Source organism: Trematomus bernacchii, unplaced genomic scaffold (assembly GCF_902827165.1).
Source record: "Trematomus bernacchii unplaced genomic scaffold, fTreBer1.1, whole genome shotgun sequence".
Classification (NCBI taxonomy): domain Eukaryota; kingdom Metazoa; phylum Chordata; class Actinopteri; order Perciformes; family Nototheniidae; genus Trematomus; species Trematomus bernacchii.
The window spans coordinates 1-123230 of record NW_022987828.1 but is presented as its reverse complement, the minus strand read 5'-3'; the positions used below and the strand labels follow the sequence as shown (position 1 = coordinate 123230).

The window sequence follows — 123230 nt, the reverse complement described above, 5'->3', positions numbered from 1 at the left end:
CCACCCCACCAACCGCTTTTTTCTATTAAATTATTTATTTTGTTGTCACCGTGAGAAACAAAGTGCCAGCGTAGAGCAGGGACATCACAGGCTGCCTGCGCGGCACTTGCAGCGGCGCGTCGCCGGAGATGGAGCGCTTCTACTCTCTGTGGCCATTAAAGTTGAGCGAGACACGCCGATGACCTGCGAGCATCCTCCGTGGAAACTGTGCTTTTGACTGGCTTAACAAGCGTCAGTTTCCATCTCTTCACACACAGATCATTTGTTGCTGTCATGGCTCCGCTGTCCAACAGTCCGAAGGCTTCGTTTTAAACCCAGCGCGCACTGAAGGATACCCACAGACTCCGAGCATTACAGGTGAATTATCAATGTGGCTGTGTGTGAGGTGATGCGGCTTTTTATTTGTGCATGGTAGTCTAATTGGCTTGAATACTCAGGCTTGACATCAACTTACTTTATTGTGTTTTCTCTGGTGTGTCTTTAATGAATATTTCACTCATTCTGTAAGAGTAAAGCCACCATGCCTGCGTGGAAATTAAACTGCATCTATCACAGAGGCTGTTTTATGTAAATTAGCTTGATGTAGATCATTCAACCCTGCAGGAAAAGGCTGTTGCACCTGTGGAGGCTACATGTATCAGTGTAAGTGAACTGTATATTTTCATTTGAATTTATGACTAAGGCTTCTCAAAGAAGCATCACAGGGATTTCAGTGGCTGGCTGCACAAATACTCCTGCCTGCTTACACATCCAGTCTACACAGCCTCTAGAGCCCAAACACATAATACAACGTTGTTATCCTTTTATTAATTCATGGTGTGTCCAGTTAGAATAGGGGGTTGAATAATGATGTTTCCTTGATAATGTTTCTGCTAGTTTTCCAATGTTCTTTGCAGATATGGACACTGAGTTAATCACCTTTTTTTATAATATCCCACATTTATGATACAATAGAAAGTCAAAAGAATGCTTTAAATCTCCATCATTATCAGTGTTAACGTCATAATCCTATATCTTTTAATAGAAAGCTGATTTCTTCTCCTCCCTTTGTACATTTCCTGCATCAGACATTTCCTGGCAGGGCTTTGTGTGAGAGCAAATTATCACCTTGTTCCACCTCACATAATCTTAAAATCATATGACAGTTTTGCAAGGGCTGTTGGTTTATCGCATTGCACGATCCAAGGGAAACTTTCTTCTGATTTGGGTCACTGGTAAGATTTTACAGTCAGAGGATAAAATTCAATTAGGCAGCCCTGAAGCAATCTTTACTCACTGCCAGATGGCTTAATACTCTTGGATCCTGCCTCGGTGTCCCTTATTGCTCTAATTGGATTTCATCGTTTCACACTGTTTATTTGTTTAAAAAATGAGTTTTCAAACGTGGCATCATTAATTCAATACTTTCCCAGGCCCTGTCAGATTTTAGCCCACTAGCCACCGCTGTCGAATCATTTCACATCTCGTCCCCCGTGATCGGCGATGTCATAAAATTGAAGAAGACCTCAAAGTAAATTGTTGCATTCCCCATGTGCCGTCGATGGCATGTCGGGATGCTGAAACAGTCTTAGTAGGAGTCTCAGTAATGTGCAATAAATGAAGTGCACACAGCAGCGAGGGCATATTGTCTGTCTGAGTTAATTCCAGCCCTGAGGAGATGGTTTTCCTCTCAATGACATCTAGTTTGATTTTGCAGAGAGACATCGCAGGAGTTTTATTCTCCAAGACAATATGGATGGGAGGCTTGCTTGTTTTAGAGGCTTGTTGTCAGACTAAAAGTGTGTACACTTAGAGAGAACAATTTAAACGCTGAGGAGTGAGTGAGTCTCAAAGCAGATGTATCATTTTCTCTGTTATAATTTTCTGTCACCGCCAGGCTTTTCAAGCAAATCAAACATGCACAATTGCTAACATTCCTGTAAAGATGGCTCACTTATATTAACACCAAACAGTAATTACAAATAACAAACATTTTAGCTCGTGAGTGGAATATTCCTGGAGATGTCTTTTTGCCCTATTTATAGCATTAATGTGTGGAGCTATCAACCCCCCTGAAAGAAACCTTTCTGAATGACATAAAAGAAGAAAGCAAGATAGAGGTCACATTCATACATCTTAACCACCACACTTTGTGTTATTGAATTGTTGCCATTACAATCTGAATAACAGTATCCTATTAGTCAAGATTAGGTAGAGCTCAAATGTTACTCGTGGCTCAGGTTGTGTCAAGACTTATAGGCCTTATCCACTCTGCTGGGTAATGAATAGGACAATCATTTATGAGTCATAAATCAATGGGATGGTGAGCATCATTGAACCATGAACTAACAGCCAGGTTGACTCTGCTTGATTAATCATTGGTGCTGCACCTCAGTGGTCAGATAGGGTATGTTCAATAACCCGAGATGTAAACAGGACACAACTGGTCCTTGACGGAGGGAATTATGTCTATAGTGACCATAATGACTGAACCTGCTCCCGCTGGCAAACACCGAGGCTAATACTGAGTTCATTCTCATTAGTGCAGCAAGCCAGGGCAACAATTAAATGTCAGTTAGAAGTGGAAATATCGTCAAAGCTGAAGAGTAATAGCACAAAACCTGTCAGCAATTTTAAATGCACGGCATCCCTTATTAGCCCTTTAAGGTAGATCATTATATTTGTTCCTCTTGCGGGGTTGAATCCCAAGGTAACATATGGAGAAATTGCTGTTTACTGTGTGCAGAACATCCAGCTGTACAGCGCTGTAAAGCCAGCATAGGGATATTTGAGGAAAAAGGAGAAATACATTTCAATGTTTGGCAGTGTCAGGTCATATTCTGATGATTATCTTGTCACTTTGACAGCTGATGTGATTACCTCTGCCTATAAACTGGAACTGGATTTTGTGCCAGCGCTCATGCAGGTTTAACATCCCGCGTATAGCTACAGACAGGGATGGTGCCCTATATTATATCTGAAATGACAACATTGCCTGGAGAGAAGGATCTGATATTAACACGTGTGTTTTGGTGGAATTGGCTTTCTCTTCCTTGTTCTTTCGGGTGGAAAGATATTAATAATTCCTTTTTTTATTATCTAAATGTATTTTTCAAACACAATATAGAACTCTCCCCCATTTTAGAAATTGGTTTGCACACTTGATGAAAGTGCAGCGTAAGAAAATGAGCAGAAAGCATTATTATGACACAGAGAAATGTAGTATTTTATTTATTTATGTTAATTGGGCTATGTATGAATAAATATAGAGGTGGAAGAAGTATTCAGATTATTTACTTTAGTAACAGTAGCAGTAATAAAGTGTAAAATACTCTGCTACAAGTCTGGCATGAAAACTATTTACTTAAAGGTGGGTTAGGTAAGTTTGAGAAACCGGCTCGAGATACACTTTTTGTTATATTCCATGGAATGCTCTTAACATCCCGATAGCAATGAATATCTTAAGTGCTTTGACAAAAAATCCATAACAAAATGTCATCTGTGGAAGCCGTAATACTGTAAAAAGTACGACCAATCATTTTAGCCGGCCCGGCTAAAATAACTGGATGGCCTACCTGCCTGTCAGCCTTCCATCTGTGCACAAACTTATCTCGTGCCCTCATTGGTCATGTGCACGTTCGTGTGTGTTGGAGGAGGGGCTCTGTAAGGAAGTGGCAGATTTTTTCCGGTTGTGTATTTTCAAATTCTAGCACACTCGAGCTGGTTTCTCCAAAATGACCTACCCCACCTTTAAGTATTATTATCAAAATGTACATTATATATATATTTTCCAAAATTAAAATGATTCATCATGCAATATGGCCCATTTAAACACCATGTATCACATTTTGTATTATACTTATTGATGCATTAATGTGTTCATCACTTCATTACTTACTACTTGGTGGCTTAACCTTTAATAATAAATGATAGTGTATTAGTTGATTTATATTTTTTATCAATAACATAAATCTGCCAAAAATGTTTGCCAACAAAGTGTATTGGAGTATAAGCATAGTAGCATGAAATTAAAATGCTCAAGTAAAGTACAAGTACCTAAATGTACTTAGTTACATTCCCCCACTGAACAGATATTCCCTTGTTTCAATAAATCATTCATAGACAAAGAAACAAACAGTATGATATCCTGTCTGTTAGTCCTTTTCTCAGCACACTTATAAAAACATAAACACCAACACACATTCAGTGCATTAGAAAGGACTGTCAACTCCCGGCACAAATATAGAGCAAATCTATTGTCTTTAAGGGTGTTTTACAGCAGGAACCTCTAATGGCGCATTTCCACCATGGCGCGGAGTGCGGTTTAAGCGTGCCGTGTCGGGCCCGTTTTTGGTTGTGTTTCCACTATGCCTAGTTCCGGCCCGGGGCTACTTTTTCACCTTTTTTCTGGCCCGACAAAATCGTGGTTCTATCGGGGCCAACAAACAGGGCTGAGTCGGGCTGAGTTTGCTAAACTAGAGAGAGAATCGCTGGCAAGGAGGCTACAACTACAACAAGATGAACATATTTGACCGTGATTTAATTGTAATACACGTTTCAAAATGATGCCGAAGTAACAACATACTGATACCGGTTAGTAAAAACCATGAATTAATGCTTTGTCAAGTCTGCAGACAGACGGCAGGCGAAAAACCTTTTAAAATGCGCGTTGTCTAAATGGAGATCGGCTAAGCTAACGCAATATATGCTCCGACCGTCCACACTCACAACAACGGCCCATACAGACATAAATAAACCAGCGACTGTATTCGCCATGACACAGACAGTCTGTGGTTTGTACTTGTTTAACTAATGAGGAGCTGTGAGCTTGAGTGCTAACAGCTAACGGCTGACGTTGTTTTTCTGGGGTGCTCATTGAAGATGACGTCACGGCTCCGCCTACACTACGTTACTATAGATACTACCCCAGTTCCTAAACTGTAATGGAAGCGCAGCATTAAAGTGAGCTGGGCCTAACAAGGCCTAACAAAACCGTACTAAGTCGAGCGAGGCCTGCGGTGGAAATGCGCCATAAGACCCCAAACAGTTACATAGTGTCTTTAAAAAAAAATCATGCTAAAAGCAAAAGTTGCATAATCAGGAAAAGTCACCAGTGATTGGGCGATAAGAGTAGCGACTTGGCTTGGAAACCGGAAAGTCGCCGGTTCAAGTCCCAGAACAACCTAGTGCCTATGAGCAAGGCACCATCCCATACACTGCTCCCTGCTGTACATAATAGCTGCCAATTGTCCCCAATACTAGGATGGTTCAAATGCAGAATACCATAAATTCCTCTGTGGGATGAATAAAGGCTTTCTGATAAAACATTCCGAATGATGTTGTTGGCTGTTATCGACCTGAAACCCCAGACAGAATTGTAAATCTAACATTGAGTTTTGGTGATGCAATTTTGTATTTCATGGAAACAATAGGAGCTTTCTCAGAGTTTCCAGCGCTGAACTTCCTGCTGTTTCACCTGTCAGGATTGAGGTTTGAACAAAAAATGTTCACATCTCTGGTCCAAGTGCTGACTGACCGCAGCTGGCAAGCTCAACGAAGGATTATAAACTCATTGCGTATAACTGTTCTATCACTTGATCATTAGAATTTGAGGATACGAGCACAGATGTTTCAGTACAAATATTTAAGGACTGTGTTTTACTCCAGGGGCATGTAGTTTATTTGCCAGTTCTCTTACACACACATACAGAACATCCTTCCTCTCAGCTCTTCTGCTTGTATCATTAATTATTCATCAATGAAAGAAACAACATTAGATTACAATGTAGCACAACAGCAGCACTAAGTGGAGGTCTTGCTTTTTACTGAATATATCATAACGTTTGTTTAACCCCGGGAGGCTTTCTGTTAAAAACTAAAACTGTTTTTGTACAAGTCATTAAAGTGCTGCATGTTGTTGCAATTTAAATCAACAACAACTAGACTGAATTTATTAATCGTTCTAATGTATATTTCTTTTTTAATTGGCCCCTTTTCGGCTGGACTCACATGCTACTTTAGCACTTCATGTCACTAATGCCGTGGACCATGCTGAGTCCTTTCAGTTGCAGAACAGATGTAGGAGAACCACATGACCACAGTTCTGTGGGGTAATGGAAAATGTGACTGTTCTTCAAGACAAAAATATACAGCTAATTTTCCGGCGTTAATAAGTGTTTGTTTTCCAGAGATAATTGTTTGGAGCTGACAAGTGTTAATTGAAGTGTTTTTTTTCCACTTGCTGAGCTGATTTTTTTTGCTCTGAAGTGGGTGTTCAAAATGTGTCAGAAGTGTGAATAAACTCAGTGATGTTGGCTTACATAAACTTTGGTATGTTCATAATGATGGACATTTGGGTCACACTAGCTCAAGCTTCTGCCATATGCTGCAGAAATGTGTAGATACTGCGTTGTATCTTAGTGTCAGTTCGTAGTTGTGTATTTCTTACAGCCAGTTTGGCAAGTATTCAAGATAGAGCAGTGAAGCAAACAAAGTGAATTCTCTGCAGGGCTGTAGGGCAAAGATAGATCCATGACCTTTAACGTAATGGCTTATATGCAAAGCTATTAATGTAAGAAAGTTTGCAATCACTTGAACCTGAGGAGTGGTCAGAAAAAGTATACACATGACGCCTTGGAAATGTTTGTCAGTAGGTAGCCTACTTTACTTAAAAGGACATATTTGTGTTTCATTCTGGGCACAAGTCCACTGAATTAAAAAGACATTCAGAAATGATGAGATATATATACAAAAATAGCATAATGATGTTAAATGTAGTTGTAGCACAATTTCATCTGCAAGAAAAAATGAATATTAAAGTACTCAGCTGCACTTTATATATATTTGTCTCACTGTCAACAAATGCCATGAAAAGACCCAAACCATCAAGGTCTGCGTCTCACTGCTATTCAATTTCTCTACGCTGTGTGTGGCACTCAGCCCAGAGCCCATTAATAACTGCTCAAGAAGTGAATCCTTAAAAATGGTAAAAAATATAGTAGTTTCCATTCTCAAGAAGGCTCTTTATTTTCCTCAAACAGCAGACACAGTCGTTTTTAGCATAAGTAACTGAGGCAGAATTAAAGAGTGCATTTGTAGAGGACTATTTTCAACCATGGATTAATACACATTTACCGCTGAAGTTATTATTTACAGTAGAAGAAAAATATATTATATTGTATGTGTGTCACTGAGTGCAGCCTAAGTTACAGCTTATTACTGTCACTAAGGAAAAATATGGCACGGTCAGTACTACTGTTAGCTCTCCCTTTGACTTAGTAAGATCAAGCACAAGGAGATAGTTAAGCTAATAGGTAGCTAGCTTGTTTGCTTAGCATGTTTTATGTCCAAATTAGCCCCTTAATAAGAATTCCATCCCTTGTACAAAGGCAAAAGTTGCAAAGAAGATGTTCCCACAGGAGACCTTTAATATGAATTTGACACGTATGTGCTAAGAGCTAAGCGAAAAACTTAGAGTCATAAGATGGAGCACCATTGTTTTGACCACCATTCGTTGACAGATGGGAGTGTTAATCTAACATAGCAGAGGCTCAAAATCATCATATGTAAATAGGTTACAGGGTTATTGGATAATTCAAAGTTACTTCTTGTGCAAACTCTTGAAATGTGCGGCAAACGGTGGTAGAGAGAACAGAAGCCGTGTTTGTGTTGATCTACTGCATAGCCAAGCAGGATTGGTTGGAAAGAAGTTACGTGAGAAGGCAGATGGGTAAACTTGATCTATAATTAATCCAGATATTACAGCAGAGACTAAAACCAACTACTTAGGGTAGCTTAAGTGTGGAAAATATTCAAATGATTGTACATTGTATTGTATTGTATGGCACTTTACAGTAGGCCTATGTGCATTGCTAATTGACAGAGGGCATAATTATGGTTCACCTCCAATAATGATCCTACATCTGGCAATACTGATTAAATTCACTATTGAGGATACATGAAGAAACTGTATGGCTCAACAATGTGTTTTTTAACATCAGTGGACACTGTATGGATCACAGGAATGTTGCTTAACCAGTCTTTTGATACACTTGTTAGTGTGATCCATTTGTGGCTGGTTTTGATGTTTTCATGGGATTTGTCAGCAGTGGGAGAAATATAGTTCTGTCGGTAGCCTGGGTCTTAGATTCTGTGGTGCTGTGGCTAGTTTGCGCCCAGTTGACAACCAGCCCGAGGGCCTTGCAGCAGCAGCAGCAGCAGCAACAGCAGCAGCAGCAACAGCAGCAGCAGCAACAGCAGCAGCAGCGTCAGTGCGACAGCCAGTAACAGCTGTTAAGGTGGAGAGGTGAGGCTGAGAAAAGCTAAATGAGGTCCTTTTACTAATGAGGCATGGGCTCATCTCTCCCTCTCTCTCTCTCTCTCTCTCTGTCTCTCACTTTCTCCCTCTCTCAGCTGCAGCAGCGTTATCGGTATGCACCTCGTTCTGCTTCCCCTGCTTTCCACAGCAGCTCCAAGGATTCTGCCTCAAACATAGCAATTCAGCTAAAACACAACACAAACAGCATGCCAATGTGCCAGCAGTCAATTTGAGCTCACTCTCCCCTCAGAATAGATCAGAATTCATCAATAACAAATTGCATGACTTTAAACATATAGCAAGTGTTTGGCTGCGTAGTTGGAGCTGGATAGAATTAATGCGGGTGGTTGCCCCAGCATTATCTCCACTCTGTAATAACACACCGTATTTGCTTACAGCTAATTTAATGCTAACTTGCTTTTCCCCTCCTGTTTAGGGCTCCCAATTGCTCAGTCTGAAATTGAGTTTGACAAATGAATCAATATGGTGAACTATTCTTAATCAAGCTCGGGCAGGACTTTACAGTTAATTGTTGAGTCAGTCAATACGGGGTAATCTCGCCTTCTCTCAAAATAAGCTATATGTCAACACGACTGCAGCCCTTTAAACGTGGCTCAGAGATGACACTGAGCAGTTGGTGAGAAGGAAATGAATGCAAGTAGGCCACCGAACGCAGCAAAGCATCATAGCAGGCACTGGATTTTCAAGACGTCGCAGCAAATCAAGTTAAGCAAGAGACACACAACAAACACAGTGACTGCAGCTTTTTAAAATGTGCCGTCTCTGCAACGTCTGCAGTTGATCCAGGGTTTCACTCGACTTGAGCTGATGTTTATTGACTCCATGCAGTTCTGAAAACTTTAAAGAAAGTGATGCGCTTTTATTTCTGATTAAACCAAACCAATGACACGTTTTTTTTTACAACACTTAGTCAAATATCCTGCTTTATTTTGACAATGCAATGGGTACTTCTGTCAGAAAGATTCTTCTTTCCGATCAATAGATTTCTGCTTTGTACAGTTGACTGTGATTCATTTTTTTTAAAAAGCAGACATTGATCCCGATGCTTTGTTCCATGAGAGGAGCACAGGCTTAAGAGTGTTGGATTCAGGTCTTTCTTTGGCCATTTGCCTCTTACTCTGTCACTGCTACCGCTACGATTGATTGATGCAGGGAAGTGTTACTGTTACAGTATGAAGCAGTATTGATTTCCGAACACAGCCCTATGAATGCTCCCTGTCCTGATGATCCAATCCACTGATCCTACAGACTTGCATCACACTCAGCGGGAGTCGGGCTCTGATGTAGTCTGAATGTATGTCACTGTTGTAGAATCTAAATGAAACAGAGCCCACACCTGGGATGAGAAGTGACAGAACGCTGAGCGCATAACCCCAGTTTAATTTTCTCTTTCCAGATGGACTGGCTCACACCTGAGATGTGAAGTGTGTTATGTGAGCCAAGGTGTTTTCCCACCTCGCTGGTGGTGGGGAGAGATGTTGCACTCCGTTGTCATGACAGCAGAAGTTCTCTTTGTTCTGGGGTTCCTGATGTGTGGCATCCAGTGTAATCCTATAGCGGCGAGCCGAGAACGTCTGGAAAAGGTGTTGACCCAAGCTAGGCAGGACAAACCTCAGGACGAGCAGACCCCCGAGGAGCCGCTTGGATACGACGCCCAGAAACAGATCAATGCTTTGGGCCCCAACAGGACTGCCCTCAGGACGAACCCCGACTCCCAGTCACAAGGATCTAAGGGCGGGAAGCCCCTGGAGCTGTGGACAGAGCAGGACAGCCTGAACCAAATAGACGAGGGCCCCACAAGCGACGTCACCCTCTCTTTGGACTCCATCGACGAGTACGCCTACCCAGACTACCGGGGGAAAGGCTGCATGGACGAGAGCGGCTTCGTGTTTGCCATTGGTGAGCAGTTCACCCCAGGCCCTTCCACGTGCCCCTGCCTCTGCACGGACGAGGGCCCTATGTGCACCAAGCCAGAATGTCCCAAGGTTCACCCTCGCTGCATTAAAGTGGACACTAGCCAATGCTGCCCGCTGTGCAAGGAGAAAAAAAACTACTGTGAGTTTCGGGGCAAGATCTACGCCTCGCTGCAGGAATTTAAGGTGAGCCAATTAACTGCATTCACTCTTTTTTGACGTGCGGAAAATTGAAACAAGTGCTGACGGAACACTCTGTTCAATGTAGTTTATCACAGGCAATACACAGAGAGGAGTTACCTTGCCTCACAGCATGCGAGCGAGCAGGCAGGCAGCTTTATAATGGCAAAGGTCAGCACTTGTTGTTTTTTTTCCTCACACAGCGCCTGAATATATCCGCAGGCTGAATTTAGCATCGCATGTTTTGGCAGAGTGTTTCTATATTCGCTTTGTTGCAAACACCTGATACAGTTACAGTAATGTTACAACTCTGTGTGTGGGTGCTTGTGAAGAGACACAGAGATACACCAGCAAGATCTTTTTAGTGTTTTATCTTCTGACAACTCTTTGAAAGGCTCGACTCAGGATTGCACCACAGTGCTGGGGTTACGTCTGCGATTAGCGGCGCCTAATGCCTCTCTTTCTGTTCTGTGAAGTGTCTCAGCGGGGGGGGTTAAGGCTAATGTGGGATTTTCCTCCAACTAACGGGCGGCGTTACCACCAGCTCAATGTCAAGTTTCTGCTGGGGGAAAGTCACAGAAAGCTCTACTTTCACAAGAGTCATACGTCAGCCTTTGTGCTGTGGGGTGGGGAGGTGGAGGGGGGGTAGCTTTGAAACTAAGCAACAGGCAGGTTTTTTTATAGTTGATTGCTAAGTTCTTGCGTATTGTACTAAGTGCTGCCTCACTCCATTTTTCACAGTGGAGTGCCATGCGGAGGCGCGGGCCTCTGTAATCTATGGCAACGCTGGCTGAATTAACCTTTGCTCTCTGGTTAAGATGAAAGGTGTATGCTTTATACGAGCGGCTGCTAAAGGAAGCCTTCCATAGGGAGTGTGTTCTTAAAACAAAAAGGTATACTAGCAGCTTTTGACCCGCATTTGTTCTATTTCCAGACATACAGGACAGTTGAAGAACCCTTACCGGAATTACTGTTTCTGTTCACGCACCAAGAAAATTGGAAGCATCTTTCTTTTGTTTCCCCATTACTATTGATTTCTCTATATACCCTGATTGGATAGTGAAGTTCAATTCTCGACTTGGCTCTATTCAGAACGAGGCATTCATTGGCCATGAAGTTTAGAAGGATGAGACTTTCCTATAGCTTTGTGACATGCTGTATTAAACAAGCCAGACAGGCAGGAATGTGTGTATGTGTACGTGTGTGTCAGAGAGACAGAGCTAGTAGAAGCAGTGAGACACAGAGACAAACAAAAGAGCCGGAGACAAAGATAAGGAGAACTTAATTAAGGCTCACACACACTGTCTGTCTGCCTGTGTATTTGTGTATTTATGAGGGTTTTAATTACTATTTCTCTATGCAGGTGTCTCCATGTGAGAAGTGCCGATGTGAGCCAAGCGGGGAGGTGCTGTGCTCGGTGGCAGCCTGCCCTCAGACGGAGTGTGTGGACCCGGAGTACGAGCCGGAACAGTGCTGTCCCATCTGCAAGACTGGTGAGCATGGAGAGCGTTTCTTCCAACAACACTGCAGTGAATGCTTTATTCCAGTAAAGTAACCAGTGTGCTAGCGGGGGCTGCTGAGTAGCTCGACTCAGAGAAAACTAATGTCAAATGTGTTTTGCTCAGGGGCACCTCAACAGGAGTGATAAGGGGGAAGTAGTCGTGATTTTTGCTGACGCGAAGCATGCACTATGCTGCACTGCAGTGTTTGCAGGGTCTTGCCATAACAGATTGCGTAATATTAATGATTTTTTGTCACACCCACAAAATAATACATGTTTTTGTGTAAAACATTGTGACATAATTTCTTATAATTACTCAGTTTATCTGATGGAGTCAGTATGTTCCAAATCCCTCCCACTGTCTGGTGCACAGATTTGTGGTCCGTTTGCTTTTTTCGCTGCTCGGGATTGTAAGTTTATGATCCTGTTGGTTTGAAAGCTTTGGCCTGTCTGTGGCTCAGAGTCGATTATCTGAAGTTGTTTCGGATGATTCCAGACAGCATGTCCTAGATTATGTCCCCTTGTTTTCTTGGTGTGACTCTAATGCAACATGGCAATGTGAGCAACATTGCTTCCTTCAGCAAAAAGAATGATGACTTGCGATATGTATCTCTGAGGTGGAATCTTAAAGTGGCACGGGCTGTACCGTAAACAAGAGCAAGCACTCTGCATAAAGACTTAATCCCTGGGATAAAGACAAGCTGCGTACAGTACGTTCCACATTTAAAAAATGCAATAAAGAAGACTGAGCGTTTACACATTAAGTATTGAACACAAGAGAATAAGAAAAAATAAAACAAGTTTTCCTCAAAAGAGACAAAATATATAAAGACGACAATTAAGCTAGAAGAAAACAAATAGTCCACAAAACGCCTTGATCAGCATGTGCCACCAACTAAGAATATCACGTTAGGATAATTCCTTTATCACTGTAGATATAAGCATTTGCTTGCTTTTGTTATTAATCCAAGGTTTTCACACTCAATTAAAAGTCTATATTACAGCCTCTGGAGACCATGAGTAAAAAGCATTTGTAGTCCTGAAGCGTTACTCACTCTATTAATATTTGCCTGTTGTAATCTTTGGGAATACATGATGGTTCTTTGTTCCCATTTTTATTTGTGTTGTTCACCCACTTTTTAGATATGCACATATTGATCATGCTGACAGTGCTTTGTGTAATGTTTGGGCAGCGCTCCATATTTCCCTCCTAGCCGGTGGATTCCCTGGTTTCCGTTCAAAGGCTACATCAGTTGGTGGGATGGGGCTGATGTAGACGCAATACAGTATGTGCATACAGTAGATGTGGCAGAATAGGAGAGCATGCATCTGAATTTAAGAGTCCCACAAAATCCATGGGTTCATTCAGTCGATACGGATTTTCAGTTTTAGAATGGCATCAGCCCCCTATTAGCATAAGATTACCACACATTACCATTGAATACACAGAGCTCACTGTGTGTAAGACACCAGGTTACCTGAGCACAACTAATACTGTCACAGTCTGAATAAGAAATGCTTTCTCAGTCAAAGTGGCGCTGCACTCATTTTACACATTGAGACCAGTTTACTCATCACTAGGAGTATTACTCAGCCTGTGAACCTGTTGTATAATTTGTTTTGTGGCTCTGGAGGAGCTTACTGAACCTGCACTATAAACTGTAGGAGTGAAATATGTGGGCTTTAAAACCATGCAGATAGTGTTTCATTCAGTTGTGAGGTGGATCTGAAAGTATTGTAACACCTACTGTAGATTTCAGTGTTTCTTTTCAAATATATCCTCAATGTTCCTCAACACAGGAGTCTCAGGAGTGATTTAACCAGAAGGCAATGTGAGGGGGGGATTTCATCTGCCTTATTAGCGAAATGTATGCCCCTTGTTAACCTGCCGGTCCTCTCTTCATCTCCCCCAGCAGAGAGAGTGCATGGGCAGAGCGGATATTTCGTTAAAATGTTAGTATAGTATGTCCATGATCCTTTATCTGACTGCTGTAAGAATGTCCTCGACCATGGCTTTGAAACAGCCTGAACGTGCTGTGCATGAATAAATCCATGTAGAGACCCGTCTTTTTTTAATTCTCTCCTTGGAGCTAGAAATATTGTCTACTGGATTGAACTGTATCTTTATTTTATAGCCCTCAGTCGGAATTATTACATCTTTGATTCTAATACTCAGTTTGTTGAGGCGGATTGCTCTAAATACTACAATACCCATGAGCCTTGTTCCCTTTTGCTGCGTAGAAATAACCAGTTAGAGGCTTTGTTGTTAAATGTACTAACAAAACATGGCACTGTAGTTGCTGAAATAATTCAAATTATATGGCCACTGAACTCAAAAGTAAATGCATTTAAGCTCCAGATGGAACGTTTCTTGCACACATGCACTTTGGGAGTTGCAGTTAACTTCTCCCTCAAGTTGTTTTGGTAGACAGGTTTTACCTTTGATTTTTGCATAAATAAAAGAGATATCTGTATCACAGTTGTTCCTCTTCTGTATTGTTTTTCAACCAGGACATTGTCATATCAGAACAGGCAAACTGTCAGTCACTTAAAATAGTCTTATTTCCACAGTAAACATCTTCTCAACTCGCATTTTTATTGGTTTTCCATTTGCAAAAATTCTGAACCAATCAAACCAATCGAACCAAGCATAGCTGTTACTAGGCGGTTGAATTATAAAACACTACAAACCCCTGATTGGTAGAAGTGAATAGAAAATGCTGCGCAACGGTTCATCTTGCAGACACCCGCCATTTTTAAATAGCTAAACTATTGTCCACAGCAACTGAAGGCTTAGCAATACCACATTTGTATATTCTTGACCCAGATTAAAAGAAATATCAGTCTGCAAAACAACTGACTACATTACCTAGACTAGGCAATACACAAGACAAATCCAGAAGTCGATGTGATTGGCGGAAGAACAGTTCCAGCAGGTGTTCAAGATAATGTTGATTCAGTTTCATGAGGCGTTGCTCTGTTGATCAGCTGAGAGTCAGTCCTACACTGCACTACAGTACAAAACGAAATAGAATAAAGGACCTGGTACCAAGAGTGAAATGTTTTTTTGTATTTTCTTTATTTACAAAGTTCAAAATGATTTGATTTGATTTATGAATGTCACTTCAAATAAATGAATCTGTATTTTCATTCCCAATTTACAAATCGTGTATCTGTCCAAAACCTTTGAATGCTCACAGTGAACACATTTTTTAAAGATATCCAAGTCGATCCATGCAGTGAAAATAATTATCTGAAAATGTTCTTTCTTCTTCTTTTTTTTGCCAAAAATAATATCGAGCACAGAATAGCCTATCCAACTTTGCTACTCAATGAAAACACCTTTAATAGTATTATTATACATCGCCCATGCACCTGTATGACACTTTGCTAAAATTAGAATCCTGTACCTACATCACCATGTCAGCTCGCTCACACACTCTTTAAGAGTAATCTGCAGGAACACAGTGGTATTTATGAAGATGCGGAAATAGCCTTTGGCATGTACGCCTCATCTACTCAGCATTCAGGCTACAGCGTTTTTAAAGCAGCAGTAGGTGAGATTTGCAGGTTAAAAATAAACATATTTTTATGGTTGGTGCCAATCATTAAGACTTCCTTTCTCGTATCCAGGCCTCCTGCTGGTGTTTTCATATTTTCGGGTTAGCTTTGATTATCAGAGCTGTTAATTACACAGACTCGTTAAGCAGTGTGTGTTTAACAGCCTCTTATTGGACACGGAGTATTTCTGGCTCTGATTTGATAAACAAGGGTTGGTTTGATTTTTAGCTTGTAAACAGGAAGTGTATACACTCTCCGCAATCGCCAAACATCTTAGTAAGTGTCAAACTCAGCTCACTGCTGGTCACCTTCCACAGGATTTAATGGAGGTCTCTGTGCGGGTATAATCCATCGAAAACATGTCGCTTGGAGCACTTAATTGTCACATGCTATGGCAGTTAATTTCACGCTAGACTTGACACCTTAAAGTAAACATAATAAACAACGTGTTAAAAAAATGAACCGCACATTAAATAATTGGATGATACATTATACAGAAGTAAATGAGACATCACTCTAACCTAGTGATCTTCCTTCAGCTCGTATCAATATCAAAACGATCACACATCGGATTTCACTTTGTCTTTTATTCATGACACTTCCTTGCTAGGTATTACAGACGCCCTGATTTAAATGATGAGGCTCGATGATTGTCATCCCCCTTCTCGTCCCCGTTGATCATACAGCGCTCGATACGAGACAGCGCCTCAGTAGTACCTGCGTGATGAAATACTGACGGTGTTAAATAAGGTTACTGGAGGTCGTCTGAGAGTTCTTCGCTCAGGTGGTGTTGTTTGTCTTGTGTGCAGATGTTGTTTGAAACATGGACAGATGTTAAGACCTCCCAGGAACCCTGATGCACCTGAAGTGTCACATCAAAGCTGAGCTCATTAATGGGAAATAATGAATTCATTCAAATGAGTAAGGACACTGGAAAAAGGAAGAACACGATGTTGAGGAGCATAAAACATGTAGAAAGCACAGAAAATGAGAGGAAATTGAAGTAAGGTGGAAGATGGAGTTTAATAAAGAGGAAATTAGTCAAATTCTATTTCTCATTCAAGGTCCTTTTTTACCCTCAATTCCCAGCCACTCTCCTGTTTACCATTTCCCTCCATATTGATATACATCACAATGAAATGTTTCAATGTTTGATCAAATCATCAAATATGGACGAGTATTATCTCGGCCTTTTCAGGCATGCAAAATCAATGCCGATGGCAGAGCACCCTGTCTCAGATGTGTCATTCAGCCTGTATATGAGGAGACACTCGGGGAAGAGCCAGGGGAGGAAGATGAAAGTGAGAGGTATCGCTAACATCCACCCCAGACAGTTGTTCATGAATATCAAAGAACAGCTGTGATGGAGGCAGGATCTCTTCATTTTTTACTCATTATCTAAAAGCAATGGGACACATTGCAATTAAACAGTTCCATAAGTTTGTGTCTATCACTCACAGCGAAGTTTAATTAACAAACATTGATTAATCTGAGAGCACCTCTTCAATAAAAGTCAGAGGAAGGAAACATGCTGCTTGTTGTGCTATTTCTTATTATATATATCTAAGTGTTTGTAGTCAATTCTAAGCCAAGTGTTGATTAACTTGTAGCATCAGTTTTTGAAGAATGCTTCTGGAGCAAAAAGAAGAAAAAAAATCAATGCAGGAGAAGCCTCTCTCCTCCGAACCTTGCTCGTGCGCTCCCTTCCTCTTGTCCTTTGCTCTTGCGAGGGATCGCCTTGGCAACGCATGAGGAAACAAGCGGTGCTCTTCAAGACTCAGACATTAGGGTCAACACTAATCTGGGGGGATGTGATAAACAGCCTGAACCCGAGCCAAAATCACTTCAAATAGAGCAACACGAGACATGCTAGCCTGGTTGCCAAGAGGGATAGAGACTAATTTATATTAAGAGAGGCATGATTCATAGAGCACCTTTAAAGATGTGGCAGGGTTTTTTTATTTTAATGAATCCATTTAAAAAAACAACAACACACAAGTGAAAGGGGAGTTGTTTATAGGCCTATGGATTGGAAATTGTGTCCGTCTCTTCCTCACATCACAAAAAAGGAATATTGTAGCAAACAGCGCTAGTCGATAAATGCTAAATGTAATTCTCCTTCCTAAATGACTGTTCGCTAAGCCCTGCTTCCCTTAGTTACTGTTGCTACTGTTGTCAAGCTTTCTGCTCACACATCTCACATTTGTAGTTTACACTCAGGGTTTCCTGGTCTGTCCAATGAAATTAGCCCAGTGACTTTAAAGGGGCCCTATTGCGCTCATTTTCAGGTTTTTATTTCTATTTTGTTCCGACTGTGACATGTCTCCTTGCTTTAATGTTCAAAAAGCTCTTTATTGATCTCATACTGCCTGTGCTGCAACACCTCTTTTCACCCTCTGTCTGAAACCAGAGCCCAGTCTGCTCTGATTGGTTAGCTGGCCTGCTCTGTTTGATTTGTTAACCGTTTAGAGATGTCCAGCCCCTTAGCTATCACGTACAATAAGTCAGAGCTAGCCAATAGAAGTGTGAGTGTTACGTAGTGATGTCATAAGGTTACATAAGTGAACAAAGGAGTCCAATGGAGGCGTTTCAGGCAGGGGGGAATGTGTGTGGGAGAGAAACTGCAGGGAACACAGGGATTTTAGCCTTTGCAGACAATACAAATAAGCCCCGTACCAAAACAGCTAGACCATACACTGCTTTTAAAGTCTAACAGTATTGTTTTATTGCAAATGTATTGTAACATCTACAAATAACACCATAACTGTTAAGGGTGCCTGAATTAAAAATAAGTTTACCCTTAACAGTTCTTTCATCTATCTATAGGTCCTAAAATGGCCTTTTGTAATTGGATACAGTATATTATCATATATTAAATATAGCTATGCCACATGCCAAAAACACTTTATATTCAGTTTGAGACATACGAGAACATGTAATAATAAAAATGTAATTTTTTCTAGGACAATGCTTGTCCTTGCTAATGTTTGCCTATATGAACAGCATTATTTTAATTTATGAGGGGAAATAATTTGAAGGATGAGGTATACATAATGAGTTTGGCAAACGTTAACTCCTAACAAACATTCCTGCAGTTGCTGGAGTGTAAACCTCCCTGAACCAAATCAATTGCATTATCAAATAGTAAATTAACCATTATTGCTTCTTCAATTATGAACATAAAGCAAACATTATGATGAAAATAAATGAATTCAGTATAGATGATGTAATCAGGTATATAGCTAAATGGTACTTTTAGCAAGACACTTCACCCCAAATTGCTCCTGTGGGGATTGTCCACAGTATTGAGTATGTAAGTCGCTTTGGATAAAAGCGTCTAACAAGTAACATGTAATAATGTAATAATAATACTTTTCCAGATAAACTCAAATGTAAGAGTAGAACATTTAGCATTTCTCTTTCACTTTCACCTTTGGATTAATATTGTTCATCAGACAGTTATATTTTAATGTTAACGACTGCACTTCAGAGTTATGATTATAACAGAGAAAGGTTGCTATAATAAAGGTAATAGTTAGTCATTATGTGTTATCAGTTACAGAACTGCTAGGATTTTCAGCCAGGGTCTGCCAGCCGGGGGATTTTCTACAGAATAAAAGATACATTTTCCATAATACAGAAATGGAAAAATAACAACACATGAAGAAAAGATCAATCTTTTACATTGACGCCTTAGATTTAACATTGAAATACTGTTTATCGGGTTTAAGTATAATCCGGACACTGCTGTGATGGCTGTGGAGGGTTTTTGTCTCCGTCCCTGTAAAGGACATTGGTCGTGACGGTCTTTCTGCTTGTGTGCAGCTGTGTTGTTCAGCCACAAAGAAGATCAGTGTGCGCCTTAGCTGGAGACAACATATGCAAACAAACATTCACATAAGGTGGCACTTCATTAAAAACTCTCTTTCCACAAGCTCTGATGCAAGTCGCTTCAAATGTAAAAGTCCGATCCCCATTTCACGCAGCCCCTCTGAAAGAACTTATTCATGCTGTTGTTAAATCATTGTCTCTCGGCGCAAAGTTCTCCCACTTCCTGTCTTTACAGAGCAAGGTAATTTTTATCCTGCATTTATAATGCAAATGCACTCAAGAAATGCATTAAGATGAGTGATTTCTGCTATTCTTCTCTTTCCATTACGTTATAATGGAGCTCTGCAGTGTTTTCTTTAAAAACATTTCAGAATGAAGGGGTTTGTGAGGATCGGGATGTGTCCTCGTTTCCCCGTCCATTATCTGGCCCTGCTACGGAGCCAAAAGCCACAGGTGCTAATGGCCATGTTTCACACGCTACCGATGCCAACTTCTAACACGCCGTTGTGACAGTTTGGGTCCAACTGTTCATGCACATGCACAGTCCATTTGTCTCTGCCTCTTGGTGCTGAAAAGCTCTTGTGAAGCCTGACGTGCCTATAAAAACCTCTTTCTGCCACGGAGAGTGAGAGGCAGTGAGTGATGGAGAGACGAGGATATATTATATTAATGAAGCATGACAAAAAGGTGGGTGTTATATGAACGGCAGAATAATAGGCTGACTGCAATGAGTAAGCTCAGTGGCGCAGGATCTATGCATTAATTAACACAAATGAGTGTCATGCTGCTGTGAATGAGTGGCTGTCAGGCTGTGGTTTAATCCCAGCTCCAGGAGGAAGCACTTTTGATTTATTTTGTAAAGTGCATGGTTGTTTTCTCGCATTTTTCTCTGCTAGCATATCCTTGACATATGCGTCCTTTATTTGAGACACTGTGTTCTAAATGGCGCTAATGATGATGAATCCGTAGCGACAGCAGCCTGGGCCACAGGATGAGTTGTTATTCAGATAGGGTGTGTGCGTGTTCATCTGAAGACTTATAAATGTGTTAGGGTTGACATTTTGACAGGCCTCTGCAAACTGTTCCCATTGATTGATGTGCCAGCACGCTCCTTCTGGGTGCTGCGGTCCAATGAAATGCCGCGGCTGCAGCTGAAAGACTCCCCATTTATCAGCATCTTAATTATACAACAGAGTTGCTCAAGACCTTGTTAGTCTAAGGGAAATAGCCATTGTTATGCTATACCTGATGTTGTGGAAGCAATTCCCGCAGTGTTTATATTTTGCAGTGTGGCTTGAGAGATAATGGATGATTTATGAGCTATTTTTTCCGCCCACTGGTTGAGGACAGAGGCACTTTCACGGGACTAAAGTCTTCCCATCACACCTAGAATCAAAGAAGGTAATGCTATAGGTGATAGTACAATAGGGACATTTATGTTTAATATCGTCGGCTTGGAAAGTGGATTTCTTTGTACACCCAATGTTGTCTGAACAGAGAAGTAAAAATAAACCAGGCTCCGGTTGTAGTTCATTTTTCCGGGATGCTTACAGGCTTCCTTTCTTACCTTCAACATCAACATTTCCATTAGTGGGATCCAAGATTCCCTTGGGGTGCACTTCAGAACTATATTAAAGCACTGCGTAAGAGTGCTTAATTTGTTTTTTATGCGCAATTCCCACTCTGTGTATTCCAACCTTGAAGTTACATATGAAGAAAGCTGCCTTCAGCAAGATTTCAGCTTTATTTGTGGGGTGGCAGATCTAAGGACTGTCGAATGAAATACAACACATAATAACTCTCATGGCCACATAAAAAATGGAATCAACTCTGTGAATTAGTTTTGGGCGATATGGAAAAAAAATAAATACCTCTATATATTTATATTGCTGCCATATTGCTTTGATTGGTAGACTTTCTATAATGACTATCTGTGCTTTCACATTGAGAATATGTGATAAACAAAACCTCCTATGCCTTTACCCAAATACAATCTAAAAATATATCTAGTAGCCTATCATATCATGATATTGATAACATATATATATGTTCCCCTCCCCTAGTTTGTTACTCATCTTAAAGAATTTTTTTTTTTAAATCGTGAAATCAGGCAACATAATGGTGATTGATCTAATGGCCCACCTATAATGCAATATCTTTATATTTTAAGTATTATGGACATGGGTATCTGTAGTGGAATTCCCCCCAAAAATGCTCTTTTAATTACTTCTAATGCAAACATATCCTAATTCTGCAGATTTACATTACAATCATTTAAATATCAAATGCAGGGTGACTTTTATAAAAAAGTATTCGTAGGAAACGTGTTCATCAGTGAGCTTGACACTAACTGCTTTAAAAGAATCTCTGTGATAAATGTTTTTTTTTAAGCAGCTGCTGGTCAGTTTGAAATATTACAGGGACTAATGGAAAGTCAGGAACAGCCATAGGAAGTTGTTAGATGAAGAACTGCAGTCTGCACACCTTCTTAACAAACTACTCTCACTCTTTGCAGACTCATGCAGTGTGCAGCATAAGATGTGATGGTGGCTTGTAGAAAGATGGAAAAAGCCAATTATAGCCTGACTTCTTAATTAACAAGGTTTTTTTTCTGCCACCTATTATTCTGGGACCTGTAGTTTTAAACCACATTTTCCGTTGCCAAGAGCGAAATGTCACCACATTAAAAAGGAACTAAAACCTTAAAGATAGCCACTTTAAATGTCTCAATCCCAGAACAAGACAGTTGAATGTCAGGTCCTTAGGAATTCAGCATAATCACCGTATTCCCATGATGCATCAGTTTCTTAATGGAATCTCAGTCTTGAAAGAAAATGCTCCTTTACATAAAGCATGAGCGTTCACTTAGTGGTCTGAAGAGGATTTAAGTAATAGCCAATAACAGGACAAACAAAGCCAATTGATGATTTGTTTGGAGTAAATTTGACAGAAACGGCAAATTCCACCTTTAAAAGAACCCCAGTGAAATAGTCAAATCAAAATCAAATCATATCAAGTTTTATTTATATAACACATTTTTAAAACGATTTTTGGTCGAGCCAAAGTGCTGTACATGCAATAAAAACACTTTACTACAATAGCAAACAGAAGACAACAAATTACAACAGCAAAAATAAAAATCACACACAGGGAAGAGTCGTGCTCCGCTCTGACTAGAAGGCCAGAGAGAAGAAGTGAGTCTTTAGTGTCGATTTAAAAACCCCTAGGGTCTGGGCCGACCTCACATGGAGGGGCAGAGTGTTCCAAAGCCTAGGGCCAGCTGCTGCGAAGGCTCTGTGCCCTCGGGTTTTGAGCCTGGTCTTGGGCACTATCAGCAACAGCTGGTCAGCCAACCTTAAAGCTCTGGCTGGGGTGTAGCGCTGGAGGAGTTCTGCTATATAGGCCGGAGCCAGCCCATTTAGTGCTTTAAAAACAAATAAAAGGAGTTTAAAATCTATTCTGAACCGAACTGGAAGCCAGTGCAGTGAGGCCAGAATTGGGGTGATGTGGTCACGCTTTTTATGGCCAGTGAGAAGACGTGCAGCTGCGTTCTGGACTAGCTGCAGGCGTCTAATTGAGGCCTGGTCCATACCCACGTACAGAGCGTTGCAGTAATCCAGTCTCGAGCTAACAAAGGCGTTAATAACCCTTTCTACGTCATTAAAAGATAAAAACGACTTGGTTTTGGCCAATAGTCTTATTTAAAAAAAGCAGGTTTTGACTACGCTGCTGACCTGCAAATTTAAAAGCGCTATTGAAGGTCACTCCAAGGTTCATGACAGAGGGGAGGATGTTTTTATTGAGGGAGCCCAGAATTTCAACCTGGGAGGCTAGAGGTTGGGGTCCAAAAAAGATGACCTCGGTCTTACTCTCGTTGAGGTTGAGGACATTTTGGCTCAGCCAGGATTTTATCTCTGTTAAGCAGTCCATCAGCTGCTGTAGTGAGTTGACATTTGAATTGAGAGGCAGATAGATCTGTACATCATCAGCGTAACAATGGAAGGGGATGTTGTGCTTTGTGAGAATTGAACCTAGGGGCAGTATGTACAGTAGAAAAAGGATGGGGCCCAGAATCGAGCCTTGGGGAACCCCACAGGTAAGAGGGGCTTTAGCAGAGGAGAAGGTACCCAACTGCACTAAGAAGCTACGGTCAGTCAGGTAAGACCTGAACCATGCAAGGGCAGAGCCTGTGATGCCTGCGGACTGTTCGAGCCGCGACAACAGGATGCTATGGTCCACAGTGTCGAAGGCAGCTGTCAGGTCTAACAGCACCATGGCAGCTGGGCTACCTGAGTCGGCGGCGAGGAGCAGATCATTAAAAACTCTTAAAAGGGCTGTTTCAGTACTGTGCATGGGTTTGAAGCCAGACTGAAACTTTTCATGAATGCCATGCGTGGTTAAGAAAGACTGCAGCTGGGCGTAGACTAGCCGCTCCAGGGCTTTAGATAAAAAAGGTAGCTGGGAGATGGGCCTAAAATTTGCGAGAATGGAAGGGTCGAGATTTTTCTTTTTAAGTAGTGGCTTGACCACGGCATGTTTGAAGGCAGCTGGGACACATCCTGAGCTAAGAGAGGTGTTTAAAAGTAATAAAACACTTGCTCCAACTGAATCGAAAACATCTCTGAGAAGGCGAGAGGGAATGCTGTCTGAGGTGCAGTTTGTCGGCCGCAGGTGCATGACTACATCCGAGAGAGAAGAGAGGGATACAGGCTCAAAGTGGTCGAGGACAGCAGGGCACTGAAAAGGAGCAGAATCTGGGGTAGCACTAGTGTGGGCTAGCCTCAGAGCAGATACTTTTTCGATACAATTAAAAAAAGAATGTATCACAGAGTAGTCAATGGCACAATTGGAGAAACATCACAGGGATTAATGATCGAGTTGAGGACATTAAAAAGAACCTGAGGTTTATGGCTGTTTTTGGAGATTAACAGAGAAATGTGCTCTATTTTGGCTGCTTTGACTGCCGTCTGGTAGTCGGAAAGGCAAGCACGAAGGATTTCTAGGGAGACATGGAGTTTATCCTTTTTCCATTTTCGCTCTGCACGCCTGCAAGCGTTTCTGAGAGCACGAGTACAGTCATTGAGCCACGGCTCTGAGAGAACTTTGGTGCGTCTAAGCGTAAAAGGAGCAACAGAATCCAGTATTAGGGTACATGTCGAGTCAAACATGGAGATAAGCTCATCAGCACTAAAAGCACAGTTCATCTCTAATTTACAGATCGGAGAAGCATTAAAACATCAGAAAACTGTGAGGCAGTCAAGGGGTTAATTGAACGCAGACGGGCACGTGATTCGACTCCTGTGGAAGTCATACGTTAAATGTGATCAGCATTAGTTTCATTCTGAATGAGATCCTGTCAGTAACGGCCACTGTCACCAACAGAAGTCTTTCAACAAATGTTGATGGTTGCGTATTTTTCTTTGCCTTTTATAAAACTATTTTAGGAAACAATCAACTCAGACGTGAGAGCCAATTTTCCACTGAGAGAAATAAAAATGAAGGGCAGCACATTTGGTCTCTTGTGTTCATTCTTTTCTTTGAATGCCTGCACTCAAGTTTGCTGGGATGTCATTAAACTTAAAATAAAAACACAGGATGACTTTGGCGCTGAACTCCATATGGGAATGTGGTCACTGCAACAGACATGGTGTCTAAAAGTTGCAGAAAAACAATTACTGAATTCCTGTCCAACTTTCAAACTAGCTTGTGTCTTATTGGCCTCATGGCCTGTATATGTATTTTCACATAGAGGGTTTTCTTTTATCAGTCTTTGTGAACATCTGAAATAGCCTTTATGGCTGGGTTGATCTGCTCACATCCTCTTACAGTACATACGCTCATATTACTAAGTGTAGGGTGCTACCAATTAATGTCATTCTTTTCTCAGAGCGTTTTCATACTTCAGATTAAGTACTATGGTGGCAAACAGATGCCAACACACTACAATGTCCCAAAACATTTCCATTAGGAGAAACGCTGCAGATCAGAAATTATGCAAATGTCACAAAACACATGCAAATGACTAGGTTAGCTAGCTAGCTAACAGAAGGTCTGAAAGAATATTGGAAGGAATCATGTGATGACTTAAAATATACAGCCAAATGCTTAACAAAACACTTTTAGGGGATCAAAATGTTGCAAACAACCTTCATTAAGTCAAAACACACATAAAAGGTTAAGGTTCTTTGACGAAAATATGGACAACATCCTAACTAGAATTCACCATGAGGTAGAGATCTGTCAATCAAAAAGTAGCTATGCACCAGAGCATATGCTTCTTCATTGTCTATTTGACTCTAAATGGGACCATCATTTACTAAGTGAACATCATGCTGTATTGAAGAAGAGAAGTGCAAGAGACCATAAACCCAGGGAAATGTTTACTGAGTAATAAATCAAAGAAGAAGTAGGGTAATTTTTTCGTCGACTTCTATACAATTATAGTGCAGGTTTAAGGCACTTCCGCCTTGGCTTCACTTTTCAGACCCGGAGATGGCTGCTTGGCTGTTAAAAGCTAAAAGGCTAATAAAGATAAGGTAATTCTAGCCTGCACAAGTCAACAGCTAGGGCTCTAATCCTTTTAACGTTAGCTTGTGTCCCCTGCTACCTTTAATTAGCCTGAAACACTCTTTATCAGTAATGCCACTTTTACACAGCAATCCCCAGTGCTGACATCAGCCAATATTACTTCCCATAAGGGGGTCATTTCTATTTTCCCAGCGTACTCATTCCTGTAGATTGGTAATAGCTGTCTTTACAGTTCAAATTGCAAAAGTATGTTCGGAGATGGAAACTTCAAATTCAGTTCGAATGGATAAAAAACCATTCAGTTACTGTGGAGATGTTCTCATAGAAATTTGAGGGCGTAGGAGTAAAAATATCTGTAGGTCATAAGCTGTAGGTGGGTGATTTCAACATATTGACCCAGGGTAAAAAAACATTGCTGAAAACATAAAACAGTTAGGAAGGTCTCCTTAATGTGTCATGTTAAGAGGATGTTTTATTGAGCCGGGGAGAAAAGGACACTCAGGACTTGGATACGTTCCCAGCATTGCTCAATAGGACATGTGCAAAACAAAGAACCTGAGAGAATAATTGGGCTATAGGGTGTCTTTTATTGTTTATGAAGTACATTTTTCATTTGTAACAGCAATCATTTGCTCTCTCTTCTTTCAGATGTTATATATTGTCCTTTATCTCAACTAACTAGCTGCCTCCAATCATTGAACTGACATTTTATCATACACTTTGTTGTATTTTATATTTCACCTGCACCTGAACGGACAAGGGTGACTGTGAATTCATTGAATTTCCAACTGATTGGGATCCTTGGAGCAGCACAAAGGAGTGTGACTTTGTATTGTGTGATCAGTCGTTAAACCCTTTTTTTCCCACATTGCACATGGTGTCCTTGGTAGGTCTACTAGCAGAAAAATATCACAGGCGAGTGTGACCTCAACCTTTTTCTTTAAAAAGACTCGAACACCAATAGACGGATTATTTATCTGGTCAGAAATTGAACAATAAAAAATGAACAGACTTATCATCAAGTGTCTGTTAACTTAGTTTGACCAGAGCACAGTTCTTAAATCACAGAAGCAAAGACAATCATGCAATTTAAAGATGCCCTATTACGCTTTAAAGGGGACTTATCATGCAAAATGCACTTTGTGATTTTATACATAAATATGTGTGTGAACTCACGCAGCGGCAGAAAATAAAACCCTTTCTCTTTCCTCCGTACCCACATCTTTTAAAAACGGGGGCACAACGAGCGGATACAGATTTGCTGCTGATATTACGTAATTTCGGATGGTGGACCCACAGAGAGTTGCTATCAGAAACAATGCCTGACGTGTTTTGGACGTAATATGGTATTTCTATACATTAGCAAGCATCGCTAACACTCAGAGCTAACCTGTACTGGAGAGCACATGTGTTTAAAAAGCAGGAAATAAAAAAAGAACTCACCTTGTGATAAACCCGCAAGAGAAAAATAATTTGAGTTCCATACTGTTTCAGAAATAATCCTTGACGTGGTTTAAACAGGATGGTGTTTTATCACAGCAGAATGTAACTTTATCTCCCAAAATCCGTGTTTCTCTAACAGGGCTGGAATAGAGGGATATGATGGATGTCTAAAATGCATGATCTGTTTGTATTTTGAGAAAAACACATCATAGACATGTTTTTATATATTTTTATATATCTGAGACCCATAATATATGCCTAAAAATAGCATGATAGGTGCACTTTAAGGGGTATTCCCTCTTGTATTGCGTTATAGGTGCATGTAAATGGTCTGCAAAGGCTAAAATCTCAAAGTTTCCTGCCTGAAACTTCTCCATTGGACTGATTTGTTAACTTCCGTAACAGTTGCGTTACTATTGGCTAGTGTTCCAACACATTGTACGTGATAGGCTAAGGGGCGGAACATCCGTAAGTGGTTGACCAATCACAACAGAGCCGGCCAGCTAACCAATCAGAGCAGACTGGGCTCTGGTTTCAGACAGAGGGTGAAAAGAGGTGCTGCAGCACAGGCAGTATGAGAAAATATATATTTATATATATATATATATATATATAATTTTGAACAAAATAATTATGTTCATTTCAATTTTGCTGAATTTTGCTTTTTTTTGTGCCTTTCCACAGGCCCAAATTGCTACGCAGACACTTCTGTGATACCGGCTGGGCGCGAGGTGAAGATTGATGAGTGTACAATCTGCTACTGCACATACGAGGAGGGCACATGGCAGATTGAGCGTCAGGCCACCTGCAGTAAGAACGAATGCCAGCGGAGCTAAAGACTGGCACAGTCAGAGGGTACTTTGGCACGCAACACCAGCGCCAATCCGCATGTAAACTCTCGGCCTTTCACCTCCTCTACCGGACACCAGTGTCGGACAGCAGCCCTCCAGCATTTCAGCATTTATAGTCACTCCTGTATTACTGAAGAAAAAAAAAATGCTTTTATGAAAGTTTATAATCCACACACAGAATATCTATTTATCTATGTATTAAATTATGTATGAATATATTCAAATACATTAATGCTGAACTAGTGAACAAATATTTTTTATAGGCTCTGTATTTTATTAAGCAATGTATTGGACCAGAGGTCAATAAAAACAGAATGTATAGAATACACACAGCTGTCTTTTGAGGGAATAACCTCAACTTCTCGACATGTGGGGACAAATCCTGACACCCGTCCCCCTACCACCAAAGTGCAGACTAGACTGTTAGATCCATTTCAGAAGAATGGGTAAAGATGTGCTGTGTAGAGAAAGATGAAGTGGAGACTCAACAACAACAACAACAACAACAACAACAGAGAAAAAAACAAGGGAATTCAATAGGACTTGGACTGTTTCCTGATTTATTTAATCTCTTTTGGATGTTCAAATGTGTGTTTTGATTTTAAAGTGCTTTTTTGTATTTCTTGGTACTGTGTGTTCATGTTTCAAATAAATGCCATTCTGCACTCTGTAATCACTCAAATGGTATACTCTGTACTTTCCACAGAGTCAACATGGTAACTGTGAGGACAGTGTTTTACATATACAGACTTCAAATGATACTGAGATGGAACTAGCAACTTAATTTCCTCCACAAATGATGTGTTTCAAATATCACAGGAAGCCTTCGAATGTGACAAACCTGAACAAAATAATGCACTCTTTAGATGTTAGCATGTTTTGGCTTTCAAGCTCCAGGGTTTGAGAACTGTGTGTGATCACTTCAGGTAAATATTTAATGAGTTGTCATGAGGATATTAAGTTATTCAGCATTGCTGCGGTTTCATTTTTAATAGCAAAAAGCATCCCCACAGAGGTTGGAATACAGATTCTCAATAGTTGCCTTAGGTTTTCAACTCCATTAATAAAAGCCAGACTGGACCTTCGAATGTCAGTGATCCCAATTTGTTTCGGAAATTTGGAAAATGAAAGGTCACAAGACTCGTCTTCATCTTCAGTTTGATGAATGTGGTAGAGCCGTTGGGTCCATCGACCAGCAGCACATCAAAATGAGGATTAATAATTTAAGTCCAGGTTATGAACACTGAAGGGCAGGCTGTGATGAATGGATGCAGATGTTATGTTTCGTTTTTTTCTGTCATCTTCTAACATTCGCAGCTCTCTGTGTCCCCTTTTGCAATGTGCTACACTCGGAAAACTCTTTGATCAAGGGGTAGCCAGACAACGGTGTTGCATCTCCTGCAGAGAGACGTGCCTGTCAGCCAGTCAGCAGGATCGAGGTAAATAAGCCTAAATGCATGTACATGCTACGTGACAGGCTTCTCTCAGAGCAGTAGGGGAGCGGTGGCACAGATCTATTAAGGTTTCCTGGCCAGCATTAAGTCCTCGGTTTGTGACTGTAAAGGTACTCTCAACTCAAACTCATCCATTCCAGGAAAACAGAACCTGTGCTGGTGCATACAAATGGTAAATGATTGTGGGATTTCACCCATCCAGCAGTCCTTTATAGTAATACAGAGTGCTCATTTTCTTTTCCTCCCTCTTGCCGTGTGGTGTCTTTTCTCTCATCTGGCAAGATAATAATCCCTTATGTCGGCTAACCTGCTGTGTATTAAGCCAGTGAAGTAATGAATCTGACCGAGGATGTTATCTGTCACCCCTTTCTGCTCTGTCCAGGTCATTAACATTCACAATTGGCTTTGGATCAGTTCATATTCCAGCAGTATTTCAACAGCAGCTCTGTGTATGATGGGATGGGAAAAGCAGTGATTAGGCCTATAGAAACGAGGCTGGATCCTTTGCTTTGAAATTAAATTCCCAGAGTGGTGCGCATCTAAACCCAGTCATTAATTAGACACATCTGTTGGAGAAGCCCATAAGAGATTAGCCTGGTCTCCCCAATGCTTTAACTTTGTAATTAGGCTTCTGCCCTGTTCTGGACAATGTGCAGCGCCGCAGATGAGATGTGTGTTCACATTACAGTTAGTGATGAAATTCATTATACATCTTTAGCAATCGGCCAGCTCTGTCATTTAATATAAAGCGTTATACGTTTTTGAGTAACACTCAACTTCGCCACCAATCAAAAGTTGAAAGCTTCATCAGTATGCAGCTGTACAACAAGACCTTCAGGCACTCACAAATATAAAGGCATTAACTCAAATGTCCTCCAGAATTATTGGCTTCTGATAAAGGATTGTGAAATGTTGTAAACTAAAATGACAAGTAACACAACTCAGCTGAAGTGAGTTCTGCACCTACCGGTTTATCATTTGAATGAAGACAAATGCCTCGAGTGTAATCTACAATGTTAAAAATGGTTTGCTCATTTAAACGTTCCTCTTAAGAATTCCATGTACGCAAACCTCGTCTGATTCCTTCATTTTGTTTTGTCAGTTAAACCTTGACGTCCCCTCTATTCCACAAACAATTTGTTTTAGGCATGCTAGTGGCAATGTCAGCCTGTCGGTCAGTCTCTATCAGCGCTGCAGACTGAAATACCTGAACAGCTAATGGAGGGATTTCCATTACATTTTGTTCCATTCTCAGAGCCTGAGCGGTATTTACTTTGTGTTTAGTGCAAATTAGAGACTGTTAGCATCATATTGTGGTTCATCCTTCTAGTAATCAGCACGGTGCAGACAGCGATATCGTGCCTTTCTGGCTTTGGGGGACGATTCATGGAGGTTCTGAGCGCTGAGCCGTGCAAACATGGAGGGTTACTGAAAGGGCTTACTGGGGACAGGCCCAGGGGCCACACAGGGTTTGAAGATACTGCATATATTTCATGTTTGGAGACACTAAATAACTACAAAGATATGCAAAAGTTAACAAATAGTGACCTTGACTGAGTTCAAAGAAGCATGATAGGCCACAAACAGGTGCAAAATGTCTACTTAGAACCGCAAGAATTACAAAAAGACATTAAATGACCAGAAATAAAACTGATAATGTTAATTATGTTTGATTAACTTGAGAAATATATTGTCAGTGTTGATTCACTACCAATATGTACACTCCTCTTGTAACATATGTGAAAAAAGGGTTAGAAACAAAACACCCCAAAAGACTCAAAACATGTACGAATGGACTCAAACTTACAAAAAAGATATCTCTTTGAATCTTTTACTGTTGTTAGTACTGTATGCATCCGCGGTGAGGCCATTCACATGTATTGTCTCATATTTAAGCCAATGCCTACCCCAAGATTGTTGCAATGTGGAGAAGTCAAACAGTCGTTGCAGTGCTTTACATTTTGGCTTAGTAGACCTGAAAATTGAATAACTTTTCCAGCCACTCTGAGAGCTTAGACCACCAGTACAAATGTATGAACCTTTTCACACCAAAGTCAAAAGCAGCTCTTCATGCAGAGAAAGCTCAATCCGCTTAGAAATACAAGGTTGTTGCCTCAGACAGGAATGAAATGACAGCAGTACCAGCGAGTTGCCATAAAACAGTTGGTGATGGTCTCAGTAATTATTGTGAGTTGAAAAATGACCCAGGCTTGGTCTGAACAGCGCAGGCCATATCAAAATCACCCCACCATCCCTGGATGAGAATCAATCCAGTCCAAATTGGGTTTTAGATTTCTTCGACAAATCTCTGGTGTCAAAGTGACACATTAAAAAAAACATTATAAAAAGCAATTTTGGAATGTTTTCCAGAAGCTTGAGAGAACAACATTTCATGGTATAATAATAACTTGTTTTCCTGTTTGACCTTATTTGGTGTTGCTGATGTTGCATATAAACAGACAAAAATAAGTGTGTTGTGATTTCATAGGCTACTGTCTCATTAGCATTGTCCTTGATTTTCTATCTAAATAAAAACGTGTGTGTTGGGATGAGGAGGATTATATTTGTTATCAAGTGATCGGTCAAATAATATAGAAGAATTGGATTATTATCATAACAAAGGCCAGCAAAAAGAAGCAGTCCGCCATTGCTATACGGTTAATAATAATAATAATAATTCATGGCATTTATTATAGCCCTTTCCAAGTGCTCAAATCGCTTTGCATTACATATTACATTTTGACATTCCTTTCTTATCATTGAAATATAAATATGTAATTGATATTGTCTCAATGTGACAGGATACTAACTTTTCAGCAAAAACATTATGAATCATAAGAAGCCCGAGGAGCAATCTTTAAAATGGTATTGAGAAACAAAAGGCCCGTGGAAGGAGGTAAGTATTCTCCGATAAAATATATATTCCATTTCCCATATAAAAGTTGTAAATCTACAATAAAAATACTCCAATTATTAATTTATATACGTCTGCTATTATGCTTTTATGCTTATTTTTTAAGAGATTCAAATGTTTGAAACAGCATGAAATATGTTTCAGGGTCGTTGGACTTCAAGCTGAATTCTTCAAAACATTTTAAAGTCATCTTTTAAATTAAAGGGAAAACTTTGATGGGTTTCTTTTCAGGATTGATTTACAATTCAAGCTGTGTAAAGGTAACTCCTTTGAGACTTGTAAGCTTAACAATGGTTTAAGTGAAACTAATTTAAATTCAGACCAGTTTGACATCTTGTCTAGGGAATGAAGACCCCATTCAGTCTTCTTATTCACTTACTGGCTGCTTTCAGGAGAGACCATCAGTACTACTGTTTTAAAGAGGCCATATTATGCTTTTTTGAGTTCTCCCTATCCTGTAGTGTGGTATGTTTTTGTGCATGTAAATTGTCTGCAAAGGCTGAAATCCCAAAGTTTCCTCCAGAGGGAGTTTCTCTCCCACCCGTTTTAGATCAAAATTCAAATGCAATACCTGTGAATTACATAACCACTTAAATACTGACTAAACTCTTCTGGCCTTGAAGGTTTCTTTTTTAAACAAAACCAGCTTGAAATGAATTAAGCATATGAAATATAACCTTTTTCATGTGGGCTTCTCCCTCTTACATCCAAACCAACCAGGTCAACTAGCACTACTGAAACCTTAATTGATAACATTTTCACTAACGTCCTTGAAACGGAACATCATAGTGGGGCCCTCATCACTGATGTCAGTGATCACCTGCCAATATTCACAATTTGCGGAAAATAACCTGTAAATAACAAAGAACAAAAGACATACATAACTAAGCGGAAATTAAATGACAGTTCTCTAAATAAATTAAATATGAACTTAAAAAATGAAAAATGGCAAGAAGTATTTGAGATTCAAGATAAAAGTCAACCGAATTAGTGTCGATACTGCAAGGAGACGTATTGTGTGAAAAGAAATGTAAGATGTTGTTTAATTGCTTATATATTTAAGATCCACGTCAAGTTTTCAGTTTTGGCGGCAGTTCCTGTTTGTCTAGAAGTGTTCTCATCAGGGCTCTATAAATAGAGTTAACTACGGCAGATATGTAATATTTAATGCAGCCGAAACGTGTATTACAATGCCGTTATGTGATGACTTTCAAAGAGAAAAGCAAGCACACTCGGAATAATGTATTATTTAATTTCTTTTAAATGTTTTCGGATTTCACATCGCATAAACACCAAATCCCAGCGTGCATAGCGGAATATCAGTATGAGAAAAACGGCATCATCTGTCCTTTGACCCTCACATCGTACAAGGAAAAACTTCCAGAGAAAAACCCACAGTTAATATACACACATTCCTTCACATTTAAATTTAAATTTACATTAAAGTATTTCGTGAGGCCTTCTAACATGTTTTTAAATATAACTACGGTTGTAGTTGAAGAGTTTGTAAATTAACATGAACCGAAGCTGTTGCCTGTTGCAATATACAGTCTATGGTTGCTACAGAGGATTGTGGGTAATGTAATATCTTCGGCCATCCAAAACTCATAGAAAACGACTTGTTTCTCAGAATTGAAGGGGAAAACGTGACAAAAGCACACACTAAAACCTATCAATGTCGATAATTTGGTGTTTTTGAGTTGATGAGTAGTGGAGATATCACTGTCAAATCAATCGACAGTAAGGGGAATACTTACTTCCGGGTGTACAATTCTCCGTTATCCAATGGGAATGGACGCTCACATTGCCTTTAACAGCCTCCGACACAAGCGAATGCCGTGCTTCCATGAGCGTCAAATCCCGCCGCAGATGGGAATACATTGCAATCAGTTGAAAGCTATTTGCGTCTGTTTATGAAGCTGAAGGAGCCTAGGAGCGTCCCAACTGCACGCCTCGGGACCCTGACCAAGCGTCGCTCCTGGACGTTTATGGAGTGAGAGTGTGTTGAAATAATGGGTTAAGAGTTATCTGAGATATAGGCTACAATATGTGGATATAGACGAGGCGTAATCAAACAAGCTTCCTATAACATGTGGAGTCCCTCAAGGATCAATTTTAGGTCCAAAACTGTTTCTGATTTAACACCTCAGACCTGTTAAAATTAATTTTGTTTGCCGATGATACCACCATTCTCTGCTCCCATCATAATGTTGGCGATCTTGTTAAAATTGTGAATGCAGAATTAGAAATACTATGTAACTGGTTTGCAGTTAATAAATGATCCCTTAATGTGGCCAAAACAAATTACATGTTATTCAATACAAAGTCTGACAGCAGATATGACTGCATTATACGGATTTGCAATACTGAGATAGAAAAAGTTGGTGCATGTACATTTTTAGGACTGCTTGTTGACGAAAAGCTCTCTTTATAACTCTTTATAACAGTCTATTTCTCCCTTACCTTTACTACTGCTCCGAAATATGGGGAAACACGTACTCGACAAATCTACAAAAAATAATAACATCCCAAAAAAAAGTATTACGAATAGTCTGTGGCGTTGGTAAATATGAACACACAACTCCCATATTTAAAAAACTCAATCTATTAAAATGTGTTGACATAGTAAAGCTTAAAACAGTACTGATTATGCACAAAATGTTCCATAACAAAATGCCTAATAACATTCAAAAGCAGTTCCAAACCACAGTCAGGAAATACCCAACTAGGCATCCTAACTGGTTGTGTAGCAAACCCTGTAGAACAACCATCAAATCACACAGCTTATCCATAATCGGAGTTAGAACGTGGAATGGACTTCACCCAGATCTTTCAAGTATCACTTCCCAGCTAGCGGGGAACGTTCTCACAACTTTGGCTAACATTACCTGCAGGTTCTAATAATGTTTTAAAGAAATGTTTTAATCTGATGTTCAAATAACCTTTTTAGGATGTTTATTATTTAAAATAATGTTCCTATAAGGTTTAAGGTTAACTAAGACATAACGTTTTAACTGCAACATTCAGAGGATGTTTTGAGGATGTTATTAAGGCCTGAGATGACAGAAAGTGTTTTATAAAACGTTCCTTTAATGTGATATGTTAACAAAGGTGAAACGTTTTGCCTCCAACATTCTAAGGATGTGTTTTGGACGTTGTTGGGTAACACATTGAAGATGTTCTTTATAAAACGTTCCCTCAATGTTACATGATAACAAATGAAGAACATTCTCCAAGCAACATTCAGAAAATGTTTTCAGGATGTTATTCTTTTTTTATAAAACGTTCCTGTGATGGCAAATATTAACACGGTCATGGTCAACGTCAGATTTATTTCTAGAACGCTTTAAAAAAACAAACTTGTTGCATTTGTTTGAAAAGGATGTTTTAAAAAATCTGATGTCACCATATTTTCCTTTTGAAAAAAACAAACAAGCACGTAATTCATGATAAGCTATAAGCAGATATTGCATGTTTGCGGTGGCATGTGTGAGTTCCCAGCTAGACATTTTTGGTTCTCAAAGAATTCTGAGAATGTTGCCATTCATTGTTCTAGGAATGTTTTCAGCGGGACGTTTTATTTTGGTTCCCAGAATGTTCTTCTGAAAGGTAGGATAACGTTCTTTAAAAACATTCTTGAAATGTTTGGTGATAACCTTCTTAAGATGTTTTTGATAACCTTCTTAAGATGTTTTTTGATAACATTGTTAGAACATTATGCCCTACTGTTGGTTCCCAGAATGTTCTTCTGAAAGGTAGGATAATGTTCTCTAAAAACATTCTTAACATTTTTGGTGGTGTTTTGTGAAATGCTGTAGCGTTTTGTGAAATGCTGTGGCGCTTTGTGAAATGCTGTGGCGCTTTGTGAAATGCTGTGGCGCTTTGTGAAATGATGTGGTGTTTTCTGAAATGGTGTGGTGTTTTGTGAAATGCTGTAGCATTTTGTGAAATGCTGTGGTGTTTTCTGAAATGCTGTAGTGTTTTGTGAAATGTTGAAGTGTTTTCTGAAATTCTGTAGTGTTTTCTGAAATGTTGAAGTGTTTTCTGAAATGTTGAAGTGTTTTCTGAAATGCTGTAGCATTTTCTGAAATGTTGTTTTGACTTGCACTTCAGGGCCACCGTATAATCTGCATACTTTTCTATAAAGAGAGCTATGCATCTAAGGGTTGAACTAAAGTATAACTTCAGTGACTCTACATATTTTATATAAAGCTTCAGGCAGATTGTCTTACATTAAAATTACACCGTATAAAGAAAATGAATGTGGATCTGAAACATAATGATTTTATCCTTGGTTGATGTTTTTCTATAAATGTATAGCACTTTTCCAGCCCATTCCCTCCTTTTTGACATCTTTGATTTGTTTCTCAGCCAGTCATTCATTAAATAAGTTACCGCACTTATAGATAGATACTGAGATGAATCTTTCAATTTTCTCCCAAAAAACTGTGAGGATTATAAGTTATTCTTCTATTTAAATATTTTGTCGTATGGAAGAACAAAAATATAAATCTAGGGCTGATGTTATGCATATTTTAAACACATATTAAACGGAATGATTTTGCAACTTGTCCTTCAGGATAAAGACTCATGTAGATCCACTTCCTGTCCAGTCCGAGGGAGCAGGACTTATCCTCCTCCAGACCACATCTAACGTAAAAAGAGACCTGAAGGGACCTTCAAGTGGCTCCTAGCACATTTTGGGATTCTGGGAAAAACAAGAAAGCAGACAAGCTTGCAAAAGAAGCAGTCAAAAAATGAATTGCTGATATCACATTACATTTCTTAAAGGGGACCTATCATGCAAAATGCACTTTTGTACGTCTTTTATACATGAATATGTGTCCCCGGTGTTCCAGGGAACTCACCAAGTGTCAGAAAACACAACCCTCTCTATTTTCCTCCATACCCAAATCTCTAAAAAAGGGGCTGCAACGGATCTGATACAGACTGATCCAGATTTGAACACTTCTATGACGTCACAGAAGTGGCGCTACGGCTATTGGGCCAACTCTCCACCTATCAGGGGAATGTGGGGTTGGGCCACGGCCGGCCATTGCCGCTCGAAAGCGCTGGAGACGCTGTAGTACATATGCCAGGCCTGTAAGTGGCACTGTAGTCTGCCACAAAAGCAGCGAAGAAGACTTCCCGCCCATAGTTACCATGGTTACCCTTCTGTTTATTCTCCGCTGTGGCTTTTTTTCTCCCTCCCCGAGGCAAGCGTTTGCTCCCGCTGCTTTAATTCAATGCAATCCCTCCCCGTCGAGGCAAGCACTGTAATTATCTCCGGTTAGTCCACCAGCAGATGACAAACACCCACCTCTCCGCCTCTTCCAAGGAACGAGGGGACCGTGCGGCAGAGTTTCAGTTTCAGTTTCTTTCGCCGGTCAAGATGTCCGTTAAAGTTTAAATCTTCCGGACAAAATTAGAAAAGTGCCGGTCAAAGGTCTTCTTTGTTATTTATTGAGCTTTAAAACAAATGAATAACGACTCTATATAATAAAACACGGAGAACGGAGATCTCTTTTTCTCCCCCTCTTCTGACAGCCCAGCAGCTGATCAGAGCACGGCTACCCTCTCCTGCAGGGGGGCGTGGTCAGCAGAATCAGACCCGTAGACAGCAAACAGCACATAGAGCGAAATGAGGCATGGCTAAAATGCATGATCTGTTTGGTATTTTGAAAACAGAAACGTATAAATATACCTTATATAGGTATGGCCCTACAATATATAATTTAAATATAGCATGATAGGTCCACTTTAAATTAGAGGGAAAGGGTTGTAGTGCAAAGTGAATCAGCAGTGGCAACAGCAATGGGATAACACCATTAAAGGGAGATAGTTACACCAAAAACAGAGCAGAGGCACATATCGTAAAGACATGAGAAGAAAGACATGATGATACATTACTGTAAAGGAAAATAGGGTAGTTAGAGGACAACTTTAAACGTTTGTTTGAGTCTGGAGACAGTGCTCAAGGGAGGACATTTTTTTATCTAAGGGTGACTGAACTGGAAGGACGTCTTTTAAATGCATGCATGGACTCTGGGGGAGAATGTCATATCATCATGGGAAAATGAACTGCTCAGTTTATTAAGAAATTAGAGTCCTTTTTTTGTACTGAATATTGTTTCCATTAGCATTTTAGCCATCATCTGTTTCAGTCAACACATGGTAGAAAGTAACTATGTACATTTACTCGAGGGTTTATTTGGCCACAGATGAAGTTGTTAAAATGACCAGACTACTTTCTGCGGATGAATATGATTGGACATGGTCACATGCTCAAAGCATCCTCAGCAGCAGTCCCACAAAGTTTCCAAATAAACCAATCAGAATCAAGTATTCAACTAAGTCATGTGGTGTGTTCAGAATATTCAGCCTTAATTTAAGTAAAATGTACTTTTAAAGGTAGGGTAGGTAAGTTTGAGAAACCGGCTCGAGATCGCTAGAATTTGAAAATACACAACCGGAGAAAATCTGCCACTTCCTTATAGAGCCCCTCCTTCAACACACACAAACGCGCACATGACCAATGAGGGCACGAGATAAGTTTGTGCACAGATGGAAGGCTGACAGGCAGGTAGGCCATCCAGTTATTTTAGCCGGGCCGGCTAAAATGATTGGTCGTGCTTTTTACAGTATTACGGCTTCCACAGATGACATTTTTTTATGGATTTTTTGTCAAAGCACTTAAGATATTCATTGCTATCGGGATGTTAAGAGCATTCTATGGAATATAACAAAAAGTGTATCTCGAGCCGGTTTCTCAAACTTACCTACCCTACAGTACCTTTAAGAAACCTATTAGATCAATTAGAAAATGCACATCACAAAGCTAGGTTCCTTAAGGCCTGTTTTTCTTGGACACTTATTAAAGTTGACTTTTTAGAGGTATGTGGTTCTCACACTACTGCAACAAAACTACAAACATATGATGATCAAACCATCATGCATTGCTGTACTTTGAATTACCCAACAGTATTTAAAAGAGTTAGAGGAAGCACAACCTTAAAAGTCTGCAGTAAAATGTCAGTAAGATCAGTTGAGCCATAATATTAGTCCATATTAACATCACATATAATAGTACAATAAACACCTTTTTACTGCAAAATCAATACTTTTACTTTCTTCATGGATCTAATACTTCTAGTGCAGTTTACTTCTCAAGTGTAACCCTTTTGAACAGCCTGTCCTCCTACAAAACACGATAATAGAGTGGCGAAGTCCCTCCCCTTCCGGTGGACCTCCATGGGACCTTATTTCGGAAAAATTATGTATTGAAGTCAATGGAGAGAGAAAGATTATCTTTCGATCCCGTTTGAATTGTGCCACGAATTACACATATGATGTTTGTCAATTTAAAAGATAATTTTGCAAGTCAAAAAAAAAAGATGTGTCGTAAAACTGTGAAGTAACACATTTGTTTTGTGTGAAACGCTCAATGAACTACATCTCTGGTCTCACAGAACAACACACGTCACCAAGATGGCCGTCACTACTGTCTTGTCAACAAAACGATTGACTACCCTCACTATCACCACAATGAAACACGTCCTGAAGAATGTCATGCAAAGCTGCTTGCCTGCCTTCCTTTGATTCTCTCTGAACTGCCTGGTCGTTTTAATGTTTAATGTCAACCATTTGTGCAGATAGCATGAAGTAGAGAAGATCGCCGATGCTAGCGTCAGCGTTAGCATTTTTCCCCCGGGCTTAAATTGTGTATTATAGAATGATCACACCGGTGACAGTACTATTCAAAGGGTTCACGAAATATGACTACTACTCTTACTGTTTAACATTTTGGGTTACTTAATGTTACTTCATGTTAAGGCTAATAAAAATGACAAGGCTGTAATGCTAACTAACGTGCTAGCTACTAGCTAGCTTGATCCAGACACTCCTGGTCCTTTCATCAGACGGGAAGCGAAAGAACGAGCAAGACCCATTGCTGGTATGATAACAACCTGGTACTAAGCACACAGGCATCTTGTTAAAGTTATCTTATCTTAGCCAGCGCCATATAGATAGATTATATCTATATGGCGCTGATCTTAGCTATCTCTTAGTGGAGGAAAACAATTGTGACATCACTTACGCGACTCTGGGATTTGTAGTCTTTCTAGTTGCGTATTTTTCATAGTCTTATATTTCAACAGTTTTACGACAAACTGTGACTTTTTTGACATGGAAATGATTCTTTAAGATTGACAAACATCATATGTGTAATTCATGGCACAATTCAAACGGGATCGAAAGATACGTTTTCTCTCTCCATTGACTTCAATACATTATTTTTCCGAAATAAGGTCCCATGGGTCGGAAGTAGATGGGCGTGACTTCGCCACTCTATATGTATGTTCAGCAGCTTAATACGACCCAGAGTCACGTTTTAAAGTGTAGCACCTCTAGTGGTCGTGTAAGAAACAACATGCTCCCGTTGATTGCAAACGCTCCGGAGATTCTTTTATTCACAAATAACCCTCTCTGGAAAATCCTAAATTGTGCAATAGTTTGACCATTAAAAGTTTTTTTGATTAGATTTCTAGCGAGAAGTGTATATTGTACTTTCATGATCTACGTCCAGTGGATGTGTAGGATCTATAGTTTGATAGATATTACGAAGATGATTTGAGGTCTCGCCAGGAGAACGTGTATAGCGGCAGCTTCCATGTAAAGTTAGCGTCAACCCTCATGGGGGGAAAACAGTATTTCCGGTCTCGAAGTTTTCATAATAAAACCAGAAGTATTCCCCTCACTGTCAAATGATTACACAGTGATATCTGCATTACTCATCCACTAAAAAACATCAGTTTATCCTTGTTAATTACACAATATTGATTGGTTTAAATTGTGTACAATGCTTTTGTGTTTTTAACCTTCGATTCGGAGAAACAAATAGTTTCTTCGGAGTTTAGACACTACAGTTTCCGAAGACACTACACTTCCCAGAATCCCCAGCTATCGTTTGGGACTACAACATCCGCCTTGCTTTACAAACCCCGTGATTAGTCCTCAAGCTCTGTGATTGGATGTTGGAGTGGCAGTGCGACAAGGTTACGCCGAGCGTCAAACAGCTCTTTGAAATGGAATGGAACCACGGCAGACTATCCAAAACTGGACTTGGACGGGTCCAAATTAAAGCTGAGATTCCACAGATTCTATAGGTATAAGTATCATCACTTAGCGATCAGAACTCGTGACAGGGGAAGCAAACACAGACGTCACAACACGTGAATTACGGAACATTCACGAGAAATCGTCTCAAATTAGCTGTTATTCTGATTAATAGTCGTGTTCAATGGCATTAAAATGATAAAAACGCCGCTGAAGGTTAATCCATAGATTAATCCAATGTGTCTGTGTCACTTTGAAAGGATTACTGATAATCCATCATTGCATTTTTATGTAAAAAACGGAGATTTCATATTATTTTTATTTTGCTAAATCTCTCTAAAGAGATCAAATGTCACTTGTTTTGCATCAATCTTGATACAGGGTACTTATTATATGTTGTAGTTTGGATTCCTAAAGCTTTTAGTCTACTAACCCATCATCCAAGGGTGGTTTTCACTATAAGTAATGGGTTTTTTGTAGGCGGAGGTAAGAATTTACCTTTTTTTACAATGTTCTATCTGAATTTACTCTGACACAGAAACTTCTATATTGATTCTGACACTTCTACATTCAACTCACAGATGTAACCTTGCTTTGAGAAAAAAGATTATTAATGTAACCCTTTTAGAAGTGAAGTTATAGTCATTTGTTCTGGGCATGTCATTTTCGAGCCTGAAACCTGAAAAACAGGCTCAGGGCTTAACCACTAGGCGGTGCGGGTTAAAAAACCAGTGGTCTAGTTAATAAAACATAATGATATCAGATATTGAAATTCTGATTCCATAGATGTGTCTCCCATCACCCAAAACCCCTGACTATTCTCTCAACTCAGTATATTACATTCTTTAATTCAAAGAAAATCAGTAATATCTTTAAAAACTACAGTACAAGTCCCTTTCTATCAGCTGTGCACCGTTATGGTGTAAATACAGGGGCGGATTGGCCATCGGGACGTTCGGGACGAATCCCGATGGGCCGGTACTGAAGTGGGACGGTTGGACGATGTGGGCCGGTCGGATAAGTCACTAGCACCCCCCCGTCGACAATTTACTAGCGGTATTTACTTGCGGTACCGAGGTGGGCCGGTCGAGAGTCCCGGGCTGATTTTTAGTCCCAGTCCGCCCCTGTGTAAATATACAGTAGCCTATCTACCAATTGGATCAAATATAAAAGTCAGCCGAATTAGTGTTGATACTGCAAGGAGACGTATTGTGGGAAAAGAAATGGAAGATGTTGTTTAATTGCTGATATATTTATGATCCACGTCACGTATTCAGTTTCGGCGGCATTTCTTCCAGTTTGTCCAAAGGTCTTCTAATCAAGGCTCTATAAATAAAGAACTACGGCAGATGTGTAATATTTAATGCAGCCGAACCGTGTATTACAATGCCGTTATGTGATGACTTTCAAATAGAAAAGCAAGCACAGTCGGAATAAAGTATTATTATTATTTTTTTAAATGTTTTCCCATTTCATATAGCATAAACACCATATCCCGACGTGCATTGCGGCTAAAACATCCAGGATTATGGGTAGTTCGATGTTTTAGCCTATCAAAACCTCTGAAAAAAGAAATGTGTCTCTCAGAATCTAAAGGAAAAAACCTATGGAAAAAACACAAAAGCATTGTACACAATTTAAACCAATTAATGTCGAGTAATTAACAAGGATAAACTGATGTTTTTTAGTGGATGAGTACTGCAGATATCACTGTTAAATCATTTGATCATTGGTTTTATTATGAAAACTTCGAGACCGGAAATACTGTTTTCACCCCGTGAGGGTTGACGCTAACTTTACATTGAAGCTGCCGCATATACACGTTCTCCTGGCGAGACCTCAAATAATCTTCGTAATATCTATCAAACTATATATCCTACACATCCACTGGACGTGGATTCTAAAAGTACAATATACACTTCTCGCTAGAAATCTAATCAAAAAGCATTTTAATGGCCAAACTATCCTACAATTTAGGATTTTACAGAGAGGGTTATTTGTGAATAAACGACCCTCTGTAACGTTTGCAATCAACGGGAGCACTAGAGGTCGAAAACTTTAAAACGTGATTATAGGTCGTATTTAGCGCTTGAACAAACGACCTATTTGGTCGTAATAAGGGCTTGAACAATCGACCTATTTGGTCGTATGAGTTGGAGGACTTGTTGTTTTGAAAGAGCACTATGCTGAACGGCTCTCATGTCTGGTCTTAAGGCCCGGACACACCAGCCCGATTTTGGGAGTCAGAGGCCGTCAGAGGCAGTCGGGCATTCGCAGCGCCCTACTCAGGTTTGTGTGTCCCACACCGTCGTCTCTTTACGGCACCTTTTCACACCTCCCGACGCCTCCCGCGGCCGATTCAACATGTTGAATCGGCCGAGAGAAAGTCGGCCCAAGCAATCATTCTGATTGGCTGTTCACACTACCGCTGCCTGCTGGTAAGGACAGTGGCCGTTTCTCAATCGCGAGGATATTGGCTTCCAAGCCAATATTTCAAGGATGCTACGTCATCGAGTGCCGCCGAAGGACTGTTCCAATCTCCAGCATACTTGGAATTCCACCGAGGCCGCGTCCTTGGTTTGGGGGAAATTTCGAGGCTGCACATGGGTAGACTTCGCGTCCTTAAAATCCCCACAATGCTTTGCGCATGGACCAATTTCCCCAAATCTGTGGCGGAAGATGTAAGGCGGGGCCTCTCATATGACGCACACCTGCACACTTGCTAGCCTGTTCCACTCTTTGTTTTCCGAATGCCAGGAATTATTCTTGCCTTGCTTCTCAAGCAAGATGCTCGGCTCGGCTGTGCTACCAAGCCAGCATCCTCGCGATTGAGAAACGGCCAGTTATTGCCACTCGTCGACTGAAGTATTTGCGGTGTGTTCGTAGGCGGGCGGCGTAGCGGGCGACGTAGCCGACGCAGGCGACGAAGCGTGCCTTCGGTACTCGTTCTTTGGTCTCAGGTGGGTGTGTAGCGGCCTTTATGCTTTAACTGCTGAGCCAATCCCGAGGCTAAAAAACCTCACAAAGTCAAGATCTTAAAATGCCATGTGATTGAAGTTTGCATCAAAACACTTCAGTGATAAACTCACATTTTGAAAGCTTGACTTTCTGGATTTCAATAAAGCCTACATCAATCTGTCTGCATTTTCAAGAAACTCATTTAAAGTTGAAGAATCAACTATACATTTATAGTGAGACTGAGACCCAATTTGAACTTATTGTGAAAACAATAAATAAGATAAGTGATTGTATTCTGTGTGTCAATGCAATATTATTATTATTTATTCACAGTTTTTATTAGATATGACAACCATCTTTAAATGTATGTTACTTAAAATTGCATCCTATTTTTAGAAGAAGAAAACAACATCCTAAAAATATCAAAATAATACAAAAAGGGAATTATATCTTATACATTTAAATATGTAACAAAGCTGCATGAAGCCAAAACATTACAGTCAATATCAGTACATTGATGGTAGTGTTTAAAAAATATATATATATCAGTGTTTGATCAAAGCCCTTTTGGAGATATTCATATAAAAGCTGGTTGCATTGGTTTGGTTCGGAAAAAACAGTTTTAAGAAGACTGAACAGTGTTTTAAATGCAAGGTGGGTTTTTTGCAAAAGATTTGTGGAGTTTTTTGAAAATGGTTAACAGTTTTGTGTTTAAATGTTGAGAAATCAAGCAATAGTTTTGGGAACTGTGTTATATCTGTTCTAAGAAGAATTGCTCCATGCAGCTGTTAAGATCTATCTTTATGAGCTTCTTACTTAAAATAAAACAGAATAATTATGTAGGATTTAGTTTTATGTTGCACATGTGTCTTCACACAGAAGGCGCTAGATGACAGGCTGAAGGTCATGAATATTTAATGTCACGTTTGCAGCGTTTATTTCAATTTCTAAGGGAGCACTGAGCTTTTAACCGGCATCACTTTAAATAAAAGAAGCCTTGTTATCTGTAAGTGCATTTGGGTTTCCTGCTTATTATGGGTATGTTATCAACAGCACACTTCATTAGTAGATTTACGATTCTTTTATTAAAGCATAAATTCAAAGGACCCAGCTCTCTGAATTTCTGCTGTGAAACTCTGATGGCGACTTAATTCCTCAGAATTCCTCCCTTCTGAACATTAATTTTAGTGGACAGCTGCTACATTTTAGTAAACTACTTTTAGGATTCTCTTTTTCTTTGAAAGCACATCACCTCAAATCCATGAAATCCAGCTTTGAATGTCCTGACAGTTCCTTGGAGCCACATGTAACATTCCCATGTGATTACGACACTCCTTGATCAATCTGAGTGAATCACTTCATGATTGAGCGCCTGAGCTCTAGAGTCTTGGGCCTGAAATTGTCCTTTATAGATTTGGTATTATATCTCGAGCACTCCTCCTCTGCCATTATCCAGACATTCTCATTTTCAATTTCACCTCCCTGCCTTGTCTTGCCTCCAGATGAGGGTGTTGCAGCTGAACTGTCTCCTCATTCATAAATCTGGGAGCACATGATCTCACACGGTGATGGATATGCGTCGTTTACTTGGTCATTTAAGAATACGGGAAGCAAACATGTAACTTTGTTTAAGCATTAAGGAGTAATCTTCGGGTAGAAGCTTGTTTGTGACTGAAGGTTCAATCCCTATCCATCACAGGCTGTTACGGGCCAGATAGGTGAGTTATACGACTTAGAGCATCTTGGAGGACAGCGTTTCAGCGTTTCATCCACAACAGACAGCCAACGCCAATGTGACCTGCTTGCTGAACACTTTTCAAGGGGGGTTCAATTCAGCCGAGCGCTGCGAAGCCATGCACATCTGCATAAGTTGCTGTCAGACTGGAGATAGCATTGTGGATTGTTAGGTTATCATAAAGGGAGCAGCTTTTGTGCAGGCCCTTCTGGAATACAAAGTGTTTGTATTTGCAACAACACATTAATCTAGAGTATTATTCTTTTCATTTTATACAGCCCTTGTATGGTAATTTATCATCCAGGTCTTGATACGTAATGTCAGAAAGACCAGTGAATATATTAGCCGGAGGCTTACATGCTGTTGTAGACTCCCTTGGGATATTTTACATGAAAACCATAAGATGTTAGACTTCAATGGACACAGGCTGGAAGAATTTGTTTTTTTACTTTTTTGCCCACCAAAAGAACATCAAAATCCTTACCTGGTCAGAGAGAAAGTGGTGGTTCAGACTGTCGGCGACCACATTTAGGTTTCTTCCCTTTGTTTAAGCCTCAAAGGGTAATTTCACTTTAGTCAGGGGGAATGGAAACAGCCTAGGTGGGCAACATGGTGAATGTTTAATAATGGAAACCAAGGTCTCTAGGGACAAGTCTGTCTTTCCTGTGCAACAGAGAAAGTCCATTACCCTCTGTGTTCCTTTGCCTAATGCAACGTCTTATTGTAATTGAAAATCAAAGGTGTGGTGTCGGCTGTGGTGTTGGCACAGATCAAAAGCACAAAATATGGAAGTGGTTCTTTGGTACTCACCTCACGATGGAGCCTAAAATACACCTAAAAGTAGAAATTATATAAAAACTGTGGTTCACAACTTTTTGTGTGACAAACCCCAACACGATACCACCCTTCATTTGAGATTACAAGTAAGTAAGGCATTAACGTGGATAAAACTAGAACATTGGAGTGGCAGAAGCTAGACCCTTACACCATTTATCCATTACTTTTACTGTATATTTTCTACTGTACTACTTTAGCTATTTACTTCGACATTTTATCAATTACTTTTAGCCTAGCCATTATATATGACTAATTGATTTCTTTTAATCCATTTGGCTTATTGCAGCATATTATTTTAACCATTTATCCATTACCTTTGGCTAACTATTTCGACTGTTTATCTTTTAGCTAACTATTTCTATTGTTTGTCTATTACGTTTTGCTATCATGTTCAACTGTTTATCTATTACATTGAGTTAACTGTTTTAATTATCTATCTTTTACCTTTAGCAAACCATTCAAACCTTTAACAATTACCTTTAGCTATCTATTCCAACTGTTTATCCATTACCTTAAGCTAGCTATTTTAGCTAGTTATCAAGTATCCTTAGCTAACTATTTCAACTGTTTATCAATTACATTTAGCTGATTATTTTGAACATTTATTTTAGCTTTCAGCATCATTTTTAATAAACATGATCTTCAAGCTAACAATTTCAAAACTTGAATCTTGTGAATCTTTTCACATAGTCCCAGATGTGTTGCAGTTATCATGGGCTTCCAGCATGAATGTTAATGGCTGAAAATAGTCATTCTTTTTTAAAGTATTGACAAATGTACCAACCCTTTGTCCTTTGCTTAATTATTCTCTTGCTGAAGGTTTTTGAACACTACTTGTGTTCATTTGCATGTATCTCTTGCTCAGTATCTCCCCCTTTCATATTTATTACTCCCATTCTGAAAGCTCAAGGGTGTGCTTCCTTCCTGGTAATCTAATCAATTACTCATTTACTTTAATGATGTAAGACCTGAATAGGTGACTCACAGAAGGCTACAGTAAGGTTTTTTTCCCACCACTTATTTCCTGTGCAGCCCCTGCCTGGTTTGCAAGAAAGACATGCGTTGTTATCCTAACTTACTCGTGATTTACAGCTGCTTATATATCTTTCGTAGTCAACATATTCATCAGTGAAAGTGACATTGCATTATGCTGACTCTCCCTGGGGAATGTTAGCATTAAACGTCATGCTCATGCAGCATCATGATGGCCCAGAGGGTGCTCTGCGGGGGATGAGTGTGTGTGAAAACTTCAATATTAAAGCATTATAAAGAGCAGATTTTTCCATCCGTCCACCCTCATGAAAAATGTACAGCAGCATATTCATTACTTCATTGAGCTAACTGAGTGTGACAAGCGGAGAGCTGCAGCGACCGAGGGCAGGGAGGCACCGCTGCAATAAAGCCCTCGGCCCCTCTCTGAGGACATGGCTACCCCCTCTGCTCAGGGAGCTCCATCTCTGCGTTCTGTTTGGATTTTTCTAAATGGTCGAGGGTGCCCACACACCATGAGAGAGATTTCACTTAAGCCAATTTTCCCTAATATAATACATATTTGTCATTTGGCTCCGATCAATTCACTGCCTTTACGGTGTGATGCATGTGACCCGTGAGCTATGATTTAAGGCCCTCAGGCTATAGATGTGATCATGCATTTTCATCAGTTTACAAGACATATGGCCATATTCCCAGGAGTGGATGCATTAGGGCAATGCACTACAGGCAAAACCATTGGTTTTTTCATGCACTGTCAATTTTCAGAGAATGGGCTTCTTTGCTTCCATTACACTTGTTTTTTCAGACAAGTGGAAAGTAAACATCGTAAAATACACATTAACCAAAATATGTGTATTTTATGAACTCTTACTGCAGTCGTAGATTCCTACTAAATTACACAAAAAATAGCATTAAATAATGCCCAATTTGCATTATTAAACATGCAATTTCAGAAAACTGGTGATACAAATGACTATTTCCTTGAAGTCATTAATCAACCGGGGAGATTTTATGGGGATATCTAATGATTTGTTTACCCTATTGCCTGTAGAAACTCATTTTACAGTACATAATAAGGCAGTTTCCTCTTAATTAGTAACACTTATATTGACCAGAATTTCTGGTTTGATTACAATTTATATTCGGAAGGTTTTGAGCACTTTATAAATTATTAATAGCCTGGCAGAGTTTTTTATCTAACGGCCGTTAACAGTATTTTATGATGGAAAGAGATATCCAAAATGAAAACATTTAACTCTACTATGTCAACAAAATGAAAACAATAATGTTGAAACTGGCTTTATCCAATCATTATAATTTTCTATTTTGACCTTCAGTATATCCCCTTAAGCATTAGAGATGGATTAAGGTCTTTGTTACTGAAAGCATGCATAAAAAGAGATGGCTTTGAACTTTCATATACACGTATCTGCCTAATGCTTGAAATGAAATGAACAATTGCAAACATTAATACCTGTCTGTCATCTGTTCATATGTGTTTAATTCTTGAAGTGCTGATTCCCTATCACAGTTTGTGATATGCTGTCTGTCTGCTTTCTTGAGCGTCCTCTCTCCTCTTAGATGACCCCCTCTCCAGCCATATCTCCTCCCGGCACTGCCTGTCTGATCCCGAGGTGTCATCCTGGGTCACCCGTTGTCTTATTAACAGAAATAATGCCCTGCCCAGAGCAGCATCAGCCCATATTGTCTTCAGCCACAACACTACCATGGTGACTTTGTTTTGATGACCCTCTGTAGCAGCAGCAACAGCAGCAGCAGCAGCAAGTTTCCCTCAGATGAATGCGGCCTGTACAAATTAATGGCTGCTGTACTGTGGCATTGGGCCTAGCACCATGGGCAAAATGTGCGATTTAAATAATCTCTCAGGCTGTGGAGGAGTCTGGAGAATGGCAGACAAGCTGACTAATAACACAGGATTCAGTAACAAGGGTTGCTCTGATGGTAATGACTCCCTGCTCCGGCAATATCTGATTCTCTGCGAAAAACAGTCATCACAGGCGGAGGATGGTATTTAAACCCTGCAACAACAGTAAAACCCCTGAAATAATTGGGATACAACAAAGCATTGGGGGAATAAAAACGTGGTGTATGGAGGAATTTTGATGTAGGAATAATTAATAGTCTCCAAATGTGATAAATCGTGTGGACCTCTGGACCAATATAACCTCATTAGAAATGTATGAAAGTACAATCATCAGGGCTCTCATGAGGCATCAGACTGACGCAACAAATGGTATGTTTTTTCATCTGGAGAGCGGTTTGCAAAAGGAGCGCACATCAGATCTCACAAGTGTCATTTGTGCTCTTCTTTTGTGAAGGAACATTGTGTGGGAGTCAGGCATATTCACCACTCAGTTATCAGAATAACTCTAATTAGGCTATTTTTAACACATCCTTTTAAACAGCTCTTGGGTGTTTACATTTGCTAATGGCAGCCTGAGTGAAAATCATCTATCAGCAAGCATCACCATCATGGCCACTGACACATTAACACTGATCCTCTACCAAGAAATATGGGGGGGAAACCTAGCTAGGTTGCTTACACTTGTGCATTCACCATTTATATGAAGCATGCATCAGTATGTGTGCATATGCTGTATTTTATTTATGTGAAATAGTTACAGTTGCACACTCCGTTTCAGAGAGCCCAAGCAAACTAATTAAAAGGCACCAGGGATGTTTTGCTCCAGTGAATAAAAGACAGCTCTTTCAAGTCAGTGCATTCACCAGATTACACCCTTTGTAAAAAAAAAACACATTTTACATCCGTGTGATTTACATAATTTTCATTTAGTTTACTGTTAACATTAAAAACACAGCTCACATTTGAAGTCAACTAACACCACTTTTGGTTGTTGTTCAGCCTGCAAAAAATAATTTTAATATTCCTTTAGGGACTTAAAGTGTGTCAGAGGTATTCTGCTTTATGGTAACCTTGTTGGGCTATAATGGTGTTTTTAGTCCCATAATGTATCATCATTATTGTGGAGGAAACTTCTGTGTAGTAATGCATGGAGTCACCGACTCAGGAAGGAGACACGGTGAGAGTTGGAGCTTTGATGTCAAACACTGATGGGTTTATTCAGAGTATTCGGCCGGAGGATTCACATCACAAATCAAAGAGTCAGAGGTTCTGACCACACGGTAGAGTTGCCACGTCAATTCTGAAGAACCTCTCTCTATGCTAGACCTTTTAACAGGTTCAGAGAAATCAACATCTCTGAAGGAGTAGACTAAACACTGAATCATCTGCGTCCGACGCTCATGACCTCAAGGATTTCACATCCGAGAGCCCACAAACACCGATAAAGAAGTGCTTCAGTGTTCTCACAACAATTACCCTACGTGCCAGTCAAGTTGACCGGTCTCACACTGGTGACAACAACACATATGGCACCAAGGCCTTTCCTTAAAGGAGATAACATATGTCAGAGTAAAAGGTTAGATATCTAGAAGAATTATTCCTTAACAATTATATTGCAACAGGGACGTGTATTTTTGTTGTAATATTTGTGGATTGTCATTTAATTCAAAAGGGACAGGACAGTCTTATTTTCTGTTGTTACCATCTGAAAAATACAGGCTCTCTTGCTCTATCTAGTGGTGTTTTGGAGGAACAGCTGCTATCTTCTGTTGATATTGGGTTTTTTTTCAAGAAAATAAACTATTCCAAACCCATCACAGGAAGAGATGTATCATTCTCTTGGGTCAGCGCAGTAAACCCTGAGGCGGGCCGAGTCTCCTCATTAACAACATTTCAGTGTAGTTATTTTCCAGGGACAAAAGCCGCCCCGACAAAACCCTTGTTTTTGGTCATTCTGATAAATAAGTAGTTAAAGGTTTGCAAAAATATATCTACTCAGGGGAAACATTATTGTCGTAAATGCTCCCCTGAGGTGAATTAATGGTGTGTGCCCTCCAATACAGATACCATGGGATGTTTATTAGATCTTTGTTCTCCATTATATTGCAGAATAACATGTTCTCACAGTAATGATGTGCTAAGGTATGTGATGAACCACACCTCCACAGCCAGCAGGTCATGTTGCCTCTGTGCATATCAGTAATTTGATCTGAGCAACAAACAAAGACTGTCCCTGGGCGACCGGAGCTCACTGCATCATTATTCCTGACAGCAGTTATACCAAGCACACATCCCGGGCAATAATGACAGCCGTTTTGGATCCCTCCAAGCCGTTCTCTGCAGAGCTGCACGTCATCAGACGGCTGAACTCCAGTCTGGAAACTGCACGGGCAAACTTTCCTAATGCTGGATGTCGCCCCCCTGCTGGGCATGTCAACCTGGCTCCTTTACGAAATGACGTCCCCCTGCTGGATCCTTGCTGCGGTCATCTCAGCGCTGGAGCGGAGGTAGATCTAGGGGTCAAAGGTCGACAGAAATTCATAGTTTTCCAGCATGTGGCCTCTGCACTTCGGGTGCCTCCTGGTCTCAGAGAGAGGGCACAAACAGCTCCAAATGCCTCGGGTGTCTGTGTTGACCTGAGTGAAGACAAGGCCTGGAACTCCAGGAGGATCCCTGATGCCGCCTTTAGAGCCAGACTCAATGGTAAAATAACAGAAGATTAAATATACATTTGCTCCAAATAACACCATTGATATTAATACTTTATCAGTTTATGGCAGGTCAGAATCGGATTGTGTATTTACAGCAGTCAAAGTTGGCTTACCTACAGTAAAACCCCAGGCCCCAAACACTCAGGGGCACAACATAAACTGAAGAATCAGTTAATTGAATAATACATCTAAATGAAAAATGAATTTGCAGCTATTTCATTGTCACAGGAGTCTAGGTGATTATGGGAATGAAAGTAAAAAACTAATTCGGAGATAATGGCCTTTAAAGATTAATGTACAAACATTTTGTGAGACGCAACACGTGAATTACACTACTAACATAATACAAGTTATAGATATCAACATGAAACCTCAAAAGTTGATTTATTGAAACACTTGTATTTTGTATCACAAGTTAAGATAAAATAAGATATACTTGAATAATCCCAAATTGGGAAATGTTTACGTTGCAGCATCATGTACTGTAAAACAAAGTATTCCACATTATTAGAAATAAACAATTGTACAATGTAAACATCTCAAAATAGAAGATAAAACAGTACTAAAAAAGTGAAAATATAAAAGTTGACCATGAAAGTTGTCATGTCTAAAAATGCAGATTAAGGCATTATCTAATCGTAAATACTATCAATGTATTAGAAATCAACAGAAACAAACAAAAAAAGTACATTCATATGCTGGATGTTTCCTTTCCACTAGTCTGAAAGAAGACATGTTATGAAAGCAAAATACCCCTCTTAAAATTGACCAGTGCAAAAAAAAAGAACCCAATGTTTTTGTCTGTAGTGTTTCGCCTTAATAATTTTTCAAATAAAATGCCAAGCATTTTCTGCCTCCAGCTTCTTGAATGTTAAAAGAAGTCTTGCATTCTTTAGTCTTATTTGACAGTATATCTTTTGTACTACTGTTGTTTGGAAAATACGAGCATTTGGAATTGATTACCTTGGGCCTTTGGCAGACATATACTATATATTCATAGACCAAACCATTTTTCAAGTAAGTGGCAGTATAATCAATATTGTTTGCAATCGATCACTTTGATCCCAAAGGGCAATATGTTGTCTGAATGGTATTCATTAAAAACAAGATTTCATCGGACGTTGGGTTATTAATAAAAAACAACAAGGACTTTTTTCTACAAATATATGAATCACAGCCTCTTCGGCCAGTCGCTGACAATCAACCCCTTGATGTCTAACAATGACAAAAATGTACACTTTAAAAAGGGCCTTGAGGTTATATCTGCACTTCTACCTTTACATTGTTTATCGTTTGACTTGATTTAATCTAGTTTTAGCCAGGACCTTAATTGTCCTTCCCATAGTTTGGTTGCATTTTAAAAGTGTTAAATAACATGTTGTGTACAGTGCCCCCTTCTGCTCAATGGACAGCTGCAGTGTTAGTGGAAGGCACATTATTTATAAATGGTAACACAGAGTGACTACTTTCCCGAATAAAATGTATATATTTCCTTTGTTACCTTGGACACTATTTGTTTGTATGTAAGTATTTCGTTTTACTAAAGCAAACATGCTATTTGTTTTTGTGTTGCAGGCTCAAATCAAGCTAATTGATAGCTAACATAGCTCTATGCTAGTTAATAGCTAACGTTTGTTTCTGCCATGTCGTCACTACATTTAAAAAAAAAAAATTGGAGCCTTACATTGAGTCAGTATAACTTTGTGCTATTATTACAGTTTCATATTTGTGTATGTATTAAATAATTCAGGTTTGGCCTTGTATTTACACATGCTAGCTAGCCTGACTGTAGCCTTGACAAGGGCAGTAGGCTATATTTACTATTAGCCTACCTTTTCATATTGTCACAAACCAATTGACACACAACACAGCCTGGGCAGGTAGTAATTAAGAACAGGAGTGACAGAAGGTATCTGTGTCTCTTGGTCTAGAGTCTAGACACAACACTGTCTTATTAAACTGTCATCTGTAGTTTGCTGTTGGCTCATGCCATTGGGGTAATTAAACCTGATTCATTTACAAGTCACAGAAAATGGGAGGAAAGCGAGGTCAATGGGCCATGGAGGATTTTTGCTCCAAGACACCATTGTGGCTGATTTAGCCTTGAGAGAATCTGTTAATAGTTTTAGGGACATTTGTGTGCCTTTTTCCCAACATTTAATAGTCGTCGTGTCATCCAAAGGTTCAAACAATCCTGTTGAAGTTCACCCACGCTCACTGAAGACTAAAGCAGCATCGTTCAGCAGATTCCCTGAAAAAAACACTGGACCTCGGGTAAGTAAGGATACAAGTACAACAGATCTTTATTTTCATTGTTCTTTAGTTTTCCTTTTAACTCTCACTCTTATGAGAAAAATCCCATTAATATATGTATTCAATAGACTCCAAACTAAAGCATGAACTAATGATGGTTCACTTTCTATAATAAAAAAGAAAAATCAGATCAGTGATCAATTAACCACTTCATCATCACAACACAAACACATATTAAGTATGAAAGAGTAGATTTAATAAGCACACCCTTTGGGTCTAATAAAGCGTAGGCAGGTGTTCAATTTGAGAACATAATCATGATTTATTATTTTGTTTCTGAGTCTACAGTACTTCAATCATAATTACCTTGACATAAAATATTCAAGTTTAGGATATGCTTGCAGAGGCTGTAGTGAAGAGTTTAAAGTGTTTTCTTTTTAGTGAGTGGAGGCTTGATTGATGCATTTATGCAGTTTGAGACGTGGGAGGAGAGGGGTTAACACAGTGCTGCTTGTCGATGCACAAACACATCAAATTGTTTGATTAATTCATTTTTATTTAAAAGAGTATATATTGGATTATGTCTTCATTTTGTCTTTTATTGTATATTTAAACCAGTGATTCTCAAGGGGTCTTGAAAAGTTTTCACATTCATTGATTTAAGATATCATAATACAAATATTCTAAACATTTTCTAAACAAATGCAACACATTTTTAAATTGAACATTCGTAAAAGTTAAAAGATTGTATTCTAATCGAACACTGAATCTCCAAATATGTTTTATACATGTCTAATATTTATATAATACATTTCTCTTGTGTTGTTCTTTCACATAACTCGGAGCATAGCTGCGGAGATGTAAAAAGGGACATACATCAGGGTTTTCTCTATCTTGTAATGGGTCCTTTGCTAGCAAAAAGTTGAGGTACTCTGATTTAGATTATATCCTGATTTTGGTCTGATCGTCAGTATATCAATCACTTTGGTCCAGACAAAAATGTTGATGAATTGCCCTTAAATTTGATATTTATCGTTGCCTGACATTCCTGACATAATTTGCTCCTGTGGGTATTGTCCACAGTAATAACTGTTACATGTCTAATATGTGTAATGTGTCATTGTAAAGCGCTTTGAGTGCCTTGAAAAGCGCTCTAAATAAAAATGTAATTCATTATTATTATTATTTGATATTTATGGTTGCCTGACATTCCCCTTCTACTTTCTGTTTAGTGCTAATGTAGACTCTCTGTCTCTTTTTATCTGAATATATCTTGACCTTGATAGTTGTTTACAGTTACTGCAGGGATTTTAATTAAGGGTAATTTGTATGGAGTGGTGTAGGACTCACAGTCATTACAGACCAACAAGTCAGAGTTAATTTACAAGATCATTAGGCTGGTGAATAAGGCATGATACTGTTTATATGACAAACTAATGCTATACTTGCATGAGAATTCAGTTGGAAATTACGTTTTATATACACAGCTTTTTAAACATCTTTATGTCAACTATTTTTTTTATTAAGATATAAAAAAGAAAGAAATAGATGGTAAAAAACCTAAAAATATAAACACAAATATTGACCATTAGGCATCTTGCATCCTAATCTCGCTTGCTGCCTTATTTCCTGAAGAAATATACACTGACAATATAATACAATTCTTATTTTTTTAAGGATGTCTTCTCTAATGATCTGAGACTGCGGACAGACAACTCAGCGGCAGTTCAGCGATTCAGATACACTTCTGCAACACAGAGGTCTGCACACAGCAACCTTTAATGGTCTCCTTTCAATATTAGTAAAGATAAATGAAGCATACATCCTACATTATCCATTATGTATGGTGTCATTTTATCTTGAGGGCTATTAAGAGTGAGTAGGTTTGATTTTGTGATGTCATCAGGGAGCAATGTGTCCTCTTGTCGTGTTAATTGCTGCCCAATGAAATAATGCAGCAAGACTGTAGCCTTAGTTAAGCCTCCGGGAAGAATTGGCTCCCCACTTAATATGCTGTCTAATATACTTTGTGCAATGAAGAGGGCTGTTTAAGTATTTAAATTAAAGCTAATAACTTTTGGGAATCAAACTACTCAATGACAGTCAAGGCCATCCGTTGTGATGTTTAACGGCTGGAATTTTCCGTTCTTTTTCAGGAGTTATGAAGAAGTTGGCTGGGATGCAAAGTTACCCCGGCGCTTGAAGGCACCAGAAACAACTCTGGAAAAAACAGCGGACCCAGTGAGTGAGCGTCCCTCATCGAAGCGATACAACAGTCAACCTCAGCTGTGGCAGGTAAGCCATGGAGAACAAACTACGGTGGCCGAAAACAGCCCAAAACACTTACATTGGGAGAAACACGCTTCACTTTGAAAAATTAGGCAAATATTAAAACCTCAAATGTGCCAAAACACATGCAAAAGAAGAAACATCTTCACATACTTGACAACACCTGCGCAGCATTTAGAAAAACAATCACCAACTTGATGAAACATATGCAGTGTTTACTAAAAGCGCAGCGTAAATGAAACGCTGCAAATACAAATCGCAGCAAAAGTAGCTCAAAACAGAAAATAGGGACAGCAAAAAGTGGGGGGGAGTTATTTACTATCTAGAATAATTGTAAGTATTGACAGTATACAAAACAAACTGTTATAGTCTCTCAAAATGAAAAGCGAGTTTCCTACTAATGAGTAGCCTATAGTTAAATATATATAGAGATTTTTGGGAAAGGTATCGTTAACAGCGGTGCAGCATTTACCGACGTGAACATTGTCACATGTCTGCAGTATATAAGTGTGTTGATGTAGTAAAGTGAACGTGTATATGGTTTAAAGAGCGGAGTCTCTTACTAAAGGTCCCTGATAACTTCTGCTAAAAGATCTCTCCTTGCTGTCTTATCCAAGTCTGTTGGAGCAGAGTGGAACAGGCAGCAGCTTCGATCCAGGAGTGATGCCAAGAAACCAATATCATTGTAAGTTTTTAACAAACAAAGACTCTCTTTCTAAGAGCAGTTACATAAAAGGGATAGTTTGAAGTTGGGTTGAATGAGGTAACATCCATAGTGAGTGTATTTTCTACAGTTTGTAGAAACAGACAGGAGTGCTGTGGATAGGTGGTTTTAGCTTCCCGAAAAAGGCCCTAAATAATACGAGTTGTAGTGTACACTGTAATTATATATTTATCACCACTTTACCTTTCTGTTGTGGCACTTACTGTAGGCTGTTATGTATTGTCTCTTCAAAGCCGGCAGACTCCATTGACAAAAACAGTCATTTTACCTCGCAGAACACGGAAGTTGCTGGCCTGCCGCTGCCTCGATCAATGAAGGATAAGCGTTGACAATCTTCTAAATACAGAGAACACTTCGACTGAAATCGAATTTTCTAGGTGGGCCTTTTTGTTAAGGTAATACAATGACTATGGATAAGTACCTCAAACAACCTAACATCTCCCTCAACTATCCTTTTAATAATGATCACCGGCTTTAAAGCAATACCCCTCCCTCCTTTATTCAGCTGCAGTGGATGTCCGAGATCAGGTCAGATCCCTTTGTACACGTGAGTACATGTTTGAGAGCAAATGACTCACACATATGTTAGCATGAGTTCATGAATCCAATCCATAGTGACCTCAGAGCTGACCTTGGTGATCTTATGTATGTGCAGCGGTACGATCGGCTCTGAGAACATGCATAACATCGACAACATGGACCAACACTTTCTCCCACTGACCCTGAAGAGGAGCGTGGTGCCCCCGTATGTGCCTACAGCACGGTGAGACACACTTTTATGACACACACACTCCTTCGCCGCGCATCTCAAGAGTGCTATTAATTCAGCATGAAATATGTTTTGCACTTGAAATGTTTTTTTATTGCACCCAGGGTGACTAAAGCAGATTCTGGAGCAGCCTCAGCCTTTGAAATTCCTCTCACGCGGTGATGTTCAGCCTCCTGTAACAGATCCTGATAAATAATGTGTAAACTTGTGATTTGTGCCAGCCGAACCACCATCCCTGGATATACAGGCAGGGCTGCGTATGCTAACTCTGCTGAGGCTGCAGTCTCCGTCCCAGCTGTCTCCCGGCCTGCACGCTCCTCTGAGTGAGTCTTCACACTAACTTTTATGAGGCCACTTAGGCAGCAAAATAAGCCATTATCTGACAAGGACTCAAAGCAAGTGCTATTTTATTCATTGCTAGAAATTATTGATCATTCTCATGATATTTTTATGGTTATTTCTTTCTGTTTTGTTGTATTCACTGAGATGTCTTTCTCCCACCACCAGTACATCTACTCAAGTACTGAACTTAAGTACAACTTTGAGGTAATTGTACTTTACCTAAGTATATTCAACTTTATACAAGATTCAAGATTCAAGGCTTTTATTGTCATTCGTACATAGCTACAGTGTAGTTATGTCGATGAAAATCTTAGGTCACAGGCTCCTCCAACAGTGCAACACAATAAAACAGATATAACATATAAAATAATGTAAATACAAATAAAATAGAATAGAAATAGTGCAATAAGAGTCTATATACAAGTGATTGGAATATGATATATTAGATGAATAATTTCTAAGTAGCAGCCAGAAGAATGTTATGGATGTTGTTTCAAAGTTCAGGTGTTTAACAGATATTGCTTGAGCAGTTCAGGTGTTTAATAGTCTTCTGGCCTGTGGGATGAAACTGTCCCTGAGTCTGGTGGTTTTAGTCCGGATGCTGCGGTAGCGCCTGCCAGACGGCAGCAGACAGAACAGTTTGTGGCTGGGGTGATGGGGGTCTTTTATAATCCTGAGGGCTTTCTTCCTGAGCCGCTGGGAGTAAAGATCCTCCATGGATGGCAGCTCCACTTTTTACTCGACTACATTGAGGAAGGCAATAGTGTACTTTTTACTCCACTGCAATTATTTGAAACACGTTAGTTACTTTATAGGTTCAGATTATTTACGAACACAAAATTGAAAGCCACTCATAAATAAACATATTGACATATTATTATAGGTAAGATATAAGATATCCAGCAAGAGTATACAATATAAAGTAATTAAATAAAGCACCTTTATTAGCTTTAATTAACACATTTTAGTATTTTAATATATGTGATTCTGAAAAAAGTACTTTTGCTTTTGAAACGTTAAGTATATTTTGATGCAAATACTTTTGTACTTCTATTTAAGTAAGATTCTAAATGCAGGACTTTGACTTGAGTATTTAAAACATTTGATATGGCCACTTTTAGTCAAATGTTTTATATTTTTTATATGAATACTGCCAACCACTTTATTTTTGCATTGGTGTAAATCATAGCTCACCACTGTCCACTGGAGGGCGCTCTAATGCTCTCCACTGATACCATGCCTCCAGTTATATTCTGGCTGCAGCACACAGATGTGCACACAGATGTGCTCATTCACTACTTTACTGCTATTCATTGGAAATGAAATACAGCTCAGAGTTATCATCGTTGATATCAAGACATCAGAGGGTTAGAAAATGTAGGACAATTTGTTTTCACAGCTTTATTTTTCTTATTCAAAGTACTATATAATGCTTTTTTAGAAGAAAGAATTTCCTTAAATTTCATTTCAGGAGTATACATTTCTTGAGATGTATTTTTATCATTACCCAAAAAGCAGCTTAAGTAGGGCCGCAAGTAAAGATTATTTTCATTAATGAATAAACGAATAGTTGTTAGCACTCTAAAATGTTAGACAATGGTAAAAGATGTTGGTCTGTGTTTTTAAAAGCACAAGATGACGTCCTAATTGTCTTGTTTTGTCCAAAAAACTATGGATAAAGATATTACATTTACTGTCAGGAAGGATTTATAAAAAACACAAGATATTTACATTTAAGAAGCTGGAATCAGAAACATCTGATTTATATTTTGAGTTTTTATTTAAAATTACAGATGAATGGATTATCAAAAAAGTTAGCTGGTAATTTAATATTTGAATATTATCAATATATATTTGCAGTACTAATTTAAAGCATTAATTGGTTGTTTAACAAATCACTAAGAAATCAAGAAAATAACATGTATATTTGTTAATAGACATCTTTTAAGAGAACAGGATAAAATGAGAACGATTTTTAATCCCACTAGCACGATGACTTTTATATTACTATTATTATAATATTTGTTTTTTCTTATTAAGTATTTTAGCTTTTCTTCTTTATATGTATTTGACTGGCATTTCTTTAGGCTTTTGCATCAGCTAAATGTGTATGGTATTGTATTGGATGAGTGGGCCGGTGAGATACAAGTTAATGGTCAGTTTGTAAAGACTACAGTAATTGGAAATGTTCAGCCAGAGATGAAAAAAACAATGGATGTCGTTCCTGAAGACAGACAGGAGGGAAATTGGAAGTCTTGGAAAACTGGGGAGAAAATGACAAGAGGGTTAATTTGAGGGCAAAATAACATTATTGCATAGAGGAGATTTTAAAGCAGATCATGCCATCAAAAGCAACGGAGAATATTTAATTGAAGAAAATGTAACATATTAACAGCAATAACGTCAGTGTACATGAACCAAGTGGAAGCTTTTAACACTCAAACCTCCCTCCGCTCTGGGAGTGTTGCCTGTCTGTTAAGGAGGTGCAACCTGTTTCCTAGTCGGGCCCCAGTTGCGGGAACTTTACCGGCTTTTGGAGCAGGCATCTCCAGATGGCTGGATCCAGAGCAGCTCGTGGTAATCGTGGTTTTTCACAACCTAGATCCATTTTCCTGGTGCTGAGATCTGTTTCCTCTGCTGATTAGGCTGGCCTCCCATATTTTTTCCCCAAAACAGAAAAAAAGACAAGCACTTGGATTGATTAACTGTCTGTTGCAACGGTCAGACGTCCTCAGGATCTCTGCTTGCCAAAGCTCACTCTTACACAAGTGCCTGGTGTTTTTTTAAGTATCAGTGTGTAGCAGCCTTTGGTGTTTATTTGATCTAAATAAATGAGGATTTTCTGACTCAGAATTATGATATTTTCACAGGACAATCACTGACTTGGGGAGTCCTTCTTTTGGCCACGCAGCCCCCCTGTCACGAATGGTGACCGCCACGACCCCCTGCAACCCCTTCCTGAGACCTGCACTTCCTGTCACACACAAGCAGCCGGGGAGGCTTTAGACAAAGGCGATGAGAAAGTTTTGAAGGTGCCTGCTTCCATTTTATGCCATCCAATCTGTTTGTATGAATACGTCTATAATGATGTGATGTCAGTGACTGATTCGGAGAGAGTTGGAGAATAATGAGATGCTCCATTATCATAATTTCCCTGATTTAGATGAGTGGTTTTCTAACTCTGGGTAGTGAGCTCTCGCATTGTCCTCTTAAACATTCGCTCTCTCACTGACTCACTTGCCTGCTCACTGTGTGTGTGTGTGTGTGTGTGTGTGTGTGTGTGTGTGTGTGTGTGTGTGTGTGTGTGTGTGTGTGTGTGTGTGTGTGTGTGTGTGTGTGTGTGTGTGTGTGTGTGTGTGTGTGTGTGTGTGTGTGTGTGTGTGTGTGTCTATCAAGAAGGGCAGAGAAAGGGTCCAAACACAGAAAATATTTAGGGAAGTAAGGATTTGATGCACTAGTGAGATAATTAACAGTATAAAAACCAGGTATAAGAGATGCATTATGAGTCATATTTTTTTATTAACCTAAGATAATTTGCTCAAGAAGTACACATTAAATGCATTCTGTAGTATGAGCTGCACACATCATTTAGAGGCTTTTGCTTCTCTCGATGTGACTGCAATGCAAATGGACATTATTATGAAGTGCCTGCCAGCTATAGCTCTATGTCTGTGGTTTGTGCCGCTTTGCGCTTAGACAGGAAATAGGGAAGAGCTGGTTTTCCTGTCTCTCTTTATCTACATATATGTTGTTTGATTTACATTTCACGAGGATTTCTACTTGTTGGGCGTTAAAGGTTCTGTGATCACCGATGCATCACAAGTCCCATCCACATCGCAACTACATTATCTTATTGTCATTACATTTAAAAAAACATACAGATTTAGGGCTGCATCCAATGATTCACTTCAATGATTTGCTGCATTAATCCATACATGGTATATAAAACGTTAGAAAAAGGGGAAAAAAACATCCATCCCAGTTACTCAAAGTCCTAGGTCATTTCTTGTTTTTGTCGAAAACTCTATTTAATATTATATAATCCACAGAAAAGCAGGAAAATCCACGTTTGAACGGCTAAAAATACAATTATCTGCCATTTTTACATTGAATTACTTTAACAAATAGTGAAATCAAAAAAAGGTGCATGCAGAATATTCTACCAAACACTTTGTCGACTGAATTGAAGCAGCAGAAGCGGAGATATACTGAGTTTTGATCTAGTGTCCTTTTTTAAAACAGTGGAAAGCACCCTTCAGATCTCCAGGAGACATTTTGGAGAGTAGTGTTTGGTCAAGTTGCATTAATAATGTTATCATTACTCATTACGCATTGAGAATGCATTCAATTCGTTTACTTAGTTACTCAAAAGGCACAATTAATGATCTTTATGAATTCGATTTGGTCAAAGATGGCTTAAAATATTTAGAATCCTCTACGCTTCTTGTCTAGTGCCATGTGTAGAAAAACTAAACTAAACATTATTTTAACAAGTCTGCCTTTACGTTTTAGTAATAGCAGTCCTGTCCTCACAGTGAGGCCACAGCCTTCACACGTCCAAAACTCTGAGCGAACAGATGACTCCAAAGGCTAATTGGCAATTTTGCCAAGCCAGCGTAGAATTCTAATTTTAATAAAGTCACTTTTAAGTTACCAGGATTCCCATTTCACCTTTTTTAGATGCCATCTGCCTCCCAACACCTCCACTAACTCAAGCTTACATGGACTTGTCCTTCTCTCCTCAGACAACTGAGAGCAAGCTGATATCAGCCTCCATCAAACTCCTGGTAAGACAGTACAGTCCTAAACTTAAAGAACAGCAGCATCACTGGGTTTAGTAACTGTAATGTAATGACTGAATTCCATTTGCAGTTGTATGAACACAATATACTCTTCCTGCCCCACATTGGTCACAATTTATTTGAACACAATGTCTCATTAATGATCAGTGTAATAAATAATACTGACTAAGATGTATCTGTTCCTTTACAATGCACTATATTTAGAGGGTGCCCTCCTGGTGATTGACGTCCAGTAACCACCAATTAATGTGCTGGACAATCTTCACTTAAAGCCTACATTTAGGAAGCCAGCCTTCAATATGATCCCCCATTATTTAAATGATTGAGGAATTAGCCTTCATTATTGAGGACGTTTGGAGATGTTTTTGACAGTTTGACAGTTTGACATTTTGGAAAATACACTTATTTGCTTTTTTGCCGAGTTAAATGAGAAGATTGACACCGCTCACACACAGGGAAACTGGAAACAGGGAAACGGCTGAAGCAGCTCTGTCAAAAGGTTGAAAAATGTACCTTTCAGCACCTCAAATAAATAAAAAATACTAATGTTGACATCTCCGGATAGCTCTTATCCCAAGACATGGAAATAACATCAATATTTTCCTCCAACTCTCAGCAAAAGAAAACTCATTTCCAAAATGGTTTCTTTAAAATGTTGTATTGTACCTGCGTTTTAATGTTTAGTGTTGTGTTGAAACCATTACAAACTGCATAAACCTCCTTATAGCAACTCTGGTTTCTAAATGCGCCCCCCTCCCCCACCTTCAGATTTTCCAGCCTGTGGTCTGAATCTCATCACCGACTCCTTTTGAAAACAGGCTCACAAACATCATGATTGATTCAGCCCCTATCCTCCAGGATCTCTCAATGCCTGCCTGGGCTGCAGATTAATTTCCTCTCCCTCATCTTAATTTTTACTCATCGCCGCTCCATAAAAAGGCTAAATGTCAAGCATGCCTGACTCCTTCTAGTGACACGTCTATTCCAGCAGATAATTACCATAAGGAAATAGATGCTTTAGTGTGCAGAGGGGGAATTTAATTTACTCTGACATCCTCACAGCATAATGCATTCCTAAAGAAAGAGAGTTTTTCAGTTTGCAATTGACTTTATAGATAAATTGGACTATTTAATGTGATTATCAGTCTTGAACGCCTTTGACTTATTAAGGTGTTGAAACCAATTAAGGGTTACATGCTGCTCGTGCTTCCAAATGTGAAACCGTGAATACTGCTTAAAGATCCATGAAATAAGAAGCAGCCGGAGCCTATTGTTCCGTAGTCGACCGGATACATCGCCTGATGATGTTTTGAGTCTTGCCAGGTAATGATATTAATTACAGCAACACGGCTGGCTTCAGGTTGTGGATTAACCCGGAGGAGCTCAGGGTTATGTTTGATTTGCCGCCGCGGATTACAGCAAGTAGTAAAACCTTAAAGGCTGCAGAATTAAGTCACCTTGAAAAAGCCCTCTGCACAAATCTGCTTCCATTTGAAGGCACATTTGCATACAAATATTGTTAGAGCCAGTCTTTTGTTTTGTAAAAAGGGCCAAATATTGTAAACACTACAATCCCCACACCGCCAGCCTCTAAAGAGACATAGAGATGGGCAACCTGCACTGACAAAACGGAAACGTTGAGTTTAATTAAATGTTATGTCAACAGATTATGTTCAACTTAATATTATTGCTTTCGACTAACCCAATAAAGTTGTGTGACATTTGTTATCATAATTTAATTAATTAATTCAACTCAAGGTTTCAGTTTTTTCAGTGTGTGCCATCGAGACACAGTATTTAACAACAGAATGAAGTGATGTTTCAGATTCAAGATTCAAGGCTTTTATTGTCATTCGTACATAGCTACAGTGTAGTTATGTCGATGAAAATCTTAGGTCTAGGGAATATTAGAAGGTTAGACCTCTACATGTGAGAATACATTGAGGTGATGAATGTGGCATCACCTCGACTGTATGGACTGTGGTTACATTTCCCTAAATGACTGTTTAACTGTAATGAAATGTGTTTTTTATACTAAGTATACATAAAAAGATTGTGTTTACATTAAGTTGCTCCTCTGTTTTGGACACAGGTTGCTTAATGAATTAACAGCTTCATCCCTTTGTATCCATCAAGCCACTTAGACGCCTTACACAGACAGTTCTAACGCGTTATCATTAAGTTATATTATCCTACACAAAAAGACAGTATACGTTTTCTATTCTTTTATTTGAGTTTTGACTCTTTTGTTTTGATTTGAATGACTTGTAAAGGCCTGTTTTTTTTGTTGAATATGTGAAAAGTGTATTATTTATTTTGATTAACCGCGAGTCGCACAATATCAACACATCATCGGGAGCCAAACAAGTGATCAAAACTGTAACTAAAATCAAATAAATGAAAGACGACGCTTTAGAACTGTCTGTTTAAGACATCTAAGTGGATTGTTGGAATCAAAGGAAGGAAGCTGCGACAAATACAAATGAACACATGTTTTGTAGCAGTCGGACGTTAGGATTATGATCAGCAACTCAGCCAGCGGTGAGTATTGATCCCACCTCATTTGTAACTTCTCTAAAACATTCACTGAATCATTGTCCTGACACTGTTTTGCCTCTCAGAGCTACAGTGAGAGAAGCTGCTGTGTCACTGGGAAGAAACGGTATCTCTGAGGCATGGAGCAGCACGGTCACAGTTGGACACCTCTGCGTTCACTGATAGCGCCGAGTCACATTTCAGGCCCAGCATTCCCTCTGTGTGTGGCCTCAGGAGCTGCTCATCCTGCAACGTTTCCACACCTGCAGCTTCAGACCTAGAGAGAGAGGAAGACGTCTGCAGTGAGGCTTTGAGGAAGTCAGCGAGCGTTGCTGCAATGCGCAACATGGCCGTGAAGACACAGCAGGGCCACAGTGCTCCTGCCCAAAGTTCCTCCTTTTGCAACCAACTGCCTGAATGCTGTGTTTCTTAGGAGATAAGGGCAGCCTCCCACGAAAGGTGACTCAGCAATCAAGCACACACAGCCTCTCCTGAGATAAGGGGGCTCCGAGGGGCCTGGGGAGACTGGGAGACTGGGAAAATAACAGTCACAAGCAGAGGAAACAGAAGTACGACAATTACTTTAATATGACTTATCCTTGTAACTTAATCAGCAGTGAATGTCAGCTCTTGAAGGAAAAAGCTCTACTTTAAATAAGCTTTGAGAACATCAGTAATTACATAACCATGTATTCAAATGAGATGATAATGACAGGACATGTCTGAAAATGAGAGGTGAGTTATTTTAGCCAATCCACAGGAGTGACTCATTATTTATTTAGAATTTCCATAAATATTAATCCACAATTTATATTTTCATCACTCCGTGGCTTTAACTTCACGACTACGCGAGAGATTGACACTCGACAATTATGTTAGCATTATAAGAAAATGTAAAAGTAGTTATTTGGCATCTAAAAAGGCCTGCCCTTACATGGTATACGTTCAAAATATCCGCATGGATGGAGGGAGATAAAGTGTTGCCGTTATATGTGCTGCAGATGGTAAGCGTGTGACGGTTTACTCATTACGTTCAATTTTGTGCATCTCAAAGATTCAGATATTTTAATTCAGTAAAAGTAGGAATACCACAGTGTATTAATACTCTTACTCTCTGAAGTAAAAGTCCTGCTTTCAAAATTCTATTATGTAAAATAATTAAATGTGGCAGTAAAGTAGGAGCTTTAAAATAACAACTCTATAAATGTCCAGGTAGCTTGACAATTTTAAAATATATCATTAAATATTATCTGAACCTATAATAATAATACATGATACAATTTTGCTGATTATATTTTGTTATAATAATTAGAACCTGAGTCTTCAAAGTAAATTGTTATCAAATACATGTAGTTGAGTAAAGTACAATATTTTCCTTGAATTGTAGGGACATGTGGAGCAGGACATGGAAGTAGTACTTAAGTAAACTACTTTAAAATGTGAGTAAATCCACTTAGTCACCTCTGCAGTCAAGGAGTTTGGAATGTATATTATTGCCTTTGCAGCCAAACTTAAGCAAAGAGTGGCACAGAGCTCATATTGATGAACGCATCTGAAACTGAGAAATCTCTTCTGGGTTCGGACTCAAAGAGCAAGTGGCAGAGTGTTGGTTTGTAAACTCCTGCACACAAAACCAGAGAGAAACCACATGTCAGTGACTGTAACGCTGCCTGATGCTCTCCTGCAGGACCAGGACAGAAACACAGTGAGGTGCACTGTTTGAGAAAGAAACAATGAAGAAACAATGTGCTGCTCAATTCTGATATAATCCAGATTCTGGACAACCTGTTTTGTGATGAGGCAGGACAGAAGCTTTGACACTGAGGGGGGGAATAACTGGAAAGAAAGTCAAACAGGGGAATCATTAAAGAGAGAAAGAAAACTCATTAAATGGGAAAGAAAACACTTGTGTTAATTTCATGGACTGCTTCAGCGTGCCAGAACAGGTGACAGAAGGGGAGCTGTCCAATATGCAAGTAAGGACCCCCCCACCACCCCCTTCTTTGGTGAGAATGAAATAAATAAACAATGAATGGTCCACTCTCTTCGCGCGCCTCATCCCATCTCATGCATGGCTGCCAGTAATGGTCTACTGGGTGTCAGCTTGTATTGGCACGGCACAAAGCAAGTGCCAAGGGCTCGGAGGATTGACTCCCCGCTGCAGACTCGGCCTGTGGATAAAAGCGAGCAAAATGCCCCAGCAGAGCTCACAGACATAGTCATGTTGGGCTGGAACGAGGAAGTGCAGTGGAGAGGGGAGGGACTCCGGGCGCAGCTCCATGGGGCCGCGGCGCTGCGACCTTCTGCACATGGAGCCGGGGAGAGTTGGAAGAACTTCATACTGCAAACTCAAGGAATAGCAGGTAAAGTGACTTCCACCGCGCCTTTTAGCCCCAGAATAATCTCTAAAAGATAGCTCGACAGTTCCAAATTGGGCTTGTTTCTTCTCAAGAGTTTTAGGAGACATTTTGCACCTGGCTGGAAAAGACTCCTTTAGTTTCGGTGCAGGTGCGCCGCAGCATCTAATCCCGTTCGGTGCGCGTAATACATTCAGGATATGTAACGGATTGGTAAATTAAAGTACTTTAAAATGGAATAAAGAAAGATACATTCACTTTTCCGCGTTTTATGTGACAAAGTAGCCAGTTTTTTTTAAGGAAGTAGTGGAATGTTCCTCATTTTTCCTGTGTGTTTTTCTTTTGGGAACATATGGATAGGCTACATTATTTCACAATCACTTAGATTTATATGAATATACGAATCTATTTTCTAACATTTCCATTTTATTATAAATACATTTGTTTATCATTTAAACCTGTTTTTAGTTTTTGACACTCCTGTTGTAGCACCTGTTGCAACAGATGCGCGCGCCAAGTAAACTTCAGACGGTCTATTTTTCGAAAAACATATTATCATAACAACTAATCTGAAATAACAAGTTTTAAATAAATCGCAACTTTTGTCTGGGGCTAGAAACCAAACCGTCTGTGAAAATATTTTAGCGCCTCTTAAACAGGAAATCAATACGCACAGACTAACGCTTGTGTTTCCTTAAGGTAATAATCCATAAATCTTTAATGTTCTCATACCGTTTAGCTTTGCATTCACCTGTTCGAACCACAGTCTCAGTTGTTGTGTGAAGGCAGGATAAAGACACATATGTAGGCAGGACTGATGAAACTTTTCACACTGAGGAGGAAAGTAGTTCATCAACGCCCAGACAGAAAAACTCCAACATTCACTCTGTGGAGGAATCTTCTTTGTATTTAATATGCTTTTTATTTATTTATACATTTTTGCAAATATGACTGCATTTGCCATTTGCTTCTTGAGTACAATTTATATTTTTCTGAGTTTTTTTTTTATCTAAGGGAAGTTAATAATAATATGTAAATTCCCTCAAGTGGCACTTCAAATCCAATATTTAAGAAAAACAAAAAACTTACCAAAAGTAGTATAAAGGAAGTTATATTTCAAATGTTACATATGTTTAAAACTCGGAAAAGGAACCCCAATTCCTGCACAAATAGGACATTTTCATATCTCAGTTGGAAAGCTGCAAATCTGTCTGCACATACATCATCTTTCTTGTCAGTAGAAACAGAAGTAAGAGAAGGAGAGTGGGGGGGGGGGGGCGGGGGGTTAGAGGCAGGCAGACAGTTATTAAAATGATTGTACTGTCTGAATAGGAGAGTAGTGAAGTGTGTCAGATGCAAATGAAGGAAACTTCTCTTCAGCGCACCTTTGCTCTCCCCTCACCCCCTCGATAGGCTCCCCAGAACACATCCGCTAACACTATCTACCCACTAACACCCATACATTTCATGAATTACTGATGAGAATCTCCATGTGCATATGAACAAAGGTGATCGTGCACCACATTGCTCGGCACTGTAGGATCATCTCTAATCCTAATAGCTGATAAGGAAGCGCCCACAGCTTCATTACTTCTCGTAAAACCCACAGGAGTGAACATTATTCATTCAGATATCTTCATTAATTGTCACTTAGTATGTTTACGTGCAAAGTGGAAACTATGAGTAGGAACTATACGAGAATTATGAATGATAATGTTTGGGAATGTAATCGGTGGGAGGTCAGCATTAAAAAATGTATATTATATTACATACTGATGTATTTAAATGCTGCAACATGTTTTGTTGCCGTCTAAATTGTTATTGTCAGCAACATGTTAAAAAAGGATATTAACCTAAACCGACTTGGCCTTTTATCCAACTTTAATTTGAGGTTTAAGTGTTAATTTTTTTAAATTTAAGATCAATTATACCTCATGATTTTGAATAACATTAAACTTAATTTAATTATAACTTAAACACTCAAGAAATGTATATTTGTTAATTAATTCTCCTTACATTACATATTTTCTCCTTATTGATTTATTTGTGTATCTTTTCTTGAGCGTTGCCTCATATTTACCGTTAAAATGAAATGTGTGTTATGTATGCTCATTTAAACACACACACTGGCGTCTGAGCGTCCTCCCGGGTATCCAGACTTTGGCTGGTGTGGTCCTCAGTATCTGTTAACGGTTTCTCATCTCCACCCTGCTCCCTGGTGCCGCTTTTGCACCTCACTTTGAGCAGACGCCTCTAACTCCACCCCACCCCCACCGCACACACAAACACACACACACAAACACACACACGTACACACACAAACACACACACACAAACACACAGGAGGAAGACCGAGAATTCTGTCAACCCACAAGCCTCTTCCTGCCTCTCCTCACTTGACATATACTCAGACCAAAACTTTTCCAGTCCCCCCCGCGCTATGTGTCAGAAGTATTTTCTTTGACTTCCATTTCACCCGTTAAAAGATTCCACCTGCCCCCAGTTTACACACACACACACACACACTTATCAGAAAGTATGTTTTGTAATAAGAATTAAAACTGTGAAAAATTAAGTAACACTATTTAAATCACAACTGAAGTCAATATGGGAGAAGTTTTTTAAAAAGTTTTTACCGACATGTCTGTAACACTTAACAGGTCAATACAACTGCATATAAATAGCATCAGAGAGTAGCTGCTTCCTGAATATTCTACGTGCACCTTACTTTCCACATGCCTACGCAAGTTGGTTGTGGCTGAATGTAGGAACTCTCTTTTTTATTTCTGCCCCCCCCCCCCCCCCCTCGAAGCCAACACATCCGTGTTTCCCCTCGTACCATCTGCCCAGAAAAAAAGGGCACATGAGAATGTACCCCCCTCCGCCGCCCCCGACCTCCAAACTCCAGATGCTGAAGAAGGCCGCTGCAGAGCCTCAGAGTAACACGCGACACCCCTGTGCTGAACAGCTCTTCTGCACCAGTGACCTTTGCCCTCCTCCCCTCACACTTGCTTCCTGGGCGTCTTCAGAGCTCCTGACTTGACTCCGCAGAATATTGCGTGTTGCGACAGAGCGGCTTCCCACTATTTGTTCCAAATGTGTGGAGCCATCTGTCAGTAAAACAGGAAGGCCTAGGTTCCCCTTCTCCCTTGGGCTTGTTTCGCTATTTTCGGGAGCTTCACTTCTCCCTGAGAGGCTGCTTGGACTGGGCAGCGGCCCCACCAAGGGTTTCTTGAAGTGGCGGAGCCGGGGCTGAGGCTGTCGGGCCCATCTGCTGCAGGCTTGAGGGTCATCCATTATTAATGGGGCCACGAACACTGGTGACTCCTCAGATATTCAGCCCTGGCCGGAGGAACGCTTAAAAAAAAAGAAAAAAAAAGAAATCATAAATAAAGAGAACTTCTCTGTCCTTCGGCCTGCTTTTCTATAATCTTTTTTTTCTCTCTGTGCCATCCTGTTGCTATTACTCTTCCGACTTCTTGCCCTCTCATTGTTATCTACATCTCAGCCTCTATCTATCTCACTGCTCCTCTGTCTTCTCCTTCTCTCCTCTTCTCTCCCTCCCTGTCCTCCCCCTCATTGTTTCTGATTGTGGCTTGCATGCGTCTGTGCCCAGGCCGGGGGCTCAGCGATGCATGCTCAGTAAATTAGAGAGAACACGAGCGACGATCAGCTGGGAACGGCAGACACCCGCATCTCCGTGACCTGGGGCCAGTTAATTTTCTGCTTAATTTTGCGGCAGTCAGTTTGCATTTTTGGATGATTACGTGGCAGGAAATTAACAATAAATAACAAATGTGGTCTGAAAGCCCATTCCCAACCCCGTGCTACCAGCAGGCCACATCAGCCGGAGCAGAGCCACTCTGCGAGCTCAGCCTCTCTGTCAGACTTGTAATGAAAATGTCTGTAATTCTTTGTAATGTAATGTGGGGGACAGTGGTGCGTCTGCGGCGGTGACAAAAGTGATCTTGCTGGGGTGAACCCTTTACTCCACTCGAGCTTCTTATAATGTTGTTTCCTCGCGTGCACTTGATTAAACTAACACACATCTACATCTCCATCTCTCTCCCATTAGAGTACTTGCACCGCATGGAGACGGAGGAGGCGCAGGAAATGGCCCAGATGCCAGGTAAAAGACCGCCTACTGCATGATTGAGCTGTAAAGATCAGAAAGTAGATACAATAGGCCGACAAATAGGCGCTTACAACACCCAGAGGTAATTCTGCGTCTGAATGAGAGCCGTCGAGGGGCCGCGTGGTGAGTGATGGGTGTTTGCTGGTGTGTGTCTCCCCAGGCAGAGACAGCCCCCCCACCAACGAAGCGTCCGAGGAGGCAGAGGAGCCCATGGCTGTCCCTGAGGACCTGTCAGCCGGCTCCACCCACCAGCTGAACAGGGGGGACAAAGGTACGAGGCTCACAAACGCACCTACAGCCACTCTCAACATCCCTGATAATAAAATAAAGGATAAAATAATCTACACTTAAAACACTGAAACTTTGACTTTAATTAAATGTATTATGGTGACAAATGTAGGTAAGTTGAAAGCAATAATATCAAGTTAAAATGCTTCTTTTTTTTAGGTTCAACTTAATATTATTGCTTTCAACTAACCTAAAACAGTTATGAGAAATATCTTGACATAATACAATTAATTAAAGTCAACGTTTCAGTTTTTCAGTGTACATTAAGTTGAGTGTATTCATGAAGCAGCAATTAAAAAGGAGTCAAACCCACTTGTGCATTAATTCCCAAAGCCTCCAGATCAGAGTAAAACAGTTATGTCTGTATCAAAAGCATAATCAATATATAAAAAGCATGTTATAACTTAATCTTGTACATATCCAGTGGGAAATACTTGCCGTTCCAAATCCCTTGGAAAAATTCAATTTAAGCTGCAATGAGACACATTTAGGTCATTGGCAGAAAAAGGTAAAAAAAAAAAATCCCTTTGATCCATGGCATGTCATTAATAAGCCCAATCTTAAGGAATAGCTAATGTGGCTTTGATTTGAGTTTGTGAATATTAAGCCAGGGAATATCATGGTGGAAATAAGGATGAAGCAAGCTATGGGGACTGGCGGCGTATGTTTCTCTCAAGTCTCCTAATATGGGTGGTTTGAAAAAGAAAACAGGAAACGTTCATGGTGGAGTCATCCTTGGTCTTTAGATGCTAATCGGTGCTACATCAGAGCAGAATGAATCAGCTTGAATAAAAGCAGGTATTACCTTTTAAGTATTATTGCTTTGAAGTCCACAATGGCAGGGACCGTCACAGTATTGAAACACAATTAAATTAGTTGAGTTCACATGGTCACAATAATTTAATGAAACATGTAATTAAATATTTACAAAAGATAAGAGGTATAGAAGATAGAGACATCGAAAAGAAGACAAGTTTGAAGTGTGAAATGTGCAAAAAAAAAGCTGCAACTCGGCTCAACTGAAATAGGATGTGTAAGAGTTTCCTAAGAAGAACTTGCCATCAGACAGTTTCAACACTCATGGAGATAAAGAGTTCAGGAACAGGGCCGAGCTCAGAGCGATCAGCGCATCACTACACCACACGGGTCACACACCTGCACACACACACACACACACACACACACACACACACACACACACACACACACACACACACACACACACACACACACACACACACACACACACACACACACACACACACACTCACACTCACACTCACACTCACACACTCACACTCACACGCCTACTCACAAAGGGTTTCTCTATTTGACTTGAGAACTGTTGATCTGTGAGGCGCTGAGCTGAGCACAAGCAGGAATCTTCTGTGCCGCAATGACAAACCATTAAAACTGAGTTAGGGGCCGTTTGTATAGCCTTGTTTTATGTGACTGTGTACATCTCATCTCAGTCAATGTTTATTACAATCTGTCGAAAAAGGGGAATAGTCAGAAAGCAGATGATTTGAATGTCTGACTTTCATGCGGCACAAAGAGAGTAAAGGGCACAGCTGGCGGCGAGTTTGCATGGCTTTATGTCCCATATGTAAGTTTCTGTTAATTCCCTATGACAGTAGGAACACTTCGCATAAGTGTGTGCGAGTCTATATAGGGACAGCGTAAAAGAAGGGAAGTGCAAGTATCTGTTAAATATTCGCATGACTGCCTCTGCGATAAAGCCCAAATGAGTTATAATTATCAGCCAGGATCATGTGCTGCTCAGTTCTCTGTAGTCAAGAAAAAAAAGGCAAAAAAGCAAGTGGGCTATATGTGGGACAAAGGACCTCAAAGTATCGAAAGCTTAAAACCTCAAAACCCAGGTTGCTTCCTGTTGCAAATAAGTCTTTACAGCCCAGGATTGACACTGTTGCTGCGCATTCACATTGCTGCAATCCACACAGATATGACCCCAGCACGAGGAAGGTAAATAGGTCAAAATAGGTAGTCCATATCAGTGTGAGAATTGCTAAAAAAAAACTGTAATGAACTGAAGTGTATTGTGTTGCCTCAGACATATTTAATCACAAGGGGTCAAGATCTCCGTCTCAAGATCTCGTTAAAAAAATTCTCTTTCAGTTTTGGTGATTCATACGAAGCCTTTGCTATTTCAGGGGCATGAGACTAAGAGGGAGACTGAACTGTTTGGTTCCCGAAAACATGGAGGCGAGTTTCTGAAAAAGAAAGTGTGAGGGGGAAAAGGCAGGCAGTTTCTGGTGTTCCTGCACATCGCATTGAGTGTTGCTGGCGTGGTTTAACACATGTGGTTCCACTACTTTGCACAAAGGGTTATTTTCAGGCAGTGAGAGCAGCACCAGTGAGTAACAGGAACCTCAAGCAGGCTTTCCAAGCTGCAGCACTAACACACTTGCTAAGTTGCTTCTGCTATCCACTCTCAAGTCTATATAGTTTTATATATTTGTAAAGAAAAAAAGCATATTTGACTCCACTATTATACCTTTTTTATATATGTCAGTTTCTTTTTCTCAGTCAATGTTTTAGTTCTGCGCGTTAGATCCACATCAGGCTATAATTATTTGTATTGCGACCTGTTTTTTTTGTCTGACCCTTGCTTCCCAAAACGAGCAAATCAGGATGTGTGACCGTGACAAACAAGATAAAAAGTAAAAAGCCTTCTTCCTATTCCCAATTCAGTCACAACTTCCCCATATCCATGAGAAGTGAGTGGCAGCCTTGTGTTCATGGTTCCCTAATGTCTGCTTCAGCTGGATGATAACCTGAGAGTTTAGCTGGTGTATTATATGTCTCAGGAACTGACATCCACAGATAAACATAAAGACTTGTTTGTGCATTGTTCCAACAATTCCAATAAGTCAAATAATACCTTATGTACGGTTTCTTTTGTTGTTGTTGTTATTCCTAGATCAGTACCTTTCCATGTGCAAAGAAATCGCTATGGAATATATATTCTGAACCATACAATAGTCACATAAAGCCTTTTTATATAATTTAAGAACTCCCTGTTGACACTAGTAAAACATTTGGTTACTCATAAAACTGTGGCAACCAGAGGTGATGTGGCTAAAACCATAAAATATATGAAGAGAATTTACGTGGTTTAGCCGCTTATAGTTTTGCTTTCAAGTTCTGTTACTGTATATGCATAATGTAACAAAGCAAATCCCCTACTTACTAAAAAAAAAACCCCTCCTTAAATCACCATTAAAGTGCTTGCCTGACTGAAACACTTTGGTGGTTCAAGTGAGAAATTCATGGTTTACTACATGCAAAGTCTCCAAAAATGAAGACTGACTGCATCGTGCAGGTGCTAATTATTTAATCAATTCAAACAGCAAGTATGCTACATGTCACAGGTGCAAAATGTTGAAAAACCTAGCTTAAATTAATAAACCTTGATAAAGGCTTACAAATTAGATTATAGTAATGGATAGTTTGGTAAAGTGATGAACATATATTTGAAATAGTAAGGTTAAAGTAATTGACACACTATTTAGATATTAGCTAAAAGTCGCGGATACAAAGTGGAAATTGTTCGCAAGAATCATTGATACACTGTTGATAGCTAATAGCTAAAAGTTATGGACATACCCATAGACTGTATATATAAAGGACACACCATTGAAAGCAATGATACACAGTTTACATAGTTAGCTTAAAGTAATGATACACTGTTGAAATAGTTAGCTTAAAGTAATGATACACTGTTGAAATAGTTAGCTTAATGTAATGATACACAGTTTACATAGTTAGCTTAAAGTAATGATACACTGTTGAAATAGTTAGCTTAAAGTAATGATACACTGTTGAAATAGTTAGCTTAATGTAATGATACACTGTTGAAATAGTTAGCTAAAAGTAATGATACACTGTTGAAATAGTTAGCTTAAAGTAATGATACACTGTTGAAATAGTTAGCTTAATGTAATGATACACTGTTGAAATAGTTAGCTAAAAGTAATGATGAAAAAGCGTTAAAATATTTAGCATCAAGTAATGTACAGTATTCACAGTTAAAATTGTCAGCCAAAACTAATGGGTGGTTACATTGTTTAAATGCTTAGCTAAAAGGTATAAACACATGGTTGAAATAGTAAGCCTGAAGTTATGGATGCAAAGTTGAAATAGTTAACATAATATATACTGTAAAAGGTGTTTAGTGGCGAGTAATTAATAAATATAGGTGATAGCCCAAATTATGTTTAAACCGTTCAATTTGCTTCAAATAATTTGAGAATGGTTCAATTAAACGGCAGGGTAAAATAATATATATTTATCTGCTTAACTGACTTGGTTCTAGGTGTAAAACTGAGCATCATGGCAATATCAGTTTCAGAGTTTTGTCTTTTGTCTTCTGAATAGTAATCACATTTTAGAAGCACATGTAGTATGTTTGGTAACAGTTCTGTAGCATAACCCATTGTCAGCTTTTGAACTTCATAAGAACTAGCATCATTTGTATTCAAATTAAAGCCTTTCCTTTCCTTTGCGGATACGGCTGGTGTCTCACTTATCTCATCTTCTTGGCAAAAAATACCAGAGAATTTGTCCTCAGAAATTTCAACAGTCGAACAGATAAGCAGATTGTTTGTCATGCAACTGCAAATAAAAAAAAGAAAGTGGAGATGGACGATCAGATTATGTGACTTTGATCGGAATAGCGATCATAAACAGCTCATGATCCTACGCTGCAATTTCTCACATTTTGCTCCACCTCTCGCTCTCTTTGGGAAACATTTTGTACATTCGGGGATTTATGTTCCCTTGTTGGCTCTCGGTGAAAATGAGACCAAAAAACAAACAACAACCATGTTTCAGTTACAGACTGTTATACAATTCCTTTCCTGTGCTTCCCTTTCTGTCACTTCTCCATAATTCTTGGTATTTCAGTTAGACAGGCCCTCTTTCTGAGCTTCCCCTTTTCCATAGATTCCTATATTTCATGATTTCCACTTCTTCCTCTTCAGTTGTACAAACAGAGGTAGAGGCATGGGGAAATCGGGCTGCCACGGTGACATGCAAACCACAGGCTGTTAGCTGTGGGACTTGCAAGATCTGTCTGTTCTCTTAAATGTGTCTAAAGTTCTCTGGTGGGAAAAGAAGGACCCGGTAGTTCAGTTCTCTTTTCTGATGAACAACAGTGCATATGGTAGTGTAGCATAAATAATATTCTCTGTTCTCTGCATTAAACAGTACCCCCTCTGAATAGTGAAAAGGCCAAATACGTGTTTGTCGTATGCGTGTGAGTGCTCACATTGCTCTGATAGACACCGCTGTCGTCCCTAGTTTCACACTGCTTCCTGTGTCTCTGTTTCCTGTTTATCATGCTGTCATTTGTTTCATCAAAGTGTGAATGTGTGAGATGATCTTTATGGTTCTTCATCACTGACATCCTTAAACAGTGAGCCTGTTTTCCACCTTTGTATTCTTGTGATTGATAGCATGCTGCTTTGAAATAAAGGATCAGTATAGTCTACAATGTATAGATGAGTGAGAGCGGACGGATCTTATCTGATGTTTGGTGATTTTTCTCAGGCTGAATTCACAAAGAGCCCTGAAGTAAGAGGGGGACTTTTTGAAGTGTTGTTGCAGCATCCTTGTTAACATGAAGATGTTGCATTGTGCACTAATGCAGGTTTGCCATTGCAAAACCGTTTTTGCCCTAGGTATATTATGGTGCAGTTGCAGTGCTATTACATAGTGTCTAGCTCGACCAAGGATAAAGCCAGGACATATTACATTTTGGTTTCATGGCTGCACAAGAGTTTCATACTTTGAGTAAATTAACGATGTCTTTGGAAAATGAGCAAGTTTGTTTTTTCCCCGATAGGAAAACCACATAATATGATGGGCCTTATTCAGAGAGAAAAAATGGAAGTTAATAGAATCATTTTGCCAAAATAAAAGCCATAGCAAGACAACGAATAATAATAAGAAAAACACGCTTTATTCAGAATGAATTCCAATCAAACCAAACTAAATGAAAAAGAGCATTATTTAAAAGGTCAAATAAATGATCTGGCATTAAAAAAAAAGAGCTCAGTGAGGTAAAGTGGCCAAACATCTTTTGGAAACCTTCATTCATTCAGTAAGGACAGTCGAATAGGTCTTACAAGATAGTTTCTCCTTCCTATTATGTAGCCTTTCAGACCAGGCAAAGGCAACTTCAAGGCTACATCACAATGTTACAATAAGCAGCTCTATCTACTCTCATGTCACAGTATCAATATCACACTGATAATTGCCCATCTTTAGTATATAACATCATGCTCGTATTCTAAACCGTGGCCCCCCCCCCCCCCCCCCCTTGCCCTCTTTTCCAGCCTATAACATTAAAGTTGAGGCTCGCAGTGATGAGGAGAATGGGCTGTCCTGTGACATGAATGGCGTGGAGGAGGATGAGGAGTGCGCGGAAGACTTGCGCGTGATCGATGCCTCGGGGGCCAAGGTGAACGGCTCTCAGCCGAGCCCCGAAGCCAAGGCCTTCTCCTCGGCCGGTGGTATCCGGCTGCCCAACGGGAAGCTCAAGTGCGATATCTGTGGGATAGTTTGCATTGGGCCCAATGTGTTGATGGTGCACAAGCGGAGCCACACCGGTAAGCCACCTGCAATACTTCTTACCCTTCCTTTGCACCCATGTTCACTGTTAGAGAGGATGGATGAGGGGTAGAAGGTGTCTGCTGTGGCTCCCGCCCATATTTAGAGCATTTATTTAGATTTTAAATGGCAAGAAATAAGCTTAAAGTAGAGTAGAGGTGGTAGTTGTAATGGCATCCTTGCGTTTGGCTGTGTGCATGTACTGTAAACCCTCCTATCGTGCGTGAAATTGACTCTGAGCACACCATTAGCATTCATTATTGTTCATCTAAATGACTCTGAATTACCACATGACAAGAAACATTAACTGATCGAATTATTGTGCGATAAAATAACCCGGTCCGATAAAAAAAACATGCCCTCAGTTGAGAAACAGGATATCTGCAGCAATTAAATGGTATCTCTTTGAAGTGACAATTATCTGGCTATTAAAAGTTTTTCAAATTTCCAAATTGATATTCTATTGTAATGAAGCCAAAGCAGTGGTGGGGAACATTTTTGAAAAAGGCACTTAACTGTCAAGCTTCAGAAACTAATGAAACTCAAAATGGAAGAAAGGAACACTAGACTAATGTAAATGCAAAAGAAAGTACAATAAAAGATATAATGAAGTGCCTCCTATTTAAATCGAAAATATTCTGTGGTGAGTCTTTGCTCCTGAAATGCATTTTTAATGAATCTCCCTTTTTATATATTTTTGCTGCTTCACTGGTGACTCTTATTTTATGGGGGGCCTTTGAAAAAAAAGGCATATTAAAACGTTCTCACAGAATGCCACAACACTCAGAGAGGCTGGATATTGGTTTATTCCAGAAGCGCTGATCAGGAAGACTGGCTCTCAACACAAAGTGTTTCCTCCGCTTTATTCAAATGAGGCTGAATTTGCATTGTGATGTGCCGCTCTTATTTTAGAGACGAAGAAGAGGAAAAAATGAGATTTTCAGATCAAATTGACCTAGGCAATGGTGCATTACGGAACTGGCAGGCTGAGTCTGAAAGGCTCTTGTTCGATCAGAGCGCCAGGAGTCGGTGGGGCAGAGGGGAGCACGGAGAGAGAGAGAGTGTCACTCTGCAGGCTGCTGGATCGCCCCGGAGACGCTCCATCGTCCCGCTTGTTCTGCGCCCGGGATGCTTGTAGTGCAGTGACCCCGTATTCCTACAGCAGCAACACGCTTTCTCCCCCACATAGAGAAGACTTATTGTTGTCAGTGGAGGGATCAATCATAGTGAGGTTAGGGAGAGGGGTGCAATCATGAACTGCCTGGTAGGGTACATTAAAACACAATTGGGTGCCAGTAAAACATACAAGATGCTTTTTTCTGTGTGTTTTTCTGCCTCTTTACAGTAAAGTGGGTCTGTTGTGTTCTTGTCCTCAGGAGAGCGTCCGTTCCAGTGCAGCCAGTGCGGGGCCTCTTTCACCCAGAAGGGCAACCTGCTGCGTCACATCAAGCTGCACTCAGGGGAGAAACCCTTCAAGTGTCACATGTGCAGCTACGCCTGCCGCAGGAGGGACGCCCTCAGCGGACATCTACGCACCCACTCTGGTGAGCATGCAAACGCCACACAGACGCAGCAAACCCTCGTGGTAGTTCTAGGAACGCAGAGTGTCTTTTACAAAAGGCAGGACATGTTCTGCGGTGCATCCAGTGAGAGCTCGTATAAAGGGGAAGTTGACATGGTGTAGATATGGTGTCACTTTTTTTTGCAAATGTTTTGCAGAAGTATGTGTTAATGAAATGTTTGGATGTAAACAGTACACTGACAAAGCATTCACTAAAGAGAACGGGGAAGGGATAACCTGCAAAACTACCTTAACTGACAAATGAAGTGAGAAAAATAAAGTGAGCTATGATCACAGTGGTGGGTTATCCATGTAAAAATGTATGTTTTCTTTTTACTCTCTATAAATACCATGAAAGGCAGCAGTGTGTTGGTCTGTCTTGCACTGCTTTTCAACTTCCCTACTTGGTTTTTGACATTCAGCCCCAACCACATTCATTCCTACTAAAGGACATCTAAACGTAATTATTAACAGGTCGCAAAAATAGAATACCATTTTGTTTTTTAAAGGCTTAACAGTTTCCCTAAAACTGCAGGGCATGGTAGTTTTTTGGCAGATATTGCTCAAACTGGAGTAAATAGTGAATTTGTAGGGGACTACTTTCAGCAGTGGATTAATATGGATTTAGTGGAAGTTTTTTTAGTAGCAAACTCACTTTGGGATTGACTATACACCATACATAAAGTACATTTACATTCATCAGGTTCATTGTAATAATCAATATGTTACCAAGCCAAGTCACCCCATTTGTCCCACTCAAATTCTGATCAGATACTGTAAGGTTGTTTTTGTTGTACTATTTGTTATATCAAAAAAGAAATTGTATTATTCGACTGTTCATTTAGCGTTTCAATAGACTATATTTCACAACTTTGTATTCATATTTAGTTTAAAAGTCTTCTTTACAATATCAGGAATAAACCTCTGGTGGAAACAGTCAATCCCTTATATTTTGTATTTTGTAGGCGTAAAAACTTAAATTAAGAATACAGCTAATAAAATACCCGCTGTGAGTAAGAGAAGGAAAACGAAAACTTCCCCAAAGTAGCTTCCCAAAATGTCCCCCTAAAAACCCAGAGGACATGACATCAGTGACTTCAGTATTAGCTACAGCCGTGCCCATGCTTTACCAAGAAACGTGATATTATGTATTTGGGAAGATTTTGCTCTGGACTTCCCAAAGATCACGTGTCAATCAAACCATGTGGGCGTGCTGTGTCCTGTTCTATTTATTCCAATACATTTGGCAATGTAAAATCCATCACTTCCTATATTTTCCCGCAACCAAAAGGGGAATTTAATAGTAGATTGACTGTATGCTGAATCTTAACTATGTGACTACACCAAAATGTATTTCATTTAATTCACAATTACATTTTCCGCAGTTGGAAAACCCCACAAGTGTGCTTACTGTGGGCGGAGCTATAAGCAGCGGAGCTCTCTGGAAGAGCACAAGGAGAGGTGTCACAACTACCTGCAGTGCATGGGGCTGCAGAACAGCATCTACACAGGTTGGTGCCTCCAGAGACACACACACACACACACACACACACACTTCACTTTCACCCAAATCTGATGGCCTACTTTACCCTTAGTGCAGGACTCGCTATGCATGCAACAGCAGTGCACCATGAAGCTGTTACTAAATGCTCCTACAGGTCAAATAACTGTCGTTTTCATCTGAATATAAGATCATAACGTTTGTAATCTACTTAAAGTGATTGCAGATACTTAAGATAACGGAGTAATGTCTGCATTAAGTTCTCTATGTGTCCATTCAGAAGATATTGAATGCAAAGGGGGCTGTTACCCTCTGCATTGAAGCTTAGAAACACGTCTTTACCTCATCTATGAGCATGTACGCTGTATATTTATAGGCCAAGTGCTACGCATGTGTCAGAATAGTCCGCTCTGTGAAAAAAAAACACCATCAGACCACAAAATACCATCATGTGTTATCAGGCTATGGTTCACGCTTTTTAAAAACTCAAATTACTTTGACTGAAACCTGCTTCTCTGTCTTGCTTTCCAGTAGTAAAGGAAGAAAGCAACCAGAATGAGCAGAGGGAAGACTTAAGCCAGATGGGATCTGACAGAGCCTTGGTGCTAGACAGACTAACGAATAATGTAGCTAAGCGTAAGAGCACTATGCCACAGAAGTTTGTTGGTAAGGGCTGAATCTGCTTCCTTTGTGTACTATGGCTGCTTCTGCTGGATACTGTGTGTAACTGCTGCACCAATGAGAGATGTGCTTTCTGTTCATAATTCTGCATAAGGATTTTCACTACACAATGTAATGGCCAAAGTAATTTGCAATAGAAATATTATTATTATTATTATTATTTGTATAACGTTTTCATCTTTATCTTCTTCATCTTATTTAGCATTTTGTCTTTTTTTTAAAGAAAATATATTATATAAAAAAATGAAGGTGAAAACAGTCTGTGACGATAACTGTGTATATATAAAATGATTTAAGAGTCGCTGGGTTATTTGATGTTATTATCATATGTGTTTTATTAAAATGATGTTATTGTTTAAATATCACGGTAATTGCAAATAATGATATTTCATGACACCCCAATATTTAAATGTGTCCTTGCCATACTGGCTCTGCATGCTGTGTAACAGAAAATAAAATACATTTATTTTTTGTTTAGCCTGATACAAATTGTGAATAAAAATGTTTTCTGTTTATGAACCCTTAATTAAGACCCTCGTAACAAAAGAGGGAGAGAAGCAGAACAGGCTTAGGGAAATGCTAGAATGAAAACAGAAAAAAATATAACAGTGAGTCATTTCCAAACTCAGCTAGAGAGGAGCAGCCCCAGTATCAGATGATGAAGTAAAAGTAAATTATAAAACTCACCCTGTTCTCCTTTCTCTTCCTGGGCCCTCAGGGGACAAGCGTCTGTCGGACCTCTCCTACGACGGGGGTTCAGGCGAGCTGATCCAGCCCCATGTCATCGACCAGGCCATCAACAGCGCCATCAGCTACCTGGGGGCCGAGTCGCTGCGGCCCCTGGTGCAGACCTCCCCTGCCTCCTCGTCCGATGTGGGCCTCGGCTCCCTGTACCCTCTCCACAAGCCGGGGGCCGAGGGCCACGTGGGGGCCGGTCACAACCTGTCAGCCAAAGACAGCGCCGCCGAGAACCTGCTGCTCCTCTCCAAATCCAAATCAGCGTCCAGCGAGAAGGACGGCTCGCCCAGTCACAGCCAGGACTCCACGGACACCGAGAGCAACAACGAAGACCGCCCGGGGGGGGCCGCCTCGGGCCTCATCTACCTCACCAACCACATCACCTCGGGGGGGAGGAACGGCATGCTGGTGAAGGATGAGATGCAGAGGCAGTACGAGGCCATCAGGGCCGCCAGCATGGAGATGGCCTCCGAGGGCTTCAAGGTGGTGACGTCAGACGGGGAGCAGGTGAGGGCCCACCGCTGCGAACACTGCCGCGTGCTCTTCCTGGACCACGTCATGTACACCATCCACATGGGCTGCCACGGCTTCAGAGACCCCTTTGAGTGCAACCTGTGCGGCCACCGCAGCCAAGACCGGTACGAGTTCTCCTCACACATCACGCGAGGGGAGCACCGCTACTGAACACATCCACAGACAAACAGCTGTACACTGGAAAAACTGAAATGTTGACTATTATGAGAACATATTACACATGATCCAATTAGGCTAGTTAATAGCAATAACATTACGTTTAAATAGGTTCAATTTAAGATTATTGCTTTCATTTAACCTAATGCAATTATCTGTAATTCGTTTATATAATACGTTTAACTAAAGTCAATGTTGCAGTTTTTTCAGTGCATGCAGATCTGAAATACAAAATGTAAAATACACTGTTGAGTTCTGAAAGTTTTTTTTTTTATACAAAGTATGCATGTTTGTTGAACAAAGATAAATGTAAGTATATAAGATGTTTTTTTCCCTTTCCGTGTTCAAAAGGAATTTCTTGTGTCGTTTTTTTTAAAGAAACAAAATAATGTTCAGTGAAGGCAACACAGCGGGCACACATCCTGCATAGGTTTTTAAATTATGTACTTTTCAGTCGCCACATGTATATTATGTATAAATGTGTCTTTTCTTTTAAAAAAGCAAGACAGCAACATTTTTTTCTAATTTTAAAATAAAATAAAATGTATTTCCTTTTTTTCAGTACAACTCTGTTTACTGAAGTGGTCTGCAGTTTTAAATCCAGAAGAAATGTTTTAAATTAAAACAGGTGTAAAAATGAACCAATACAAAACCATCATTGTATATATCCCCACATTACATTTCAAAGTCTCAACCTGTTCCTGTATTGTAACAACCTGCATATTATTTATATCACATTTACACGCCTGTCTGTTTTTGTATTTATTGCAGTGATCAGTGTTTGTCTGTAGAGTAGTTAAGAAAAGCTGCATCTCTTTCTGTCCAACTGTACTTAATGTGACTGAGGTGAAAACATGACCGCTGCTGGAATTTATTTGGACTTTTATCCGAAGAAAATGTTACCCTGTTTTGTTTTGTATATGATGGCTAAGAAATGTTTCACTCACAATATGTAAATGAGTCATTTGAGGTTTGAAGGAGCTTTATGCTTGCAAAATATCAATAAAGGATATTTTATATATGCACTAAGAGTGGGGATGTGTTTTTTTAGTTTTTAGGACAAAGCACAAGGACGTTTCTAACGACTGCTTCGCTACCTGGTTTGGATCGCCTTAAATACTCTTAAATATGTTTTTAAAGGGGCCCTATCATGCTTATTTTCACATTTCATATTTGTATGTAGTGTCTCTACTGTGAAATGTCTCCTTGCTTTAATGTTCAAAAAGCTCTATATTTTTCTCATACTGCCTGTGCTGCAGCACCTCTTTTCACCCTCTGTCTGAAACCAGAGCCCAGTCTGCTCTGATTGGTTAGCTGGCTGGCTCTGTTGTGATTGGCCAACCGCTTGGAGATGTCCCGCCTCTTAACCTATCACGTACAATAAGTCGGAGCGCTAGCCAATTGAAGCGCGAGTGTTACATAGTGATGTCACTATGTCGCAGAAGTAAACAAAGTAGTACAATGGAGCCGTTTCAGGCAGGGGGGGGGGGGGGAGAGAAACTATATATACTATATAAAACACCCATTAATCCCTTTAATGGGATATTTTTTATTTTCTGGACTGTATTAACCAAGTGTCAAACAATATGGAAATGTCCACAGTAAACTGAAAGCTATTCCCGGAGTTATTAAAAGTTTCTCAGAGAAATCTGAAGACTTTGTTTCACACTCTTAAACCTTCTGAAATAATTAAGTTCAGATGTCATTCAAGATTCTGCTCACTCCTACCAGTCTAGGATGAGCCAAGTAAGAGTGATTGACTGGCATTTCAGTAAAAAAAAAGGAAAACTGTAGCAAGAGGTGAATAAATAAACACCCCATCACATACAATTACCTATTCGCAAAAGGATCTTATTTCTGTCAAATATTTATATTTTTTTCTAGCGTGTTTGTAGTTATAAATACTAAATTCAGACTATATAATCTTATAATTTAAGAATGGCAAACAGACAAACAACACATGGCTGAAATCTTAAGGTGTTTGTGCGCTCAGGGACCCTCGTGTTAAACTGTGCCATCAGGGGAGTACTGGTAGCATAAGCCGCACACGCACAGACACACACCAGCATGTGGACATGTGCCGTGTGTGTGTCCAGGACCTGAAGTGTGTGTCCTCTGAGGAGAGCTGGGACGGAGAGGATCAGGCACTGGAGCAGAAGGCAGGGGCCGGGGCTCTGAGGGCCCGGCCGGCCTGCAGAGGCTGGGCCGGGGCCGCAGGAGGAGCTCGGCGTGGTGAGCGGCGCAGCCCCGTCCAGATGGCTGTTGTGTGATTTAGCAGCAACGGGAAGCAGCTGTGGCCAGCGCTGAGCCCCCCACGCTTGACTGGGACCCAAAAGAGGAGGAGGGGGGGCCATTTGCATGAGAGGGATAATCTGGCCAACCAACTCGGGCCCTGCCAGGATCCCAAATCTCACTTCCCCTTTCAGCCAGCTGACTGACGGAAATACTCCTTCAAGAATCACACTTTCCAAATGTGCGGTCAACAGGATCCAACAAGAAAGTTGTTCACCCTCATAGAACGTGCCCTAATAATAAAAGGCTAGAATATACGCTACATCGCCTACTTTGTGAATTTGGTCACCGTTTCTACAATATGAGGCAAAATGGGTGCATCAAAACTTAGGTATAGTATTTACCCAGTGGTGGAAAGTAATTGAATACCCTCAACAGCTGTACTCAAGCACAACTCTGAAATACTTGTATTTGACTGAAGTATTTATTCTGCTCCATACATTTCATATCAGAATGAATGTCATTTATACTCCTCTACATTTATAAACAGCTAGTTACTGGTATGTTTCTGTAAATATTTGAAGTATTGAAGTTTGATCACAGAATCGTAATACTGTCTCAAGTAAATGTCCTACATTTAAGTTATTACTCAATTAAAACAAAAGTATAATAAATCAAATGTAATTAAAGTACCAACAAAACAAAGTTGAGATATCAGATATATAATAATCATAATCACTCAAATATGATATTCTTCACCAAAGGATAAGAGACATTTACAATAACCTTAAAGTTTAACTTATTTGATGATTATATTTCTATTATCAAATTGAACTTTCATGGTAAACAAAGTAGTTTAAAAATGTAGTTCAGTAAGAGGTTCAATATTTACCTCTGAATTGTAGTGAGTTATACATAGTAGAAGGAAATGTAAATACTTAAGTAAAGTACCTTAATATTGAACTTAAGTAGTTCTTGCGTTAAATTACTTAGTAACCGTCATTTGACCACTTCCAAAAAAAGCAGTGTGTGTTTCAGATGTCTCTGAGCAGTTACAACAAACATGTCCCCTCTGTGCGTGTCACATGGTTTCATTTGAACTGTTTGAGGCCCAAAGGGTAAAAGTATCTTACATTGAGCCAAAAAGCAAAAAAGATAAGGGGCAAACTTATAGTAAAGCCAAACAAACTCATGTTGGTTTGATAATAAATGTGAAATAAAAAAGTGTGAACGCTCCCTGATATCTTGCTGCACACCACTAGTGTTCTGTTATAGTGTTTGTAACACTGGATTGCATGTTGCTTCGTTTCCTATGGATCCATGGTTAGTCTTACAGTAAAAGTTGCCAATAGACCACCGCACATTGTGTGAATTTTTGTAATAGTTATTTATGACTTTTTAAATATTGCTACAATTTTTTTTTCAAATAATATAAAAAAATTCATGGAAATGTTAAGGGATGGCTATAACTTTAAATATTGTTTTTCTGAATAATACTGCTTGGTAAAATTCCAAAAAAGATTGTTTTTTTGTTCTTTTCCATTGTTTCTGAATGCCTTTTCCATCAGATTCTATGCCTGAAAAAGACAAAATAATATGATATCAAAATAGGCAATATAAAAAGTTCTTAAAACTAGGATTACAAATTTGAAAAACAAACATATGATAAAAGTTCATACCTCCGTTTCTCATAAACATATTGTGTGATGTTTGTGACCACAGCCAGTCAAACTGAGAAACAAGCGTCCACCATATGGGCAGTCTTCAGCCGTGCTCTGTGGATCCCAGCAGCACCAGAGGAATTCTGTGCATCTGTCCCGGTCCAGCTGTGGGCCGCCCCCCTGTTAAGAGATGCCCAACGTGTGTGTGTGTGTGTGTGTGTGTGTGTGTGTGACAAGTCTTTCACTGCTGGCTTATTCAACAAAGTTTCCATAGAGTGGCCAAACACACGTCTGAAATATTTATCAGCGACTTGACAAAAAGATGAAAAATAGCTTTTCATGGTCTTCCAGATTTTCAAAGATTGTTTCATGACATTTACATGAGAATTTCATTTGATGTGTGCACATTCTATAATGGTCCTGCTCGATATCACAGTGCATGACCAGTGAGGCATTCAACTTAAAAAGGATAAGAAAATCTGTTGACCACTTATTATTAACGATGAGTGGATTGCTGTTTATCAAAAAAGGATGTATTGCAGTGACAGATGTTCCTGCTGAGTCCACTGCTGTCTGAATCACCAACAGGAAGGGAGTCAAGCTTTCAGGTTTGTTTTTAAACTTAGGATACCTCTCTTGCACAACTTCTGTGGATATGATTAGCACATCCATTCTCAGGAAAACCACAGGTTGTAACATCGGGCAAAATATAAGAGATGTGTGAATAAAACTCAGATTAGAAGGGAAGTAGATCAAGTGCAGAGATGCAACAAAGTATTGGAAACTTCATATTTATGCGTTTCAATTCTCCGACATGGACAAAGGTGTATAGGATGGCAACATTTTTATTTATTAGGAAAAAAATACAATTTTGGCAATTCAATTAAGAATCAAACTAAAACAATTCATTCAGTCATGAAACGCAGTATATGAGAGAGGTGAGAATATCTATTGGGATGGTTATTAAAAATGCTGAATGTTTATCCTCACAGCATTACAAAAATGATACTAATACAATATATCTTCATGCCTTCAGCACATCACACAGCAACAGTGAAATAAATATCCAAACAAACCAGAGGATAATGCAGTAACAAACAGCTGGGAACAATTGAAGAGCGATTTCTTCATACAGAAAAGTCTTTCATCCCATCAGCACTAAGATCACTGATAACTGGATTTGTTTTGCAACAGCGTTTTGGTCGGAACGAACATTAAATGGTTCGCAAAACATCGGGATGGTTGGAAAAATATTAATTCAATCAAAAGGAATTTTTGGACATACTAACAGAAACACCTCAATGTAATGACAGAAATCCCTGCATTAAAATAACGATCTTTGTGAACAATTTCACAAAGTGCACATGCTATTATCTCTGCCCAATTTGTGCTTTTGTATAGATTCCTCCAGAGCTGAAATCAAAAACTCAGTTCAAAATAAAATCCTCAATTTGAACAACAATCAGGATAAGCAGCCACGCTTAACGTCCACATCCGAAGGTCTTGTTCCACTCCTCAAACAGCTCCAAGTCTTTCGATGAGACACTGGGCCGTACGGTCTGCAGGGCGTCCTGGAAGTCTCTGTATTGGATGGGTCTCACCTGGTCTGCAGTGATGGTGGCGATGTCACTGAGCTGGATGCTGCGGATGGGCCCGAGCGCCGCCTCTCTGCAGAGCTGCGTCATGTCGGCGCCTGAGAAGCCCTCTGTGGCAGCAACCACGCTGTCCAGCTCCGGCTCCCTCAGCTGGTTCTTCTCTTGGGTCATGAGGTTAGTGATGATCTGCCGCCGGGCCGTTCCCTCGGGCAGGGGGATGTATAACCTCTTGGCCAGGCGTCTCCGGGCAGCCTCGTCTATCTCTTGAGGCCGGTTGGTGGCGCCCACCACCAGGATGCGATCCTCGGCTGACGTCGTTGCTCCGTCCAGCTGAACCAGGAACTCTGTTTTTATCCTGCGTGAGGAGTCGTGCTCCCCGTCCGTCCGCTGGGACAACAGCGAGTCGATCTCATCGATGAAGATGACAGCAGGCTGGTGGCAGCGGGCGATGGAAAAGAGGGCTCGCACCATTTTCTCTCCCTCACCCACCCACTTGGATGTGAGCGATGAAGCGCTGATGCTAAAGAAGGTGGCCCCTGACTGGCAGGCTATGCATTTCCCTATCAGAGTTTTTCCAGTCCCCGGGGGTCCGAACAGGAGGATGCCTTTAGGTGGACCCCGGAGACCAGTGAAGATGTCAGGTCGCAGCATGGGCCAAACTACAATCTCCTTTATGGTGGTCTTGGCGAACTCCAGGCCTGCAATGTCCTCCCAGACGACAGGAGGCCCGTGGTCCATGATCTCACTCATGATCAGCTCAATTATCTTCGGCTCAAAGTTTTTCAGACGCTCGTCCACGATCTGAGGTTCCTGATTGGAATTACCGTTTGACCCTCCTTCTTCCTCCTCCTGTCGGGGAATGGGTGACACAAATTTGGAAAATGTACCCCGCGGCCTGTTGGCTCCTAGAGATTTCTTCACAGCTGCTGCCGGCCAGGAGGCCTGACCTCTCTGCGCCTGGTTGGAGTGTTTTTTCTGTTGCTCAACAATGAACTGCTCGCGAGCCGTTTTAAAGTTGCTTCCAGCTCGCGGGTCACTGCCTGCTTGACCTCCCTGCTGACCCCTGCCACCATCCCCTCTGTCTGTGTTGTAAAAGTTCTTCCGCTTAGATGTGTTGGAGTTGGGTAAGTAGGAGGACTGATAGTTTTGTGTTCCCCCTGCAGGGCCAGGGTTTCCCTGGGGAAGAGCTGAGGAAGAGTGAGTAAACACAGACTGTGGTCGAGCTGGAGGACGGGAGAATGAGTTTGGATTACTGGCACTGGTGTTAACCTCTGCTTTAGGCTGGGGTGGAACTGTAGGTTTGAACAATGCAGTGTCTGAGCGGTCCCCAGTAAAAGCAGCGGGTAGGGAGCTGCCTCTGCTCTCTTGCCCCACAGATATGTTTACATCTCCTGCTGCCACCAGGGAGCCCCCTCCCCCCTTCCCTGCCTGAATCATCCTCTGCACGCAGGGCAGCTCCAGCACACTCTCCATGGTGAGGAACGACTCCCATTTGTCACTGTGGTTCCTCTGACTGCGAGCCAGGTGCAGAGCGCTGTCTGCATAGTTGTTCAGCCCTGTGCAGGGGTCATCTGAGTCCAGCACTGCGGCGTAGCGCTCCGAGTAGGTCCTGAGCAGGCTGTCCATGCCGGCCTGAGAGAGCTGGGAGCTTGCCCATGCATACTGAATGGAGAGGATGTGGGCCCGGTAGGCATCGGCCGTCTGTTCAGGTGTACAGTTGCCAGATGAAATGTCAAAGGACCTCCTCTGCCATTCGTCCAGGTGTGCTCCACTCATGCCTGGCCTGCTCCAGTCTGATGAGGGAGAGGGGACAAAAGTTATTAAAAATATATGACCTCAGTAAAAGCCAAGGTACAGATCCTGCCTGATCCTGCCTGACCCCCCCCCCCCCCCCCCCACACACACACACACACACACCTCATTAGAATACATTATGTGATATGCACAGACCTATAATACAGGGACAAGTTGATTTAAATGCCAATAACTTTGGTAACTCACAAGAACAGATAAAAAAAACATGGTGGTAAATACCTGTCTTTGCAACGCCACACTTGTTGTTTTAAGCATGCTTAATCTCCATAACCAAGCTCAGATAACCTCTAAACATAAAGGTTTTTTTTTTTTTACTAACCTTAAATAGTTCATTAGAATAGGTCAAATTGGTGGAACGCCCCTTTGACTACATGCAGCTACGCAAAATATCTAATTTGATAAACATGCAGCTCTACCATTGACTGTATGTATAAAGAGCTGTACTGGAGATGCGTTCACTGACCAAGGCTTCTGCAGTATCATTTAAATTCATGATAGCATTCATTCAAATGACAAGTTAAAACCTAGCAGTCCCCATGACATGCAGTTATAAACAGTGTGTAGACGGGTCCTTTTGATATACAGAATACAAGCGTTTAGTGAAAATACACACGACAAAACAATACATTGGAATGAAGGACGACACTTACTAAATTGTAAATCTTCTGATATTACGATAAAAGTGTGTGTTATAATACAAACACAAGGTGTATAATAATGTAAACGTGCTGAAAGCTGTTGTACTTTAACTGCAGTTTAGTTTTTCGCGCCACCAGTTGCTTCCTCATCAGTACGACTTCCTGTTTCGTTCCAATTCGTTCTTGGAGAACCTAAACTAGTCTTTCAGCATCGCTCTTGCCTAAATTATAAAACTAGTCCAAATTAAACAAACGCTTGTAGTTATTACATTGACAAACGTCGATTTATGGTGAAACTATGAGAATATAAACAGCTACATTTAAGCAAATACCTCATTTGAAAATATCGGAACGGGGCCCATAACTTGTCACAACTAGGAGTGCTCCATTTATCCCCCAGGTTCTCCCAGAGAGTGGGTAGCATCCGTTTAGTGTTACTATGCCGCTCTACCAAGCACCACATAACGCTTTTTGACTCGTGACAAAAACAATAAACAAGGAGACAATCTTACCCAGAGTTATAATCCTTCTCTGGAAGTTTTGAAACTTATTTTATCCGGACTGTAGTTTCAACAGGAGGTACCGACCGCAATAAAAATGTTTAGAGGTCTACAATGCCATCGTGTGGCCATAACACGCAAAAATAAATGCAATAATGATAATATTGTCGCTTTATCGTCCTGCATTCTGGGAAATGTAGTACCGGCTTTGTTGAAAATCAGTTGGACAATAAAATCCGACTTACATTATTTTGAAGAAATCTGAATTTTACGCACAATTTTTAGCAGACGGTGTTAATTAACTTTTTTTTGTGCATAATAAGTAAATACATATGAATGAGTCTTGATATAATTGGACTCGTAAACTACACCTACCACAACCGGGCAGCTTTTTGTTTATGCTGTCGACAGCGGATGACAGCGACTTCTAAGCTTCAGTGAAAACGCCGCCGTTGTCTTCTTACATCCATGCCGTGGGAGTAATATGCTGCGTTTGTGATATTGTGAAACTAACTATGTAATAAGTTCATGTTTTGCACTATTTATTATAAAGGCCTTTGTCTTTGAGAAGGGGTACGGGAAACGTTTCCTGGATAGCTGTTCATAGCAGTCGCAGTCCGTTAGCTAAAGCTAAACCGGAGACGGGATCTTAATTAATCCAGACGGGACCAGCCCCAGGAGCCGCAAGCAGCAGTCAGTCACACCCTGGTCTGGGGTGAGGAGCCCTGTCTGCGCAGCAACCTCAAACTACTCTCCATCACATGTGACGATGTTTTATACTTCCCATTAGCCTCAGGCTTCTTCTGCGGGGGCTTCGGAACAATATTGTGAGTTAACTGGAAAGAGTGGACTGGATATGACTGACTCATCGTCATGGCACGGACAGAGGAGATAACCCCGAACAGTCTGTCTGCTGCAGTGCCAACCAGACAGCATCACAACTAGCCACCCAGCTAAGTTATTTACACATTCAATCGTTTTTAGTAGTTACTTCCCCTCAGCGTGGCATTATAAATACCACCATGTATACGTTTGTTACCCGTGACGAGAACAGCACTGTTTATGCAGAAGTTTCCAAAATCCTCCTCTCTTCCGGACAATGGAAGAGGCTGAAAAGAGACAATCCCAGATTCAACTTGATGCTTGGTGAACGCAACAGACTGCCTTTTGGACGTCTGGGTAAATATGCTTTTTTCTTATTTCATATGATGGTGACATGTGTGTGCTATATTTGGTGTCCACCCACAGTTGCAGATGACACAGCTGCTGTGACTGTGCGGCACTTCCTGCTCCAGCTTCCTGTGGGAATGTTGTGATGTGCAGTCAAAGACACACGACTATTTTAATGCATTTTAAAGTATCCTGTCTTGGACTTCACAGGTCATGAACCAGGCCTGGTACAGCTGGTCAATTACTACAGGGGAGCAGACAAGCTTTGCAGGAAGGCATCCTTAGTCAAGTCAGTAGCATTTTTCTAATTCATTAATGTACTTTTGTGCAAATGAATTATTCAAATGGCGTTGCATTCACTGACCACTTCCTCTCTTTACCATTAGGCTTATAAAGACGAGCCCAGAGCTGTCAGACTCCTCTAACTGGTTCCCAGAGTCCTACATCATCTATCCCACTAACCTCAAAACCCCTGTGGCTCCAGCTACCAATGGCATCAGCCACCTGAAGAGCAATCCCAAAACGGATGAGCGGGAAGTTTTCTTGGCGTCCTATCACTCTAAAAAAGAAAGTGGGGAGGGCACAGTGTGGATAGCCAAGTCTTCTTCTGGAGCTAAAGGTAAAACCTTAATCCATGTTTATACATTTGTTGGTAATAGTAAACCCTATAAATACTTTTTTCTTCAGTGTCTTTTAAAATAATATCAAAGAGGATCAAATGGATAACATACTTTCTCAGAGGTATTTGGAAGAGCCTTTTTCCTAGGAATAATACTCATACGATTAGATACTTTTAATGAGTTTCTTCACAACATCATACAATAATTCCACCAGAGATGTTAACAAGTTTCCTGGAAATATGCCATTCAGCATTAAAAAAGGCAACCATACATTTTCTGTTAATAAATCCTCCTTGTTGGGGACAATATTGTTCAAAGTTTAAAATTGTGTAAAATATCATCAATGACAACTTCTTTTTTGTATTGCCATAGGTGCTGGTATTTTAATTTCCACTGATGCTAATCAGCTGCTGGAGTACATTGATAATCAGGGACAGGTTCATGTTATTCAGAAGTACCTGGAGAAGCCTCTGCTTCTGCAGCCGGGAAATCGGAAGTTTGACATCAGGTAGGTCTATTGTGTATAACTAACCCACTGATAATATGCTAGTCTGGCTGGGCTTTCTTACTAATAGCTGTTATGTTGTGCTATTGCTAGGAGCTGGGTGCTAGTGGACCATCAGTACAACATCTATCTATACCGGGAGGGCGTGTTGCGGACGTCCTCAGAGCCTTACAACAGCTCCGACCTGCAGGACATGACCAGCCACCTGACCAACCACTGCATCCAGATGGAACACTCCCAGAACTACGGGCGCTACGAGGAGGGGAACGAGATGTTCTTCGATGAGTTCAGGCTGTACCTGCTGAACACTCACAACGTCACGCTGGAGACCTCCATATTACCTCAGATCAAGCAGATCATCAAGTAGGTCCTGCTTGTTTTTCCTTTTTCTTTTTCGATCTCATACTGTAGCCCATCGTAAATTCAAAAACGTACACATTTGTATTGTTTTTATTTTGTGTTGTTCGCCAAGCGTTTCTACTGACATTTCACCGAGTTGTCTAATCAAGTCTGTCCTAGTTGACAGTGAGTGTAAATAACCTTCTTATTGTGCAAGTCACTTGTTTTTCAAATAAACTTTACTCTTATAGATGACTGGGTTTAAAAGAGAGATGACACTGTTTGTTAGAGGACATTTAGCAATTGTGAAAGCCACTGATTTCAGCTTGTAAAATAAAGAGATCGTAACTGCTCTATGGCATTTAATAATGGTGGTGCATTTCTTCTGAGGCACTTTAGTCAGATTTGAATCTAAGTCACGTGTTACAACTATGGAAATGTGACTTTGGTATCCATGAAATCCCAGCTACCATCCCTTAGGAAAGAACCCTTTATGTGGATATCCCATCGGTGCTGATGTGATGTGAAGTCAACTGAAGCAATGAACTCCTCAGTGCGTGCTATAATGGCTGAGACAGCTGAGTCCTCCTGCTTGCAGTGGCAGTGCCTACATGTACCAGGATGCATTGCGCACAAGCTTCTAATGCTTGGAGCATCTTCATGGACCATTTCCTCTTGCTCAGCTAATGCAGCCTCGGCCTCTCCCTGCTGTGTGCTCATCCATAAGATCAGCTGCACTCATCTTGGGATGCCGATGTTGCTGTGATGTAATACCTTTTCAGTACAGGCTAAGAGAACAGAACAGTTCTGCTTCTGAGCGGCATTAGAAAACAGCAGAAACTAGAATCCAAGTGGAACTAGCCTGCCTTGCAAGAGAGGCCCTATTATGCTTTTGGGGGCTTTCCCTTTCATGTAGTGTGTTATATAGGTTTTTGTTCATGTAAATGTTCATGGACTCCATTGTTTACTTATACATCACTATGTAATACACGTGCTTCTATTGGCTAGCGCTCAAACACATTGTACATGATTACCTGCAACGTTTTTGATGAATTATAGAAGATGTTTAGCACAAAGATGTGTACATGTTTGTCAAACAGTCAGATGATGTGAAATGATTTGATGTCTGGTTCAACAGGAGCTGTCTGACATGCATCGAGCCGTCAATCAGCACCAAGCACCTGTCCTACCAGAGCTTCCAACTCTTCGGGTTTGACTTCATGGTGGACGAGAGCTTCAAAGTGTGGCTCATTGAGATCAACGGAGCTCCAGCCTGTGCACAGTCAGTAACATTCAGCAGATGTCCCTGTATCCCCTCCAGATGGACTTGTCTAAACATCTAAAATTCTTAAGGCCTTGCAATCATACATTTATTCCTGCAATCAACTTTTAACATGTTTTTGTGGATTCATTTTACAAATAGGGGGAAAGAAGCTTAGAATCTATTCCCCTTATTTCGTCAATATTTACTAAGTAAAGTTGGAATATTATTCACTTTTTTTGTTGTTTTCCTCCCATTTAGGGTGGCCATAGTTGCAATGTTGCTCTTCATTAGTTAGTTTTTTGGAACAGTGACTCATCAATATTCTTGAATGCAAATGTGTCAGATATGTGTTAGTACCAGTGGCGTTTTTATATGTACAATAGTGGTGGGGCACGAACAACTTAGATGTGTATATAAGCTTCTGGTGCTTTTTTAAACAAGTAAACAAATAGCTGTAGGCTATCCATGGTTCCGATAGTGCCGCACACATTGAATAGAAAAATACTCTGAGCATGCGCAGTGTAGTTTTTACAGTACACGTTCATTTTAACAGCAGAGAGAGGGGCTTGCCCCACATCACTCAACACGGCTCAATAGGCACACTGTAGACACTAATTGGAAGAACGCAGACTAAAACGGCAATGTACAGACGAATCAGATTACTAAACATGATCTTAAAATATATTTTAACATGTATTTTTTTTTTTCATGGAATTATTATTTGCATTACTTTCTGCTGACACTAGGTGGGGCTGTGCCTTCATGCCTGGCCCTGACTTTTTTCAGTTTTGCTTGTTAAAGTTTCCTATTGATTACATTTAGCAATGTAAAAGTCTGAAGGCACTGTTGACACTCCTGTCCCCCCCCCCTGCCCCCCGCCCCTCTAGGAAACTGTATTCAGAGCTGTGCCAGGGCATCGTGGACGTGGCCATTTCCAGCGTCTTCACCCTGAACAGCGGAGACGCTTCATCTGCTTCCTCTTCACCATATTCCTCCTCTCCATCCTCCATGTTCACCACCAACTCCTGCTCCTCTCCCAAAATCAGAGGGCCTCTTCACATGGGCCCTTTCACTCGACTGTAAGCACACTCAACAGTCCCCCCCGTCTCCTCTGTACGGCTTCCTCATGCTCTGTCCTCACTTGTAACTCCACCTGAGAAGTAGCTTTCTGATTGTTCCTCTCCTAGCTGAGCTGCAGAATGATCTCCCCTCTCCTCATTATGCATATGTGAGGTCGGTGATAAGTCGACAAACTTTGTGGGAGTTTCCGAATGAGGACAGACACCCTTCCATCTCAGTCCCACTGCTGGTTTCTCCACAAGCAGATTGATGGAGGACTGAAGGATGCTGAGACTGTAGTGCCTTACATTTCCAGCCACACTCCCTTAAAAAGAACTGCCAGTTAGCTTGCTCTGTTACTGTGACTCTTACTTATTCTATAAGCCTTTGCACTGTTGCTCAATAAAGTCAACGCTCCCATGATCAGTCCACAATAATTAGTGTGAGACAAATTCATTGGCATTGAATTTGTGAAACTTTGAATGTTAGTTTTCTCCGGTTTTAATATTTTTTTAATTGCAGTTTCTTTTTAGTTTAGAAATGTTAGGGTTGCTAACAGTGATCAAAACTTGTTAACAATTTAAAAGAGAAAAACTAACCCAATGTGTCTGAGATAAGAATGAAGAAGTCTCAGCTGGGTCATAAACAGGGAGACGTTCCAGTTTTGGTAAACCCAAGTCCGTCCCTAAGTGTCCCTGACCTCTGACCTCTACAGCAGGGACAGAGAACCCCCTAAAGGGGATCAGTATTAGCCATCATTTTTCTGTAATTAACCATTTATTTTAAAATAGTCTATCTACAGACATTTTGGTGTTTTATTTTCCATTAGACGAGAGCATGTTTGTGTGAAAGCATGTAGAATGCATCCTCATACCAGCCCCACAAAGTGAAGCACCTTCTGCTCTGGTTCTGTAAACAGCTGCTCTGATGTCCCTTTGATTTCTGATATCTGCACAGCTAGACTGTCATTGTAAAGTGTCGTCAACACGTGTGTGGATTGTTTTGGAACTGTTGTAATGGAAGTAGAGTAGATTGTACAAAGTGTGTTACAGACCCCATGAAATGAAGCTGACATGATGAAAAGAGAACACTCATTCAAACACTGCTCTTGTACAGCTTACTGTGTCAGATGTGTTGCCAAAGACAAGTCAGTGGACAGCTAACAGCTATAAGGAAGTCACAGACACATCTTCATCCTATCACTGCCTCTTCTTCAGTTACAGCTGCTGTTGGATCATGTCATAGGTTTTTTACACTTGTTTTATTACTATAGTGGTGTTTCATGGCTGATTTTATCGTTTTTTTTCATGGGGTCCTTGACATATTTCAGATTTTCTTTGTAGAGAAATAAGAGTTGTAACCGTCTGAGGGGACAAATCCATTTTATGTTTTTTAGAAGGGAATATTTCCTCAGACATTAAACTTTGAATGAACTGAAGATATGTGACAGTTGCATGTTGGGTAGACCATTCAATTGGCTCCTTTTACCACAGAATAAGTCAGTATAGGAGTGTGTGCCTCTCATTGTTAGAATCCCTGCTGTTCCTCTATTCTAACCTTGATTCAAGAGGCTTTACATCCCATGTTGTGAGTAACATCAGTTAAGGGACACCATTGGAGCTTTTATTTATGTTTGAATTGACAGTGTGTTTGTGTTTACAAGATGTAAATGAAGGATAAGTAAGTTGAAGGTGGGAAACATTTACAGAGCAGGTTACACTGACAAGAAATGAGTTATTGTAAAGATATGATGAATGCATTCATGTATTGCAATGCTCTGATGTAGCTAATCATTTGGAAAACTATCAATATTTTTGTCATACATTTGCTTTTAAGAATGTTTGCTGATTTAAAAAAAAAATCAATGTAAACAATCAGTATTTGCTTATTGTTACATTTTTAGGGAAAAGTATTTCCATTGAAGGGACGGGTGCCTTAGGGGGAATTGCATATTGGAGAAAATAAGCAATTAGACCTCCAGCGTTTTGAAGCACCTTCATTGTTGTTGTATCTAAGTGGTTTTGCTTCATTTAGAAGACCTCTTGAGTTCGATGATGTCATTTTCTCAGTTGATCATGTTTTGTCATATTATTCCTGGATTTCCACATCTTTACCAAAGATTTAATCCCTGCTGTGTTTCAGTGTTGAATCATGTTTGGTAGTTGCTGTTATCTGGACATTATTAAATCAATTGGCCAACATGATCCTAAAGAAGGGTCACATTCAGAGGGATATCTGTGTGCTGTGTTTTTGTTCGGTATGCTTTATCAAACTCTTGCATGAACATTTGTCTTTATCAGAAATGATATTCTTAGAATAAAAAAAATCGGACTATAAAAAAGCCTGTGTCGTATATATTCCTGATTGACATGATTCATTTACACATACATTTAATACCTAATAAGAATGACCAATATGGGGCTCACTGATGACGTCACGTTATTCAAATCCCAAAACCTCTCGGAATGCCAATATGTTCTTATAATACATCCATTAGTTTGATGTATCTGTGCTGCTGCAGTGCCTGCTGGGATTGATGCTCCTTGCTGCTCTCCTCCAGGAGGAGGCGCTGCAGGACAAACACACAGAAGTGGTTTGTGAAGGTTTCCATGTGAAGAACCAAATAAATGTAGAGAGATGAAGCTGCTGTAACATGTAAACACATTGTTGTTGAGTGTGTGTGTTGTCCCAGGTGTGTGTTCAGAGTATACAGAGTGTATAAAGACTGGGTCCCGCTGTATTGCTCAGGCTTGGGCTTTGTCCTGCAGCGCGTCCTCCTGGAGGAGAGCAGCAAGGAGCATCAATCCCCAGCTGTTTTCTTTTAAACGTTTCCATTTAATATTCTTACTTCTGTCGTGTCATTCTGAAAAAATATCGAAATAAAAAAATATCTTTATCATACCCAGCCTCCACCTGCAGACAGCAGGAAGCTGCAGACGCATGCTCCACCTAAAACCTCTTCTGGAAACCTCCCGCCTGTTGGACCTCTAACTGCTAAAACCCTGTTCCCTCTTCAACCTCCGTCAAACTCTACCTCCAGTTTCTCAGGTTTCCTCCAGGTCCTGGTGGACTTCACAGACTTCCAGATCTACAGCAGCTGATCCAGAGCCGAGCATCAGAGACCTTTATTCCTCCTCCTCATCCTCCACCTTCATCACCAACTCCTGCTCTTCTTAGAGTTCTATAAAGTCCATCAATCTCTGCAGTCATCAGACCTCGAAAAAAAAGGACAGTTGGCTTTAGGGTGGGGAATGGATAAAGAAGTGTAGAAGAAGAAATATTGTCCGCTGTGCTGAGCTCTTACCCTTTGGTGTGCTGATGGCTCTGTTGCCCACGGCTCCTTTAGGCATCACTGGAAAGTCAAATAAGACAAACTGTGAAATACTGATGGAGGATAAAAAAAAAGCAGTTGATCCAGAGCCGAGCATCAGAGACCTTTATTCCTCCTCCTCATCCTCCACCTTCACCACCAACTCCTGCTCTTCTTAAAGTTCAATAAAGTCCATCAATCTACAGTCATCAGACCTGTCATTTGAATCCACAAAAAAAAAAAAAAAATAGGTAGCCTACTTTAATATTTCTTATGTTTTATTTAATGTATTTTACAGTTAGCCAGCATCCATTAAATGTTATTAGTATTACTGAGAAATGATGATGAAAAACCACTGTGACTGATATGTTTAAACTCATAAGCACTAATGTAAAAAACACACACTCTTATTCTAGTATTAATATACAAATGTCAAGATGTTCATACGAAGAATCGTAAATGAACAGCATTAAAAGTTAAACTTTCAGTTTTAGCAATAAATGTATGCCAGTCTGGAAATGACTGGAAAAGACTCATAGTTTAATGCTGTCTAATTGTAAATGTTCTTAAATTAAACTTCCCAATAACTTAAAGGTGGGGTAGGTAAGTTTGAGAAACCGGCTCGAGATACACTTTTTGTTATATTCCATGGAATGCTCTTCCCGATAGCAATGAATATCTTAAGTGCTTTGACAAAAAATCCATACAAAAATTTCATCTGTGGAAGCCGTAATACTGTAAAAAGTACGACCAATCATTTTAGCCGGCCTGGCTAAAATAACTGGATGGCCTACCTGCCTGTCAGCCTTCCATCTCTGCACAAACTTATCGTGCCCTCATTGGTCATGTGCGCGTTCGTGTGTGTTGGAGGAGGAGGGGCTCTATAAGGAAGTGGCAGATTTTCTCCGGTTGTGTATTTTCAAATTCTAGCGAGCCCCCGTGCCGCTCAGTAGTGGGATCGCGCCTGTGAATAGACGCTGTAGTGAAGCCTGAGCAATACAGTGGGATCCAGTCTCTATACACTCTGAACACACACCTGGGATCACACACACACTCAACAACAATGTGTTTACATGTTACAGCAGCTTCATCTCTCTACATTTATTTGGTTCTTCACATGGAAACCTTCACAAACCACTTCTGTGTGTTTGTCCTGCAGCGCCTCCTCCTGGAGGAGAGCATGCAGCATCTGCTTCAAAATCACTTCACACATTAAGTCTCCTGCACGTTACAAGATTTATTTTTGAAAATATTATGCCTTTGCATAATTTTGGTGATTTTGTCTTGTTGTCGAGCATGTCAAACTGAGCAGTGCTACCAACAAAACAATTCATATCAAATGAAATGTGTGCCCTACTACTCGACCACTTATGATACAATGCTGTGTTTACTTGCTCAGCTGATATGGAAGCTATTATTATAAATTAGATCTCTCAGTCAAAAAATATATATTGAAAAACTCTAAAATCCATGTTTTTTGTTAAATTCATAATGATAATTTTGGGGGAGTGTCTTTGGAGGGTGGCCTCAAGAGACTGGCTGTCAGTGTCGATGAGTTTGTGACTTTCTCACTGGATTTAGTGACTTTTGGAGCATGTGCTGCAGCATTGGGCTGGGGGTTGGATTATTTGGATTATCTATATTACTCTGGCGGACTTCTCCAATATTGCCCACCAAAGCTCTGATGCAATAGTGTTTGTGATATTAAGACTGAATATCACTTGTGGAATAATAATTCGGCAAAAGATATTCTGAATTGAAGGTCACTTTTATTACCAAACAGATAAAAGACAAACAGTTACACAGACAAACAGTAAATATGAGAGAATATCAAACAACAGCACATAGATGGTGATGAAGATGTAAGAAAAAGAAAAAGTAGCACTTGTGAAGATATAAAACAGAGTTGGAGATGAATCTCCACTAAACTATGGATCCTTTTTTCTTCTGGCGCAGAGGAGACTGCACGTTCCACTGTCTGAGTCCAGGAGCTCTGAAACACAAAAGAAAGGGTTTTAAATCACACATTCTCTACAGAAATGTCTCTAAAACACCTACCTAAGCATGGACAGAAGTAAACTCACTTCTGCTCATTGGACCGCACATCCAGAACACTGGACTCTGCGACAACACCTGTAAGGAAACAGGAGAAAGAGATTCTATTAAATATGTGCACCTCTATAGTTCTGTAGGACATACGGTTGATTTCCTAGAACTCAACTGAAAACAAAACAGGGAGATTACACAGGGGCTTACTTGTTATACGGTCACTGAAGATTGCGCTGACTTCTTCGTCAAAAGTAAAATCAATGTTGACGCCTGGGGGAAAAAAGGACAGTTGGCTTTAGGGTGGTGAATGGATAAAGAAGTGTAGAAGAAGAAATATTGTCCGCTGTGGGCTGAGCTCTTACCTTTTGGTGTGCTGATGGCTCTGTTGTCCACGGCTCCTTTAGGTGTAACAGATGTAAATATGCAGTGGGGTTTATTTAATTTAATATTGTATAATCACACAAATTCTGTGTTTTATATAATTTTATTCTGTGTTCTTCATTTTATTGAATATTAAATACCTGGCAAGGACGGAGATCAGTGGGCGGAACCTCTGAAGTGTGGTCGCTGTGCTCAGGAGTTCATTGTTGTGAGGACTTTCCCCCCTATATAGTAGCCTCGTCTCAATACCCCTCCTCGACTCCTCCTTTCCCTCACTCGCGTCCCTTCCTTGCGTCTTAGCTCCGCCTCCGTAAGATGCGAGCGAGAGACACGAGGAGGTGACGCGAGGACAGAGGAGTCCTCAGGTATTAATTGGGATGTCCTCGTTCACTCAAACGTCACTCTTAAACGACGTCTGTTAATGATGACATGTGCACAGCTGTATCCCCTCTCATTGGGTTTAACGTAGGCCCAATCCCAAACCACGCCCTCGACCCTACCCCTCCGTGACGGAGTGAACGAACTCCGTCTGTAGCCACACTCGCAGCTCAACGAGGCTCCCTCCTGTCAGATGGAGGGAGTAAACACAGCGGCAAGCTTTGGGACGGCCTCCCCTCTCTCCGGCAGAAACAGGAAATGCCGTAACTGTATGTAACAACGGTTTGAAATCAGCATCTCTTAGACAAAAAATGTAAATTAATAACTCAAATAAAACTCCAAACATCTTTCATTGTGTTACTTTTTTGTAAAGCTCTTTTAGTTTTAAACCTGATGTTTATAAGCTTCTTAGTTTTTGCAACAGTCTGTAAATATACACAACTTTATAATAAAATGCACACATTTACCTTTTTCTAGACTAACCACAGGTATGATCCTAAGTTTAAAACATATGAGGTTATCATGAGGTTGTTAACATCGCAATTTATCAGTGTATGTTTGCTGGAACTACTTGTAAACAGCGTGTTTCCTGACGGACACACACAGCGTGACTCCGGTCAGGTAGAGACCGGTCTCAAGTCAGCACCGATGCAGACTCGCTGTTTGAGGGCTTGATAGCCCACTCCCCCTCCACACCGCTCCACACTCGTTGGTTTGGAACAGCACTTAATGTGGCGAACCCTCCGCGCGAACGCGCAAACGGAGGAGTAGTGTGTAGGGGTAGGGTGTAGGGGGCGGTTTGGGATTGGGCCTGAATAACCCTTTAGAACCGGCCCATTTATTGTTAAATATGTATTTAAATGATTAATCTTTCTCTTTTTAGTCAAGGAATTCAATGTATGATGGTTGGTCCTGCTTTTGTGTTCCGTTTTGGTGTAAAATGTACATTTCAATAAAATTATAATTATAATAATGTGAAAGGCTTTACTCTGAACATGTGTGTCCTGTAGATCCCCACATTCACCACAAACCCACATTCAGGACTGTGAATTTTAAATAATTTAACTCCTGAATATTTTAACACAAAACAAAACAAATAATTTGTATTTATCAAGATCTAGCCATTTATGAAATAGCTTTCTTAATAGCTATGTTTTAGTGACGTTCAAGATCATTAAACATGACTTAAATTGTTAGTATAACCTTAAGAAATGAATTGCACATAATAATTCCCACGGAGCTGTGAGCACTTATACATTTATGTGACGCTTTTCCACTCATTCTTCCAGTTCTCCTTTTCCTCTGTTGAAATCGACCAGCTGTGAAGGTGGGGGCGGGGCTTTTATACGCGAGTACTGAAAACACTTCCGCGTAGTCTGCTCTCGTGTATCCTCCCTTTCGTCTCCTCCCGCACCCTTCCTCCCTCACCCCTCCTCGACTCCTCCGTGTGCGTTTCAGCTATTGGGACGTCCTTCAAAATGGCGTGTCTTGATCGATTTCCGGGTCAAGTCCCGGAGGAGGGGAAGAGAGGAGTCGAGGAGGGGTATTGAGATGAGGCTATTGTGTCCCTCCCGTTTCCTCGGCCCTTTTTGTAAACGTTGCACATGAGAGGAGTCACTGAGGGAAACTGATGTAAAACTGATCGTTTTTATCTGTCAGTCATTAAACAGATCGTCTCAACTTTACGCTGGCTCGGGTCTCGTCCATTATCAACACAACGCAGAGACCGCTTAACCACACCGGTTACACTTGGTGCCGTTTGACCCGTTGCATCCCCGATCGGCGCTCGTCTGATCTGCCGGGAGAGAGCTGCGGACTCCCGTCTTCTCCCTCCCTCCTCCCCGCTCTGTGGACTCCTTGAACAGCGCTCGTGCCCGAGCGCGGGAGGTGTGTCTATTGTGACGAGGGATTAGAGTGTGTTTTTTTTAATTTTGTTCTCTCTATCCCTCAGTCCATTTTATTTTCTTATGCTTGCGAGGCTATGGTGGCCTGAGAGTGCATTTAGGGTTACTTTTGGCATGGAAAAAACAGGAAAACGTGTATGTAGAGTGTTATATTCTGTGTAGAATTAGCTCTTTTTATATTTGTTTAATTTATATATATTTTGTATTCATCTTGTGGTGATATTTGATGTCTATATCTGTTTTATACCTGTACTGAGAGTGATAACCTGTTTTTTTTATTTTTCTCTTCATTGGTATTTATTTTACAAGTTTTCTGGGCATATTGTGATATCAGAGGGTGGTACATTTGATCTTTGAGCTATGGCTGGTCATGGGCATGACTTTACTTTTGGGGTGGGGAGGGGTCAGCAGGCTGCTTCTCCTAGTTTTGGTAGGGGTAGGTCTATGTTGCCCAATATTCTCAACTACACAGTTGATCAGTCGGCTGTTGATCCACGTTTGGCCCCCGCTGCCAGTTCCACACCATTCATCCCACCCGGCCCTAAGCCTGCACAAGTCATCTCTGTCGATACATTTGGGGAGTTGATTACAGACTTGGCTAGACAGATTGGGGAAAACATCTCAGCCAGCCTTAGCGCTATTCACCAACCCAGTGTCATCCAGCCTAATTCTGCTACGAGTCAGTCATCCAGTCATGATGGTTTGTCACATTTGAAGGTTGTTGTGCAGTCTGAATCAAAGGCTCCACCTTACTTCAGGGGTGACCATAGTGACACATTCTCAGTTCATGAATGGGAGGACATGATGAAATGTTACATGAATAGGATTAAATGTGACACTCATGAGGAAATGTTCGACCTGATAATGTCAAGGCTAACAGGCAGAGCTAGGGATGTGGTGAAAGTGTCGCTCTGCAGCCGCCCCAAACTGGATGTCACTGCCCTGCCTGCAGCAGTGTTCGACATATTAAAAGGTAACTTTAGCGAGCTCTCGTACTCCAATTTGCCAATGAAAGATTTCTATAGTACCATTCCCCGTGCAAATGAAAGTGCCATGGATTACTGGATTCGCCTCAACAAATCCATTGATGCTGCTGACGAGTGCCTGAGGAGACGAGGTAGGTCTGTTGAGGACCCCAGTGCTGAAGTGGTCATGATGTTCATTAATCACTGCCCCGATCCCAGTCTTACCATGTCATTCCAGCTGAAGGCACCTGAGCAGTGGACTGCATCCGAGGTCCAGGGGCGTTTGGATCTGAGTCCCGACACACAGAGTGTTTGTCAGCTTGCAGTCAGAGTCCTGTGGCTGATTCTTTCCGTTCTTCATGTCCTGGCGGTGCACAAGCTGCCTTCGGGATATGCCAGTTGAATCCTCATCAGACCTCTCTGCCTGCCCCTGTGGGGGTCTGCGATCTGCCTCGTCAGGACAATGTGCTAGTGAGTCAACATGCATCTAATGCACTGCCTTCACCCCTTGCTGCTGTTTCTAACTCAGCCCCTGCCACCATTGACTCATCAACCAAGGAGCCTGGTGTTCAGCAGCTAGTGGCTATGTTTGATAAAGTGCTGTCATTGTGCTCTGCTTCCTTCGAGAACAGCCAACGACCAGGTTACCATCAGGCAGTTTCCCGTCAGCCTGAAAACAGTCAACCACGCAATCGGCAAGCTGGCCGACCCTATCACCAGCAGGGTTCAGTTCCCACTACATGCAGAGTTTGTAGTTCAGACACCCATTCAACCCATGCGCATTGCAGACTTTACCGATTGTGCCTCAACTGCTTTGGTCCTGGTCACATGAGGCTTGAGTGCCCGCAAGCCTCCCGCTCCCCAACCACACCTGCCCCTTCACCCTCCAATGCCGATTTAAACTAGCCAGCCCATGTAATGAGAGGGATAACATGGGCAGTGCTGGTGACACCCTCAGCAGGGAGGAAGATTCGCATTCTGTCTATGCAAATTGTTCTAGTAGTCTTCCTGACGATAAGACAGTGATTTTTGTGGGATGAAGTAAAAAGATATGATTCTACACTGTATTGAAGTAAACATGTATTATTTTGAATTGTATTTTAGTGAACATGTATTGTTTGAACTGTTTTAGGTAATCACAAACGGGTTTTGATAATCACTTAGAATAGGAATGTTATTCTCACTTTTAAACTCACTGACCCAGAGATTCTGTGTTTCACACACCAACCTTGCCTGTTTCACCCCTAAAAACCAGATGTCGTCATTAAGGTCGTTAAAGACAACATTACATCGCTCCTTATCACCCCTAAGAACAGATGTTGTTTTTAAGTCGTTAAAGACACATCGTTAAATAGGTGAAGAAAAGTTTAAATGTCTGAAAAGGGATGGTTTATGTGAAGAACTCATGGGAAAGGAATAGAGTTAAGATTCGAATCGGAGATAGAGGTTGACTTTTGACCTTAGGGGACTTTGGAATTTCAAATTCTGGTGAAGAACTATTGAACTCGACCAGAAGTGAATCCAGCCAGTCAGGACACTTGGGGGAGGTGATCAGCTTACACAGCTCCTCCTCACGGAACTCTGATTCGCTTGGGAGGAAAATGGGAAGGAAGAGTCGATACATCTCCGCCCCAAAAATAGATATGAATACTGATGTTTTTGAGTGTAAAAATGCTTTTTGGTTTGGTGAGTTGGTTGGTCCCGATATCTGTGTCCGCATCGCATCACAAACCTGAAGTCACTTTCATCTCGTTTGATGAGTTGGTTTGATCCCGACACATTTATCTGCATCGCATCACAAACCTGAAGTCCGGAGTACTCTGTATAACTTGTATACTTGTTCTATTTCCTACCAGTAAACTCAGATAATTGTTATAACTTTTGATTCCGGTGTTTTCAATTCCTTTCTGATTTAATAGAGACCAGCCTCATTCAACGAACGGCGCGGAGAGAGGGGGCTATCAGCCGCCAGAAAAGTGTTCTGCTCCAACAGGGATCACATAAGGTGGAGGGGGCTAGCGACTTGTTTTATGCTCCAGTGGTCATCAGTAGCCAGTCTACATTGAGAGGGATGCTTGATTCTGGGAGCATGTCATGCACGCTCAGTGAGGCGGCGGAGTCCAGGCTTAAGGCCACTGGCGTCATTCTGAATCCTCAGCCGGTTCCTGGAAATGTGATCCTAGTTGGCTGTGGTGGCCTCACGACACGACCCACATGTATCTATGACCTTGACATTGAGATTTTTGGATCTAAGTTCATTGTGCCAACCTTCCTTGTTCCTGGCCAGAGGGACGAGTTAATCATTGGGAGCAACGTTATCAGACCTATGATACAGAAGATGAAGTCTGATGAAAAGTACTGGGAGCTCATATCTTCAAGCACCTCAGACCCAGAGTGTGAACAGTTTCTTCAAATGCTCAGTGGCATCACACGCTGGTCTGGTCCTGAGTTGCCTGACAAGATTGGTACTGTCAGACTGCAGCAGGCTGTCACACTTGCCCCTCAGCAAGAGTATTTGGTCTGGGGGAAATTACCCAGTAGCGCACCTGTGTCACCAGGGAGCACTGTCATTGTGGAACCAACATCCTCCCGTTCAGCCCCAAAGAACATCATTGTTGGGCGGGTCGTAGCACCAATGTGGGGAGATCGCTGGGTCCTAATGAAGATCATGAACTCGACGAAGAAACCTGTGACGTTACGTCGCAATGCCAAAGTGGCTGACGTCTTTCCTTGTGTTGCTGTAGAGGACCTCCACATCTCCCAGGGTGTGAACAGGTCACAGGCAGATCAGCCTGCTGAACCGGTCTTCAACCCAGAAACCACCTGTAGCCCCCTTCAACAACTCAAGGAATGTGGTTTGGCGGACATAGACATTGATGGCTGCGAGGTATCGGGCGAATGGAAGCAGCGTCTGGCTGACCTTGTTCTTACTTACCAGGATGTATTTTCCAAGGACAAGCTAGACTGCGGGGAAGCAAAAGGGTTTGTCCATCGAATACACCTCACTGATGATCATCCCTTCCGGCTCCCTTACCGTCGCGTCCCTCCAGCACACTACCACAAACTGAGAGAAGTCTTGTCTGAGATGGAGTTGAAGGGCATTATCAGCAAGTCAGTCAGCGAGTATGCCTCGCCGCTGGTTCTGGTCTGGAAGAAGACAGGTGAATTGAGGATCTGCACTGACTTTCGTTGGCTGAATGCCAAGACAGTCAAAGACGCCCACCCATTGCCCCACCAGGGAGACTGCCTTGCCGCCCTTGGAGGGAATGCCTTTTTCAGCACCATGGATCTCACATCAGGCTTCTACAATGTCCCCCTCCATGAGTCTGACAGACGGTACACAGCCTTCACAACACCATTGGGCTTATATGAGTACAACAGACTTCCCCAGGGGCTATGCAACAGTCCTGCATCCTTTATGCGGATGATGATGAGTGTTTTTGGTGACTTGAACTTCTCCAGCCTCCTCTGTTATATGGATGACCTGCTGGTTTTCGCTCCATCTGAAGTGGAAGCCCTGAGTCGACTCGAGACGGTCTTCTCACGTCTCAGAGCTAACAATCTGAAGCTGTCTCAGAAGAAGTGCCACTTCCTTCGCAGGTCTGTGCGGTTTCTTGGCCATGTGGTGAGCAGTGATGGTGTCTCAGTCGATCAGGGGAAGGTGGAGGTCATATCTGCTTTCAGGAAAGAGGACCTTATGGACGGTGATGGCTGTACTCCATCTCAGCAGAAGGTCAAATATTTCCTTGGGATGGCACTGTACTACCAGCATTTCATTCCTGGCTGCTCTTCCATCGCCAAACCGCTGTATGCTTTGACCGCAGGGACGAAGAGGAGTGTGAAAAATTCCCCTGGTCGGCGGAGAGTCGGTACCTTCCGGAAATTGACTCCTCAGGATTGGACTCCTGTCTGTGAGAAAGCATTTGAAGATCTGAAGAGTGCGCTCCTCAATAGTGTGCTGGCTCACCCAGACTTTGATAGGCCTTTCATCCTCTCCACCGATGCCTCCCTTGATGGTTTGGGTGCTGTTTTGTCCCAGGTACATGCTGGTGAGGAGATGGCAAGGCCCATTGCCTTCGCCAGTAAGTCTCTCAGTCGCAGCCAACTCAACTATCCTGCTCACAGGCTTGAGTTCTTGGCGCTCAAATGGGCAGTATGTGATAAATTCAGTCATTGGCTGATGGGTCACAGGTTCACTGTCTGGTCAGACAACAATCCTCTCACATACATCTTGACCAAACCCAAACTTGATGCGTGTGAGCAGCGTTGGGTCTCCAAATTGGCGCCGTAGTCCTTTGAGATCAAACACATTCCTGGCAGGCTAAATGTGGTTGCAGATGCTCTCAGTAGGGAACCATTTGTGAAGCCTTTGAGAGAACAGTTGTTGCTCGAGCCTTACTCTGAGTTGCTGGACCGGGCCTGTGATGTCAGTGACGAATTCATACAGGACTCCTTCCGTCTCACCTGCCAGCCACAATCACTGACACACCCATTGACCTCGTCGGCCCTTGATGTATCAATGTCCAGTGAGGATGTCTCCTCTATCCTCTCCTCGTTCGATGAGTGGGATTCTGCCCCTGGGCAACGTGCGTCCTCTCTAGCAGGTCATCTTACCTCATTGGAGCCTCCTGGCCAGGATGTGTTGCCATCTTTGTCTCTTGCTGACCTCCGGTCTCACCAACAACAGGACCCAGTCATCTCACGGGTTGTTCTCTATGTTGACAGGAGACGCAGGCCTTCTAGACGTGAACGCTGCAATGAGAGCCTGGAAACTCTGAGAATTCTTAAGCAGTGGGAAAGACTGACACTCACGAACGGCATCCTTTATAGGGTCACAAAGAACCCTCTGACAAAACACAAAAAGTTCCAGTTTGTTGTACCTGAGACTCTGAAAGCAGATGCATTGGCTGGTGTTCATGACCATGCTGGTCATCAAGGTCAGCCCCGCACACTTTCTCTGGCCCGCCAGCGGTTCTTCTGGTATGACATGGAAAAGGATCTTCGCAATCATGTAAGGAGCTGTCACAGATGCATACTCAGCAAGGCCCCTGAGCCCTCCGCAAGAGCCCCATTGGAGAGTATTAAGACCTCTGCCCCTCTGGAACTTGTGTGTATTGACTTTTGGTTGGCTGAGGATAATAACAACAAGTCTGTGGATGTTCTTGTGATCACCGATCACTTCACCAAGTTGGCTCATGCCTTTCCCTGTCAGGATCAGACCGCTAAAAGGGTGGCGAAGAAGCTGTGGGACAGCTTTTTCTGTATTTATGGCTTCCCTCAGCGCCTCCATTCTGACCAGGGGGCCAACTTTGAAAGTGAGCTGATCGCAGAGCTACTCGAGTTGTCAGGCGTCAACAAGTCTCGTACTTCACCTTACCACCCCATGGGTAATGGAGGTACTGAAAGGTTTAATCGCACCCTGGGCAACATGCTGAGATCTCTACCCCTCCGTTCCAAACAGAAATGGCCACAAATGGTCCAGACCATGACTTTTGTGTACAACTGTACCATTCATGAGACCACTGGGTTTGCACCTTTCTATTTGATGTTCGGGAGGGTCCCCAGACTGCCGGTTGACCTTCTTTTCAAGAATGTGTTGCATGATGACACAGTGTGTGACTACGACGCTTATGTCAAATCCCTTTTGGATGACCTTCACTGCGCCATGGTGCTGGCTCAAAAGAACAGCACTGCTGAGCAACGACATCAATGTGACCAGTACAATAAAAGGGTCAGAGGTCATCCCCTGTCTCTTGGTGACAGGGTGCTGCTGGCGAACAAAGGAGCCAGGGGGAAACGTAAGCTTTCTGACAAGTGGATGCCCATCATTTACACCGTGGTGGCCTCAAAACCTGCCTTGCATATATACCGGATCAAGGATCGAGAAGGGAATGAACGTGTTGTCCATCAGAACCTGCTGCTCCAGGTTGACTTCCTGCCCCTGGAAGAGGCCTCAAATGGCAGTCCTGCTCCTTTGTCCATGCCTACTGTTAGCTTGGCCGATGTTCCCCCTGCAACTGATTTGCACAAGACTGCGATCTCTGAGTTGGATACTGCAGCTGCTGCTGCCGGATCGTCTCTTGCTGGTTCCCTTTCGAGTGCTGTTGGCTGGGCAGATAGCCGCACTGCCTCATGGGTCCACGAACAGTCCTCCATTGATGGCTCAGTTAGTTCAGAGTGTCCATTGTCTCCCTCTCTGGCAATTTCCCCTGCTTTGGATGTTCCTGCCCCGATCCCTGTTCCCCTGTCACAGTCACTGTCTGCCCATCCTGGTCCACAGCAGTGTCCGACTGCCAATGGGGGGCTTGCCTCTCGGTTTGGCAGAATCTTTAGGCCAGTGTGTCGTCTGATTGAGTCCATGACACAACTTGAGTCTGTTTTAGGGGTTGATTCAGGCCCCGGTGCTGTTATCCATGTGTGAGAAATTGGGGTGGCATAGGATTGACGTTTTGTTTTATTGTTATTATATGTATAATGTTTTTTTTTCTTGTGACAAAGGAATGTTTTTGGTTAACTCTGCTGCTGTATGTCACACTTTCTTTTGTGTATCCACATGGTTTGGCCGTATGTGTGATGTATAAGGCATCTCACTTTGTCTAGAGGGTGTCATGTGTTATTGCTAGGCGCCGGGTAATACTCTGATTCTCTTATCCTTTCAGTAGGAAGTTTATATTGCTGATTCCATACACTTTGTTTGTGTATTTCATGGCCGATGTGTTGTTTGTGTGGATTGTTTTGGTTTCCCAGAATTTTGTGTAATTCTAGGGGGGAGAGTGTAACAGATGTAAATATGCAGTGGGGTTTATTTAATTTAATATTGTATAATCACACAAATTCTGTGTTTTATATAATTTTATTCTGTGTTCTTCATTTTATTGAATGTTAAATACCTGGCAAGGACGGAGATCAGTGGGCGGAACCTCTGAAGTGTGGTCGCTGTGCTCAGGAGTTCATTGTTGTGAGGACTTTCCCCCCTATATATTGTGTCCCTCCCGTTTCCTCGGCCCTTTTTGGTAAACGTTGCATGTGAGAGGAGTCACTGAGGGAAACTGATGTAAAACTGATCGTTTTTATCTGTCAGGTATGTGCCCTTTTTGTAAACGTTGCACGTGAGAGGAGTCACTGAGGGAAACTGATGTAAAACTGATCGTTTTTATCTGTCAGTCATTAAACAGATCGTCTCAACTTTACGCTGGCTCGGGTCTCGTCCATTATCAACACAACGCAGAGACCGCTTAACCACACCGGTTACATAGGCATCACTGGAAAGTCAAATAAGACAAACTGTGAAATACTGATGGAGGATAAAAAAAAGCAGTTGATCCAGAGCCGAGCATCAGAGACCTTTATTCCTCCTCCTCATCCTCCACCTTCACCACCAACTCCTGCTCTTCTTAAACTTCAATGAAGTCCATCAATCTACAGTCATCAGACCTGTCATTTGAATCCACAAAAAAAAAAAATAGGTAGCCTACTTTAATATTTCTTATGTTTTATTTAATGTATTTTACAGTTAGCCAGCATCCATTAAATGTTATTAGTATTACTGAGAAATGATGATGAAAAGCCACTGTGACTGATATGTTTAAACTCATAAGCACTAATGTAAAAAACACACACTCTTATTCTAGTATATTAATATACAAATGTCAAGATGTTCATACGAAGAATCGTAAATGAACAGCATTAAAAGTTAAACTTTCAGTTTTAGCAATAAATGTATGCCAGTCTGGAAATGACTGGAAAAGACTCATAGTTTAATGCTGTCTCATTGTAAATGTTCTTAAATTAAACTTCCCAATAACTTAAGCAAAATAAATCATCAGCTGAATTTGATAAACCAGTTGGAAACTGATGAAGAGAGGAAGAATATCATCGTGTATGAATGCAAAACAAGACATGACGTCGCGTCTCTAAACCCCAAACCCTCTCCGGTGCAGAGTCCTTTCGCCGGGTGCGGTGGCTCTCGCCTGTAATCCCAGTTACCGGGAGGCTGAGGCTGGAGGAGCGTTTGAGCTCAGGAGCTCTGAGCTGCAGGGACTATGCCGAACGGGTGTCCGCACTAAGTTCGGTATCGATATGGTGCTCCTTGGGGAGCCCGGGACCACCAGGTCGTCTAAGGAGGGGGGCACCGGCCCAGGTCGGACACGGAGCAGGTCAAAACCCCCGTGCCGGCTCAGTAGTGGGATCGCCGCCTGTGAATAGACGCTGTAGTGAAGCCTGAGCAATACAGCGGGACCCAGTCTTTATACACTCTGAACACACACCTGGGATAACACACACTCAACAACAATGTGTTTACATGTTACAGCAGCTTCATCTCTCTACATTTATTTGGTAATTCACATGGAAACCTTCACAAACCACTTCTGTGTGTTTGTCCTGCAGCGCCTCCTCCTGGAGGAGAGCATGGCAGCATCTGCTTCAAAAATCACTTCACACATTAAGTCTCCTGCACGTTACAAGATTTATTTTTGAAAATATTATGCCTTTGCATAATTTTGGTGATTTTGTCTTGTTGTCGAGCATGTCAAACTGAGCAGTGCTACCAACAAAAACAATTCATATCAAATGAAATGTGTGGCCCTACTAACTCGACCACTTATGATACAATGCTGTGTTTTACTTGCTCAGCTGATATGGAAGCTATTATTATAAATTAGATCTCTCAGTCAAAAAAATATATATTGAAAAACTCTAAAATCCATGTTTTTGTTAAATTCATAATGATAATTTTGGGGGAGTGTCTTTGGAGGGTGGCCTCAAGAGACTGGCTGTCAGTGTTGATGAGTTTGTGACTTCTCAATGGATTTAGTGACCTTTGGAGCATGTGCTGCAGCATTGGGCTGGGGGTTGGATTAGGTTGGATTATCTATATTACTCCGGCGGACTTCTCCAATATTGGCCCACCAAGCTCTAATGCAATAGTGTTTGTGATATTAAGACTGAATATCACTTGTGGAATAATAATTCGGCAAAAGATATTCTGAATTGAAGGTCACTTTATTACCAAACAGATAAAAGACAAACAGTTACACAGACAAACAGTAAATATGAGAGAATATCAAACAACAGCACATAGATGGTGATGAAGATGTAAGAAAAAGAAAAAGTAGCACTTGTGAAGATATAAAACAGAGTTGGAGATGAATCTCCACTAAACTATGGATCCTTTTTTTCTGGCGCAGAGGAGACTGCACGTTCCACTGTCTGAGTCCAGGAGCTCTGAAACACAAAAGAAAGGTTTTTAAATCACCATTCTCTACAGAAATGTCTCTAAAACACCTACCTAAGCATGGACAGAAGTACACTCACTTCTGCTCATTGGACCGCACATCCAGAACACTGGACTCTGCGACAACACCTGTAAGGAAACAGGAGAAGAGATTCTATTAAATATGTGCACCTCTATAGTTCTGTAGGACATACGGTTGATTTCCTAGAACTCAACTGAAAACAAACAGGGAGATTACACAGGGGCTTACTTGTTATACGGTCACTGAAGATTGCGCTGACATCTTTGTCAAAAGTAAAATCAATGTTGACGCCTGGAAAAAAAAAGGACAGTTGGCTTTAGGGTGGTGAATGGATAAAGAAGTGTAGAAGAAGAAATATTGTCCGCTGTGGGCTGAGCTCTTACCTTTTGGTGTGCTGATGGCTCTGTTGTCCACGGCTCCTTTAGGCATCACTGGAAAGTCAAATAAGACAAACTGTGAAATACTGATGGAGGATAAAAAAAAGCAGTTGATCCAGAGCCGAGCATCAGAGACCTTTATTCCTCCTCCTCATCCTCCACCTTCACCACCAACTCCTGCTCTTCTTAAACTTCAATGAAGTCCATCAATCTACAGTCATCAGACCTGTCATTTGAATCCACAAAAAAAAAATAGGTAGCCTACTTTAATATTTCTTATGTTTTATTTAATGTATTTTACAGTTAGCCAGCATCCATTAAATGTTATTAGTATTACTGAGAAATGATGATGAAAAGCCACTGTGACTGATATGTTTAAACTCATAAGCACTAATGTAAAAAACACACTCTTATTCTAGTATATTAATATACAAATGTCAAGATGTTCATACGAAGAATCGTAAATGAACAGCATTAAAAGTTAAACTTTCAGTTTTAGCAATAAATGTATGCCAGTCTGGAAATGACTGGAAAAGACTCATAGTTTAATGCTGTCTCATTGTAATGTTCTTAAATTAAACTTCCCAATAACTTAAGCAAAATAAATCATCAGCTGAATTTGATAAACCAGTTGGAAACTGATGAAGAGAGGAAGAATATCATCGTGTATGAATGCAAAACAAGACATGACGTCGCGTCTCTAAACCCCAAACCCTCTCCGGTGCAGAGTCCTTTCGCCGGGTGCGGTGGCGCGCGCCTGTAATCCCAGTTACCGGGAGGCTGAGGCTGGAGGAGCGTTTGAGCTCAGGAGCTCTGAGCTGCAGGGACTATGCCGAACGGGTGTCCGCACTAAGTTCGGTATCGATATGGTGCTACTTGGGGAGCCCGGGACCACCAGGTCGTCTAAGGAGGGGGGCACCGGCCCAGGTCGGACACGGAGCAGGTCAAAACCCCCGTGCCGCTCAGTAGTGGGATCGCGCCTGTGAATAGACGCTGTAGTGAAGCCTGAGCAATACAGCGGGACCCAGTCTTTATACACTCTGAACACACACCTGGGATAACACACACTCAACAACAATGTGTTTACATGTTACAGCAGCTTCATCTCTCTACATTTATTTGGTACTTCACATGGAAACCTTCACAAACCACTTCTGTGTGTTTGTCCTGCAGCGCCTCCTCCTGGAGGAGAGCATGCAGCATCTGCTTCAAAATCACTTCACACATTAAGTCTCCTGCACGTTACAAGATTTATTTTTGAAAATATTATGCCTTTGCATAATTTTGGTGATTTTGTCTTGTTGTCGAGCATGTCAAACTGAGCAGTGCTACCAACAAAACAATTCATATCAAATGAAATGTGTGCCCTACTACTCGACCACTTATGATACAGTGCTGTGTTTACTTGCTCAGCTGATATGGAGGCTATTATTATAAATTAGATCTCTCAGTCAAAAAATATATATTGAAAAACTCTAAAATCCATGTTTTTTGTTAAATTCATAATGATAATTTTGGGGGAGTGTCTTTGGAGGGTGGCCTCAAGAGACTGGCTGTCAGTGTTGATGAGTTTGTGACTTTCTCACTGGATTTAGTGACCTTTGGAGCATGTGCTGCAGCATTGGGCTGGGGGTTGGATTATTTGGATTATCTATATTACTCCGGCGGACTTCTCCAATATTGCCCACCAAAGCTCTAATGCAATAGTGTTTGTGATATTAAGACTGAATATCACTTGTGGAATAATAATTCGGCAAAAGATATTCTGAATTGAAGGTCACTTTTATTACCAAACAGATAAAAGACAAACAGTTACACAGACAAACAGTAAATATGAGAGAATATCAAACAACAGCACATAGATGGTGATGAAGATGTAAGAAAAAGAAAAAGTAGCACTTGTGAAGATATAAAACAGAGTTGGAGATGAATCTCCACTAAACTATGGATCCTTTTTTCTTCTGGCGCAGAGGAGACTGCACGTTCCACTGTCTGAGTCCAGGAGCTCTGAAACACAAAAGAAAGGGTTTTAAATCACACATTCTCTACAGAAATGTCTCTAAAACACCTACCTAAGCATGGACAGAAGTACACTCACTTCTGCTCATTGGACCGCACATCCAGAACACTGGACTCTGCGACAACACCTGTAAGGAAACAGGAGAAAGAGATTCTATTAAATATGTGCACCTCTATAGTTCTGTAGGACATACGGTTGATTTCCTAGAACTCAACTGAAAACAAAACAGGGAGATTACACAGGGGCTTACTTGTTATACGGTCACTGAAGATTGCGCTGACATCTTCGTCAAAAGTAAAATCAATGTTGACGCCTGGAAAAAAAAGGACAGTTGGCTTTAGGGTGGTGAATGGATAAAGAAGTGTAGAAGAAGAAATATTGTCCGCTGTGGGCTGAGCTCTTACCTTTGGTGTGCTGATGGCTCTGTTGTCCACGGCTCCTTTAGGCATCACTGGAAAGTCAAATAAGACAAACTGTGAAATACTGATGGAGGATAAAAAAAAGCAGTTGATCCAGAGCCGAGCATCAGAGACCTTTATTCCTCCTCCTCATCCTCCACCTTCACCACCAACTCCTGCTCTTCTTAAACTTCAATGAAGTCCATCAATCTACAGTCATCAGACCTGTCATTTGAATCCACAAAAAAAAAAATAGGTAGCCTACTTTAATATTTCTTATGTTTTATTTAATGTATTTTACAGTTAGCCAGCATCCATTAAATGTTATTAGTATTACTGAGAAATGATGATGAAAAGCCACTGTGACTGATATGTTTAAACTCATAAGCACTAATGTAAAAAACACACACTCTTATTCTAGTATATTAATATACAAATGTCAAGATGTTCATACGAAGAATCGTAAATGAACAGCATTAAAAGTTAAACTTTCAGTTTTAGCAATAAATGTATGCCAGTCTGGAAATGACTGGAAAAGACTCATAGTTTAATGCTGTCTCATTGTGAATGTTCTTAAATTAAACTTCCCAATAACTTAAGCAAAATAAATCATCAGCTGAATTTGATAAACCAGTTGGAAACTGATGAAGAGAGGAAGAATATCATCGTGTATGAATGCAAAACAAGACATGACGTCGCGTCTCTAAACCCCAAACCCTCTCCGGTGCAGAGTCCTTTCGCCGGGTGCGGTGGCGCGCGCCTGTAATCCCAGTTACCGGGAGGCTGAGGCTGGAGGAGCGTTTGAGCTCAGGAGCTCTGAGCTGCAGGGACTATGCCGAACGGGTGTCCGCACTAAGTTCGGTATCGATATGGTGCTACTTGGGGAGCCCGGGACCACCAGGTCGTCTAAGGAGGGGGCACCGGCCCAGGTCGGACACGGAGCAGGTCAAAACCCCCGTGCCGCTCAGTAGTGGGATCGCGCCTGTGAATAGACGCTGTAGTGAAGCCTGAGCAATACAGCGGGACCCAGTCTTTATACACTCTGAACACACACTGGGATAACACACACTCAACAACAATGTGTTTACATGTTACAGCAGCTTCATCTCTCTACATTTATTTGGTACTTCACATGGAAACCTTCACAAACCACTTCTGTGTGTTTGTCCTGCAGCGCCTCCTCCTGGAGGAGAGCATGCAGCATCTGCTTCAAAATCACTTCACACATTAAGTCTCCTGCACGTTACAAGATTTATTTTTGAAAATATTATGCCTTTGCATAATTTTGGTGATTTTGTCTTGTTGTCGAGCATGTCAAACTGAGCAGTGCTACCAACAAAACAATTCATATCAAATGAAATGTGTGCCCTACTACTCGACCACTTATGATACAATGCTGTGTTTACTTGCTCAGCTGATATGGAAGCTATTATTATAAATTAGATCTCTCAGTCAAAAAATATATATTGAAAAACTCTAAAATCCATGTTTTTTGTTAAATTCATAATGATAATTTTGGGGGAGTGTCTTTGGAGGGTGGCCTCAAGAGACTGGCTGTCAGTGTCGATGAGTTTGTGACGTTCTCACTGGATTTAGTGACCTTTGGAGCATGTGCTGCAGCATTGGGCTGGGGGTTGGATTATTTGGATTATCTATATTACTCCGGCGGACTTCTCCAATATTGCCCACCAAAGCTCTAATGCAATAGTGTTTGTGATATTAAGACTGAATATCACTTGTGGAATAATAATTCGGCAAAAGATATTCTGAATTGAAGGTCACTTTTATTACCAACAGATAAAAGACAAACAGTTACACAGACAAACAGTAAATATGAGAGAATATCAAACAACAGCACATAGATGGTGATGAAGATGTAAGAAAAAAAAAGTAGCACTTGTGAAGATATAAAACAGAGTTGGAGATGAATCTCCACTAAACTATGGATCCTTTTTTCTTCTGGCGCAGAGGAGACTGCACGTTCCACTGTCTGAGTCCAGGAGCTCTGAAACACAAAAGAAAGGGTTTTAAATCACACATTCTCTACAGAAATGTCTCTAAAACACCTACCTAAGCATGGACAGAAGTACACTCACTTCTGCTCATTGGACCGCACATCCAGAACACTGGACTCTGCGACAACACCTGTAAGGAAACAGGAGAAAGAGATTCTATTAAATATGTGCACCTCTATAGTTCTGTAGGACATACGGTTGATTTCCTAGAACTCAACTGAAAACAAAACAGGGAGATTACACAGGGGCTTACTTGTTATACGGTCACGGAAGATTGCGCTGACATCTTCGTCAAAAGTAAAATCAATGTTGACGCCTGGAAAAAAAAAGGACAGTTGGCTTTAGGGTGGTGAATGGATAAAGAAGTGTAGAAGAAGAAATATTGTCCGCTGTGGGCTGAGCTCTTACCTTTTGGTGTGCTGATGGCTCTGTTGTCCACGGCTCCTTTAGGCATCACTGGAAAGTCAAATAAGACAAACTGTGAAATACTGATGGAGGATAAAAAAAAGCAGTTGATCCAGAGCCGAGCATCAGAGACCTTTATTCCTCCTCCTCATCCTCCACCTTCACCACCAACTCCTGCTCTTCTTAAACTTCAATGAAGTCCATCAATCTACAGTCATCAGACCTGTCATTTGAATCCACAAAAAAAAAAATAGGTAGCCTACTTTAATATTTCTTATGTTTTATTTAATGTATTTTACAGTTAGCCAGCATCCATTAAATGTTATTAGTATTACTGAGAAATGATGATGAAAAGCCACTGTGACTGATATGTTTAAACTCATAAGCACTAATGTAAAAAACACACACTCTTATTCTAGTATATTAATATACAAATGTCAAGATGTTCATACGAAGAATCGTAAATGAACAGCATTAAAAGTTAAACTTTCAGTTTTAGCAATAAATGTATGCCAGTCTGGAAATGACTGGAAAAGACTCATAGTTTAATGCTGTCTCATTGTGAATGTTCTTAAATTAAACTTCCCAATAACTTAAGCAAAATAAATCATCAGCTGAATTTGATAAACCAGTTGGAAACTGATGAAGAGAGGAAGAATATCATCGTGTATGAATGCAAAACAAGACATGACGTCGCGTCTCTAAACCCCAAACCCTCTCCGGTGCAGAGTCCTTTCGCCGGGTGCGGGGCGCGCGCCTGTAATCCCAGTTACCGGGAGGCTGAGGCTGGAGGAGCGTTTGAGCTCAGGAGCTCTGAGCTGCAGGGACTATGCCGAACGGGTGTCCGCACTAAGTTCGGTATCGATATGGTGCTACTTTGGGGAGCCCGGGACCACCAGGTCGTCTAAGGAGGGGGGCACCGGCCCAGGTCGGACACGGAGCAGGTCAAAACCCCCGTGCCGCTCAGTAGTGGGATCGCGCCTGTGAATAGACGCTGTAGTGAAGCCTGAGCAATACAGCGGGACCCAGTCTTTATACACTCTGAACACACACCTGGGATAACACACACTCAACAACAATGTGTTTACATGTTACAGCAGCTTCATCTCTCTACATTTATTTGGTACTTCACATGGAAACCTTCACAAACCACTTCTGTGTGTTTGTCCTGCAGCGCCTCCTCCTGGAGGAGAGCATGCAGCATCTGCTTCAAAATCACTTCACACATTAAGTCTCCTGCACGTTACAAGATTTATTTTTGAAAATATTATGCCTTTGCATAATTTTGGTGATTTTGTCTTGTTGTCGAGCATGTCAAACTGAGCAGTGCTACCAACAAAACAATT

At 40.9% G+C, this 123230-nt stretch overlaps 6 protein-coding genes and 4 long non-coding RNA genes across 17 annotated transcripts; 4 read left to right on the top strand and 6 right to left on the bottom strand.

Annotated features, from left to right (window-relative positions):
* The first annotated feature begins 294 nt into the window (after positions 1–294).
* On the top strand, positions 295–28831 carry vwc2 (von Willebrand factor C domain containing 2). Its single transcript, XM_034152518.1, has 4 exons — positions 295–357; positions 9714–10416; positions 11774–11903; positions 27959–28831. Exons 2-4 carry the CDS (start codon positions 9793–9795, stop codon positions 28108–28110), a joined length of 906 nt encoding a protein of 301 aa, XP_034008409.1. The 5' UTR covers positions 295–357; positions 9714–9792; the 3' UTR covers positions 28111–28831.
* Positions 28832–52321: 23490 nt separating this feature from the next.
* Positions 52322–59091, top strand: LOC117499698 (spermatogenesis-associated protein 48). The gene is made up of 8 exons (XM_034152275.1): positions 52322–52721; positions 54912–55003; positions 56660–56742; positions 57139–57277; positions 57889–57956; positions 58501–58542; positions 58651–58758; positions 58986–59091. Exons 1-8 carry the CDS (start codon positions 52322–52324, stop codon positions 59089–59091), a joined length of 1038 nt encoding a protein of 345 aa, XP_034008166.1.
* Positions 59092–65734: 6643 nt separating this feature from the next.
* Positions 65735–70010, bottom strand: LOC117499679. The gene is made up of 2 exons (XR_004557722.1): positions 69533–70010; positions 65735–66720 (listed from the first exon to the last, which is right to left on the bottom strand). It is a non-coding gene; the product is annotated as an uncharacterized LOC117499679 (long non-coding RNA).
* On the top strand, positions 66714–86052 carry ikzf1 (IKAROS family zinc finger 1 (Ikaros)). Of its 6 annotated transcripts, none has more exons than XM_034152230.1 (8): positions 66714–68806; positions 72876–72929; positions 73096–73206; positions 79583–79855; positions 81233–81400; positions 82803–82928; positions 83453–83584; positions 84318–85021. In XM_034152230.1, the coding sequence occupies exons 1-8, from the start codon at positions 68476–68478 to the stop codon at positions 85019–85021; spliced, it is 1899 nt and encodes a 632-aa protein (XP_034008121.1). In that variant the 5' UTR covers positions 66714–68475. The 6 variants fall into 6 exon arrangements, with proteins under 6 accessions (XP_034008121.1, XP_034008122.1, XP_034008124.1 ...); XM_034152229.1 differs by having other exon boundaries at positions 68483–68806; positions 83450–83584; positions 84318–86052; XM_034152231.1 differs by lacking the exon at positions 83453–83584 and having other exon boundaries at positions 84318–86052.
* A 3695-nt stretch (positions 86053–89747) lies between these two features.
* On the bottom strand, positions 89748–93542 carry fignl1 (fidgetin-like 1). Of its 3 annotated transcripts, none has more exons than XM_034151788.1 (2): positions 93481–93542; positions 89748–92308 (listed from the first exon to the last, which is right to left on the bottom strand). In XM_034151788.1, exon 2 carries the CDS (start codon positions 92289–92291, stop codon positions 90402–90404), a length of 1890 nt encoding a protein of 629 aa, XP_034007679.1. In that variant the 5' UTR covers positions 92292–92308; positions 93481–93542; the 3' UTR covers positions 89748–90401. The 3 variants fall into 3 exon arrangements, with proteins under 3 accessions (XP_034007679.1, XP_034007678.1, XP_034007680.1); XM_034151787.1 differs by lacking the exon at positions 93481–93542 and adding an exon at positions 92981–93263; XM_034151789.1 differs by lacking the exon at positions 93481–93542 and adding an exon at positions 92550–92637.
* Positions 93543–93882: 340 nt separating this feature from the next.
* Positions 93883–100766, top strand: ttl (tubulin tyrosine ligase). Its single transcript, XM_034152480.1, has 7 exons — positions 93883–94647; positions 94849–94927; positions 95025–95257; positions 95631–95766; positions 95857–96126; positions 97241–97384; positions 98254–100766. The coding sequence occupies exons 1-7, from the start codon at positions 94491–94493 to the stop codon at positions 98447–98449; spliced, it is 1215 nt and encodes a 404-aa protein (XP_034008371.1). The 5' UTR covers positions 93883–94490; the 3' UTR covers positions 98450–100766.
* Positions 100767–103482: 2716 nt separating this feature from the next.
* Positions 103483–104189, bottom strand: LOC117499539. Its single transcript, XR_004557717.1, has 4 exons — positions 104147–104189; positions 103992–104054; positions 103820–103868; positions 103483–103728 (listed from the first exon to the last, which is right to left on the bottom strand). It is a non-coding gene; the product is annotated as an uncharacterized LOC117499539 (long non-coding RNA).
* Positions 104190–116589: 12400 nt separating this feature from the next.
* LOC117499921 lies at positions 116590–117301 on the bottom strand. Its single transcript, XR_004557735.1, has 4 exons — positions 117053–117301; positions 116898–116960; positions 116728–116776; positions 116590–116637 (listed from the first exon to the last, which is right to left on the bottom strand). It is a non-coding gene; the product is annotated as an uncharacterized LOC117499921 (long non-coding RNA).
* A 1506-nt stretch (positions 117302–118807) lies between these two features.
* On the bottom strand, positions 118808–119381 carry LOC117499903. The gene is made up of 3 exons (XR_004557732.1): positions 119317–119381; positions 119145–119193; positions 118808–119053 (listed from the first exon to the last, which is right to left on the bottom strand). It is a non-coding gene; the product is annotated as an uncharacterized LOC117499903 (long non-coding RNA).
* Positions 119382–121229: 1848 nt separating this feature from the next.
* ncapd3 (non-SMC condensin II complex, subunit D3) lies at positions 121230–122202 on the bottom strand. The gene is made up of 4 exons (XM_034152622.1): positions 121888–122202; positions 121733–121795; positions 121561–121609; positions 121230–121469 (listed from the first exon to the last, which is right to left on the bottom strand). The coding sequence occupies exons 1-4, from the start codon at positions 121931–121933 to the stop codon at positions 121400–121402; spliced, it is 228 nt and encodes a 75-aa protein (XP_034008513.1). The 5' UTR covers positions 121934–122202; the 3' UTR covers positions 121230–121399.
* Between the last annotated feature and the right edge of the window lie 1028 nt (positions 122203–123230).

Bases quoted from the DNA above. Each gene is read 5' to 3' on its own strand.
- vwc2 (XM_034152518.1), top strand. From the start codon at position 9,793: ATGTTGCACTCCGTTGTCATGACAGCAGAAGTTCTCTTTGTTCTGGGG. The intron at 10,417-11,773 runs GTGAGCCAATTA...TTCTCTATGCAG, and splicing joins CCTCGCTGCAGGAATTTAAG to GTGTCTCCATGTGAGAAGTG. The intron at 11,904-27,958 runs GTGAGCATGGAG...GCCTTTCCACAG, and splicing joins CTGTCCCATCTGCAAGACTG to GCCCAAATTGCTACGCAGAC.
- LOC117499698 (XM_034152275.1), top strand. From the start codon at position 52,322: ATGACAGCCGTTTTGGATCCCTCCAAGCCGTTCTCTGCAGAGCTGCAC. The intron at 52,722-54,911 runs GTAAAATAACAG...TGTCATCCAAAG, and splicing joins CTTTAGAGCCAGACTCAATG to GTTCAAACAATCCTGTTGAA. The intron at 58,543-58,650 runs GTGAGTACATGT...ATGTATGTGCAG, and splicing joins GGTCAGATCCCTTTGTACAC to CGGTACGATCGGCTCTGAGA.
- ikzf1 (XM_034152230.1), top strand. From the start codon at position 68,476: ATGGTCCACTCTCTTCGCGCGCCTCATCCCATCTCATGCATGGCTGCC. The intron at 72,930-73,095 runs GTAAAAGACCGC...GTGTCTCCCCAG, and splicing joins GGAAATGGCCCAGATGCCAG to GCAGAGACAGCCCCCCCACC. The intron at 82,929-83,452 runs GTTGGTGCCTCC...GCTTTCCAGTAG, and splicing joins GCAGAACAGCATCTACACAG to TAAAGGAAGAAAGCAACCAG.
- fignl1 (XM_034151788.1), bottom strand. From the start codon at position 92,291: ATGAGTGGAGCACACCTGGACGAATGGCAGAGGAGGTCCTTTGACATT.
- ttl (XM_034152480.1), top strand. From the start codon at position 94,491: ATGTATACGTTTGTTACCCGTGACGAGAACAGCACTGTTTATGCAGAA. The intron at 94,928-95,024 runs GTCAGTAGCATT...CTTTACCATTAG, and splicing joins AGGAAGGCATCCTTAGTCAA to GCTTATAAAGACGAGCCCAG. The intron at 96,127-97,240 runs GTAGGTCCTGCT...CTGGTTCAACAG, and splicing joins CAGATCAAGCAGATCATCAA to GAGCTGTCTGACATGCATCG.
- ncapd3 (XM_034152622.1), bottom strand. From the start codon at position 121,933: ATGCCTAAAGGAGCCGTGGACAACAGAGCCATCAGCACACCAAAAG. The intron at 121,610-121,732 runs GTAAGCCCCTGT...GTTTCCTTACAG, and splicing joins CTTCCGTGACCGTATAACAA to GTGTTGTCGCAGAGTCCAGT. The intron at 121,470-121,560 runs GTGAGTGTACTT...TTTGTGTTTCAG, and splicing joins GTGCGGTCCAATGAGCAGAA to AGCTCCTGGACTCAGACAGT.